The 144,179-nt window shown below is 37.2% G+C and overlaps 3 protein-coding genes, 3 long non-coding RNA genes and 3 pseudogenes across 10 annotated transcripts; 5 read left to right on the top strand and 4 right to left on the bottom strand.

The window, feature by feature from the left end:
- Window positions 1-10,340: 10,340 nt before the first annotated feature.
- LOC147510157 (vacuolar protein sorting-associated protein 2 homolog 2 pseudogene) lies at window positions 10,341-10,895 on the top strand (annotated as a pseudogene).
- Window positions 10,896-15,681: 4,786 nt separating this feature from the next.
- On the top strand, window positions 15,682-16,444 carry LOC147510156 (uncharacterized; annotated as a pseudogene).
- A 32,178-nt stretch (window positions 16,445-48,622) lies between these two features.
- LOC147510155 (nucleolin 1-like) lies at window positions 48,623-50,146 on the bottom strand. Its single transcript, XM_086599286.1, has 4 exons — window positions 50,093-50,146; window positions 49,362-49,519; window positions 49,169-49,286; window positions 48,623-48,731 (listed from the first exon to the last, which is right to left on the bottom strand). The coding sequence occupies exons 2-4, from the start codon at window positions 49,502-49,504 to the stop codon at window positions 48,630-48,632; spliced, it is 363 nt and encodes a 120-aa protein (XP_086455412.1). The 5' UTR covers window positions 49,505-49,519; window positions 50,093-50,146; the 3' UTR covers window positions 48,623-48,629.
- Window positions 50,147-50,373: 227 nt separating this feature from the next.
- Window positions 50,374-51,820, bottom strand: LOC147510154 (protein CELLULOSE SYNTHASE INTERACTIVE 1 pseudogene; annotated as a pseudogene).
- Window positions 51,821-54,512: 2,692 nt separating this feature from the next.
- Window positions 54,513-55,500, bottom strand: LOC147510153 (uncharacterized). Its single transcript, XR_015216732.1, has 3 exons — window positions 55,377-55,500; window positions 55,040-55,291; window positions 54,513-54,966 (listed from the first exon to the last, which is right to left on the bottom strand). It is a non-coding gene; the product is annotated as an uncharacterized LOC147510153 (long non-coding RNA).
- Window positions 55,501-55,803: 303 nt separating this feature from the next.
- LOC147510152 (uncharacterized) lies at window positions 55,804-78,905 on the bottom strand. Of its 2 annotated transcripts, XR_015218759.1 has the most exons (4): window positions 78,476-78,905; window positions 78,294-78,382; window positions 56,383-56,456; window positions 55,804-56,303 (listed from the first exon to the last, which is right to left on the bottom strand). It is a non-coding gene; the product is annotated as an uncharacterized LOC147510152 (long non-coding RNA). The 2 variants fall into 2 exon arrangements; XR_015218760.1 differs by lacking the exons at window positions 55,804-56,303; window positions 56,383-56,456 and adding an exon at window positions 76,921-77,141 and having other exon boundaries at window positions 78,476-78,585.
- A 157-nt stretch (window positions 78,906-79,062) lies between these two features.
- LOC147510151 (adenylate kinase family protein) lies at window positions 79,063-87,644 on the top strand. Of its 4 annotated transcripts, none has more exons than XM_086602208.1 (15): window positions 79,063-79,321; window positions 79,423-79,503; window positions 82,475-82,525; window positions 82,616-82,744; window positions 84,343-84,378; window positions 84,458-84,538; window positions 84,615-84,753; window positions 85,838-85,917; window positions 86,027-86,092; window positions 86,479-86,508; window positions 86,614-86,723; window positions 86,867-87,004; window positions 87,129-87,158; window positions 87,241-87,286; window positions 87,373-87,644. In XM_086602208.1, exons 1-14 carry the CDS (start codon window positions 79,163-79,165, stop codon window positions 87,257-87,259), a joined length of 1,149 nt encoding a protein of 382 aa, XP_086458334.1. In that variant the 5' UTR covers window positions 79,063-79,162; the 3' UTR covers window positions 87,260-87,286; window positions 87,373-87,644. The 4 variants fall into 4 exon arrangements, with proteins under 4 accessions (XP_086458334.1, XP_086458335.1, XP_086458337.1 ...); XM_086602209.1 differs by having other exon boundaries at window positions 79,066-79,321; window positions 79,426-79,503; XM_086602211.1 differs by lacking the exons at window positions 82,475-82,525; window positions 82,616-82,744 and having other exon boundaries at window positions 79,074-79,321; window positions 79,426-79,503.
- Window positions 87,645-87,992: 348 nt separating this feature from the next.
- Window positions 87,993-88,521, top strand: LOC147510150 (uncharacterized). Its single transcript, XR_015218761.1, has 2 exons — window positions 87,993-88,078; window positions 88,199-88,521. It is a non-coding gene; the product is annotated as an uncharacterized LOC147510150 (long non-coding RNA).
- A 36,461-nt stretch (window positions 88,522-124,982) lies between these two features.
- Window positions 124,983-127,213, top strand: LOC147510149 (uncharacterized). The gene is made up of 3 exons (XM_086598032.1): window positions 124,983-125,482; window positions 126,167-126,266; window positions 127,121-127,213. Exons 1-3 carry the CDS (start codon window positions 124,983-124,985, stop codon window positions 127,211-127,213), a joined length of 693 nt encoding a protein of 230 aa, XP_086454158.1.
- Window positions 127,214-144,179: the final 16,966 nt, after the last annotated feature.

The raw sequence follows: 144,179 nt of genomic DNA, 5'->3' as shown, positions 1-144,179 counted from the left end.
CTATTATGAGTTGTTACTTAAATGAATTGTAGTATTTATGAAGGCTTGAGATATTCCATATGTTGTAGTGCAATATATGATTGACACATGAAATAATAAGTTTCGAGATTTGATATAGAGATATTTAGATATCGTGAAATGAATAGTATTGGCACGTGATAATGTGGATTGTATTGTAATGAGAAACGTTGAGCTTCAGTACAATTAAGTATACTAGCATGAGATAGAATAAGAATTATTCTGAGATATAAAGGTATGACACTTGAATAAATTACGTAACAAAAATCCCAGAACCTAGCTACCACAACTCATGTGATTTGGCCCTTGTGATGGGCGTATGTGATATGATTGGCCCTTCTGGCGTTTCAGTGAATCTGAATGGCCCTTCGGGCATAAGTAATTTGATTGGCCCTTCTGGCATTTCAGTGAAGCTGAATAGCCCTTCTTGCGTAGCCAAATGGTGGCTTGATTATTCCGTTCGCAAAAATTAGAACGAGACGCGTGATATTTTATGCCGAATAGTGGCAGTACTCACATAATGACTTTCGTGTGAGGGTTACCTGGTATGCGATATCCCGCTTAGGGTAGCTACGCACGGAGTGGTTCATTATGTGAGGGGAGGCATGTGGATGTACATGTTTGGCGTTGGGTAGCGATTGTGGTAGCCAGGGAAACTAGGTAAGACATAGATACGACGTGATTTTAGGGACACGCAAAGAAAGCCTTAATTAATATAATTATGGTAATATGTTGGTTAATGATATATCTTTAGATAGATGATTGTATATGGTTTTGCAGAAGGGTGGGTCAAACTAATTACTTGTGTAGAGACGACCCACTCTGTAATTGAGCATGAAATGCGGTAAGTATAGAATATGCTTGGCTGGTTATTAGTATAGTTAGAACCTAAGGCGCCTCATGGAGGAACTAAATGCCTTTTTATTATGCATATGGTTTGTTGTGTGGTTAGTGGGAAATTAAGGCGCCTCAGTGGAGGAACTACCTGCCTTACTTATTGTAATTAAGAATGTCGTATTAGTTGTTGGAAGTTAAGGCGCCTCGGTGGAGGAACTAACTGCCTTATGGATTGTGTATGTATATGTATAAGTATATGTTGTATTTTAGAGCTACTCACACCAGCATTTTTATAATGCTAACCCTATTTGCATGTTTGCTTATCGGGTGTGTTCATTAAATGAACATAGTTGATAAGTCTTGACAGGTTTAGTGTTGAAGAAGGTTGGTTGCTACTTGTGATTTGCGTTAGCGTCGCATTTCAAGATATGTTTTGTTTTCCCTTGAGGTGAAATAGATTTTCAGTTGAGACAATGTTATTTGTATTTTCATTTGTAATTTTAAATAAAGAGTTATTGAAAAGAGATTTGTAACCTAATCTTATTTGTGAATTTTTGTAATGAAGAGGACTTTTGTTTAATTTAAGATTTTTATTGGTTTTTAATTATCCGCATATTTAAACTGTTTATGGGTTTTTGGAAGTTGGGAGTGCATCACACCTCGAAAATCGAAGAGTCGGGAACAAATATTGTTTTTTCCGAATTCTGTTGAAATTCGGGGTGTGACAGATGATTCCCCACATTCTCTAAGGATTATGTGAGATATACCGAATTAGAACACTCAAAATGTTATTCGCATAACCCTTTCATATACCTGGAATTTATATTTGTTGTTGGTTATTAACTTCTTAAGAAGTAGACCAATATACTTCCCGAGTAAGTGCCCGAATACCCATCACGCACTCTCACATTTTTTTTTTTTTTTTTTTTGAAACAGTTAGGGGTTAGGCAAACCTCAACCTATATTAGAAAACTAGCTTACCCTTTTTGGTACATCATACCCCTAGCATCCTCCTCCACTATAACATTTAACTCATACGCTATAGGAGGAATGCTATAAAAGGTGTTTTGACTCTCACAAGGACTACAACTACCCATTATAGTACTGGCCTTTGCCAGCCAGTCGGCCACTCTATTTCTCTCCCTAAACACATGGGAGACTACAACAGACTCAAATTTCCTCATGGTCCTTCTAATCACAGCAACCAGTTCTAAGCAATGCCAAGGACATATCTCCCTCCCGATGATCACTTGAACTGCCCTCAAAGAATCAGATTCTACCAAGATATTCTTACAGTTCATGTATTAGGCTGCTAAAAGCCCAGCTTCAACTCCTTTTAGTTCTTGGATGATAACCGGTCTAAGATTTGAGTGGCCCATATAGGTAATCACTGGAACCCCATCCTGATCCCTTAGAATTCCACCATATCCTGCTCCATCAGCATTTACTGCCCCATCGGTATTAACCTTTATTGTACCAAGTGGTGGTTTCACCCAAGTTCCTAGAATAAGTGTTCTCTGTTTCAGTGATAAGACAATACCGAAACTGGCACTGATCTTCCTAGCTTCAGGTGTGTATTATGCGTCTTTTATCACTCTCTGGAGGTAGTTTCACATCCTTTCAATTATATCATTAGAGAGGGTGTCAGCTGTATGATATTTCTGTTTGAACTTCCTGCTATTCCGCTCATTCCAGATACCATAAACTGTGGTGCAGACAACAACTTTGATTATCTCACTAGTCACCGATCTTTGCCGACTAATCTGCAAAATACGCTGCCATTCTATGGTAGATTCACAAACCAATGTTTGTAACCCCCAGTCGCTGCTTTACAACAGCCCACACTATGCGTGAATACTCACAGTTGAAAAAGAGATGTTTTGAATTTTTGGGATGGGCCTCACAGAAACAACATCTAGAAGTGGTGATAATCCTCCTGTGTATTAACTGTCTTGAGTGGCTAGGCACCCTGCGAACAGGTGCCAAGTTATGAACGAGTGTTTTGGGACAGTGAGCTTGCCCCAAACCAGCTTGTGCCATTTCACTTTCTCTCTGACCTTATTTATCGCCATATATGCAGATTTAGTGGTAAACTTGCCACTACTAGAAGGTGTCCACACAACTAGATCGTTCCCTATGTTTGGGTCGATGCTCATCTCCAGGATGTTCCCTTTCAGTTCTCCATCTGGTAACTGTGCTACCACCTCATTCCATCTACCATTGGTAATCAATTCACTTACTTTGGCATCATCTGGAAAGTCCTGCAGCAAGTTTTGAGCTTGATTATCACGGATCAACAGCTTTGAAGTCATCCAGGGATCATGCCACAAGCTAGTCCCCTCACCATTTGCTAGCAAGCATCGTATGAATTTTCTAGTAGTCTTTCGGTGCTTGAGAATGCATCTCCAGACCCAAGAACTGTCTTGCGGTATCCTCATGGTCCAAAAGTGCTTATTCTTTATGTGATATTCCTAGGTCCACTGTGTCCATAAAGATTTTTCTTTACTTGCCACTTTGAGACAGTCCACAATATGCCGCTTTGTTCCACACTCGCAGATCCATAATGCTTAACCCCACTTCGGATTTGTGTAATCTTAGTTTTGCATGACTGGCTTTATGCATCTTAGTTTGCATGGACACTCCAGTCCAAAGAAACCGGTTGCACAGCTTGGGCACCTTCTCAAGAACTCCCATAGGCAAGACAAAGGTCTTTGCCCAATAGATGTGGAAAGAATAAAGAATGGATTGTATAAGCTGCAATCTTCCCGCGTAAGATAAAGCTCTATTTTTCCAGTTTGAAATTATGATCGAGATTCTTTCAATCAAAGGCAGACAGTCCTTGGAGCTTAGTCTCGCAGAGGTAAGAGGTAATCCGAGGTACTTTATAGGAGGAGTAACCTCCTGAATCCCTAGCAAATTGGCCAAAGCCAGCCCTTCATCCTCTGTCATGCTACCCGTGAGCATAGAAGTTTTCATAGAGTTAATCTTGAGCCCTGTAAGATTGGAGAAGAAATCAATATACTCCTTTACTGCAGTTATAGACTCAACTTCACCTCTACAGAAAAGAAGGACATCATCTGCAAAGCTCAAATGAGTGATGGCAAGTTTTCGACACTTTGAATGTGGGATAATACTTCGTGAGTTCAGACCCTGCTTTAAGAGACCCCCCAGCCAGTTTCATGATCAACACAAACATATATGGAGATAATGGGTCTCCTTGCCTGAGCCCTCTCTTGCCTTCAAAAAACCCTTGTGGGCATCCATTCACCAATATATAATAAGAAGGGGAGGTGAAGCACATGACAAGCCATTTGATGAACTTTTCGGGAAACTCAAATCTTTTAAGGACTATAATCAATGTTTCCCAGCTGACCGTGTCATAGGCTTTCTGTATGTCCACTTTGATTGTACATCTCTGGGGACCATGCTTCCTTGTATATCCTCTGAGAAGCTCATGCGCTAATAGCAGATTGTCCTGTATACACCTTCCAGGGATAATGGCCGACTGATTTAACTCTATCAACTCTTCCAGATGATGTTTCATCCTGCTACTTAGAACCTTGGCAACACATTTGTAAGTAACATTACAGCAAGCAATCGGTCTATACTCATCAACCTTATACACAATAGCTTTCTTTGGAATTAAACACAGAAAAGTAGTATTAGTACCTTTGTGAATATTGTTATTTCTGAAGATTGATTGGATAGCTCTAAGGAAATCACCACCCACAATATCCCATGTTTGCTTATAAAAGAAAGCATTATAACCATCCGGGCCTGGAGCTTTTGCATCTTCCATGGAGAACAGAGCTTTCGTGATCTCATCATCTGATATATTTTCAGAGAGCAAAGTTGTCGTCTCTTGATCCACCACTTTTCTGACAGGAATCTCTTGTAACAAAGTATCAGATCACATAGCTTGGGATTGAACACCCAGGAGACCTTGATAGAACTGAAGGAAAGCTTTGGAGACATCGACCCCTTCATGTTTTACTCCCTCCATATCAGTCACTGCCCAAATGGAATTTTTATTCTTCCTTTCCTTGATAGCCTGGTGAAAGAATTTGTTGCCTTTATCCCCATAGTCAAGCCAATCATTTTCTGCTTTAGATTTTAAATCCATATACTCCATCTCTATCAAGGTAACAAGTCTTTCTCTAGCATCTTTCTCCTAATCAGTCAAACTAGCATCCTGAGGGAACTGCTGAAGTTTTCTTTATACCTTTTTCAACTCATCTCTTGATGCCTCTATTTTAAGATGAAGGTCTGACATGTGTGTTCTGGCCCATCCGCGCAATCTGTTTTTCAGCAGCTTCAACTTATGACCCAGAATATAAAGCGGACTACCAACCACTTCAACATTCCAAACCTACTGTACAACCTCCTTGAACTCTTTATGTAGTGTCCAGACATTGCAAAAACGAAATGGAACTCTACCCCTTTCCATGTCAACCAGATGCACCAACATAGGTGAGTGGTCTGAGATACCTTGAGTTAAGAATTCAGTTATGGCAAAAGCAAACACTCTAGACCATTCAACATTTACCAACACTATCTATTTTAGACCATTCCCTATTACTTCTAGACCCATAATTTGTCCAAGTGTAAAAGCACCCTGATGCTTTTAAATCATACATCCCTGTATCTGCGAGACAATCCCCAAAGGGTAAAGTTTCTATCGATTGCACTGCTTCCCCAATCCTTTCATGAGAAAAAAGGACATTGTTAAAATCACCCAAGACACACCATTATTTAGAGATGCTTTGGTGTAGCTGTCTAAGGTCCATCCATAGGCCCACCCTATCTTGACTGTTATTACTTGCATAAATAACAGTTGCAAAGAAGCTGAAGGAGTTAAAAAGCACTGACACCTTACAATGGATAAACTGCGAGGTTTCATATAGCTTGTGTACTGATAATAGGTTAGGATCCAATAATACCCAAATCCGACCAGTTGGGTTGTTACTGTAGTTATTAGCAAAACTCCAATTTGGTGCACACATACTACTGATAATGCTACTCTTTGCCTCCTTTACTTTCGTTTCCATCAGTCCTAGGAGACATAATTTATTCTTCAAAATGAGTCTATTAATTTCATCCGCTTTCTTGAAATCATTAAGCCCTCTAATATTCCAAGCACAAAAGTTAATCATCGAAACCATTTAGTGTTTTTTCTTCCCTGACCCCTTGGGTCTGCCTGCCTTTTTCTTCTTCTCACTGATTTGGGATTCCTTGCTATTCTCATTTCTGGAACTTGCACTTTCTTTCTTAAACTCAACAACTCTTTTTTGTGCTCGAGTCTTTGCTTTTACACCACATCCCTTGGGGGTAAATGATCACTAAAATATTCCACAGGGACCCTTTCAAAAATGTCATCTTCTATCTCATCATCACTCTCCGCTAGAGCTTGAAATGAATTTTGTTTATTTGCATACTCTTCCTGTACCCTCTTCCCTTTTCCCTGGGCTTGCATGGTAACCACATTATACTCTTCAGTTCTGTTATTAGAGGGTATCTGGAACTCCTCAACTACTGGCCTATGCATAACTTGAGCAATTCTGTTAGTGACAGGAGTGAAGCTCTGTTCAGGCTCTTGCTGAACTGGTAACACTAGTGGTTCATATCGTACTAACTCTAACCTTGAGGTAGCCATCTCCATAACCTCACCATCCTCACACTTAGCATAGGTAGAACCTCCATCAATAGAGTTATCATACTGGATTATATTTTCCCCCGTATTTGGTGCTGCACTATCTCTATGTATAGTTTTGGCTCTCCAACCTTGTTTTGGTCGAGCTGGGCAATTTGATAGTTTATGCCCAAATAAGCTACACCTTGTATAGGAAGCCGGCACCCAAGGATATTCTAGTGCTAGGTCCACAACTGCTTCACCTATTTTCACTAGTATAGTAGACCTATAAGAAAAATCTATCGGGACCTCAACACATATCTTAGTGAAACTGAGCCTGGTTCTTGCCTTTGTAGCCTCATCCTTACATACAGGTTTCCCTATCAAGCTTGCTACACAACCTAGCCCATCATCTGTCTATAATTCTTTTGGCATATCCATGATCTTTACCCAGATGGAAATTTTTGTGATCCTGCGTCGCTGAGCTTCCACCTCTTGAGTCCACTTTCGAACAACAAATAGACGACCAGCTATGAAAATGGGGCATGCTTCCAAAACTTCTCTTCTATCCTCATCCAAATTGAACTTGAAATAGAATAGTTCTCTATCTATCGATATGGTATAGCTGCCTTTAATCTTCCATAATCGAGCCAGAGTTGCTTTGACCAAAGGAATTGAAATGGCAGTCTTTTCTCAACAAAGAACCCAACAACATAATCACTCCAAAAGGATACTCCTTGCTCTAAAACACTAGCTGGAATTTCGGCAACTCCATCAACTTGATGAGTTTCAAAGCTCCTCAGAGTGTTGCTTGTGTAATTGGGCTAAAAAGAGAACTCCAAGAGCCTTGGTTACGCAAACCAGATGAGCCCTCAGCAGCAGCCGAAGGGTTAGTGGAGGAAGAAGGAATATTTGCCATTTAAAGAAATGGGGTGGCTAGAAACATGGAGGGAAGGAGCTGATCTCTCTGTTTTGTAAACCGAAACAAGGGTTTTGATGGCGGGAAGGGTTTGGTTATGAAAGTCAAACAAAATAAAAAAGGAAAGATAGGATGTTAATTTCAGGTAGTCCTGAAGGAGAAGACTAAAAATAGACAAAAGAAACTGAAAAACGGTGCACCTGATCACAGAAATAAGTTAAGCTAAGATACTCCTTTTCTCCCACTACAGTCCCCCATTGTTTAGAAACTTTTAAATTTACCGTTTTTACTCTCACATTTTTAAGATATGCATTTTTCTTCATTTTCATTTTTTTTCTTGAATCTTATTCTGATTTTGAAACACATGCAGGCTACAATATGATAATACATATTGAAAGTCTAGACCTGTAAAAAGAACACTGGCTTATTATGAAGGGGTGCTTTTATTTACACATTTGATTTATGCTTCAATTCTTTGTATGACATTGTTTCTTTAGGCAATCTAATGATATATCTAATAATCATCCAAACACAACCTCTCATATACATACACTCAAACACTCGATTCAGAAAATGCCAAAGTCAACACGAGATCAAATGCCAAGGTGCAAACTCTCCCAAGTTCTTTCTCATTAATGTAGAGAACTATGCTTCTATCGGTTTAAGAACACTATGAAAGAATCAGACGATCACCGATAGTCATATTTGGAAGACAGGTAGATGTAATGCATGGTTATGCATGTGATGTTGTTTTTCTATTCAATGTATATAGAGCAATATAATACGTTTACATGTGAATCCATAGAGCTTTTTCCATCATAATACGAGCTGACTATAACAGTCTAGATTTTGTAGTCGGATATCATCGGGAAACACAAATGAACTCAAAAGCAAAATTGTATTTAGCATTTGGGACGATTTCCTTTAGGGCCTAAATGGTAAGCAAAACCTTAAGTATATGTACTTAACTAATTTCATTTATAAACAATACATTGCCTTTCTTTGAACTGAGTATATACAACCTTCTTACATTTCATTTCAGCTCCTGGAACTGACTCTTATAACAAATACAAGATACGGTGAGTGAAATCACTTTATTCAGGAGCGAGGATTAAATTAACTGATCGAGGCGTCTGTCTTTGGTTTCCTAAGTTTTGTTCCTTTTTTTCCCGAGTACAAGAAGATGGGATAGTGCTAAAAGTAAATTTTCAAAATTTGTGCTCATTCTGAGTGCAGGAAGATGTGATAGTGCTAAAAGATATGGGTCAGGATGCTTATAGAATGTCCATATCATGGAGTAAGATCCTGGCAAGTAACCTCTCTAACTTCATAAATGGGTGTAGATGCTTATAGAATGTCCATATCATCATGGAGTAGGATCTTGCCAAGTTGTATAATAATATGATGTCCTATATGACTACTTTTGGCATTTCATAAGAAAGCTATTATTGAATTTGCATTGTGATGAACATTTCAAAGCAATAGAACTACAGTTGAACTTGCAATAGCTCAACAACTTTTATTCGATACGCAATGAACTTTGGTTGCAAAGAGAGCCACCTAAACATTTTTTGGTTTAGAAATTTTAATAATTTTGGAGTAAAATATATCGAAGCTTAAAAAAAATTTACGAGTGTTCTACTGATAATTGATGGATGATAATTCTTTGGTTCAAAAGAGTGAAGAGTGTTTGTGTGAATTATTGTTATACTTATTTTTGTGGTACTTTATTGATACCATCAAACTTAACCCTTCCAACATTATTGCAATATTGAAAGAACTTTGTGGTACTATTTCTTCATCTGAACTTTGTTTTGCAATGTGCTTGTAGAAACATTGAGAAGATAAATCTACTATAAGAAATAAGGAAAAAAGTGGAATAAGATGGAATATTTGAGCATTTTATTGTAAGTTCAAGGTGTGTGTTAGAAGCTTCAAGTTTGGAAAGGGAATGTTATTTGAAAGACGCACTTTTCTTCCATCCATTTGATTATTAGATTGTTCAAATCTGAAAATTAATGGCATTACTCATTTTACTCACCCAATCTTACGTTAACACATTGACATGTTCACATTGACGAAAGACATAGAACGACATGATCTTCTTTGTTATTCATGTTTTTTTTTTGATTGGCAAGCATGTTTTAAATGAGATCAGTAACTCTTTGATGCTGGCGGGGTTCGACCCCCAGACCTTTGGTATCATCACCCAAAGGTTTTACCGACTTTGCTAGTCGTTGGAATTGAATAATTATATTTTGCATGTATACAAACAATCACCTAGAAAAAGAGAAAATACTTGGGGAAGTATTCTATGTAGGTGAACACATTTTCTTGAAAGAGATTTTTTTTGTATTCATCAATTCATCGTAGAACACGTTCATGTGATAAATCTTTTCAAGTGGGAGTAGTGTATTCTTTGAGGATATGGAAACAATCAATTTGTTTTAGTGATTTGATAGATATTTTAGTGATTTGTATACATGTACATAAGCCGAGGGGTGATGATTTACCACTAAATCACCATAAATCTAAGAAAACTATTATACAAGCTAGATCAAGTTTAAGATAATTCTATTTGAAAATTATGGATTAATATCCTAAACCACAAAGTGAAGAGCCTATCTCAATTTTATCATTTAGTTTCCAAGTACTTATGCACCATAATTGCTGCTCATTAACGTATTTCGGTTTATTTTCAATAAAAATATATTCTGATTCGAAAATTTGTGTGAGACATTTTGTAAAGCCTTTTTAGCACACAAAATATTTAATAGATCCCTGGCGTATGCCCGGGTCCAAAATCTAGTAAAAAACTAAAAACATAACTCTAAAAAAAAAAAAAAAAAAGAAGAAGAAGGAATAGGGTCGTCTTCTCCTTAATTTTTGGCTTTTCTATTTTGGGGCAATTGAGTCATAAACATATTCGCTAAAAAAACCCACCCCTAAAGAAGCACACGGGTGAGTAAGAGAGAAATGAGGAATGCCACTAGAGGCATTGAGAAGGAAATTACTTCATTGCAATTGGAAGAAAAGAGGCTAGTTGCTGAGATAAAGAGGACTACCAAAACAGGAAATAAATGAGGTTGCAACAAAACTTCTTGCCCATCGGCTTATCAGATTAAGGCAGCAAACTGCTAATTTACAAGGTAGTCGAGCTCAAATGAGAGGTATAGCAACACACACTCAAGAAATGTGTGCCAATACTGCAGTTGCTACTGGCATGAAGGGTGCCACTAAGGTGATGGGTGCTATGAATAAGCAAATGGCTCCTGCAAAGCAAGCAAAGGTGATACAAGAATTCCAAAGGCAATCAACACAAATGGATATGACAATAGAGATGATGTCAGATGCCATTGATGTGCTTTAGACGATGACGAAGCGGAAGAGGAAACTGATGATCTGATCAATTAGGTGCTAGATGAAATTGGTGCTGATGTGGCATCACAGTTATCGACCGCTCCCAAAGGAAGAATTGCTGTGGAAAACTAACAGTGTTGTTGATTTATGTAGTTGAAATGGAATAGAACGAGACACCCCCCTTGTAGAGAAAAACGCACCCAATGCTAACTAAACTTGGCAAAATTCACAGGAAAAACTATTGCAAATTGAATAGTATAAAATAAGATTGAACGAGAAATGTGGTCTCGCATAATTGAATCGTAATTGATAATTACCAAAGACCATTTCCTCAGAAATTAGGTAGTGAGATTGGAATGAAAATGGACATAGTGAAGTCTTAGTGACCATTGTCCGAACCGACAAGAAAAGATATCTTAATGAGTCAGATATTTACTAAACGAGAGTAAAAGTAGTCAAACTTAGACTGACTAAGTTAAACATGGTAACTTAGTAAGATTGTGTCGTAGCATTAGTAATGTACTAAGCGAGCGTAAAAAGCGTTCAAACTTAGACTGACGAAACTAAACTTGGTAACTTAGGCGGAATTTGTCATAGCGATAGTAACGTACTAAGCGAGTATACAAATGTTCAAACTTTGACTGACTTTGTTAAACATGATAACTTAGTCGGAATTTGTCGTAGTGATAGTAATGTACTAAGCGAGTGTAAAAACGTTCAAACTTAGACTGACTTAGTTAAATGTGGTAACTTAGTCGGAATTTGTCGAAGCGATAGTAACGTACTAAGCGAGCGTAAAAGCGTTCAAACTTAGACTGACTTAGTTAAACGTTCGTAAACTCGGGCTGTTTGAAATCTTTGCTGTGAGTAGCCCTATAGACGGAGAGAGAAAATTTGTCTAAAATACCATCTTAAACTACACGATTCTCTAGTGTTGATTCAAAAGAATCGCTATCAAGAAGATCTTTTTTAATAAAATTCTTTAACACGTTGAGGAGTCATCAGATCCATAGCTACGAGCTCATAATCATAGTTGTGATGACACCTATGGGAACGAACAGAATGAGAAGAAATTAAAACAACGAAGATTTATTGTGACTGTGTCGAGATGAGTGTGGTCGGTACGTTGGGCCTTCAGTACGATATCGTTCGGAATGATAAGAATCCCGTTGTTGAGGTATTTCTCCATATTGATAGTTTCGATCATGAGTGCGACCATTATTTTGTTCTCCACCCGAATTCCTCGGGACTTGCCTAGAATCTGTAGAACCTTGGGGTGCGCGCGATCCGACGGGTAGTAGCATTACCTTGCCTACCAACAACATGACCGTTAGGTTGGTTGTTTCTTGACAGAGGTGGGGGAATTTTGCGCCCATTATTTGGAACTCGTTGATGACTGTTGCGAACATCGTGAATCTCATTCTCACCACTTAAACAATCACACACATTGTTATGTTGTTGGCGTGTGTTACGTTGTGGTGTGACAGATGCAATATCATCTTCGAGAGGAATGGTTCGTTTTAGATGACATTTATAGTAGTTGTTTTGTTTTCGTACACTCTTTAACTTTTTAGAAGTGCTTCTCGAGACATTTGATGGACAGTATCTACATTAGATAACGAAGAATCTTCAAAGGCAATAACTTTGTGCTGAATAATTTGGCGCATTGGTGGAACGGTAGCAAGGTCGCGCACAACCAGGTGTTGGAAAGGAGTAAGAGGGACTAGTTCGTTATCGCCAGGTTGACCTTGAACATCATGTTCGCGATGATCGTTAGTAAGTGCATCAGGAACTTGGGCTCTTCTAGTATTCGTCATAACTTTTGCATAACGTGATCAAGGGTGTTGAATAAGAACTATAGACGGTGTCAATTATGTTTCGACCAATTATTATCAAAACACTAAATGGTGACGAAAGAGATGAATTCTGTAGAAAATAGCGAGAAAAGTGATGGTGATCGAGAGAATTATGAGATTGTACCTTTCAGTTGCTTACATACCCAAATTATCAATGGGATCAAGTCTCAAGAATGTAGTTCCTTATGAAAAATAGTTTGGTATTTATATGTGTAGAGTAGAGATTTCTTGTAGCACAAATAATTGTAATTGAACATGACTCTTAATTGATGATTATCTCTTTGATAATAAACGAATTTGGACATAAATTAATATACATAAGTGGCAAGCCATGTGGCTAGGGTTCAAGCCACATGAGTTAATGGGTTTGTACATTGATCTATGATATTGTAAATTGAGCCTTAGCCTTGTCGATTAAACGAATAAAGTGGAGACCCCTACCAATAGATGTTTGCCACGTATGTGGGGTCGAAATAGTCATGCTTTTTTAATTTGTACTAGTTAACTTTGCAATCAATATGTGGGCACTTTTTCCTTCTTTTCTTTGATCGTGGAATATATTGATTAATGATGTTAATTGATTATGTGTATTGTGTATGTTACTTGATTCTCCATGCTTTTAATTCTGTCGATGTGAGTTTAATATATTAAATTATATATGTATGTGTTGTTATATATGTATGTTACTTGATCAAGACCATTATTTTGATCATTGCCTTGAATACTGACTGAGTACTTTGCCAATTGGTCTGCTGTGAAATCGGCTTCTCTTGGCCATCACTAGTCTCATCACTGGGTTAATAGTATGCACTACCCAACCTCAGGGCACCAATGAATGCCATTCAGCTCTCGTCGGTTCTCCCACAGAGGGTGGTGTGCCTTACAACGCAATGCCTTAAGAAGCAGTTCAGTTATATGCCTTCGACACTATATAATTTGCATATTACTATATTGGGGCACTAGAAAACGTCTTTAAAAAACAATAGCCTGGGGTTATTTGGTGTCATACGCTCATTTGAAATGTCTCAGTGGAGACTCGAGAGTGTTCCATATATTTGTATTTGTCGAAAGTGGACTTACAGTCAAAACATGACATTCTAAGTTGAAAATGTCTCTTCCCACCACGTGTAGCACCCATTCCCTTCCACGTTTTTTAGAGTCACGGTATTTACACCCCACTTTATGGGAATGGAACCCCTCCATTGATCATATAAAAAATCACCCATGGCAAGAAGTTGTCGCAAAAATGTAATGGCCTATGGATGAGCCAAATGAGGAAGCACAGAAGTTTTACAAGTTATTGAAGGAAGCAGATACACCCTTGTTCCCGGGCTGTACTAAGAGTCCAAAATTGTCTTTCCTAGTACATTTGCTTCATGTAAAGTGTCTTAACGGCTGGACTAATCATTCATTTGACATGTTGCTTGAAGTATTGAATGGTTCACTTCCAGATGACACTAATATTCCCAAGAATCACTATGAATCAAAAAAATAACTGCGGGATCTTGGGATGGAGTGCATTAAGATAGGTGCATGTCCAAATGATTGTATGCTGTATTGGAAGGATAATAAACAGGTCATGGACAAGGATAACTGTGATATATGTGGTGAGTCAAGATGGATTATGACTTCATTGGAGTGTACAGAGAATGTAGTTAGTTAATCTGCAAAACCTAAGAAAAAGGCTGCTAAGGTTTTGCGATACTTTCCCGTAAAGCCAAGACTCCAAAGATTATTTATGTGCTCAAAAACTTCTAAAAATATAAGATGGCATGCTGAAGATCGTACGAAAGATGGTGCTTTAAGGTATCCGAGGAATGGAAAATTTTAGACCAAAGATATCCTTCATTTGGTTTAGAATCTCGCAATGTCAGACTCGGTATGGCTAGTGTTGGCTTCAATCCTTTTGGTAGTCTTAGTTCTATTCATAGCATTTGGTCTATTGTTCTAGTTCCGTATAATTTGCCGCCATGGATGTGTATGAAGCAACCTTTCCTTATCATGTCATTATTGATAATTCCTGGCCCTAGCAGTCCTGGAAATAACATTGACGTGTACTTGCAGCCATTGATTGATGAGTTAAAAAGGAGTTATGGGAAAAGGGAGTTGAGACGTACGATGTATCTTCAAAACAGAATTTTAAAATGCATGCAGCTGTTTTGTGGACTATTAACGACTTCTCAGCATTTGCTAATTTGTCTGGATGGAGCACTAAAGGTCAACTTGCCTGTCCCTCTTGCCATGAGAAGACATGCTCAAAATGGTTACAAAATGGGAAAAAGTTCTGTTATATGGGAAGTCGTAAATTCCTGCCACTTAATCATAGATATCGAAAGAATAAGAGTTCTTTTGATAACAATACTGAAATGGGAGTTGCCCCGAGTCCCTTTAGCGGAAGTGATGTACTTGCTCAATTACATGGGTACGACCAAATCACATTTGGTAAGGCGAAGTGTGATAAGGTTGGACAGAAGAGAAGAAGAGATGATAATTATTTGCCATACAATTGGAAGAAGACCAATGTATTTTTTGATCTCCCGTATTGGAAATACCTTCGTGTACTCCATAATCTAGATGTCATGCACATTGAAAAGAACAACGGTGAGAGTTGGCTTGGGACATTGCTGAATTTAGAGAAGAAATCAAAGGATAACTTGAAGGCAAGGCAAGATTTGGTGTTAATGGGTATGCGAAAGTCACTTCATCCGATAGCTAAAGAGGGTAACAAGTACTATATCCCCCCTGCACCCTATACCTTGTCCTTGAGTGAGAAGAGGAAGCTTTATCAATTCTTGAAAGGTATTAAAGTTCCCAATAATTTTTCATCCAATATATCGTGTCGTGTTCAGGTGAAAGAATGCAAAATACCTGGCCTGAAAAGCCATGATTGGCATGTTCTAGGTCAACAACTACTTCCAGTTGCAGTACGTGGAATCTTACCTAAGCAAGTTATGTTAGTTCTCGTTGAGCTTTCTAATTTCTACCAGCAGTTATGTTCGAAAGTATTATGGGTTGCAGAGTTGGAGCGTCTTGAGTACCAAATTGCTGTCATACTATGTAAAATGGAAATGATCTTTCCTCCATCCTTTTTTGATGTTATGGTGCACTTGCCTATTCATTTAGCTGGTCAAGCTAAGCTCGCTGGACCCGTGTACTATCGATGGATGTATCCAATCGAAAAGTCAGTATGTAAAGATAATAGTAATGGTTACTTGTATGTTTTGTTGTTAAAATTTGAACTTAAAATTTGTCTTATTTTATATTTATTCAGGTACTTGTACACCTTGAAGAAGTATGTTCGTAATAAGAGTAGACCAGAGGGATCTATTGCCGAAGGGTATCTTGCTGATGAATGTTTGAATTTCTGCTCAAGATACTTAAATGATGGGATTGAGACTAAGTTCAACTGACCAAGGAGGAATGAAGAGTTCCAAGTTGTTGGATAAGATGGAAAGTTTTCTATTTTTTGTGGAAACAGTCGTGCTTTAGGGAAGGGGACGTTTCGGACTTTAACAGATGATGAGTGGGAACAAGCTCGTTTGTATGTGCTAATCAATTGTGAGGAAGTGGTACCGTTTGTTGAGTAAGTACACCTTATTGAAATTGTTCCTTTGTTAACAGAAATATTATTTATAAACACGTGTCATATATACTTATTATAATTTAAACAATTTTTCATACAGGAAGCACAAACAAGTTATTAGGGATGAGCTCGGGCGGCGAGCAAGTGATAGGACTGTTCATAATGAACGTTTTGGTAAATGGTTTGAAAACCATGTAAGTGTTACATGTATGCAGTTAGATAATGTTTTTATCAATTTGTGAATATATATGTAAATTACAATTTGTGCATATCTATATAATTTAGAGGACTGATAATTAGTTTGTCCAACACAAAGAACAAGGAAAAACTACCTTTACTCTCCCCTGACACATTATTTGTGTAGGATGCATGAAGATGTATATTATTTGTTTCTTCCTTTTGTTAATGTAGGCCTATGTAGCAAAACAAGAAGGTGTAGACTTTCTTACCTATTCCTAGACTACATTTTCAGTTTAGATTAAAAGAAAACTCCCTAACTAGTAGAAAAAGAAAGATTATTGTTATGTCATCTCTAGTTGAATGCCTAGGTTTGTTGTTACCGTTTGGCACCTCTTTTATATATTGATCTCTAGAATCTAGATCAAATCCGAGGGTGATCAACTAGATGTGAAGCGATCATATGCCTCGCTTTAGGCAAGTTGAGGTTGATAATCTGTATGTATTTTAGTTGGTTGACTGAAGAAGGGACATCCATCTTACTTCTAGTAGCATCATCATCCATAAAAACTCAAGTCGCAAAGATTAGTGCTTCTGAAATGTGATTAAACTAAGATTCTTTAGTGCTAGACATCTCCCCTGCCTTTGCAGGCATCTAAGTCATGTTCTTGTCTGCATGGGTATTAAACTAAGATGTATCCATGCGTATATTAATTTTTTTCTTCTTATCTTAATAGGTCTAGCAAATGAAAAAGGATGGGGAGTTGGTCAGCGAGCAACTTCAGAGTTTAGCATATGGTCTAAGTCGATTTGCTTCTTGTTTCATGGGCTGTGTTGCAAATGGATTTAGATTTCACACAAAAGTTCGTGAGTCACGAAGGAAAACTCAGAATAGTGGAGTTTTTGTATCGGCAGAAACATCAAGCTTTGCAAGCGCAAAAGACATGAACCCAGTGACTGGTAGTGTTGGTTATTATGGTGTGCTAAATGACATAGTTGAGTTGCGTTATTGTAAGGAGAATAGAGTGCTTCTGTTCAAATGTGATTGGTGCGATGTTATGACTTGTGCAGGAATGAAAATAGATGAATATGGGTTCACTACAGTGAACTTTACGCGAACCTTAGCTACAAATGAACCATTCATTCTATCATCTCAAGCTAAACAGGTTTTTTTATGTCCAGGACAATTTGGATGATAATTGGCGAGTTGTGTTGAAGACGCTTCCAAGGGACTTGTACGATATGGATTCAGTAGTTGAGCCGATTGAAGATAACACGTCTTGCATGCACTAAGATGTGGATAACGACATAGCTGACAACACACACGACATTGATGGTTGGACTAGGAGTGAGATTGATGGAGTAGAGGTTGATGCAGATATTGTTGATGAAGATATGGTTGACGTTGTCGAATATGATGAAAACTTCATCAATGATAGTGATTGTGAGGAAGACATCATTGATTTCAGTGATGAAGATGAAGACGACATTGATTTCAGTGATGAAGATTAGATGTAGTTTGCATTTTTTTGTGTTGTTTTTTTGTTTTAGGAGTGGTTATTATCTGATTTTAGTTTGCTTTGTTTCATGCATCCTTTAATGTTATATATAAACATATATTTTTCACTAATGACTTTTTTTTATAACAGTTTACTAATGATTTAAGGTAGTATCACTTAACAAGATTGTAATATATTTGTATCTAGTGTATTCAATTGTTTTACTTTGATGAATTGTTTTTTCTGACGATTTTGACAGGTGCAATGGTAAAATGCCGACGAGAGGATCCTAATGGTGATGAGAGCGGTACGTTTAACTAAGCATTCAATTTCATTATTGTCTAATGTTTAATTAATGTAGCTTTGGGCATGTGTATAGTTGGAAAGTGGGTTAGAGGCACTTCTACCCTTCCTAAGGTATTTGACCAACCAAAAGGCTCAAAGTTGGAATTGATATGGAAAGGCAAACAACCGGTGGGAGCTTGGAAAAATCCAAGCTTGTTCTCTAAATCTATTGGAGTATTAATAGCAACAACACGTCGATTTGACTGGACAAAAAATTGGGAGCTCCAAGATGGAGGACGCAAACAGTGGTTATGGGATACCATTAAGGTATGTACATTTGGAGCTACACACACTTGCTAATAGAAAAACATTGTCTATTTCGTTTCTTAGTAGAACTATGATTCATCATAAACATATATGCAGAGCATTGCTTAAGCTTTTAATCTCTCATTTTAGGAGTCATGGGAACTTGAGGAGACCCGGAAGGATCCCACTTTGGGTCAAATTTCCGGGGATGAATTCAGAAACAAAAAGAGTAAATGGAAAAGGAACTTTTATACCCATTATACCACATATGAAGAACGTCTAAGCCATAGGCCACCACAACTATCGCCAGAAGAGTGGGTTCATCTTGTGGAGTTTTGGGACACTCCAGAGAATCAAGTAAGAAAAAGTAGTGTAACATTTAACTTAAATATTTTTACATGGTACTATACTGACCAAGATCAATTTGTATGTATTATGTATGTGTAGGCAATTTCTAAACGAAACAAGGCTAATCGTGCTAAGCAAATAGCGAAGTACACTGCTGGAAGAATAAGCTTTCCCCAGTTTGAAGAGATAATGGTACATATTATTATTATTTTTATTTTCCTACTGCGGTATTGAATTTGACTAGTAACAATTAGCAAATTTCTTTATGTTTGGTTAGAGTGAAGAGGCTGGAGCACCCCCTTCCCTAGGAGATCTTTTTGTGAGGACTCACATAAGTCTAAAAACGCATGACGCTCTTGATGATCAATCAAGATATTACATTGTATGTATGAGTTTGATCTTGGTAATAGCTTCAGTTTGAATATCTTACTCGGTTGTATGTAATATCGTATGTACATTTTTTTTTTTCTGGAATACGAAGGACAAAATGAAAGAACTAGCAGGTAGAGATGAAGAAGGGACACAACAACCTCTCACAAATGAGATTTATAGGGAAGTGATGCCTCCAGAGCGGCATGGATGTGTGAGGCTGAAGGACGAGGTGTAACACCAACCAACTACTTTGGCTCCTGGTTATCTTCAGACAATTGCGTGAATGACTTGGAAAACCAAGTGGCTGAAATGAAAAGAGTAGCGCAAGAGAAGGAAGAGGAAAGACAACGTGAGATTGAAGAAATTAGGAGCAAGCACAGGAAAAAGATGAGCAAAGGCAACGTGAAATGGATGAGATGAAGAGACAGTTAAATGCACGAGATGTGGACATGGAAGCGCGACTTATGCAAAAGCTCTTAGAGATGACTTCAACTTGTTCACGTCCTTTTTCTGATTAAGTCTGTCAGTCCTTACCTTGTCATCTATCCTATCTTCTGTCCCTTGCTTGTTTTGTTGTTTATATGTTTGCGCCCCCTCCTTTTCTCCGTCCTTGTCTAAATGGAACCTGGGATTGGACGACGTTCGCTTCTGCCTTAGTTCTTAATTTAGATATTTCATCGCTCATGGTTGTTTTGAGTGACATATTCTGTAATAGGAATTAAATGGAACCTGGGATAAAAATGGGAACGAGGGAATTGCTGTGGACATAGTAGGGATTGAGGGGATTGTTGTTGGGATAGTGGGCAATAGTACCGTAGACAATGATGGCAATGCGACCTTTGGAATAGTGGGCATCGTAGGGATTGAAGGTAGTGTAGGCAAGTTAGTACTAGGCAATGGTGGCATTGTAAGCTTTGGTAGAGATGGAATGCTTGGGAGAGAAGGCATTTCACACTTTTGTTATTTTAATCAAAGTAGATAAGTTATATTAAAAAAACAGATATGCGTGTAACCCTTATTTTAGTTGGTTCCTTTAACTATCTTCTTATAGTTTAAAGTTATTTTTATGTCTGTGTGTGCGCTCTAGTAAAATCAGCATTCTATTAAAACGCTAAACATGGATGCAGTCTAATCATTGATTGATATGTGTAGGCTTGGAAGATATATTGTAACAGATAGCTAATTTTGCAAAGGTGGTATAGGCAGGTATGTAAACATGCTTTCTTGTCTATGGAAATGGCTTTGAGCTTTGGTAGTATATGATATATATTCATATGATGATTTACTTTCCGTATGCTGGGCAACACTTTATCTTGGTAGGTAGTATTTAATGGGGGTATGCTGATTTTATTTTTCTGGAACTTCAAGATGTCTTAAGGACTTTGCAATAGGTGGTGCTTGTGAAATATATAGAATGTGAACTTTTCTGTCAAGACAACTTGGTTAGGCATTATTTGGTAGTAGCTAGGTGTGTTGCAGTAATATGAAATTTATCTTTTAGGTGCTGCTTATGACAATCGCCTCGTAAAAGCTTAATTAAGACAGTATGTTGCACTCTTCATCTTGTTGTTAAAAAACCACATACTCAAACTTACATATAGTAGTGAACTTGAAGTCATGAGCACTTGTCCCCTTTATTCCCCACCTTTAATTGCATGTTTTACGATGAGCGGAATTTGTTGTTTGAAGCTTAACTAGTGTTAAGTGGAAGTGCCTTCTTTTCGACTTCTTCCTTTAAAATTATTCACTGAAGCGACCTATAAAGAAAGAACACTATTTGATCTTCTATTTCCACCACTTACCGTATAAGGATGGCATAGTTTATTTCTCATGGTCAGCTTGGCTCTATACAAGTTGAAAGGTTGTCCTAACAACATTTCTTCTCATTGTATGATATTCTTATCAGCTCAGTAAATCTCTAGTTTTGTACACACTATTTTTGTTCTATGTTGCTCTCTTTCATATTCATTCATAAGCCATACTGAACCTAACCATTTTCTTGGCTTTAAATAGCAATCACATGCATGTGTTTTAACTTTTAATCAAATGTGTTATGAACTTTTAAAAGTCACAAGATGACATGAGTTCTTGCATATTCTAAACTTGTGTCAAATAATGTTGCTTGTTTTTGCAGAAAATGAGTACGCATTGATGACTTCTTGTGCATAGTCGATTTCGAACTTCATGGTTTTTGAGATTTTGGTGCAGATTGGATAAAAAAAAAATAGTAGTGCTATGCATGCGTGCTGGTTGATTTTGAATTTCCATCATAAGGATTTTTAGTGTGGATATTTTAAGACTTTGTTTTGTGAGATTGAAATACTCCAAAAAATGGAATGTTGTTTTTTGTGGTACTGATTGGAATTGGGTTATCTTGGGTTATTTGCCATTTGAAATGAAATTTAAGTTTAGATTCTTTTTCATAGCTTCATGTCTAGATTCTTTTTCATAGTTTCATGATGGTTTTAGAACATAAATTAGATATATTAAAAAAAAAAAAAAAAAAAAAAAAACAACAACAACAACAACAATGCACACACTTTTTGCTGTGGCCATTTGCGGCAAGAAGAATAACCAAAAGCAAGGGCTCAATGATCATTTCTTGCCACGACGGTGGCAATAAAATACACCTTGCAGCGGCCTAACCCGTGACAAAAAGAAATTACTTTATTTTTAAAACAAAATCAATTCAAATATAAAACAACTTCTTGCCACGGCATGGCCGCGACTAAATGTATCATCTTTTGCAGTGGTGGACAAAATGGTGGCCAAAAACTTCTTTCCTCTAAAATATTGCCACCATCGTTGCAAAATGTTTTCCCTCGGCAAAACACATTTGGCCACGACTTTTAGACATTTAGCCACCAGAGCTTGTCGCGACGAAATATCGTATTTTTAGTAGTGTTGCTTGTGTTAATTATCAAAACTCTTCTTCATTAAATATCACAAGTTTTTTTTATAGCGTATGAAAAAATTTGACGCGAAATAGCAAAACTATACCTCGATTGTGTTGTAAAAGTGGTTAGATAATCGAATAGAACAAAAGAATAGATGAATACATTGTCCTTAAGAAGAGATTTCGCCCCCTTAGATGGGTGTAAAGGTTTCACAGGAGTCTCTACTCACATGATTCAATGACCGAAGTAGACTAAGATACACTTCAATAGGCTACTCTCTAGAACAACAACACAACTCTCTCTAGCAGCTGGAGGAAGAAGAGAAAGAAAAAGATTTTGGGTTTCTAAATTGAGTCCTTAGATCTGGACATGAGTCCTATTTATATAGAGATCAAAGGTTTGTTTTTGTTTCTAATACAATATTAGAAACCTGCAGTAATAAGGAATTCAAAACTTGCTCAAGAAGCAAAACTAGTTTTGGGAATTGGCTAAGCCCACTAACATATCAGACATGAGAAATCCAAGCTCAAGCCTGAACCTGACAAAGTTAGTGGTAGCTTACCAATGTGGGACTATCACACAAACATAAAGTAGGAGGGAACACTCATTGTTCTACTTCTCCACTTTGTATACACAAGTAGTTTGAAATACACGAAGGAGAATTCTAACAGATTGCACATTTTTTTTTCATGGTTTTGGTGTTGTTCTTAGAGTATATAAATAAGCTCTAAAGAATAAAATGAGGTATCCGTATGTCGTGTGTGTTCAAAAATTGAAATGAATGAATAATAATAATAATAATAATAAATAATAAATAAAAAAATAAAAAATAAAAATAAAAAAATCCTCTGTGGCAACTCCCTGCCGTAGGATATGGAATCTCACGACAACCTGATGCCGTAGATTGTGCGATCTCGCGGCAACTCGATGCCATAGAATGTGTGATCTTGCGGCAACGCAATGCCCGTGGAACTATCAGACATGTGGGTGTAAAAGAACATATAAAGAATAACCATTATTTGTTCTACTCTTTTGCCAAAGGGGTGTCAATCCCATAAAGTGGGGTGTCAATACCGCGCCCTTAGATTAAGGGTTGGGATTTAGAGATGGGGCGAAAATTGATATAACCTGTTTGATAGTTGTGATGTGGGGGTTCACACCAATGCCCCGTAGTAAAGAGATAGATTATTACCATAACATGAAAATCCGAAGAATTTATGAACTATCTGTTCTTAATTATATTATGTATTGATAATGATGAAGGCAAACGAGGACTGCAACTGCTATAGCTATGACGCTAGAAAGCTAGATGAGGCCAAGTGTGTGCACAAAGGTCATGCTAATGTAGTGTAAGTGAATGCCTGCAGTTTGAAAATGTGTGTGTTTTGTTTACCTATTGGTTCCTTCCTCCTGCATCTTCAACTACAAGAAGTCTAAAACCATCAGCACTTACTCTATTGCATGCAGGATGGATATAGACTAGTTGCCTACTGGACGAGAGTTTGTAACAGGCTCTTATAATAGGACTGTGCATTTTTAATCTTAAGAAGGCTTTGTTTGTTGTGAGTTTTGTTTTCTTGATAATTCCAGGTAAGAATATTTCAATATAACTACCACGCTAAGAGGATGCAAAGGTTTGACTTGGTTTAAACTTTTCTTACCCTTTCAGCTAACTTTTTGAATATATTATTTCTTTTCCGGGTTGGGACATTTAGGGTCTCATCTAGTTGACCGGAAACAGTCGGACTCGGGGCTTTAAGCCATTGGTTTCGGACTCAAATTTCTGATTTGATTTTTCTCATCCATGTAGGGTATTTTCAGTGAAGTTCATGTTCACTTATGTTCTTTCTAGAAGGCGATGACACGAACCTGCGACTATGGAAAGCTCAAGCATCATAACAATTAGGAGTTGTAAGAATATTCTCTTATTTACTATGGCTACATTTGGATGACAGAATTCTGATTTTTTACGGAACAAGATTTTTCTTGAAAGCATTTTTAACTAAATTCATTTACCACAATTCTGCTTTTAACACACAAAATGTGGTGATGTTAGATAACGATATGGCTTTAGATCCACTCTTTCATTTTCGGGGTAACATAAACCTTTCTTCAATTTCAAACTGTAAATTTACGAGATTTCATCAATACCATTACAAAATCGAGAGACTGGAATTTTGAAAGTTGAGAGATTGCTAACAAAATAATAGGAACTGATGTAAATCGTTAACCGGGATAGGTAGATTGATACGATTTTTGAGCATTGCCGTAATCTAAAGTGTTTTTTTTTTCTATGATGTCATAACTCTTAAGCTAGTTGTTCAAAACTTATAACTTACTTGAAAGGGTAATAACCCCCGAGCCAATTAGGATTTCCTTTTCACTAGATGGGGAAATTATGGTGTCTCCCGAAGTACACAAAAAAAAATTGTTGACCGTATTTTTTTTGTGTGTATTTGGGAGGGGGGAGACCCTAATTTAATAGCTCATCTAGTTGGGGGTAATACTTGTTAGGAGACCCTACTTGAAATATGCAAAAGACACAATTTGATACTTCGTTAGATCCAATTTTCTTACAACAGTTTAAACAGTGATGTAATTTAATTATTGTAATTTTATAAGTAGAGAATCACTAAATAGTAAAAAAGCACATTAAGAAAATGGGGTTAATGAGGAGATCTTAAAATGTGTCCGAGCATTCTAGTGACACAGCTTTACTTCGAGTTTCTACTCATGTAGTCAAATGCGGATCTAACACACGTATTCATACTAAAAGTAAACTCTGTGAACAAATCATTTATTACAGAAGGTGCTCAGGAAATCTTGTAATTTTAAATAACTGTTGTACCGTTTGTGATGTTTAAGAACAATCTTTAGCTGATTATCCTAAGATCACCTGAATTATTGATCACAATCGAAGATGAATGATATAGAAATGGTTTGAATGAGATTGAATTTGAGTAAAACAAAGCTTTATTTATCAGTAATGAAAGTTTACAATCTCTCTGACTCTCTCTTTCTCTCTCCTGTTTCTAATGGTTTTTCTGATAATGATTTCATGAATCCCTTCTTTCACTTAATCTAGTCTTTATATAGTGTCCTTTATTAGCTTTGACCCAATCAATTTCTGACATGTGTCTATTGTCTTCCTCCTTCCTTTCCCGCTCAATACCTGCACATGTTTGAAATAAATATGAACTATACCGAGATATTGACTCTTATGTCAATGTCTCGAGTTTTGAAATATCAGATAAAATATCTGAAGACATGATATTTACCCACTACATTGCCCCCTCTTGAAAATTTGATTCGAGAAGCGGTTATATCATAAGTAGTTATCTCAATCTCTGGGCCCAAATAACAACTTGGTCCATATTTTTAAATATAAAAATTTGAAACAAACCGTTTTCTCTTTCCCTCATCTTTTTAGCTTCTTCCATGCGTTACTTAGGAACTCAGAACACGATTTATTCCATTCGTCTCCAATCCTCTGCAATCTTGCGTTCGATTTCCCAGAAGGAAAATCCACCCTTGCAACAATAAGCTATCTTCCTTGTTTCCTATACTTATTTGTTACTATAAAAACACGCATTGTTATTATACCTCTGAAAGAAATAAAATTGACAATTTAGGGATTCGAAGATTATTGAATACTTGAAATACTGTAAATGTGTATGCGTTCATGTTATATAATGGTAGAAAATGCTATATTGTTCTTTATCATACTTAATAGTTTGCAGCTTTACCTACTTAAGATGATTTGTTTGTATATCCTTCCTCTCACTGTTTTACATATCGGATATATCGATTGTCAATCCTCCCATCGATATTTCTGATATCTCAACGTTCCTATTTTTGATATCTCATCCTTCATATCGAAATTTTTGATACATCAAAACTATATTATTGATGATGTGCTATATATATTAAATTGACGATACTAAAAATACCTTTGTCATCCCCTCTTTGTTTATAGTCATTGTAATGGCGAGTGAAGATACCATCTCTGATGCTAGTACCAGCAGTGAAGATACTCATTCTGACGATAGACCCACTAGCCATAATTTTGCCTCTACTTCTACTAGATCATATCGACCTCAGACTTTTTTTTTTTTTTTTGGGAAAGCGAGGTTGTTGTAGAGGTCCCCTACCCCTTTTCATTAAATAATCGCATAATTTGCTTGTTACAATCTTATGTAAAGTTTTCCTACTGCATCATCATATATAATTTTCTTTACATCCTCTGAAAAAGAACTTGGTACTAATTCTACATAGCTAACTGATGGAATATTACTTGCCAGTGCATCTGCAAGCTTGTTAGCTTCTCGATATGTATGCGTTATTGTGAAATATTCGAGCTTCTCTCTCATCTGATTAATACTCCTCATCAGTTGTTCTGCTTGCCATGGATATTGCGTTTTAGCCTTGAAGAAAGCCATAACATTGGTTGAGTCCGTTTGCACTTTGAGCTTACTTATTCCCTGCGCAGTAGCCATTTTCATTCCTTGTTCGACCCCTTGTAGCTCTATTAGTGCAATAGACCTCTTGCTGGATCGTCCTTTGCTTGCCTTTAAAACTTGCCCCTGTTCATCCCTTAAGACCGCGGCCCATCTACCTAAAGGCCCTTGTTTCGCTCCATCTGAATTCAAATTTACTATTCCCACTTCAGCTCTTTCCCACGTACAGTACTTCATCTTCTTCACTGTGGTATATACCTCCACATTCCAAGTTTTACCTCAGACTTCTTGGGATTTAAGTTATGTTATAGAGGGAATTCCTTGTCATCCTTTCGAAACTACTGACTCTGAATCTGAGCAGCGATACTGTTGAAGATACAAGTCATTGAAAACATGGACTTAGCCCATTTTTTATCAAACGACCCAATCTGGCTTTAGTTCAGGCCGCTTATCGAATTCCCTAATCCCTTTATCTTCAACACTATGCTGGCACTCGGAGTTTTACCAAATGTCAGAGTGGTACCAGGCGAGGTATAATTGTCACTGTTAATCAAATTGTCACTGGATTGAGATTTCCTCTAACCAATCTTGATCGTGAAGTGTTAAACCATCTAAACATTTCCCCTGGTCAAGGTATGGGTAATTTCTGGAGGTTGATGTTTGTCTGCAATTATTACAATAGCCCTCTCCCCCCAGAAAAGTATGAAGCTGATAGAATAAGGTTATCCGACATCCTTCTGCACTAGAAGTTTTGTGAAAAACACCTCGGATATTTTTACCCCAAAAAACAATCTCAGAAAGACATTAAAGGTATCATTCGCAAAAACGGCAAAAGCGATAAGGAATGGACCTTGTATCCTATCATAGTTTTGGGTAATTGGAAAAGTGACGATACTGAAGCCATTCCTCCTCTGAAATATCAAGTTTTCAATTCTTCAGGTATACCATCCCTTTTGTTTATTTTCGATATTTATATATCGGAATCCCTATCTGATCCAAACCTGTCTGTATCTTTTCAGTTCTACTTCCTCATTTTGATAAAGATCGTGGGAACTCGAGAAGAGTACTCAAACTTTTGGACGGTACTGATGAAGAAATCAATGCCAGAACTGGGGCTGATAAAGAAGGCAACCCCAATGATAATGTTCCTCTTTCAGACATTAATAATTACTGTGCTCCTCTTTACGTTCTCAAGAGTCGGGCTCTTCAAAAAATTGGTCAGTCTCCAATTCCGACTCAAGATGATCCTTTAAATGATCCTTGTTTTCTTCTAACCTCCTTCGCTTTGCATGAATTGCCCCTTAACCTTCCCCAATGCTATATTGATTACTTAAATAACCACCTTAAAATGACTCCAGATCTTTTTCCCCAGATTAAAAAAGATATTCCTGACTTTTATCAATATCCAATCTTGCAAGATATATTTGACCAACATATTTTGTTGTATATATATATGGCGCCTCGAATGGCAATAAACCCCAATGCTGGTCGCCAATTATTTGACAAGGGAAAAAAGAAAGTTGCTGAAAACATATCAGAAAAAAGCTCCACAAGATAAGCCCACTGCCCCTTCGAGGCCCTACTAATGTTGCTTCTTTTCAGGATAATCATCCTCCTCCTTCCCAAGAAAAACATCCTGCTCCTCCACAAAATACCCGTACTCATTCTAAGAAAAGGAAAATTGCCTGGGGAGAAAGTGGTCTTGCTGCTGGTCAAACCATTGAATCTATTCCTTCTGCCGATACTAGTCACCTCTTCAAGCCTGTTTTCCGTTTGGTTGATGGAAGCGATGTCCCTTTAACTGCCTCACTTTTTGCTGATGATTCCAGTGATGATTTGGGTGTTACCTTGTCTAGCAATTGTGTTCTTCCTAAAGATAAAATAGCCATGTGTAATGTAACTTTCGCAAGTCGCTTCACCATTTTTTGTGATACCCTGGAAAAGGTATTTGTATTTTCTTTTCTATCATTTCATAATAATTTCACCTTTTGACCTTGCCTATTTTTGTGTATGTAGATGGTGTATGGTCATTGAACAAAATCGAAGCGTATCAAAACCTAACTATCCCTCAATAAGTAAAGGATGAGTAGGGTATCGTTCCACTTTTAAGTGTATGTTATGTGAAGGACAGGACTGGAAAGGGGGTTTAAGGGATTAAAAACTATGATTGTAGAGATTTTAGATTCTAATGCTAAACTAAACTAAATTAACTAAACTATTGAGAATTTATAAGAAAGGGAATTCAAGAGATTATAATCCAGCAATACTTTTGATTCAATGACCTTTTGCTTCATAGTTGTTCCCTCACAAGTAGACTACAATTAGGCAATCGAGCGAGTGCCGATGCCCTCTTGGACGAAACATCATTAACGAATAACTCTACTTAAGGTTGTTCCTATGTTCATGTTACTAGTATCTTCTTTCCTTTTATGTGAGCTTGGGCAACTATTCAATGAATCACCATCTAAGGCAAACACAAGAAATACTTTCCTTACTCTAAAACAATACACAACTAGAAGAAAAGTAGAGAATAATAGTATAATATTCAATTACAATAAATAAAGCCCTATTCAAGCATTATATTCAATTGCAATAAATAAAAACATGTCACTAGCAAATATTCAATTGCAATAGATAAAACCCTAAACTAGCATGATATTCGATTGCAATAAATAAAAACCTTAATCTATACTTCCATCCCCTGGTCTGCGCAATGGAACTAATAACTAAAAACATAAAGAACTAACCTGATTGAAGAACACCATGAACCAAAAGAATCATTAAACCCTAAGCACCGGCTTCATCTTCTCCCTTGAAGGAGAAGATTAGCCTTCCATAAAGAAGGAAGAACACAAAGAACGAGAAGAAGAAGAAGAGTCGAAGAACATAAGACTAGAAAGACTAATTTATTAAAACTCAGCTAGTTAAAACCGATCTTTTATTATTAATCTCTCTCTGCCTCAAGTTCTGGAGACAAGAATATAAGTGAATTGGCCAATTACGTGAGGCACTTAGGTCCTCTATTTATAGAGGTTACAATGATCTCTAGAAGCATTCCAAACCGTCATTTGTTTCCTAATACAAATAGACTTCTTTTAGAGTCCAACTTTGTCTCCAAAACTGGGAAGGAATTGGCTATAATGTCGATTCATGTGTCTCAGACGCAATCAATGCATCTGGACGCTCGATCCATGCATCCCAGACACGTTAGCCAATTTTGTCTCTTCTGCTCTATTCTTCTATCCTCTTTTGTGGGATTTGGTCCAAGCAACGAATTCTTTGGCCTTGGGCTTCCAAATAGGCTTTAAAATAGGTCCAAGTCGCATATTTAATTGCTCCAATTCCTTGGCCTTCTCCATGATTGTCCACGGGCTTCCCATGTGATCCTTAATGCTTCGAATTACTCCGTTTTACCCCTTTTTCTCTAATATTCCACAAAACTCTCTCTTTCACCTGTAGAATCATAAAACATACTTACAAACGCTATTAGTCCACTAAGATAGCTAAACAAGAGGCATAATCGAGGGTTAATTAGCACTTTTTGAGTATTTATTACAACTCCCAACTAGCCTTTTGCTAGTTTTTTAGCAAATAAGATAAAAAAAAATAGATAAGTGATCTAAATCACATCCTAATAACAAAAGTAAAATCCTAACTCATTTTCGCAGGCATCGAGATTGCATTTACCATATGCAACAAGGCTTTAAACCTTTAAGTTCCCCAAAAAGGACGAGTTATAGTCTCGTGAGGGTTTTCAGTGATATACCCACAAAATCAATCAATAACATGTTCAAGAATGATAGTATTTTTCAGAGAGAGAAATTCCTTACCCACTTAGTGCTTACTCCAACAGACGGTCTCCATTGCTAACTACATTGCTACAAAGACTCATAGATTATGATGGGAGATAGTAAAAATTGACAAAATTCTCAATCAAGGCTTATGTGTGTACTTAGTCAATCTCATATACTCTCCTATCCAAGAAACGGAATCCCTAGTTTACCATAGGTAGATAATCTCGACTTTCAATCCTCACTGGTCATACTCTCAGAAAAGAATCTCTCAGAAGATGGTATACTATTTTACCTCATGTATGTGGGGAAAAGAATAATGAATATGAACATCCCACATACTACCTTTAAAAACAGACTTCTAGATGACAGTAGTCTCATGGAAAAAATGTTAATCACATATGAAGTGTCGGGTCCTTCACTTTAGCATCCTCTCACCTATTCTAAACTTCGTATCATACTGTAGTAATAAGTCATGGGTTGTAACTTGGCCTGGGTATTGGTTTATGAAGGAAAGGTAAAAAGGATTATAAGGTTGTTTCTGAAAAACACTAAGGGTTGCTTCATTCTTTAGAAGATTTCTTCAAATCCTGTATTGCAGAGAAAATTCTTCCTTAGCTTTTCTATCCATTCTGTTCAACTTCTTTTTCTTTTTCTTCTTTTTCTTGTTTTTTTAAAGCTCAGTGGTATATCCCTGATTAGTACTGGATATGCTTTTCCACTAGCTTCTTTCACTTAGAACAGAATGATGGTCTTCATTGTATCTCTCTGGTATTTCCTTGTAATCTTCCTTTTGCGCTATTTCTTCCTCTTTGTGCCCCTCGTATTCTCAGAAACATATGGGTATGGCTAATAAAGATTTTGGCTATACTCTTTGTCTGGAGTTGGGTAAAGGGTAAAGGGTTTTATGAAAGAAAATGGCTTATTGTAAGGCTTAAAAGGGTTTAACATGATGGTCCTACTAGGTGGGATAAAGGCTGAATGGGTTCACTACTTGACTTATCAGTATGATACTCTGTTTCGAATAGACTACAAGACCTAATATCTATCTCCCCAGTTAATGTCACTTCGTGATTAACCAAATTAACAAATAATGAGACTATATTACAACGACATAAAGAACTGAAAGATGTTGAGTCACTAAGACTCGGATTTTTCGTAAGAACTCTCCAAAGAATGGGTATAAAGCTCAAGTCTCACGGGCTAAGTCTAAAAATTCTACTTCCAGTTTACTAGGGGTTTAAATCTCTCTTCTCGCAAAAGTACACAAAACCGACCAAGTATTATGGTGGTGCCTTCATAAAGAATTCTATCAACAAGAACTATGTCCGAGCATAATAAATAGTCTAAGGGGTAATGAAATCAATAATATCAACTATCTATCAAACTCAACACTAAGCAGTATAGAATATATATCCCAGACTCATCATTAAAATCCATTTTTCTCATCTTTGTTGATATAGAAACAAAAATATTTTTGTTTTGAAAACTAATTTTCGAAATTCATTTCTCAAGTACACCCTCCCCCTACTTATGCATGCATTGACCTCAATGTATAAAGAAGTAAATGAAATGGATGAGAAAAAGGTAGAATATTACCATTGATGCCGAATATCAAGAATTAGTTCAAGAAACAAATTTTTAGGTCTTTTTACGTCAGATCCCCAAGACGTAATGTGAGTCTTTTAAAGTCAGATTCTTAAGACTTTTGAGTCCTTTATAGTCAGATCCTCAAGACTGGTATTCCCACCCACTAGGTTCCACTTTGTAGGAATTCTTCTGATCTCTCTCAGCATGTGATTGACAAAAGTATACCTTGTACCAACAATTTTCTCTTAATGGTTGTAACCCAGGACAAGTTTCAGAATGGCAATTCTTACAGCAACCTAGCTTACTTCCTGTAGACATTTTCACTTGATCTACTAGAATTCCTTCCTTTGAAACTTGGTGACCCAACACTATCCCTTCCTTTACCATGAAGTGGCACTTTTCCCAGCTCATAACTAAGTTGGTATCGCAAATGTTTAATAAGGACTAAGTAGAGATGGTGCGCATAATCCTCAAAAAGGACATGTGAATGTGGTCTTCTCTTGGTCCTCGTGGTGAATATGGATCTGAAAATATCCCGAGTAACCATCAAGAAAGCAGTAGTAAACTTGTCCAAATTAATCTTTCTAACATCCGATCGATGAAAGGCAATAGAAAATGATCTTTCCTCGATCGCTTATTCAACTTCCCTCAGAATCGATGTAAACTCTCCATCCAAATTCAAATCTTGGTTGGAATCAACTCATTGTTCTCGTTCTCGACATCTTGTAGTTCCGACTTCTTCTTCGCACAACTTGAACCGGACTAACCCATTGACTATCAGAAATAGGGTAGATAATGCTAGCATCAAGGAGTTTGACGTCCTCTTCTCGAACTACTTCCTTCATCTTCGGATTAAGCCTCCTCTGTGGTTGCCTAGAAGTTTTGGAATCCTCTTCCAAATGAATCCTATATTGAACTATCATAGGGCTGATCCCCTTGATATCATCAATTGTCCAACCTATGGCTGACTTGTATTCCTTTAAAAGTGCTACTAACCTGGATTCCTGCTCCTCAATTAAATCTGATGCAATGACTACTGGGTAGGTTCCCAAATCTCCCAAGAAAACATACTTGAGTGTAGATGGCAAAGGTTTCAATTCTAGCTTAGGCGGCTCCTTTTTAAGCTCTTTAGATGGTCCATCAGGCATAGGCGATTCAAACTTTTCTTTGAACTTGCTGTTATCCATGACAGGTGATGAATCCGAAATCGCATTGATTGCCTCGACATTAAGTTCCTCACAGTCTAAGTCTGTCATAGCTTTTAACAACTCGTCAGCAGGATATGAATGAGTCAGATAATCCTGTGCTAACGCTTCAATCATGCATACCTCGTTCACAGCACACACCTCCTGTGGTTGCTGTAACATATGGAAAACATTGGTCTCGACTTTCATATTACCAAAGGATAACGTCATATTACCGTTTCGACAGTTGATGAGTGCATTTGTAGTGGCCAAGAATGGTCTGCCTAGAATGATTGGTATCTGCCTACCAGATGTAGGTTCTGTGTCTAGTACTATGAAATCAACCGGATAATAGAAATCTTCGATCTTGACTATGACGTCTTCAATGAGTCCTCTAGGTATCTTCACTGATCTATTGCCAACTGTAAAGTAACATCAGTCGGTTTAAGATCCTTCAAGCCTAATTTCTCGTAGACAAAATATGGTAGAAGATTCACACTAGCACCCAAATCTGATAAAGCTTGCTCCTCCAAAGAATCTCCAATTATGTATGTAACAGTTGGACTTCCAGGATCTTTCAGTTTCACAACCGCTAGATTCTATAGGTACGATGAACATCTTTGAGCGATAAAAGCTTCTTTCGGAATGTTGGTCTTCTTCTTCACTAGATCTTTCACGAACTTGGCATACGAGGGAACTTGCTTGATGGCAGTCAGAAATGGGATATTAATATGCAAATTCTGAAATACATCGCAAATCTCCTTGTACTGGTCATCCTTCCCGGTATTCACTAGTTTCGAAGGAAACGGTGCTGGTGGATTCTTCAATATCGGTTCTCTTCTTTCAGCTTCGGTTGGCTTGGTAACAGATAGTGGAGTGACAAGTGGAGTCACTCGTGATGGCTTCTTTTTACTTACTTCCACGGTAGTTCCTTCAATTTTTTTTGCAACAGTTTCTTCAGCAGGTGGCACAACACTAGATATATTTGGAGTGTTAGAACTAGGTGGGATGGTGGCGACATAAGTTACCTTAGGCTCCGCAGAATCTTTTCCTGGTTCATAGACAATCTTGTTATCAACTTTCTTGTCTGATCTCAGAGTGGTGACAGCATTAACTTGTTCATGAGTAATCTCAAGGTTACCCACCTGCAGGACACCTCTTCCTTTCGGATTTGGCTCCGGCTGGCTTGGTAATGCTCCTTTCGATCTTTCTATCAAGGCAGCATCGATTTTCCCTATCTGGCCTTGAATGACACTAAAGTTATTCTCCAACTTCTGGGTTCTTTGATTTGTCTATTTCAACTCATTGACAATGGTGGTGATAGCTTCTTCCAGATGTGGAATAACTGCTTTGCTCGATTGAGGCGTAGGGGCAATATATCCACTCATAAGATCTGGTACTAACTCTCTGTTTGTGTTGACTTGGTATTGCTGGTTCTGGTATGACTGTTGATTTCTGTATGGTTGCTGGCGGTTTTGGAACTGATACTGGTTATTCTAGTACTGATTTGACTGATTTTGGAATCCTGGAGGAAAATTCCTCTGATTTGTATTTTGTGGCATCCAATAATTCATCCGCGGATTAAACCGGTTATTTCTTCCTAAAGAGTTGATACTACATGCCTCGCATTAGTATCCGTGATAATCTGAAACACTTTTAGTGGTGTGGCCTTCATCAGAACATAGCTCACAAATGGCATAACAAGGCTTGGTTGGCTGAGGTTTAGCTTGGAAATTGTTTGCTTTTGGAGGATTCATGGAGAACTAATCAAACTTCTCATTCAGAGTTTCAAGTCCTATTGATAGGCTTGCCATAATTGATATCATCGCTTGATTTGGGTCTTCTTGAATTTGGTTGCCAAATTGCTTCGGCACCCCCTCCACTCTAGCTACGTCCTCGTTGCTAGTACTCCATTGTTAAGTGTCTTCAGCTAAATTCTCGAGAAAGTTGTAGGCTTCCTCTCCATCCAATGATGTAAACTTACCTTGATGCATTGACTGTATCATCTGCTTGTTCATAGTAGAAAGTCCTCAAAAGAAAAAATGAGCCAGTGTGCTCTTATCATAACCATGATGTGGACATGAGACTAGGAGATTATTGAATTTCTCCCAGCTTAGATGATATTCTTTAGTCACCTTCCCTTTGAAATTGCCGATGGCTTGTCGCATGGCATCCGCGCTTTCCGTGGGTAGAACTTGTTCATAAACTTTGTTCTCAACTTCTTCCGGTTGTTGATTGAATTGATAGGTCAGTCAGCTTAACCATTCGGATGCTTTACCTTCGAGTGAGAGTGGAAAAAGAATTAACTTGATACTCTCATCCCTGATATTCTGGTTCTTGAAAGTTCTGAGGACTGATAGAAATTTGTTCATGTGAACATAAGGTTGAACATTGTCTGAACCATTAAACTTTGGAAGCATAGAGATTACTGATACTCTAAGTTCAAACTTGTTAGCTTCTGTCTCTAGACAAACAATACTGCTGGGTGGGTCTCCAATGATTGGCGAATAGAAATCACTCAGCTTTTTCCTCTGTTGTGCTTGCATGAGTGGGATAGTTTCAAGATTATTGGTGTCCAAAACACCTCCATCATTGCGTGCGGCCATTGTATCAATCCTGTCTAGTATTCTTGCTATGCGAAGATGATGAAAACTATCCTACTATGCTTGAATGCAATTAAACTAATATACAACTATTTTAAATTATACTAATATGCAAAACTACTTTCCTTCAACTGGGTTGGGCTTTGCAGCTAGTATCTTGCCCGTTGTCTAAAGCTGTCTCTTCTAGGGTTATGGTGAATCACTTGGATTGCTTAAATACCATGGCCCACAGACGATAGTCCGTTTGTCAAGATTCGGACAAGAAACACTAGAATTTGATGTCTCACTGTGTTGGCTTACAACTTCAATTGTTGAAAACGTCCTAAATGCAATTATACTAGAAATCAATAAAATTAAACTACGATGCAACTATACTAAGAATAAAATAAAAATAATGAAGATTCGACTAACCTAGATGGTAGATCTTGTATTCAAGATGTCCTACAAGCTTCTCTCTTTCTCAAAAGGATGGATGATGCGGCTAAAATTACCTCAAGATCCAAACTTCTAATCTTGAAAGAAAACGGTAAACATAAACAACTTACCCCGGCAGCGGCGCCATTTGACCTTGCCTCTTTTTGTCTATCTAGATGGTGTATGGTCGTTGAACAAAACAGAAGCATATCAAAACCTAATTAACCATCAATAAGTAAAGGATGAGTAGGGTATCGTTCCACTTTTAAGTGTATGTTATATGAAGGACAGGACTGGAAAGGGGGTTTAAGGGATTAAAAACTATGATTGTAGAGATTTTAGATTCTAATGCTAAACTAAACTAAATTAACTAAACTATTGAGAATTTATAAGAAAGGGAATTCAAGAGATTAGAATCCAAAGAATACTTTTGATTCAACGACCTTTTTGCTTCATAGTTGTTCCTCACAAGTAGACTACAATTAGGTAATCGAAATGAGTGCCAATGCCCTCTCGATCTAAACATCATTAACGAATAACTCTACTTAAGGTTGTTCCTATGTTCATGTTACTAGTATCTTCTTTCTTTTTATGTGAGCTTGGGCAGCTATTCAATGAATCACCATATAAGGCAAATACAAGGAATACTTCCCTTACTCTAAAACACTACACAACTAGAAGAAAAGTAGAGAATAATAGTATAATATTCAATTACAATAAATAAAACCCTATTCTAGCATTATATTCAATTGCAATAAATAAAAGCATGTCATTAGCAAATATTCAATTGCAATAAATAAAACCCTAAACTAGCATGATATTCGATTGCAATAAATAAAAACCTTAATCTATACTTCCATCCCCTGGTCTGGGCAATGGAACTAATAACCAAAAACATAAAGAACTAACTTGATTAAAGAACACCATGAACCAAAAGAATCATTAAGCCCTAAACACCGGCTTCATCTTCTTCCTTGAAGGAGAAGATTAGCCTTCCATGAAGAAGGAAGAATACGAAGAACGAGAAGAAGAAGAGTTGAAAACATAAGACTAGAAAGACTAATTTATTAAGACTCAGCTAGTTAAAACTGATATTTTATTATTAATCTCTCTCTACCTCAAGTTCTGGAGACAAGAATATAAGTGAATTGGCCAATTACATGAGACACTTAGGTCCTCTATTTATAGAGGTTACAATGAGCTCTAGAAGCATTCCAAACCGTCATTTGTTTCCTAATACAAATAGACTTCTTTCAGAGTCCAACTTCGTCTCCAAAACTGGGAAGGAATTGGCTACAGTGTCGATTCATGCGTCTCAGACGCAATCAATGCGTCTGGACGCTCGATCCATGCGTCCCAGACGCGTTAGCCGATTTTGTCTCTTTTGCTCTATCCTTATATCCTCTTTTGCGGGCTTTGGTCCAAGAAACGAATCCTTTGGCCTTGGGCTTCCAAATAGGCTTTAAAATAGGTCCAAGTCGCATCTTTAATAACTCTAATTCCTTGGCCTTCTTCATGATTGTCCACGGGCTTCCCATGTGATCCTTAATGCTCCGAATTGCTCCGTTTTACCCCTTTTTCTCTAATATTCCACAAAACTCTCTCTTTCACCAGTAGAATCATAAAACATAACTTACAAACACTATTAGTCCACTAAGATGACTAAACAAGAGGCATAATCGAGGGTTAAATAGCACTTTTTGAGCACTTATCACCTTTCTCTATATGCTTATTTATTTCCATTATTTCCACAAGCTAAAGTGGCCACCATTTCCCAGTTTGATCTTTACTATAAGCAAAACTGCGATATCAACCATTTTCAAAAGATCGTTGAATCTCAACAGTTGGAAATTGACAGATTAAACCAAGAAAATAGTCACTTGAAGAAGGACAATAGTCAACTGAATAGCGATCTGAAACTTTATGTTGAAAATGCTGAGAAGATCTTAACCCAGAAGGTTGCTGAACATGCTGAAATCTTGAAGAAAATTACTGAAAACTTTGCTTCAGAAAAAGCGAAGTATGAGGAAGCTTTTGACGCTGAATATAACCAAGTCATGTCAGCTGTAAACCTTCTAGGTGACTGGTTGGAAGCTTTTAAAAAATACATTCCACGTGATGTCCTTATGGAACAAGACCTTGTTTCAGATGATGAAGAAGAAACTACAACCCCTTCTATTCTTGATGCCTCAGTTATCACTGCTTCTCACCTTTCTATCGATACTGCTCACAACCTTGCTGCTGACTTAGCTGAAGTGGATGATCTTCTTAACACTACTCCAAATTAGAATTTAAAACTTTTGCTCATAATTTTGTAATATTGATAAAATCTTTTTCAACTTTGATCATATACTTTTGTCTGATTTATCTTTGACTGCTCATGAAATTTGAGCCTATAAATCTTTTGAAAAATACCGTCAATATCTTTATACTGAAACATATATTTTATTTTCAACACCCTCAACCCAAAAAGAGAGTATCATTGAAAATGAAAATTTCGGTAACCTCAATCAAAAAGAGAGTATCAGTGATACTTCAACTTATATCACTAGAAAATGAAATTTTCGATACCCTCAACCAAAAAGAAAGTATCATTGATACTTAGACTTATTTCACTAGAAAATGAAATTTTCGACACCCTCAACCAAAAAGAGAGTATCAGTGATACTTAGAATTATATCACTAGAAAATGAAATTTTCGATACCCTCAACAAAAAAGAGAGTATCAGTGATACTTACACTTATATCACTAGAAAATGAAATTTTCGATACCCTCAACCAAACAGAGAGTACCAATGATACTTAGACTTATATCACTAAAAAATGAAATTTTCGATACCCTTAACCAAAAAGAGAGTATCAGTGATACTTAGACTTATATCACTAGAAAATGAAATTTTCGATACCCTCAACCAAACAGAGAGTATCAGTGATACTTAACTTATATCACTGGAAAATGAAATTTTTGATACCCTCAACCAAAAAGAGAGTATCAGTGATACTTAGACTTATATCACTAGAAAATGAAATTTTCGATACCCTCAACCAAAAGGAAAGTATCAATGATACTTAGACTTATATCACTAGAAAATGAAATTTTTCGAAAACAAAAAAAGAGTATTAATGATAAGACTTATATCACTAGAAAATGAAATTTTCGATGCCCTCAACCAAAAAGAGAGTATCAGTGATATTTAGACTTATATCACTAGAAAATGAAATTTTCGATACCTTCAACCAAACAGAGAGTATCAACTTAACTTAATCAAGGAAATTTTTTTGATATCAACCAAAAAGATATCTTACTTAGACTTATATCACTAGAAAATGAAATTTTCGATACCCTCAACCAAAAGGAAAGTATCAATGATACTTAGACTTATATCACTAGAAAATGAAATTTTCGATACCCTCAACAAAAAAGAGAGTATTAATGATACTTAGACTTATATCACTAGAAAATGAAATTTTCGATGCCCTCAACCAAAAAGAGAGTATCAGTGATATTTAGACTTATATCACTAGAAAATAAAATTTTCGATACCTTCAACCAAAAAGAGAGTATCAGTGATACTTAGACTTATATCACTAGAAAATGAAATTTAAACGTCTTGTATTATCCTTAATAATTCAAAAACCAACATGCATTGAAATAATAACCTATTTAATTTAACTAATTTATCATTAAATGAGTTACTACTTTTGAAACGTCCCTTGCACAGATAACCAAAAAAATTACTTTTTCAACTGACTTTATTAAAACTTCCTCGTTTTCTTGCTAAACACCATTTATTTTCATTGTTTTTACCATCTCTTACTTGTATAAAAAAAATAAACCTTCCACAGTATGAATCTAACTTACTTTTTTCAAACTTTTAACGGAAAAAAGCCAAACTTAAAACCGAAAAACATGTCTCCTTTTTCTTTCTTTCTTACCATTATTGCCATTCTAATGGTTCTCCCAAAATGGCCCCACTGGTCAGATTGCCCAACCACTGAGCACTCTGACACTGAAGAAGAAGACGAAATAGAAGAGGAAGAAGAAAAAGAAAAGGGTTAGATAGACTTACCCCCCCCATTTGTAAGATCCAACGGTTAGATTTCTTCATCTGAAAAAAAAAATCATCTCGTAGCCGTTGGATCTTGCAATTGGGGGGGTATCACTAATATTTTTGAAAATGGGGGGGGGGGGGAGTAACACTAATTACAACTATTAATGGGGGGGTAAGTCTAACTAACCCAAAAGAAAAAGAAAGTGATGACGAAGAAGAAGAAGAAGATGATGATGAATGGTTTCGAGATCCTTATTGTTATGAAAAAACCAATGATGGATCTTCGACTGATGGCGATGATGAAAATGAAGATGAAGATGAAGATGAAGATGACGATGAAGATGAAGATGAAGATGACGATGAAGATGAAGATGAAGATTGACATCTTCTTTCTATTATTCACTTGTTAATGCTATGCTTACATGTTTTGAAAATATATGTTAATAATCAACTTTTTTATTACATTATTATCTGTGCTTCAAATTTTTCCTTTTACAATAAGTTATACTTGGGACATGCCCCTTTAATCAAGAAAACATTCCAACATTCATAATCATAGCAACTATTGCTAAAAAATAAAAACTGAACCATGCACCTTTATCATTAAATGATCTCTGATACCTCATCCTTTGAAAATATAACAGATATCGTAACTTTTTGTTCCTCCGCTTTGTATTGGATCTTGATATCAGGACTTTGGCGATATGCCTGATACCAATATTTCTGCTGATATAAGGACTTTATGTGCCTGGAATCGACCATTGTTTTTGATACCAGGTCTTTTGACAATATGCCTAATACCAACATTTCTGTCGATATCAGGACTTTATGTGGTATCGCCATTGTTTTGATACCAGGTCTTTTGACAATATGCCTAATACTAACATTTCTACTGATATGAGGACTTTATGTGCCTGGTATCGGCCATTGTTTTTGATACTAGGTCTTTTGACAATATGACTAATACCAACATTTCTGTCGATATCAGGACTTTATGTGCCTGATATCAACTAGGGGTGGGAATTTGGCCCTAACGACCCTAACCCGGCCCTGACCGACCCGACCCTAAGCCCTATAAAGCCCTCACAACTAAAGCCCTCACAGAGTTTAGGGTCGGCCCGGCCCGGCCCTAATGCCTTCTAGGGCAGGGCTAGGGCTAAGATTCTAAAACATAGGCCCGACCCTAACCAAGCCCTAACCGGCCCTGTTTCACACTTTCACTATAAATATACATACCATAATTGTCCAACTCTTTGTTAAATATTTTCAATTAAAATAACATTGTCCTTTGTAATTTATCACTTATACCCAAGGGTACTTCCAATAACTTGTCTTATATAACAAAAAAACTGTCAACTTAATGTACCATGAAGAACAATGAGCACTAGCCTAATAAAAAATAAGACTTTATTCCTTTGATCATCAAGTCAAAGTCCATAACTTATTATTCTCAATTTCTTTTCTCACTTATTTCTTATAAATTATATTTTTATTCACATCCAAGCCAAGTCTAAAACTAAAGATTTCCTTCCACACCATTAAAGCAAAATACAGAACAGACATTTGTAACATAGAAACCAAAAAACAACATTTGTCAAAAAAATGACATTTGTAATCTCAAACCTTTCTCCATCACTTGTTCAAAAGCCAATATTTTCATTTCCATATACAAAGCTTGAATCACTTTTAAATTAGAAGAAAGGTAATATTATATTTGTTTGAATCTATTATAGAAATAATTTATGATATTACAAATAGTTTAACAACTTTCATGACCCTTAACCAAAACTATTATGTTTCTTCTTTATATCTATTACTTCTTCCTTTAAAATGATAATATAATTATTTGTCTATGTATTTCAATTTAAAATGTAATTTTAGTGAGGTTTGAGTACGAGGAAGAACAAATTATGAACTCTCGATGTACTTCAGTTCATTAGATTGTGGATGTGCATTTTAAATTTTTGGACTTTAAGTTTGTAGATTATTGTACATTTTTGTAATATAAATGAGTTTTAAAACTGATGTAGTAAAAAAAAAGAAAATATATAGGCCCGACCCTAAAGCCCGGCCCTAAAGCCTTTAAAAGGGCTTAGGGTAGGGTAAGGACTTGAGGTTTAGACTTGTGACTCGGCCCGACCCGGCCCTAATATTTGAAGGGCTTTAAATGTTTAGGGCTGGGCTAGCCCGACCCAGCCCATTGCCCACCCCTAATATCAACACATCTGCCGATAACAGGACTTTATGTGCTTGGTATCTGCCACTGTTTCTGATACCAAGACCTTTGACAATATGCCTGATACCAATATTTCTGTCGATATCAGGACTTTATGTGCTTGGTATCTGCCACTGTTTCTGATACTAGGACTTTTGACAAAATGACCGATACCAACATTCCTGTCGATATCAGGACTTTATATGCCTAATATATGCCACTGTTTATGATACCAGGACTTTTGGCGATATGCCTGATACCAACATTTCTGTCAATACCAGGACTTTATACACAATATTATAACATCATTGCATTATGAATTTGAAACTTTTTATTGAATTGAATATTCTTGCTACATAGCTCATTAAACTGAAAAATACATTATTGATAGAATACCTTTAAATTATTGACATTCTGAGGTTTTGGTAGTATCTCTCTATTAGCATTCTTCAAATAATACACCCCATTTATTCCAACCTTATGGATAATGTAAGCGCCTTCCCAGTTTGCCGATAACTTTCCAGCTTCCTTTTCTTTTGTCACTTGAGTGACTTCTTTCAACACTAGGTCGCCTTCTTGGAAACTTCTTCCTCTGACCTTTTTATTGAATGCTTTTCTGAGCTGTTTGGGGTAAGAATCAAGCTTTATTCTTGGTTGTTCTCTTTTTTCTTCCAAGTTTAGGACCTCTGCATGCATCCCCTGGTCATTCAGCCCTTTTTCTACAAGCATTGTTCTGGATGTCGATACCACCATCTCGGCTAGAGTAACTACTTCCATACCATAGGCTGATAAGTGTTCAAAAAGTGCAATTTAACCCTCGATTATGCCTATTGTTTAGCCATCTTAGTGGACTAATAGTGTTTGTAAGTTATGTTTTATGATTCTACAGGTGAAAAAAAGAGTTTTGTAGAATATTAGAGAAAAAAGGGTAAAACGGAGCAATTCGGATCATTAAGGATCACATGGGAAGCCCGTGGACAATCATGGAGAAGGCCAGGGAATTGAAGCTATTAAATATGCGAGTTGGACCTATTTTAAAGCCTATTTTTTGAAGCCCAAGGCAAAAGGATTTGTTGCTTGGACCAAAGCTCGCAAAAGAGGAAAGAAGGATGGAGCAAAAGAGGAAAAATAGAGTCTCGCGTCTGAGATGCGACTATCGTGCATCCAGACGCGACTCTCGCATCCGAGACGCATGGATCATGCGTCCAAATGCATGAAATGACACTGTAGCCAATTCCTTCTCAGTTTTGAAGACGAAGTTGGACTCTGAAAGAAGTTGATTTGTATTAGGAAACAAATTGTGGTTTGGAATGCTTCTAGAACTCATTGTAACCCTTATAAATAAAGGACCTAAGTGCCTCATATAATTTGCCAATTCACTTATACTCTTGTCTCCAAAACTTGAGGCAGAGAGAGATTAATAATAAAAGTTTCGGTTTTAACTAGTCGAGTCTTAATAAGTTAGTCTTTCTAGTCTTATGTTTTTCAACTCTTCTTCTTCTCGTTCTTCGTGTTCTTCCTTCTTTATGGAAGGCTAATCTTCTCCTTCAAGGGAGGAGATGAAGTCAGTGATTAGGGTTTGATGATTCTTTTGGTTCATGGTGTTCTTCAATCAGGTTAGTTATTTATGTTTTTAGTTATTAGTTCCATTGACCAGACCAGGGAATGGAAGTATAGATTAAGGTTTTTATTTATTGCAATCGAATATCATGCTAGTTTAGGGTTTTATTTATTGCAATTGAATATTTGTTAGTGTCATGCTTTTATTTATTGTAATTGAATATAATGCTAGAATAGGGTTTTATTTATTGTAATTGAATATTATACTACTATTCTCTACTTTTCTTCTAGTTGTGTAGTGTTTTAGAGTAAGGGAAGTATTCCTTGTGTTTGTCTTAGATGGTGATTCATTGAATAGCTACCCAAGCTCATATAAAAGGAAAGAAGATATTAATAGCATAAACATAGGAACAACCTTAAGTAGAGTTATTCATTAACGATGTTTCGTCCAAGAGGGTATCGGCACTCGCTCAATTGCCTAATTGTAGTCTACTTGTGAGAACAACCATGAAGCAAAAGGTCACAAATCAAAGGTATCGATGGATTCTAATATCTTGAATTCCCTCTCTTATAAATTCTCAATAGTTTAGTTTAGTTTAGCATTAGAATCTAAAATCTATAATAATAATTTTTAATCCCACAAACCGCTTTTCCAGTCCTGTCCTTCATATAAACATACACTTAAAAGTGGAACGATACCCTACTCTTCCTTTACTTATTGAGGGATAATTAGGTTTTGATAAGCAAACTCTAGTGTTTCTTGTCTAAATCTTGACAAACGGACTATCGTCTGTGGGCCGTGGTACTTAAGCAATCCAAGTGATTCACCATAACCCTAGAAGAGACAGTTTTAGACATCGGGCGAGATACTAGCTGCAAAGCCCAACCTAGTTGAAGGAAAATAGTTTTGCATATTAGTATAATTTAGAATAGTTGCATATTAGTTTAATTGCATTCATGCATAGTAGGATAGTTTTTCATCATATTCGCATAGCATTTTCTAGTGTATGCCCCGTCATCCATATCATCGTCCGGTAAGAATACAACAGTGGACAAGGTTTAACAACCGACTCACAAGAATACTAAATGAGATTGATACAATGGTTGCACGCAATGATAGAGGTGTTATGGACACCAATAATCCTGAAGCTATCCCACCTATACAAGCACAACAGAGGAAGAAGCTGTGCGATTTCTATTCGCCAATCATTGGAAACCGACCCAATAGTATTGTTTTTCCAGAGACAGAAGCTAACCAGTTTGAACTTAGAGCATCAGTAATCTCTATGCTTCCAAAGTTCAATGGTTCAGACAATGTTCAGCCATATGTTCACATGACCAAATTTCTATCAGTCCTCAGAACTTTCAAGAACCAGAATATCAAAGATGAGAGTATCAAGTTGATTCTTTTTCCGCTCTCACTCTAAGGTAAAGCCTCCGAATGGTTAACTGCATAGCCGATCAATTCAATAGACAACTGGGAGAAGTTGAGAATGAAGTTTATGAACAAGTTCTACCCACCCGAGAAGACTGATGCCATGCAGCAAGCTATTAGCAATTTTAAAGGAAAAGCGACTAAAGAATATCATTATAGTTGGGAGCAATTTAACAATCTGCTAGTCTCGTGTCCACATCATGGATATGACAAGAGCACACTGGCTCATTTTTTCTATCGAGGACTCTCAATGATGAACAAGCAGATGATATAGTCAATGCACAAAGGCAAGTTTATATCAATGGATGGAGAGGAAGCTTACAACTTTCTCGAGAATTTAGCTGAAGAAACACAATAATGGACTACTAGCAATAAGGATGTCACTAGCATGGAGGGGGGAGCCAAAGCAATTTGGTTACCAAGCACATGAACAATAAGATCAAGAACTGAAGTCTACATTGGCTAGCTTGGCCACTAGCATTGAAACTCTGAATAAGAAATTCAACCATTTCTCCATGAATCCCTCCAAGATCAACAAGTCTCAAGCTAAATCTCTCCAAGTCATGTAAGCTAGCCAATACTGCGAAGTCTGTTAGGCACTTCTCATATAATTCTAGAATGTCCTGGTTACTATCAACATGTATCAGTTGGAAAGTACAATATAAACTTATTTCAGAGGCCCAACCAAGGTGGTAATAACTTTCAAGACAATTATTGGATATAGAATGCTGGACCCCCAGGTTCTCAAGATCAAAGTTATATTCCACAGATAAGTCAAGCTTCACAGTTGGTTCCTCAACAACAATTATACTCTCAATAGAATTTCAATACAAGTGGAGAGTTTGTGACTGATCCTAGGAGAAGTTATGCCGCACCTGCCAACCTGGAGAATGTTATTACTTTGCTATCACAGAAAAATCAGAAGTTTGAAAGTGTTCTAGAGCTTATTTCACAATCTCAGCTCAATCTCCAGCAATCTCAGGCAAATCAATGTTCTAGAATGGAGTCTCTAGATGCTAAGGTTGACCAACTCACAACTGCTTTGTCTGTAAAGACACAAGCCACTCAACCTAGCTTATTGGAACAAATATTAAGGAGTGAAGATGTATGCCACATTGGGACAACTTCTAATACTGATCACCTCCATGATTATGTCAACTCAGTTACTACTCTCAGATCAGGATTGAAGATAGACAGCAATGTTGACTTACCTTCTCATGATAACATTGCTATAGAGCAATCGGTCAAGATTTCAAATGAAGTTCAAAAGGAAGTGGGGGAAATCCTTTCCACTCCCATTTATCAAGATAACCAAGACAAGATATGCAAAAATGCCAAAGAGAAAGAAGAGCAGACACATGGTGACACTACCAAAAGAATGACTTTACCCGACTGACTATGGCTATCGCGAAAGGTATTACTTGACAGACCAAAATTGCCACAAGACCGTTGGAAAATGCTCGGTCGGCATAGGCTTCCGACGGTTTTTATTGGTCAAAACAGGCCGTCGGGGTTGAGGATCTTTGCTGACGGACATTCCTGCTGTTAATAACCGTCGGATATGCCAACTGTCAAAAACCGTCGGATAGTTGCTGCTGTTAAAAACCATCGGATATTCCTGCTGCTACAAACTGTCGGATATTCCTGCTGTTAAAAACCGTCGGATAGTTCTACTATTATGAACCGTCGGTTAGACCAACTGTCACCAGCTGTTGGATATGCCAGCTGCTAGCCGTCGGGTAGTTTGCTACTAGACAGTTTTATCCGTCAGGTATTAGTTCTTTATTTAAAAAAAATGTTTTTTTTATAATAATTGTTTAAGGTATCCCAACATTATATTCTTGCAAGTTCCCACTCAAATGCTACAAACGCCAATGTATTCATAAAGAAACAATGTGTTCATAAAAAAAAACAAGAATACAACATGTCGTTCACTAAGTATACATATTACTTCCTTCAGAAACCAAAAGTCACCACCACACCATCTGTCTAGCAACCAGTCCTAGTAATCTCTAGTACCTTAGCAATGACTAAGCACCAATTGTTTAGCAACCAATGGTCAGCTCTAAAGCACATAGTAACGCCACCATTGAATGTCTAACCAGCTTGCATCTCTGATTAGGGAAAAGATTCCAACTCTACAACTAATTAAATGCATACTCAAATTAATAGTGATTCAAGTCACAAGATGTTTTTAAAAAGCATAGTTAAAAATAATTATTAAACCAAAAAAAGTGGCACAAGTCTAACCTGATGCAGTGAAGCTTGGCCTGGAGTTCGAACGACCCCTATTGCCTCCAAATCGACCTCTATCACTACCCCTCCTACCTCCTTTATCACCTCTTCCATGACCTCTGTCACTTCTACCACCAGAACCTCTCCCAGTCCAACTACCACCACCATCTCTACTTTCTCCTCTTGGTCTTGCCTCCTCAACTGACAATGGATAATCTCCAGATCCATCAAGTTCAAGAGCCTTTGACAAACTAGCATGATCAGCAAATTCAACGTAGGAAAACATGTGGAATAGACATGAATCTTTACCACATGTATGAATGAAATATACAGCTACCCTAAAAGAATGTACCCACAAAGAATATATCAACCAAGATAATTGAGTGAATCATCCATGGCGAGTATTTTCATCACTCCATTTTTCACTACCGGTGTGTAGTGGGATTTAAAACAACAACGATTATTATTATGCCTCAAGTGAAGATTAATAAGTTATCTAGAATAGAATAATGCTGAGCAAGTGAGTAGCATCCACTCAACAGTGAACCTAGGGGTAAGGCCAACGACAATATGCTCGCTTTGTATCATTCCTCGATTTAATTACATGCAACAGCCAACATTGTAAGTGTAGATTGTAGTAAAAATAATATCTCTTAACAAGAAAATCACAAGGAAAAATTTTACATACCCCTTCAAAGCACCGGATTCGTAATCCTTTGGGAGAGACACCCTTGCGATCTCCCCACAGGACGCAAAGTGCTCCTGCAATGTGCTCTCAACCTGCCACCAAAGGATAGGTGAGAATAGTATCCAATTATATGATTTTAGTAGATAGTAACAATGTTCATCAAAACTCTACCTCCTGAGGCTTCCCTGATGTGTCAAAACCTCGAACAAAAACCATAAGACTTTGGCCTCCCTTCTTATATGAGTTTGTCTTTTCTGCATTGGCATAATGAGAATTAGCAGTGAGAAGACCAAATAAAACAATTAAAACACATGTAATATCAGCAGTACCCAGATTGAGGGGTATTAAATGAACCCCTTGGTCTGGAATAATCAAGCCTCAGCTCCCGGCCATATAACTCCTGACCATTCAATTCCATGGCCTAATATAGAAAGACAGCAAATAAAAAAGAAATATTAGGAAAAAGATTAACACCGCAAAAAACTATAGACTCCTGTCCTACTCAAGAGCCACTTTTTAAGGATCCTGATGATATAGACAATCCACAAAGAAGCCAATGCGCTTAACTTTCTTCCAATTGGGTATTTGGAAAAAATTATCCCATATAGTTTCAATGAGAACTGCTACTGATGGGTATAGATACAAAAAACCACCTAATTATTGTGTGTAAGTTGAGATTATTTAAATCTAGTCTCTGTAAAAACCTTGTCGAGTTTCCTCAGCACATTCACATAGTTTTGTCGAAAATTATCAAAATAAAATGTTAAGCCACAGTTGCATGTCATCAATTCAACTGATACAACTTCACTTGACTTGAGCGACAAATTATTTAGAGATGGGACAGACAAAAAAACTTACTTTTTGTGCATCTTCTTCAGACGCAAACTCAGCATGGGCATATCCCTTGGGTCTTCCTGCCTCATTTAATGTGAAACGCACATCTACAACTTCACCAACATCTTTGAAGAACGCTTCCCTATAACACAAATGAATATCCATGAGAAGAGCACCAAGGAGAATGCCAACGTCACAGGAATTATTAACAGCTTACACATCCTCTTTTTGAGCAGAAAATGGAAGGTTGCCCACAAACAGAGTATTTGTTACATTGGATGGAACTTGAGGTGTGGCAGGGGCTTTATTGTCTAGCTTGGATTGCTTGTTATTTGTCTTTGGCAACTGAACATCCTTCATTTCCACATCTGTGTCCTGCTTAAACATTCCAAATTAGAACAAACCGCATTTTTCAGTAGTGAAATATATCAAAGGGACATTCCAACTACATTTCAAATGCTGCAAGCTTCTCAGTCATTTCCGCTGAAAAGGACTGTTATATTGCAAAACAATAGTCTCCATTCTTATATCCATTGGAATCGCTAAAAAAATATGTAAAAATTTAAAGAATAACATGCAAACCTATCCACCAAGAACGTTGATATAGTAAATAGTACATTTTACAAGTCTAAAACAATTAACCAGCTGCTAACCAAGTACTTGACATAATGGGTTAAACTTTTATTTAAGAGAGTAATTTAAATAGAAATTCCACTCTAAACCTAAAGAAAACCGAGAAGGGAAATTTCCCAGTTCAGATCACAATAGAAAAATGAGAAAACCACTTGTGAACATCCAGAAATATTTCAGAGGTGAAGTTCCCACTATAAACGCATTACACAATGAGATTTAGTGTGCAACTTAAAGATGTAACCAAGGGATGCACATACACGGTACACACAACAAAAAGTAACAAACCAGACATTTCACAAAAATATTTCATCTTACATTTTTCTTCAAAGTCTTGGTAGGCTGTTCATCCTCGTTCTCATCAGATGAATCATCCTCGAATCTAGCTGCCCTTGGTGATTTCGCTTAGGTCGCCGTAAAGGAGAATGAATACAACAAATAACCCATATGTCATCTAAACCCACCAAAACAAGTTTTATACCAAAGTAATGAATACATCAATGGGAAGTGAGACCTAAGAGGTGAAGACTCTAGAACGATATTGAGGAAATTACATTGTAAACTAACTAACAATTGACAAAATATAGTGACAACAATATTCAAAAGGTCCACTCCTTATTGGCAATGAAAATAATCAACATCAAGACAAAGGCCCAAATTTCGAAAGGTCCACTTTTGGTTTGAGGCAAGAGGTGTACTCCTCAAGAAACATAACCCATCATTACAACCCGTCAATCTGATTGTTACTTTCCCGAATGAGCTCTCGCATTGGAATGAAAAAAAAGTCGGGCCAGTTTATAATAATAGTGAAGCTTAATAAAGTCAGAAGAATCTATTTCTTTTGTCTTGTTTTCTTAATTGATGATTAATTGATTATGCTTAATAAGTAACTCACTTTCCCAAATTTGCTCTTGTTCTTACAGGTAATGTGAAGTTTTTGACCTTTTGGAGGACTATCTAGTGCCCATGCAAAAACCCTCGTCCCACTCGAGAGTAGGACTAGTTGAAACAACCTGAAAAGTGAAAACAAACAAGCGGTGTGTTCTATAAATGTTACATGTAATGGAAGCATATAAAGGTCATGAAAATGGAAGGAGAAAGTAATTTCAAATTTAGATCTGGATCAGAACAACTTTCAAAGCAGAGTGGCAAATGAAATGCAATGACGTTATGGAAGGAGTCAACAAAATCTAATCTGAATTTTCATGCAACATGCATGATATATGAATTAGCTAATATTCTTATATAGCACCTAAGCAAGCAAGCAGCTACTTCAACATAATGCCGAATCACCGCAGGAGTCTAGCTTCCATATGAGGGAGACAGTAGAGGCTAAGTACCCTTCATGGGCAATTGGGCATGTATTCAAAGAGTGAAATTTGGATGCCACAGAAGAAAGGTGATGTGCAGCCACTTTCGGCGAATGAAAGTTCCAAATTATGACCATGAAGTGAAGCAATGACCCACATAAAGGCAAGTTTCAAAACCATGGAAGCATGGTCCTAGGGCCTTCTATATTCAAAAGGCAAGTTTGTAAAGAAGCTTATGTCAACAGAAAATAATTGATTGACTTGGCACTTTTTCTTACCTGCGTCTGCTTGGGCGAAGTGTTTCCAAGTGTGATTTTACAGTAGACACTAGCATTGCTAACATATTGCTTCAAATTGTTTCCATGCTTAATGGTGACCACTAACGTCCCAGGTAAACACTGTAGAAGAAGTTTCGCTTTTCCCCGAATCGGGTGGACCGGTCAATCAAATCTTTTAGCAAAAGAATTGCCTTTGCAGTAGCCACTAACCGAAGTTTTAGAGACTTGGCCGGGCAAGCTAACCAAGCTTGCCCTCGAGATGGAAAAGTGAATCCAAAGCGGCTTCTTGAGTTGCCTCCAACCAATCTTGAGTGATGTGACCAAGTGGGGATGCCGAAGTTTGCGGGCTCGGTGGCCCTCGGACGCGGGAAATTGCTAAATAGTGAATTAAGAGCTTTGAGGTACTCCTCGCTCACACTTCCAAAGCCCATAAAATCCTTTTCTATAGCAGCTGCGAGGAATGAACAAATTCACCGCATTACAAGAAATATTAGTTATGAACATGAAAAAACACAGAGGAGCACTAAGGAACAACTAATATCAGTTATATTAAAGCAAACCAGTATCAAACCAGTAAGACAGTACACATACAAATAGAGAAACTAAAACATACAAGAAATCGCAAACCACCTGATTCACAACATCATGAAACACTATGCACATTAGTTAGATTCACCTTCACGCCCTATGGGAGAATTTAGCCGCCGCAAGTGAGACAATGTGGATGCATATGTCAAGCGATTCAACACCTATCAGATAAGAAACATGTTAAGTACAACTTCAAATGTGATAAACTCAAGTTTTTGCTTAATGTCGAAGGAGCTAATATGAGAAATACCAATTAGTGTGCCCAGTCCTCCTCCTTGCAAGAGTATAAAGCAGATAATAGTGTTCGTTGATTTTAGAGATGCTTTTCAAACACACAAACAAGGGAAATAAAAAGCAGAACATTTATGGTGATGAAATCAAGAGAAATACCAATTAGCTAAGACATACTAAATGCAAATTACAACTACAGAAGAAAGTAAAGAGTTGGTCTTGCACAAACTCAAAGCGATTCTGAGAAGGATATATAATTCTAGATCTTAAAACATAATTCAGGTTGAATCATAATAACAATTTCCAAAAAAAAAAAAATACCACATATGAGCTACACACGGTTTAGGTGAACAAATTCATGTTTTCAGCATTAGAACAAAATTATACATACAAATTATTTAAATGAGATCGGTTCCCCCAACCCGCTTTTACATCATCAAAGTTGTCTTCATACTAACCCGGCCAGTTCATTGACGATCACAAGACTTGAACCTTTTGTTGCCTCTTTTTAGAATATCCATTGACAATCCCAGAGAGCACTTTCACCGAAAGGCTTCACTCATGCCAACAATCAACAAATGAACTACTCAATTCCAATTGTTCTGTTTCGGCTTCAATTGCTTTTACCAAATGAATTTCTGTTAAAACCAATATCACCACTACTCTTGAAACTCATAGTAGATGATGAAAGGGCATCCAAACAAAGACATGGGCAAGTGTGTGAGTCCACAACTGATGAACCTATAAGTGATATAGCCCCCACCATCTTCTTAGCTCTCACACATTCTTTCCAAACTTCACCAAAACTTCTTCTTCTTCAACACAAGAACTATAGAAAAATAAGAGATACCCTCTTGGTAAAATTTGAAAATAAGTAACAGGTATTGAAAAAAACCGAATATTACCACCTTGATACCAAAGATTCAACCAGATTCAAAGACAGAGTGAATAGGTAGAAATGAAGAGGAATATTCTTGATCTTTTTCAATGAAAGAAGATACTTAGAATGCTATTTAGAGGGTTTTGAGGGTCTTCCAACACTGACCAGACATTTTATGAGGTCCAAATCACTCCTTGTAAGCTATTTCACTTATAACTTGGCTTTTGCTCTACCATCTGTACACTTTTCTCCTACCAAATGTTGTCTTTCCAACTTGGTGGGTGGTATGGGATGCCCATGTGGCAGAATTGCATAGGATATAAGAGTCATGCAAGATTCCATGCAGAAAAAGTGGAAATAGTACATTCGAGACGAAATCTAAACCTTAGATTCCATTGCATTTCTTTAACTTTGCATTGATGTCATTATATAAACTCTTAGACAATCATAATTTTTTTCTTGCAAAAACTTGGGATATTCAGTGAATAGTTTTAACAAGCAAAATTAGGAGTCTTTGGCTACAGATGTATACCAATAAAAAGAAGTATGTAACATCATGTACTTTTGCACATACCAATAAAAATAAGTATGCAACCTTATACTCTGGGTCTCCTAAACTCAGTGCCTTGTCATGTACAACAAACTGTCCACCAAATAAAGTCACAATGTCCATGCTACTTACATATAGATAGAAAAAAACAAAAACCTGGAAAAAAAAAAGATGCGGCAGATTCAGAGAAAGAAATATTTAGTCATTGAAGTGAAAATATTACCTGAAATTCAGTATTATTTAGATCCTCAATGGCCTTAATTAGCATCCAAATCTTTAGTCCTAAAGGTAACAAACGCATAATCTTTATTCTCTCGCGAGTCTTTGCCTTTCATCATCCTGACCTGCAATAGCAAAAATGTCAATCTTAAATCTTTAGGCGTAATGAAGAGAGGTAAAACCACCATAAAAACCATAAACATTACCTCAGTGACTTCTCCTACTGACTCACAGAAGCCCTTCAAATCCTTCCCAGAAGCATCATGCGGAATACCACCAACATACATCTCAGAACCATACAATCAAATTTCAAAAATGCATCCACCAGAAGTGAAAAAAACATAGGCGACACATATATGATGAATATCAAGGGGAAAGGATGATAGTATTCACTTACATGTGTAACTTCACCTTCTTGTCCATGCAAAACATATAAAAGCTCCATATTGCCCTAAGAAACAGGATAGAGTAAAATATGAGTTTCTCGCCATGAATAGAAACAAGCAAAAATCGTAGAAGAAAGAAAAAGAATTACTTACATCTATAATAGCACCAAAGCAGCCTTTCCACAAAACATAACATAGTGAATCCAAAGAAAACAAAACATCTTCCATCCTTCTCCCTCCTCCTTTATCTGGGCTTGGGACCAGCAATAGTTTGCATAGGTGGAGTTACCAAGGGGTTGGTAGAACACAACTCAATTATTGCTTTCCTAAGAACCATATTACATAGTGATAAAAAATATACATCACAACCACGAAACCCAAAAGGAAATAACAAAAAGCCAGTAGTTTACTTAGTACTTGGCACTGGTAAAAGCCAATAAAAACATTTAAGTAAATGAGTAGTGTTTCAAGAAGGTGACCCAATGATTACAACATTAGCAGTTCTTTGGGCCAGATAACACTCCCTTGAGCGACCTCGCCAAGCTTTGATCTCCAATCATCATGAGGCAATGGTAGTATAGCACCTCCGTCATAAACCACGTTCACATGAACTTTGAAGTTCCCCTCTTCCAATCTCCTGTTACCAAACTCGATATTAGGATCAATATCTTGCACGATACCTCTCGCCACGACTCTAAGTGGCCAACCACCACGCAGATCACATTCTTTACCAATATATTCATTGACAACCTACAAATTTAAATTGTGTTATCAGCCTTTCCTTATAAGAGATGTTTTTTCAAAAAATAACTCGAATAATTACCGGGGAAGCGTGACTAGAACGTGGCGATTCAACATCTGCCATAGGCATTCTTCTTTGGCTCATAAATTCTCTCAACAAAGCTGAATTCTCCAACACTATATTCTGAAGCACATCTACCCTCTTCACAAGGTCCGTGTTCATCTCTTTCAAAGCTAAATTCTGTTGCGCCACAACTTTCATCTTCTTTACCGATGTTTTGTAGACCCCTTCACCTAAGCCTCGAAAACAACCCCTACTATCTGGCCCAAGAACCTGTACTTAATGGACAATCAATTTAGTACTTTTAAAATCATGTCGAACAACAATTAATTACAATAACTATGATTCAATATGAGACCTTTGTGAGGGCATCATTCACCGACGTCTCTCATGACTCCGGGTGCAAAGTAGTGTAGTCATTAAGCTTTTCCTAGTAAATCGGATAAACAAAAATATCTCGAATTACTATCTTAAAAATAATTTAGTATCTCAATTCTTATTAAGTCAGTACACTAACAACTAGCTCCGGGTCTTGGTGTTCCCCATTCTTTCTTTTATGATTGTGTATATATTGGTCCAATCTAGTGATAGATGACATAGGGACCCCTTTCTCCTTTGCCATTTCAACTTTAGCTACAGCTGCAGATTTTCTCCCAAGACACGAAGAGTTTTTTTGTTGCTTACGATTTTCTGTGTTCCTCAAACTAGAAGCTTGTACATGTTAAAGTTAGTAATAGTGCACTTTAATTTATATCAAAACACATATACCTAATCACCATGAAATAAAACAGAAAACCCATTAACCTTGAATTTCTCGGAATTGCAATTATCCACAAATTGTCACCAATCTTGTAGAGGAATTCCTTGTTTGGGATGTTCCCTCACAAAGGAAGGAGGTTGATCTTTGACGTATTTTTTGAACAACTCATGCTTGTACTCCTTCCACGCTTTCTGGAATTTGCTTACTGTCCAATCCATGTTAATAGTATCGATGTTTTCAAACACATACATTCTTCCTAAAGTTTTAATAGCTTTGGGTATGATGCTCTCATTCGAACGAACTGGTTTCCAGCTATCATAGCAAATTGGGATGTCACGGCGAGCAATGTGACCAAGCTGGTGATGAAATGGTCAACCCCTTCTTTGGGCTCATCTGGTTGACCCCACTCATTAAGCTTAATGATTACCTTCTCATAGCCTTCGGGCAGCTCCTCCGAAACACCTATCGAAGGACCTCTTGTTTCCTTAGAAGAGGAAGTTGATGCACCAGAAATGTGTGTCTCACCTGCATATATCAACCAAATTTGTTAGTAAGATCAAAACAATGGTACGGAAAACTGAAAACTAAAAATCATCTCCATTACCTAAGTCATCACCAAGGCTGTCACTTAGTGAATGTGAGCTGCTATGTGTTTGTCCCTCATCCATGTGCAAAGAGCTGTAATACAATACAACAAGTATGCATGTCCATGGTGCAAAGATCAAGATCAGTTAATTTTTTATTTAAATTTCTATTTAACTAGCAAGAGAAAGCATTCCATAAAAGGCCTATTACGCACACATGAAAAATACAGCCGGAAAAGAAAAAGATTCAAGTACAGACCTACCCTGTTCAAACAAAAAGTTACACTTAATCAAAGAACTACCAAAATTTTAATACCACAAAACTCACAAAGACTAAGTCAACACAAAATATAAATGGACTATGTTCTAGATCTCTTTCTTTTTCTGCTACTCTCAACAACTTCAAACATGTCATCTGGGTCGTTGAATATCAGTTCATCCACCATAGAAATGTCGAGGTTGTTAGGCCCTATATCTGAATCATTCACCACTCTTTCCTCTGAGAGACACGGTCCACCTTCATCAAAATACACTTTTCTTGGAACCTCCAGCACTACATGCCATTCAAGATTCTTGGGATCTTGGGAATAGAAAACCTGAGTAGCCTTCTCTGCAAGAATAAATGGTTCATCACATATATGGTCCGAACTGAGTTGATTGGATAAGTTGACCAACCTCAACTTTGCTTCCTCATCAACTTTCACACCAAGTTGTGTGCACTTAGCCCAATCACACTTGAGCAAAACAGTCTTGTAGCCTTCACGATAATTTAGTTGAACAATGTTTGTTAGAACGCCATAGTAATCTGCATCTTCATCAATTGGATTTTTATCTTTAGAACTAGAACGGAAAGTTGTAAGGGCAACTTGTGGTAACACCGCTTTTTTTGGTTCCTTTTATTTTTCTCGATAGTCTTTGGTGATGAAGAGAAACCCATTGACACAATACTTATGGTACTTTGTAGCAAAGCGTGTAGGTCCCCTAACTAAATCCTTGAAGTGATCATCGGATTCAAGGAACTCCTACCGCTTTGTCAACCATGAGATGAAATCATCGAACACAATGCCACCCTAGTGTGCCCAAATTCTCCTCCTTGCACTTGTTCTATTGTCCTCAATGAAGCTAGTGAACTTCCTAAATGATTTTTGAAGTAATAAAGTTAGTTAGGATTATGTATATAATTTAGATTGTGTTAAGTTTCTAACAACTTTAATACGACGTGATATACTTACGTGTGCCATCTGTCATAACTGGGATGACTTCTTAGTACCCATTGGCGTGCTTGTTCATACTCCACACCTTCCAATAAATACTTTGCACTTGGGCCAAGTGGCCCACCCTCATTGGCAGTGTGGTTGTCGTCTACACTATCCAAAAAATCTAGTAAAACATCAGGTTCATTTTCAGCCATCCTATCAAGTTTATCTAAAAGACCACCTCCTCCTTTATATCCTGCACAATACATTAGTGTCTCCTCCTTCAAGTAACGCTCTACAATACACCTTCCGGGCGCGCTTTGTTGGTAACATAATCCTTGAAATATTTCATGTACCTTAAAAAAATATTTTAGAAGCAATAGAATCTTAAAAATAAGAAAATAAAATAATAAAATAAGTAACAAAAATCAGGCTACGTACCTTTCAAAACAATACATCCACCTAAAGAAAACAGGCCCACAAAGGCGAGCCTCATGAGCTAAGTGAATAGGAAGATGCATCATAGTAACAAACAATGATGGCGGGTAGATTCTCTTCAGCGCGCACAATGCCTTGACCATACCCCTTTCCAGTACATCAAGTGTTTCAATATCTACTTTCTTCGAACACAAAGCACTAAAGAAAGTACAAATGGTAGTAATAATTGTTTGAGCTTCTTTTCTGTTGCCATCTCTATAAGCATGTGTATTAATACCGGCAGCAAATGTTGCATTAGAATATGATAGTCATGTGACTTCATTTGTCTCAAATCCATTAAATCTCCTTTGACAATATTAGACCAGTTACCACTAAACCCAACAGGTACACTAAGATTGTGCAAGGTTTGGATGAACAACTTCTTCTCCTCTTTTTGAAGCCAAAAGATACCTTGAGGCATAACCTGTTTCCCGCCAAGCTTAGTCACCCAATATTTCTTCTTTCTCTTCATGCGCTTTAAATCTTTGCGTGCATTGACATCATCTTTAGTTTTCCCTTTCGTATTCAACATCAAAGCAAGAAGAATTTCACATACATTTTTTTCAATATGCATGACATCAAGGTTATGACGGACGAGAATGTATTTCCAATACTTGAGCTTAAAGAAGATAGATCACTTCGAAAACCACAAATTTCCTTTATTCCCTTCCTTATTCTAGCCGAGCTTCCCAAATTGATGATTTTTCAAACTCTTAGTCATTCTCTTAACTTCAACTCCAGTCAACCTTATTGGTTGCTCATCTTCTTCCTTTGTCTTATCATAGGTGCTTTCTCTTGTATCATTTCTAGCCTCGGATCTCAATGGAAGCCACCGTCTACTTCTCATATACACATGCTTACTTCCATGGTGAAGTCTTATAGAAGCAGTTTTCGGACCACAAGGAGGGCAAGCGAATTTTTCCTTAGTTCTACAGCCAGAGATATTCCCATAAGCTGGAAAATCATGGATTGTCCACAATAAAATGGCACGTATATGGAACTCTTCACCTTTGAATGCATCTTTAACCATCACCCCATCACGCCACAATTCTTGGAGTTCTTTAACCAATGGCTGCAAATAAACGTCAATATCATTACCTGGTTGCTTTGGACCCTCAATGAGAGTTGAAAGCATGGTGAATTGAGACTTCATGCATAGCCAAGGCGGGAGGTTATAGTTCACAAGCATTACAGGCCATGAACTATGTTGCGCTCCAAAGTTGCCATAAGGTGTAAAACCATCAGTGGCTAGTCCCAAGCGAACATTCCGTGGCTCTATAGAGAAGTCTGGATATTTTAAATTGACTTGCTTCCATACTGCCGAGTCAACAGGATGCCTCATCGTGCCAGGCTTTGATTCTCCAGTAGAATGCCACCGCATCTCCTTTGCCACCCAAGGCACACTATACAATCACTTCAACCTTTCCGTAAGTGGAAAATATCGCAAGACCTTAGCAGGCACCCTGGTTCGCTTCCTCAAATCCTCAATGGTTGGAGTTTTGTATCTAGAAACACCACAAGTAGGACAGCTAGCCTTAAATTCATTCTTTTCCCAATACAAGATGCAGTCGTTTCTACCTGCATCAATCTTCTTGCATTTTAGTTTCAAGTCTTTAATCATCTTATCTACCCTGTAGTTGTTCTCTGGTATCTTGTTACCAGCAGGTAACCATGCAGAGTAGTTGAAGCAATACGGTAAAACTCTTATCACTCCACCCATTTGTGTACTTCAGGTTAAGGAGTTTCACGACAAATCTAAGAACACTAAAGTCACATCCAGGATATAATGCAGTCATTGCTTCACGCAAGTTAGCATTAAAAGCAACACCGTCTACGACTTCTCCCCCCTCTGTACAACCTCCTGGATCATCTCCAAGAAAAGTGTCCAAGTTGTCAAGACTAAACTCTTGTGCAATGGTGTGGAAAGCAACATTCATGTCAACCACATGCACGTTCTCTTGAAATCCCGGCCCTCTTTCATTATGTTGTTCTACCACTTCTTTCTCACCGTGCAAGAACCATATTTTATATGTCTTGTCAAATCCATAGCTAAAACAGTGTAGGGCAACATTATCGTGGCTCATTGCCGCACCTTGGTTTCGACACTTTCGACAAGAACATGGTATGACATTCTTGTTAACGTGGTGTTTCGAGGCAAAGGCTACAAACTCTGTAACACCTCTTATAAAATGCGGATGCCGAAAATCATCTAGATCAATCCAACTTTTATCTATCAAGCACGTTGACTCCATGATGTACTTCTACGAGATAAGAAAGAACAAACGAAACTTTAGACAAGAAAAATAGCTAAATAGTTATGTAGAGGCATACACTGACTTCAAGCTAACTCTACGCATACACTAACCTAATATTCATTACCAAAGTTAGATGAAACTAGAGTCGAACACATATATTCATGCATCTTATATAATCAGCAATACATACACAAACATATTGGTGTTATAATAAGAAAGACATCAATCCTACAATGCTAGCAGGACATTTCTATTTGAAAAGTCTGTTCGCTTTTCAAAGAGTAAAATGGTAGAATAGTTTAACTTAGTTAACTAGATTGCTCTCAAACTACCTTAAATTTTTTTGTACAAAACCAAGCACAATGTGGCAATTTTATTTTGATACATCATCCTCATTTGACTAACACATTTGATTAAAGCATTACTCAAATAATAATAAGATGAGTTGCTTTAAACCAAATCAAAGTCAGTAGCCTTTGATTTGAAGGTATGATACTAGTATGCTACATATGATACTAGTCTCCATACACCTCTTCTGTTCGAATATTTTTTTGGCATTAAAGGTATATGATACTAGTCTGCTACAATTACTTCTACAATTGTAAAGCTATATAAACACGACATTTCTAATTCCACAAAATGCATTACCACTAGTATAAAGCCCGCTTATCTATCACATGTTTCATCAAACAACGTTGAAAATAAAAACACTTTACTCACATTAGGAACTGAAAAATATAATATGGGGAAAAATAAAAATGCATTCTTACAGTTGGTTATATATCAAATGGAGCTTTCAGAATTCATATAAGAGACAAAAAAAAAAAATAGCCAGTGCACATATATAGAATACTAAATTTTCACCGACACTAAAATATAGAATACACACTTACAGAAAGCAAAGAAAAACAACCAAGGAACCTGCTTGTCATCCAAAGCAATTTAAACAAGAAGATCAGACATTATGTAAGAAGCCCTTTGTCAAACCACACAAATCAAATTGGACAAACTTACCAGAAATTATGGCGACGTAATATGGTCTTTAGACGAATATTCTCAGAGTTGAAATTAATCAAACACAAGTTTTAATAAAACAGCTAGAAAAGAAATCATGTTACACTTATTGAACACAAATTTTAAATAAATAACTTAAGTTTCCATCTTTTAAAAGCTGGTGTTCAAATAAGTGGTAGTGGAAGTGGAGGAGGAGATGCGTGGTGGCAGAGAGATGAGGTGGTGGCTTTGTAGTGAAGGAAAGTGAAGATTTTTTAAGGATTAAACATGCAAAATTAAAACTACCCTCCACCTTCTCTCCACTGGGGGCAGGTGCACAATGACAACATCACCACCACAAGCCAACTATGACATCATCACTACTACAACAGATGGACCAATGATGAGTTTCATGAACAAAAGATTAAGGGAACTGAACAAAAAGTACAACAAATTACTCCAAATCGAAGAAGCTTCTTCACAAGGCAAGCCTATTAACAAAAAGAAGAAGTTTTAAAAACTAAACCTTTGACACTCACTTTAATAGATGAGTATGAAAAGCTTCGTCAGCCCCATGTACACTGTTGTTCCAAGAAGAAGTCTTTTTGAACAACAAGCCCAAGGAAGAAAAAGAAGATGATGACGTGGTGGAGAAGAAGGTAGAAGATCTTTTGAAGTTACTTTACTTTAGTTGTTTATTTGATGTGAAACAACAGAGTGATTTTACTTCTACTATGTTGACTAGAACTTATGAATGTGGTTGTTGTTTAACTTAAAAAAAAAAAAAAATCAAACATTGAAATTACCTGTTCAGATTGAGAAGGGCGGTGTTTGTGGTGCCAATGAAAATCAAGAGTTTCACGAGGTAATGGTGTAATCAGCAGGGCTATTGCAGAAGGTGAATAGTAGTAGAAGAAGGAGAAGCTGAAAACTCGGAAGTTTTAGAGTCGGCTTAATTATTTTAATTTTAGGGTGGTTTAATTTTTCATGAAATTTTAGCGTGGGAAGTGAAATCTTTGCCGCCTGATAATTGAATAGATATGCCGACGGTTAAGTAGTACTGCCATGTTTAGGCGTCTGTTAGAAACAAACAATGGTTAAAACCCATCCAACTAGCCGATAGCTAAAAACTCTCGTGCAACCGTCGGAAAGAATAAAACAATTGGAATACCCTCGAGAAAATATGCGACGGATGGCCAACTAATACCCGACGGATAAAAGGCGTTGGTAACTTCCTATGGTTATAAACCGTCGGGTAATCTTTTTGGAGTCTGTCGGGTAAAGTTGTTTTTTTGGTACTCTCAACCAAAAAGAGAGTATCAGTGATACTTAGACTTATATCACTAGAAAATGAAATTTTCGATACCCTCAACCAAACAGAGAGTATCAATAGAAAATGAAATTCTAACGTCTTGTATTATCCTCAATAATTCAAAAACCAACATGCATTGAAATAATAACCTATTTAATTTAACTAATTTATCATTAAATGAGTTACTACTTTTGAAACGTCCCTTGCACAGATAACCAAAAAAATTACCTTTTCAACTGACTTTATTAAAACTTCCTCGTTTTCTTGCTAAACACCATTTATTTTCATTGTTTTTACCATCTCTTACTTGTATAAAAAAAAATAAACCTTCCACAATATGAATCTAACTTAATTTTTTCAAACTTTTAACTGAAAAAAGCCAAACTTAAAACCGAAAAACATGTCTCCTTTTTCTTTCTTTCTTTCTTACCATTATTGCCAATATAATGGTTCTCCCAAAATGGCCCTACTGGTCAGATTGCCCAACCACTGAGCACTCTGACACTGAAGAAGAAGATGAAATAGAAGAAGAAGAAGAAAAAGAAAAAGAAAGTGATGACAAAGAAGAAGAAGAAGATGATGATGATGAATGGCTTCGAGATCCTTATTGTTATGAAAAAACCAATGATGGATCTTCGACTGATGGGGATGATGGCGATGATGAGAATGAAGATGAAGATGAAGATGAAGATTATATTGACATCTTCTTTCTATTATTCACTTGTTAATGCTATGCTTACCTGTTTTGAAAATATATGTTAATAATCAACTTTTTTATTACATTATTATCTGTTCTTCGAATTTTTCCTTTTACAATAAGTTATACTTGGGACATGCACCTTTAATCAAGAAAACATTCCAACATTCATAGTCATAGCAACTATTGCTAAAAAATAAAAACTGAACCATGCACCTTTATCATTAAATGATCTCTGATACCTCATCCTTTGAAAATATAACTGATATCGGAACTTTTTGTTCCTCCGCTTTGTATTGGATCTTGATATCAGGACTTTGGCGATATGCATGATACCAATATTTCTGTTGATATGAGGACTTTATGTGCCTGGTATCGGCCATTGTTTTTTATACCAGGTCTTTTGACAATATGCCTAATACCAACATTTCTGTCGATATCAGGATTTTATGTGGTATCGCCATTGTTTTGATACCAGGTCTTTTGACAATATGCCTAATACCAACATTTCTGCTAATATGAGGACTTTATGTGCCTGGTATCGGCCATTGTTTTTTATACTAGGTCTTTTGACAATATGACTAATACCAACATTTTTGTCGATATCAGGACTTTATGTGCCTGATATCAACACATCTGCCGATAACAGGACTTTATGTGCTTGGTATTTGCCACTGTTTCTGATACTAGGACTTTTGACAATATGCCTAATACCAACATTCTTGTCGATATCATGACTTTATATGCCTAATATATGCCACTGTTTCTGATACCAGGACTTTTGGCCATATGCCTGACACCAACATTTCTGTCGATACCAGGACTTTATACACAATATTATAACATCATTGCGTTATGAATTTGAAACTTTTTATTGAATTGAATATTCTTGCTACATAGCTCATTAAACTGAAAAATACATTATTGATAGAATACCTTTAAATTATTGACATTCTGAGGTTTTGGTAGTAACTCTCCATTAGCATTCTTCAAATAATATGCCCCATTTATTCTAACCTTATGGATAATGTAAGGGCCTTCCCAGTTTGCTGATAACTTTCCAGCTTCCTTTTCTTTTGTCACTTGAGTGACTTCTTTTAACACTAGGTCGCCTTCTTGGAAACTTCTTCCTTTGACCTTTTTATTGAATGCTTTTCTGAGCTGTTTGTGGTAAGAATCAAGCTTTATTCTTGGTTGTTCTCTTTTTTCTTCCAAGTTTAGGACCTCTGCATGCATCCCCTGGTCATTCAGCCATTTTTCTACAAGCATTGTTCTGGATGTCTATACCACCATATCGGCTGGAGTAACTGCTTCCATACCATAGGCTGATAAGTGCTCAAAAAGTGCAATTTAACCCTCGATTATGCCTATTGTTTAGCCATCTAAGTGGACTAATAGTGTTTGTAAGTTATGTTTTATGATTCTACAGGTGAAAAAGAGAGTTTTGTAGAATATTAGAGAAAAAGGGTAAAACGGAGCAATTCGGATCATTAAGGATCACATGGGAAGCCCGTGGACAATCATGGAGAAGGCCAAGGAATTGAAGCTATTAAATATGCGACTTGGACCTATTTTAAAGCCTATTTTTGGAAGCCCAAGGCAAAAGAATTCGTTGCTTGGACCAAAGCCCGAAAAAGAGGAAAGAAGGATGGAGCAAAAGAGGAAAAATAGAGTCTCTCGTCTAAGACGCGACTATCGTGCATCCAGACGCGACTCTCGCATCCGAGCCACATGGATCGTGCGTCCAGATGCATGAAATGACACTGTAGCCAATTCCTTCTCAGTTTTAGAGACGAAGTTGGACTCTGAAAGAAGTTGATTTGTATTAGGAAACAAATGGTGGTTTGGAATGCCTCTAGAACTCATTGTAACCCCTATAAATAAAGGACCTAAGTGCCTCATGTAATTTGCCAATTCACTTATACTCTTGTCTCCTGAACTTGAGGCAGAGAGATTTTAACTAGTCGAGTCTTAATAAGTTAGTCTTTCTAGTTTTATATTTTTCAACTCTTCTTCTTCTCGTTCTTCGTGTTCTTCCTTCTTTATGGAAGGCTAATCTTTTCCTTCAAGGGAGGAGATGAAGTCAGTGATTAGAGTTTGATGATTCTTTTGGTTCATGGTGTTCTTCAATCAGGTTAGTTATTTATGTTTTTAGTTATTAGTTCCATTGCCCAGACCAGGGGATGGAAGTATAAATTAAGGTTTTTATTTATTGCAATCGAATATCATGCTAGTTTAGGGTTTTATTTATTGCAATTGAATATTTGCTAGTGTCATGCTTTTATTTATTGTAATTGAATATAATGCTAGAATAGGGTTTTATTTATTGTAATTAAATATTATACTACTATTCTTTACTTTTCTTCTAGTTGTGTAGTGTTTTAGAGTAAGGGAAGTATTCCTTGTGTTTGTGTTAGATGGTGATTCATTGAATAGCTATCCAAGCTCACATAAAAGGAAATAAGATATTAATAGCATAAATATAGGAACAACCTTAAGTAGAGTTATTCATTAACGATGTTTCGTCCAAGAGGGCATCGACACTCGCTCAATTGCCTAATTGTAGTCTACTTGTGAGAACAACCATGAAGCAAAAGGTCACAAATCAAAGGTATCAATGGATTCTAATCTCTTGAATTCACTCTCTTATAAATTCCCAATAGTTTAGTTTAGTTTAGCATTAGAATCTAAAATCTATAATAATAATTTTTAATCCCTCAAACCGCCTTTCCAGTCCAGTCCTTCATATAAACATACACTTAAAAGTGGAACGATACCCTACTCATCCTTTACTTATTGAGGGATAATTAGGTTTTGATATGCAAACTCTAGTGTTTCTTGTCTGAATCTTGACAAACGGACTATCGTCTGTGGACCGTGGTCCTTAAGCAATCTAAGTGATTCACCATAACCCTAAAAGAGACAGTTTTAGACAACGGGCGAGATACTAGCTGCAAAGCCCAACCCAGTTGAAGGAAAGTAGTTTTGCATATTAGTATAATTTAGAATAGTTGCGTATTAGTTTAATTGCATTCAAGCATAGTAGGATAGTTTTTCATCATCTTCGCATAGCATTTTCTAGTGTATTCCCCGTCGTCCATATCATCGTCCAGTAAGAATACAACAGTAGACAAGGTGTAACAACCGACTCACAAGAATACTAAATGAGATTGATATAATGGTCGCATGCAATGATAGAGGTGTTATGGACACCAATAATCCTGAAGCTATCCCACCCATGCAAGCACAACAAAGAAAGAAGCTGAGCGATTTCTATTCGCCAATCATTGGAGACCCACCCAGCAGTATTGTTTTTCCAGAGACAGAAGCTAACCAGTTTGAACTTAGAGCATCAATAATCTCTATGCTTCCAAAGTTCAATGGTTCAGACAATGTTCAGCCATATGTTCACATGACCAAATTTCTATCAGTCCTCAGAACTTTTAAGAACCAGAATATCAAAGATGAGAGTATCAAGTTGATTCTTTTTCCGCTCTCACTCGAAGGTAAAGCTTCCGAATGGTTAACTGCACAACCGATCAATTCAATAGACAACTGGGAGAAGTTGAGAACGAAGTTTATGAACAAGTTCTACCCACCCCAGAAGACAGATGCCATGCAGCAAGCTATTAGCAATTTCAAAGGAAAAGCGAAGAATATCATTATAGTTGGGAGCAATTTAACAATCTGCTAGTCTCGTGTCCACATCATGGATATGACAAGAGCATATTGGCTCATTTTTTCTATCGAGGACTCTCGATGATGAATAAGCAAATGATACAGTCAATGCACAAAGGCAAGTTTACATCAATGGATGGAAAGGAAGCTTACAACTTTATCGAGAATTTAGCTGAAGAAACACAATAATGGACTACTAGCAACGAGAATGTTGCTAGCATGGAGGGGGAGCCAAAGCAATTTGGTTACCAAGCACATGAACAATCAGATCAAGAACTGAAGTTTACATTGGCTAGCCTGGCCACTAGCATTGAAACTCTGAGTAAGAAATTCAACCAGTTCTCCATGAATCCCTCCAAGATCATCAAGTCTCAAGCTAAATCTCTCCCAGTCATGTAAGCTAGCCAATACTGCGAAGTCTGTTCGGGCACTTCTCATACAACTCTAGAATGTCCTGGTTACTATCAACATGCATCAGTTGGAAAGTACAATATAAACTCATTTCAGAGGGCCAACCAGGGTGGTAATAACTTTCAAGACAATTATTGGAGATAGAATGCTGGACCCCCAGGTTCTCAAGATCAAAGTTATATTCCATAGACAAGTCAAGCTTCACAGTTGGTTCCTCAACAACAATTATACTCTCAACAGAATTCCAATACAAGTGGAGAGTTTGTGACTGATCCTAGGAGAAATTATGCCACACTGCCAACCTGGAGAATGTTATTACTTTCCTATCACAGAAAAATCATAAGTTTGAAAGTGTTCTAGAGCTTATTTCACAGTCTCAGCTCAATCTCCAGCAATCTCAGGCAAGTCAATGTTCTAGAATGGAGTCTCTAGATGCTAAGGTCGACCAACTCATAACTGCTTTGTCTGTAAAGACACTCAACCTAGCTTATTGGAACAAATATTGAGGAGTAAAGATGTATGCCACATTGGGACAACTTCTAATATTGATCACCTCCATGATCATGTCAGCTCAGTTACTACTCTCAGATCAGGATTAAATATAGACAGCAAGGTTGACTTACCTTCTCATGATAACATTGCTATAGAGCAATCGGTCAAGATTTCAAATGAAGTTCAAAAGGAAGTGGGGGAAATCCTTTCCACTCTCATTTATCAAGATGACCAAGACAAGATATGCAAAAATGCCAAAGAGAAAGAAGAGCAAACACATGTTGATGTGTTTGTACCAAAGGCACTTTTTCCTATGTTTTTTGCTCAAATAAAAAAGAACAAGCAATTTTTAGAGATGAAGGAGGCATTTGAGAAAGATAACATCAATATCCCCTTTCTCAAAGTGATCAAGCAGTTGCCATCATATGCCAAATTCTTGAAGGATGCATGCAACATAAAGAGAAGTACTCATGTTCCAAAGAGAGCGTTTCTAGCTGGACAAACAACATCTATTATCCATCAGCAAGCTCCAGTCAAGCTCAAAGATCCAGGAAGTCCTACAATATCATGCAAGATAGGAGAAAAATTTATGGGTAATGCTCTTTTAGACCTTGGTGCTAGTGTTAATCTCTTGCCATATCATGTGTACCAAGCGTTGGGCCTGGAGAACCTAAAGTCTACACAAGTCAAATTAAAGTTAGTTGACCGCTCTACCAAGATTCCCAGAGGCATAGTTGAGGATGTTCTTGTTCAAGTAGCCAATTTCTACTATCCAGTGGATTTCATTTTGATAGACACCCAGGAGGCTTTTGATAAAATTCCAATTATTCTAGGCTGACCTTTCCTCGCTACAACAAAAGCTTTGATAAATTGTCACAACGGTGAAATGAAGATCAAGTTTGGTAAGATGTCCATGGACATAAATATCTTCCACTTGTTGCATAAGGATTATGATGACGCCGAAGGTGGAGAGGTGTACTTCCTTAATAGCATGATACAAGAATTCTGCTTATTCGAAGATACAATTGAGAGTGCTCAATCTACAAAAAACTGTAATGAACCTGAGAACCCCACCACAGAGGCATTGCTAGCCATGTTCTTGGAATCTCTGGAGAAAATTCAGGATTTAAGTGATCAGAATGGAAAATTGGTAGAGAGAGTATCATACCTTGAGAAGATGAACTCTACATTTCAGGATGAACAACAGACTTTTGCCTAGAAAAATCAGTTACTAGATAATCAGCTTAAAGAAGTTTTGGAAAAATAACAGAATCTAGAAATTGAAATGAGTCTTCTGAAGCAGAAAGTGAACCATATTGATAAGAAGCATTGCACTGTTGAAGCCTCTTCTACACCATCATTGTCTGAACGAGAGAAGTATGTGAGTCTACCGCCCACCTTGACCGCAGTCAGCTAGATATCTATTATCATTACTGTGGTGGTAAAGGGCACATCAAATACTATTGTCTTGTTAGAAAGAAAGATTTTCGTCAATCTTCTACACAGAGGAACCACAAGGCCTATCACACAATCATCAGACTTGAAATAGTTCAAGGTAGAAAATCAACTTCACAAGCAATCTTTCAAGCATATCAAGGAGTATTTTTGACAACCCACAAGGTGAGACCTCCTCGTCCTCCAAACATTCGTCAGATTTGAATAAGAAAATATGATCTCCTCACTCCAAATTGATAATGCATGATATATAGTCTTAGGGATCTGACTTAAAAAGACCTAATAATAAATAAATAAATAAATGAAAAAAAAAAATCTTGGTAAAAGGAAATGTTCTTATTTTTTGGATTAATTTTGATATTCGGCATCAATGGTAACATCTTCCCTTTTTCTCATTCATTTCATTTACTTAATTTTTATACATTGAGGACAATGCATATGTTAAGTTGGGGGAGGGTGTACTTGAGAAATGAATTTCGAAAATTAGTTTTCAAAAATAAAAATATTTTGGTTTTTTTTTTCTATATCAGTAGCGTGAGAAAAATAAATTTTAATGATGAGTATGGAATATAGATTCTATACTGCTTAGTGTTGAGTTTGATAGATAGTTGATATTGTTGATTTCATTACCACTTAGACTAATTATTATGCTCACACATAGTTCTTGTTGATATAATTCTTTATCAAGGCACCACCATAGTACTTGGTCAGCTTTGTGTACGTTTGTTAGAAGAGAGATTTAATCCCTAGTAAACTGGAAACATATTTTTTTAGACTTAGCCCGTGAGACTTGAGCTTTATACCTATTCTTTAGAGAGTCTTACGAATAATCTGAGTCTTAGTGACTCAACATCTTTCAGTTTTTATGTCGTTGTAATATAGTCTCATTATTCGTTGATTTGGTTAATCACTAAGTGACATCAACTGGGGAGATAGCCATTAGGTCTTGTAGTCTATTCCAAACAGAGTATCATACTGATAAGTCAAGTAGTGAACCTATTCAGCCTTTATCCCACCTAGTAGGACCATCATGTTAAACCCTTTTGAGCCTTACAATAAGCCATTTTCTTTCATAAAACCATTTTACCCTTTACCCAACTCCAGACAAGGAGTATAACCAAAATCTTTATCAGCCATACCTATATGTTTCTGAGAATACAAGGGGCACAAAGAGGAAGAAATAGCACAAAAGGAAGATTACAAGGAAATACCAGAGAGATACAATGAAGACCATCATTCTGTTCTAAGTGAAAGAAGCTAGTGGAAAACAAGCATATCCAGTACTAATCAAGGATATACCACTGAGCTAAAGAAACAAAAATTAAAAAAAAAAAAAAAAAAAAAAAAAAAAACATAATGGATGGAAAAGCTAAGACAAAGGAAAAATTTTCTCTGCAATACAGAATTTAAAGAAATCTTCCAAAGAAATTAACAAAACCCTTAGTGTTTTTAGAAACAACCTTTGAATCCTTTTTACCTTTCCTTCATAAACCAATACCTAAGCCAAGTTACAACCCATGACTTATCACTACAGTATGGTACGAAGTCTATAATAGGTGAGAGGATGCTAAAGTGAAGGACCCGACACTTCATATGTGATTGACATTCTTTCCATGAGACTACTTTCATCAAGAAGTCCATTTTTCAAGGTAGTATGTGGGATGTTCATATTCATTATTCTTTTCCCCACATACATGAGGTAAAATAGTAGACCATCTTCTAAGAGATTCTTTTATGAGAGTATGACCGGTGAGGATTGAAAGTCAAAATTATCTGTCTAAAGGTAAACTAGGGATTCTGTTTCTTGGATAGGAGAGTATAGGAGATTGACTAAAGTACACACATAAGCCTTGATTGAGAATTTTGTCAATTTTTACTATCTCCCATCATAATCTATGAGTCTTTGCAGCAATGTAGTTAGCAATAGATACCGTCTATTGGAATAAGCACTAAGTAGGTAAGGAATTTCTCTCTCTGAAAAATACTATCATTCTTGAACATGCTATTGATTGATTTTGTGGGTATATCACTTGAAAACCTTCACGAGACTATAACTCGTCCTTTTTGGGGAACTTAAAGATTTAAAGCCTTGTTGCATATGGTAAATGCAATCACGATGCCTGCGAAAGTGAGTTAGGATTTTATTTTTGTTATTAGGATGTGATTTTGATCATTTATCTATATTTTTATCTTATTGCTAAGAGACTAGCAAAAGGCTAGTTGGGAGTTGTGATAAGTGCTCAAAAAGTGTAATTTAACCCTCGATTATACCTCTTGTTTAGCCATCTTAGTAGACTAATATTGTTTGTAAGTTATGTTTTATGATTCTACAGGTGAAAAAGAGAGTTTTCTAGAATATTAGAGAAAAAAGGGTAAAACGGAGCAATTCGGATCATTAAGGATCACATGGGAAGCCCATGGACAATAATGGAGAAGGCCAAGGAATTGAAGCTATTAAAGATATGACTTGGACCTATTTTAAAGCCTATTTGGAAGCCCAAGGCAAAAGGATTCGTTGCTTGGACCAAAGCCCGTAAAAGAGGAAAGAAGGATGGAGTAAAAGAGGAAAAATAGAGTCTCGCGATCCGAGACACACGACTATCGTATCGCCGGATGTGACTCTCCGTCCGAGAGGCGTATGGATCGTCGCCCGTGATGCATGAAACGACATCAGAGCCAATTCCTTCTCAGTTTTGGAGATGAAGTTGTACTCTGAAAGAAGTTGATTTCTATTAGGAAACAAATGGTGGTTTGGAATGCTTCTAGAACTCATTGTAACCCCTATAAATAGAAGACCTACGTGCCTCATGTAATTTGCCAATTTACTTATACTCTTGTCTCCAGAACTTGAGGCAGAGAGAGATTAATAATAAAATATTCGGTTTTAACTAGCCGAGTTTTAATAAGTTAGTCTTTCTAGTCTTATGATCTTCAACTCTTCTTCTTCTCGTTCTTCGTGTTCTTCTTTCTTTATGGAAGGCTAATCTTCTCCTTCAAGGGAGGAGATGAAGTCGGTGCTTAGGGTTTGATGATTCTTTTGGTTCATAGTTTTCTTCAATCAGGTTAGTTATTTATGTTTTTAGTTATTAGTTCTATTGCCCATACCAGGGGATAGAAGTATAGATTAAGGTTTTTATTTATTGCAATCGAATATCATGCTAGTTTAGGGTTTTATTTATTGCAATTGAATATTTGCTAGTGTCATGCTTTTATTTATTGTAATTGAATATAATGCTAGAATAGGGTTTTATTTATTGTAATTGAATATTATACTACTATTCTCTACTTTTCTTCTAGTTGTGTAGTGTTTTAGAGTAAGGGAAGTATTCCTTGTGTTTGCTTTAGATGGTGATTCATTGAATAGCTACCCAAGCTCACATAAAAAGAAAAAAGATATTAATAGCATAAACATAGGAACAACCTTAAGTAGAGTTATTCGTTAACGATTTTTCGTCCAAGAGGGCATCGACACTCGCTCGATTGCCTAATTATAGTCTACTTGTGAGAACAACCATGAAGCAAAAGGTCACAAATCAAAGGTAAGGATGGATTCTAATCTCTTGAATTCCCTCTCTTATAAATTCTCAATAGTTTAGTTTAGTTTAGCATTAGAATCTAAAATCTATAATAATAGTTTTTAATCCCCCAAACCCCCTTTCCAGTCCTGTCCTTCATATAAACATACACTTAAAAGTGGAACGATAACCTACTCATCTTTTACTTATTGAGGAATAATTAGGTTTTGATACGCTTCTATTTTGTTCAACGGCCATCATCTATCTACATCATCCATATACCATCCAATAAAGACAAAAAATGAGCGATTGCCATAGGCCAGAGTAAATGATGACTCCCCTGTAGCTACTCTTAAAGTTGTTCTGTATGCCCATAGCACATTGTTTAGCTCGTCAACCCATAAGCCTTTCTTGTCCTCTAGCTTCTTTTTGACATTATCCATAATAGTCTTATTTGTCGCCTCCGCTTGCCCATTACCCTGAGCATAATAAGGTGCCGATGTGAAGTGCTTAATCTTATACAATTCTAGGAAATCTTTTACCTTGCCTCTAATGAATTGAGGACCGTTATCTGATATGATGGCATATGGTAGACATTATCGGCACACCACTCTTTCAAACAGAAAGCTGATAATATCTTATTCTTTGATATGTTGCAAAGTTATAGCCTCTACCCATTTAGTAAAGTAGTTAGTCACAGCAAGCATAAATCTTTTCTTACCTCTCCCAGGTATTAGTGGTCCAACAATGTCCATCCCCCATAAAGCAAACGACTATAGGTTCGATACACAGTGCAACTTTTCTGCTAGAACATGAATTGCATGTCCATGTTTCTGATACTGGATACACTTCTTCGCATATCGAAGACAATCCCTTCACATCTGTGGCCAGAAGTATCCTTGCCTCGCTATCTTGTTAGCTAATGATCTCCCTACTGAATGATTTCCACACTCCCCTTCGTGTATCTCTGCAATAATTTGACTAGCCTCAGTCATCGATATACATTTCAAATGTGGTCTACCAGGATTTTTTCGATATAATTCATCATCAATCAGCAGATATCTTTCAGCTCCTACTTTTATTCTTCTAGCCTCGTTTTTATCCTTTGGTAATTCACCCTTAGACAAAAATGAAACATAGCTGCTTAACCATGGCGCCCCCAACATATCTACTTCCATAACCTCTGAATGTTTCGTATCAATACTTGGGTCCTGCGGAACACCAATGTGCAACAGACGTCCTTTAGTATTTTCAAGCATAGCTGCGACATATGCCAACGCATCTGCATGTTGATTTTCTCCTCAATTGAGGTGCTGAAATTTAATCTTGCTAAAGTTTTTGAGTTTCAATCTAACAAAGTTCAAATAATCGATCATGTTATCGCATTTTGCTAAATATCCACCATTGATTTGGCTTACCACTAATTGCAAGTCACTGAATACAGATAATTCTTTGATATTTAGCGATTTAGCCATTTCCAATCTTGTAATCAATGCCTTATATTCTGCTTCGTTATTGGATGCATGAAACCCCAAAGTAACTGCTGACTCCAATCTCTGATTTTCAGGGGTTATCAAAACAACTCCAATACCACATCCCTTTTGTCCTGATGATCCATCGACAAACAGTCTCCACCCATTTGTGCCAGCCTATGGATCATCTTCATCCATCACATCATCAGGTTCTTGCAATTTTAAGCAGCTATCCTCCTCAATCTTCCAATTTTCATCTTCAACAGGAAAATCTGCTAAGAAATCTGCCAATACTTGGCTCTTCTCTGAAACCTTATTCCTATATTTAATTCCAAATTCATCAATAAGTATTGACCACTTCGCCATTCTTCCCGACTTGGTTGTTTTGGCTAAAGTTTGCTTTAACAGAAGATTCGTCATGACAATGGCCGAGTGGGATTGGAAATAAGGTTTCAACCTTTGAGTAGAATAGAGGAAAGCTAATGCATATTTTTCTAGGATTGAATATCGAGTTTCAGCCTTGATCATGGTTTTGGATTGAAAGTAAACAGGTCGCTCAACTCCATTTTCCACTTTTACTAGTACCAAACTAATAGCAAAATCCAATACTGCTAAATATAAAAATAACGTATCACCTTCCTCTGGATTTATCAAAGTTGACACTTCTTGGAGATACTTCTTTAATTCTGAGAATGCCCTTTCACATTCTTCCTCTCATATGAACTTTGTATTTTTTTTTCAGTAACTTGAATAAGGGTTTACATCGGTCGGAAGTTCTTGATATGAACCTATTCAAAGCTGCTATTCTTCCCGTCAGCTTTTGTATCTGCTTTCTAGTACTCAGAGAAGGCATTTGCTAAATAGCTCGAATCTGGTCTGGATTCACATCGATACCTCTTTTTGTGACTATATACCCTAGAAATTTTCCTGAACTTACACCAAAAGTACATTTCTCGGGTTGAGCTTCATGTTGAATTGTCTGAATATTCGGAACACCGTATCAAGGTCTTTAACATGATCCTCTGCTTTTTTCAATTTTATTACCATATCGTCGATATATACTTCCACAATCTGTTTGATCAAATGTCTAAACATTTTCTCGACCAATCTCTGATACGTTGCTCCTGCATTTTTTTAGACCAAATGGCATTTTGATGAAACAATAAAGAAATTCTTCCACAACGAACGCTATTTTCAGTTGGTCCAATACTGCCATTATCACTTGAAAATACCCTGAATGCCCATCGCCAAAACTCAACAACTCAAAACCCGGTGTTCGATCAACCAGTTCATCAATTCTTGGCATCGGATAATAGTCTTTGGAACACTCTTTGTTAACATCTGTGAAATCCACACAGATTCTAACCTTGCCATTCTTCTTTGGGACAACAACAATATTTGCTACCCATTCTGAGTTATCGATTTCCTTGATGATTCCACATTCTAGCATCTTCTGAATTTCATTTTGGAACCTGGAATAAGCCCTGTCTGAAATGCCATCACTAATGTCATTTCTGATTCATCTAAATGCTCTACGAGCTATGCCTTTGCCTTGAACTACGATAAGAAGGTTTTCAGAGATTCCTTCTTTCCTTGCTTTAGCTGGAACAACATTGATACCTACTTCGGTTTTACTCGCTGATGACCATAATTGGTTAAAAACTTCTCCTTAATCTCCCGATAACATGATATCAACCCTTCCTGTAAATAACCAAACCACTTTAACGCCTTCCCCTTCAGACTTGACGAGAAGGACTAGCATAATAAAAAATCAAGATAGGTTGTTCCTTTGTATATTGAAAACTAATGTTGATATGCAAATAGATGGTCCATCGGATCCGATGTCTCATCGTATTGCGTGTATTTAGGAAGTTTGAACTTTGGTGGAATGGGCATCATCTCGACACTTTGATGTATCGGATTTCTACTGACATCGTCTGCTAGTCTTCTTATCGACGCCGAAGTTTTTTCGAGAAGCTAGTTTTGCTTCATCTCTTATATCATCTCTTTTGTGATGGGTTATGGTATCAGAATTTCAAGTATCGGTGATGCTTCTACAATTTTTTCATTTCTTGCCGATGCCTTTTCCGTAAAGTGACTAATCGATTTTGAACTACACACCTCATCTTCTTCCCTATGGATATCCTTTACAACTTGACTTGGTCTTCCCTTCTTCATTTCTTGATTCTCCTTAAGCAATATAGCATTCTGCTTTTCGACTTCCCTTAATCTCATCAAGACTTCTTGAAGTGAAACCCTTACTTCAATATTTTCCTCCTAACCTCGCTCGCCTACTTACTGAAGCTCTTGTATTTCTTGTTTGTGATTGATTATCATTATCCACTCACTTGCTGTTTGCTCTCTTTTTTGGAGCCATTATGATTCAAACTTCACTACTAAACTTCTGTTACTCATCTTTCACTCAAAATCAGAACAAAACTATGGATTCGAAATCGAAGAAGAAGAAAACTTCAAATTTTCTTGTTCTCGATGCACAGACGACGCCAATGTGATGTTTAAGAACAATCTTTAGCTCCTAAGATCACCTGAATTATTTATCACAATCGAAGATGAATGATATAGAAATGGTTTGAATGAGATCAAATTTTAGTAAAAAAAAGTTTTATTTATCAGTAATGAAAGTTTACAATCTCTCCGACTCTCTCTTTCTCTAGCTCTCATGTTTTTAATGGTTTTTCTGATAATGATTTCATGAATCCCTTCTTTCACTTCATCCAGTATTTACATAGTGTCCTTCATTAGCTTTGACCCAATCAATTTCTGATACATGTCTATTGTCTTCTTCCTTTCTTTTCCGCTCAATACCTGCACATATTTGAAATAAATACGAACTATACCGAGATATTGACTCTTATGTCAATGTCTCGAGTTTTGAAATTTCAGATAAAATATCTAAAGACACAATATTTGTCCACTAGACCGTTTCTAATTTGCTAGGACTTAATCATATGATTTATGCAGGCACAAGCACTTACCTAAACCCATATACAATGTCGACAGACTCCGTCCAGGGGCGGACCCAACATTTCAACTCTCTTCGGGCTAAACAACGTTAACCAGAGTCTTAAACAAAAAAAAATAATAGACACATTCTAAAGAAACAAATGAAACACCATAATTTACAAGTAGCCAAATATATATAGTAATTTATCAAAATATCTAATCAAGTTCGACTACAAATCTATTTAAAAAGCAAAACTACTTAAACGGTATTTTGCGGGTCTTGCGGGCGTCAAAATCATCTATTACCAAATCCAGATCAATATCATTAGCAAAATCACTTTCAATGTAGATAACCATTAAATCTGCAAGAAACTCATCCTCCATCTTGTTTCGAAACTATGTTTTGATAAGTTTCATGGCTGAGAATGCCCTTTCTGTAGTTGCTGTAGATATGAAGTGGCCCCAATATGACATAAGCTCGTCGGATCTCGTCACGCTGATTAATAGGATATTTACTTATTTGACGGTTTAACCCTGGGTCACGTACCAAAGAACTAGTAACACCGGTTTGACTAGATTCAATCCCTTGAGAGTTAGGACGAACTTGTTCAATGGGTTCAACTCTTTGGAACTTTGAACGGCCTTGATCATCCTTTTCAATAATACTAACAACATTGGATGTGTCGGCCGTTTATTTTGGTTTAAAAAAAGAATCTATCTTTCGCACTCCCTTCGACATTGAACGTCTAAAAAAAAATCACACATTTATCTATAACTGTTTGATGAGAACTACATGGTTTCAATACACTTGTACAAAAAGATCCTACCCAGTACCCATGGGAAAGGCATAAATGGTTTTGCAATTCATGAAATATCTTATTCACCCAATTTTAATTCAAACAACCATAACAAGATTATACTATAATCGTGCCAACTCATGCAACAATAGAAGACAGAAATCTATAAAAAACAACAACTAAACCAATATAACACATGAACAACAAATCTAATTACCTTCCAATGAGCTAATCTCGACAGCAAAATCACCACGAATAGTTCCAGGAGCAGACTCAGAAAGGTTAGTTGCTCGTTGCTCCAATAATCTTTCGACCAGTAAGATAATTGTAAGATTAACAACAACATTCAAAATTCCAACCATATATATTGTAATAATAATAATAATAAGCGGAACATACCTTCGAAGTTTGAACGAGTCAATGTGTAAAAGCTTGAGCCAGTGAGCCTTATAATCAATATCTGAGAATCATATATCCGAATAAAGATAATAGAAGAATCAAGATTCAAGAGACCAAGAAGAAAGAGAGAGAGCGGGGTTAAATACTTCATAGTCGAGAGTCGAGAGAGAAAGAATGGGGTTAAGTAATTAGAGTCGTAGAGTCGATCGTTTTTTTTTTTTTTTTTTTTGGCTAATGGGTTTTTAAGTTTAAAGTGCAATGCATACTAATTTTTTTTTTAAGGAAACGGACCCCGGGCTGAAGCCTGGTGCAGCCCTCTCTTGGGTCCGCCCCTAGTCTCCGTCGTCTGAAGATTGGCAAGGAAAGGAGAAAGGATACAAATAGGAGGGCTCACAGTGCTCCAGGAAGCATGCCCACAGAGTCAATCCGCAAAAGACGAATCATCAAGGAAACCCGTGAGTAAAGGAGATGATGATATTACTGGGACAGAAATTTAAGCATTTAAATTAGTGGTGTGCCATTTGGGTGCTGGCGCCACATGCCCACATAATGTCATGTTCTTATGGTAATGCTGATAAGTAGGCTCTAGAGGATCATCTCCTCATTTACTTGTGGTCCACCCCACTCTCCCACCTCCTCTCATTTCCAATCATATATCCTCACGTACGTATCTGACTACTGTCAGCAATGGCAGCGTTGTTGAACCCAAAGACGATATCTGCTGCTACTTATAAGGCCAACACCTTTTCATCTTCACCGCCGCTTCTTTTTTCTTCTTCTACTTTTACCGTTTCTCCCTGCCCATTCCATTTTCATTCTACATCAACGACTAACCGTAACACCAAGGTTAGTTCCAAAAAACTACATGTCCTCTTTTCCCCTTTTCCTTTTATTTATTTATTGGTTTAGCTTAATTCAGTAGCGAGTTTTCGTTTATGTGTTGTTAGCAGGGATTGAAAATCAAGTGTTCAGTTGGTCTGGAACCATCAGCGACACCCGGTTATGGGAAAGGAACTCACTGCCAAAAGGTGAGTGTTCAGTACGTAGTGAGATTTTGCTTCTTGAATTTTGTTTGTTTATATAAAATTGAAACTACTTCTCTACTGTGAATTTATTTAAGAGATGGTCATTCACAATTTGATACTCTACTGTCTTTTCGTTATCAATACAAGCTATTAACACTTGTGTACTAGTCTCCTCATGTTTTTATTAGCTAAGGTCCTATATAACAACTTCCTAGTTGGTTTTCTTTGTATTTACAGACTTTTAGATCTGAAAAAGCTAGACCACTCCAAATTTCGTAAATTCATTGCAATAAACTTTGAAGAACATCTCACATGCTTTGGTTTGAATGAACGAATCAATGCAACTACTTTTAATTACTCTGAGATGGGTATGAATGGTTTGTATAATGAACTAACAGTAACTCAAAAGCTTGATCGCAAAACTCTCAAACAAATGGAGGAAATAGGCGCTCCTCAATTGGTGGGGTTAACGCTAATTTTATCTTTTTCTCTTCTTTATTTTACTTCCATTTTATGCAACTTACGTAAGGTAAGCATTCTTTCTTTTCACCTTATGCTCTCACCTTTGCCATTTATATATAGTCATTTCTCATAACTCAAGCTTAAGGATAGTGCTTGGAACTGCTACATTTTCAACTGTTATAAAGTGAGGGATCATAAATTGTTACATAGAACAACATATTTCATTGAGTTTGAACAATTCCTTTAGCAGAGAGTGTATCAAACTTGTTATTTGAGGGCCCCTCAGTTTCTTTGGACGACTGGGGTCTTCTACAAGTGTCAACTCACGTTGTAAAATGGTGGGATTCTCATGTGATGCTTCCTGTGCTGCACCTGGAACTACGGCAAAGACTCCATTCTCGTGAATTCTCTGTTCATGAACAAAAGTGTAAATTTGGAAACTGAACAGTTAGAATGGTTGCAGACTTCGAAGTATGGTGGTGTTGTTCATGTTCCTAGTGGAATTCTTGGTTTAGGAATAGAGCCATGACAAGACCATCTTCTAGGTTTTTCTTCCTGTGGTCAAAGAATTCCATTACCATTGGTTAAGAAGAGACTTGAAACTTGAAAGGGCTTGGAAGACTAAAGGTGATTATGATTTTCCAACGACAAGGAGCTGTTCTATGTTAAGTTTTTGGGTGATGAGTGATGACGATAGAAGAATGGTGCTGGAAGTGGGACAACCTCTTTTGTGGCTGGAACGCCTGGAAGAGTATCTATATGATAAGACCATGGTCCAAGGAGCTGGTGATTCACAAAAACATACCAAAATGTTACCAATATGGGTCAGTTTCATGAAGTACTTAAGGAAATAGGAACTTTGAAATGGCTGAGTTTGATAGCATTTAGAATCTGTTAACCACTGTTGGAATGAAACCAGTGATAAAAGAAAAGGCTTGCAAGATTTCTATTGAAGTACCTATCAACGCAAAATACCCTAAAACTAGGTGTAATCAGGTAGGAGATAAGAATGCTACTTTTGGAGTTGAGTATACATGGATCCCTCCATCATGTACTCACTTCCACAGATTTGATCACATTACTGCTAAGCATACAAACAAGACCACTCCAACATGGGTTGCCTAAACAGATTAGAAAAGAGGACAGAGGTGTATCCAGCAGCGAAGATCAGGCGGCAATGAATTATGTAGCAGTGGAACTGTGGAAGTATTAAAGCTTGCTGATTTACAGGTTCAGGATGTAAACATTGTAGTATCAATTTATACTACACCAGCAGTTGATCCAAATGCTGAAATGCAGTTCAGACTAATGGAAACAGTAATGTGTATCGCTCAGCAGATAAGGCAACATAAATCAGGTTAGTGTAGCAACCAGATCCCGAATTGAACTACCACCTGCAGTATATGTAGGATGTGGTCAGGAGACTCAGGATTTATCTGATGTAGTTGTCACTAACAAGCTCATTTTATCTATCCACTTCCCAAGTTCGTTATTAGTAGATAAACAAGCTTTCAACGAAACGCGGGGGTTGGGTGGGTGGGGGGGTGTTCAGGACCGGTGCCAATAGCATATGATGGTTTGAAATGTTTAACAATCAAATTATGAGATATCCCAGTACCAGAAACTGAACTCTTATAGTTCTGGAAGAAAACAGCAGAACAATACGCCATTCTTCTATGGAGGTGGAAAGCTCTAAACAGAAGCAGCAAACAGAGAGAACGGGTCAGTGAAAAGGAGATCTAACAATTAGTAATTTCTAATTACCATTTTCAATGTCTAAAGTAGGAGTATTGAATGTCAGAGGAATGAATGATCCAGAAAAAACAAAGCAGGTTAATAATGTCAGGATGGAAAGTAAACTATGTCCATCGGGCATTTTAGAGGCTAAAGTCAGGTAATTTTATACGAATAGAAACATATGTTTCCAAGAGGAAAATCTACTAATTGATGTGTCAGGTACAGTTTACACCCCTATATCGAGATGATTTATAATAAAAATGCTCTTATAACAAAGTTAGATAGATTTATGGTGCCACATCATCTCCTTATGGTAACACCGTAAAGAGATTGTATGAGATCACCCCCCTTGCTTATGGTGTCCATACTCTCGTTTCCTCAATGAGTTAGCCACTCTCCCCCCTCCTCTAGTTCTCAATCATATATATAAATAATCAATACGACAATGTGAAGTAGCAGCAGCAAGGGCAAAGTTGTTGAACTCAACCCCGAAATCTGCTGCTATGTGTGAGGGAAACAATATCAGCAGCGCCTTTTCATCATGTATTGCTGCTGCTGCTGCTTATCTTTCTACCTCTTCATCATTAGTGCTTCTTCTTTCTTCTACTTGCTTTGTTTCCCATGACCCATTTCATTTTCATTCTGCTTCCATCTCTTCATAGACTAACTGTAACGCTAAGGTTTTTACATCCTTTTTCGTTTCCCTTCCCATTTTAATTGTTGATTTAATGGTTTAGCTTAATTGAGGAATGAGTTTGTTTTATGGTATTGGCAGGGATTGAGAGTCAAATGTTCATTCAGTGGCCGCAGTGTAGAACCACTTACGGTAAACTCTTACTAATTGACAGAGTTCATTTGAAAACTTTATTGTTCTACTTTTATGATTTTTGTTTCTTATTTATCAAGTACTTTCCAGGATAATTGGAGAGGAATTCCTACGCGTTTGAATAACATTCCTCATTCTAGAGACATAAGAGATTATTTTTATGATGATGTTCTGTGTGCTACTCAAAGGGCTGTAGTGGATGGAAGGACCCGGTTGAAGGTCAGCAACTGATCGGTTAGACTTTTACATGTTTTTAAACTTGGTTAACTATGTTGAGATGTTTAGACCCACATAGGATATGTTATGCCGCGCATAAAAATATAGAAATTTTGAGACCTCTCCACTTATCGCCAATTGGTTTTAACTTAGATGCCTATCTTTAATATTGTATCGTAGGAGGCTCTTTTGTTTGGCCCAAAGGGCCTGCTGTCTACTCCATGTAACCCAAGTATGTTTGTCCATGTGTTAAGCTTAGGCTCTGTTGACATATATGAGCCTCTAATATATTAATAGAATTGACCATTCACATAAGTTCGAGCTTATGGAGAAATTGGTAATTTAACATGGTATCAGAGCCACTGGTTTCTGAGAGGTCTCAGGTTCAACTCCTACCAGGTGAAGATGTCAATCCTTCTACTTGGTATTTCCAAAATGGTGTCCTCAGAGGGGAGGTTTGACATATATGAGCCTCTAATATATTAATAAAATTGACCATTCACATAAGTTCGAGCTTATGAAGAAATTGGCAATTTAATAGGCTCATCTAATGTTACACGTGAGGGGGTATGTTGAGAAGTTAAGTCCCATGTGGGATATGTTTAGTCCCACATTGGATGTGTTAAGCCAAGCATAAAACTATATAAATCTTGAGGCCCCACCACTTATCACCAATTGGTTTTGAGTTGGATGCGCATCTTTAATAAACTAACATACATAATGTAGAAATAGTACCTATAATCAAAATATGCTTTCTTTTGAGAGTTAATGACTAATATTTATTGGTTTCTTGTTTCCCCCAAACAGAGAAATCTGGAAGGTTGTTATGTGCGATGCTATCATATTTTGAATAGATATAACAGAAATTCTTACAAATTTCTGGTTAGTGCTATCAAGATGGCAGTCGTTTGCATTGAAACCATTTCTAGATAACCAGTGTCAGTGCCCTGGTCTTGGGTTCGATACCCACTTACACCGGGTTGTGTGTGTGTGTAGGGCGCTCGGGTGGGGGGTTGTCATTTCTGTTTTCTTGGGTGCAGTATTTTTCTATTTGCCTATTTCTACAGACTTTATTTTAAACTTGTTGTTCTCTGTCACTGTGGTAACTGATTCATGTTTTAATTACACGTGCCATTAAGTCACGTCTTTATATCTGGTTTAGCTTCAATTTCCCTTTGTTGAGTTGTGTGATGAGTTACGTTAGACACTGTATAATTAGACATTCAAAACTATGCGTGATAGGCACTGGATAGCAAGTAAAGAAGTTTTAAATCTGTATCATACGTTACAAAATTCTACTTAATTGTTGATCAGCCTTCCAATCTCTCATGAGAAAAAGGTGCATTTAGTAACACAAGTAAATACTCCCTAAGAGTTCATGATATTGTCCAAACAGATAATAAATCTTGATATAAGGTCATCAGTTATTTTCCTTTGTCCCATCATCTCCTTATATTACTCTCGATGTTTTCCCTAACCAAAATAAATATTGTTGGTTTTACATGTTCTAATTCATTTAGGTGGCTCATTGCATAATTCATTTTATGAAGAATTGGTAATCTTGATACTGAAAATCTTGTTACATCATGTGTGTTTGACAGGTGGAGATCAACATTCCAGAGCTAAACCCTGAGATGGTAAGGCTTGTTTTTGTTTTTGTTTTTGTTTTTGTTGTCGTTGGATTTGTTCGATTTAAAACTTTCTTGCAAAAACCAGGACGTTTACCGGATAGGTACTCTAATGGAACTAGTTCGTGTCCTCGCTCTTTCATTTGCTGATGATGGTAAACACGTCAAGGTACACTTGTCCTGGCTACTTGATTTCAACTAGAGGAATCATAATTACAGTGCAATGGATTTTTTTTGTGCTTTAGGTTTGCGTTCAAGGGTCTATGGGGGAGGGAGCACTTGCAGGGATGCCACTGCAGCTTGCTGGAACACGAAAGATTTTGGAGTTCATGGATTGGGGAAATTATGGTGCTATGGGTACCTTTGTTAATATTGGTTCTATAGGTAAGAGGCCTAGTGAATGTATCTTTCAGATTTCTGTTAATGTCTACTAGGTATATCAGTCAGCAAAAATGTTTTTAGGTAAATTATTATTTTAATTTAAGCTTGTAGATAAAATCTGCTCATACAGTATTTATTCCTTTGTGTTATGTCAAAAAGATCCTGGTCATTCCTGCAAGAGATCAGTCATTGTACTTTAGAACTATTATATATCAATTTCTAAATGTAAAGAGTGTAGAATCGGAATGGCTCATTAGCTTGGGTTGGCAGCTGATGTCTCACTAATCAATTATGATAGATGCATGGTCCTTGATTGTTTCCTCAAAGTTAGTGGTATAAGAGACATTGATATCTATTGTTTCTATCTTTGCCTAGATATGACTACCAACATATATTTTCTAGTTTTGCTTCCTTGAATCTATTAAATTGCTAAAACCTCCAATACTGTAGTAGTAAAGTGAACTACAATACACACTATAGATATATGTTTTTTTGTGTGTCTGAGTGTATGGTCAGATTATTTTGACACCTAGAAAAGTGACAGCATGCATAATTACTAGTTTAAGAAGAGTGAATTACTAGGTTTTGGTGAATGCAGACCCCCTGGCGACCGTGGAGATCATCCTCGGCAAAATTGGTCATTGAAAAAATAAAACAAAAAATAACTTCTAAATTGAGGATTGCAAAAACCAGAACTTCGGATGTTTCAATAAATACTTGAATTAAGCACAATTTTTCACAAGGTTATAAATGCTGAATGAGCTGCGCTTTTCTGAAAGTGAGTCCCATGATGAGGAGATTCAGTCAGTTCTTAAATTCTTTCAGTTAATGTATGTTGTTTAGTGTGTCACTTTTTCAGGTGATAACTTGACCTATACATGGATTTACAATTTAATAAGACAGAGAGTTTCATTTCATATCAATATCATAGAGGTGGGATGGGACACCGGACAATTCAAAATGTTTGGTTGTCATACATTTAGGATCGTCAGATGTATTTTTGTAATAATAATTGTATTTTTCTTATAGTATGTCTTATTGTTGCTTAATGAAACCTACAGCTTCATGACAATTTCCCCGACTCTAGGTGCTAAAGAGGTTGATGAACAAGATGATGTATTCATACTAGTTGCTCCTCAAAATGCTGTTGGGAACTGTATAATTGATGTGAGGATCTTGCAGATTCCGTGTCAGTATGCACTGTGGAGCATATATCTGCTTGGCACTTCTAATATCCACTTTAACTAGCTTTGAGTCTTTGGCAATGGTTGTGCAGGATCTAAAAGCAATGACTGATGCTGCTGGTAATCGCCCAGTGATTCTTATCAATCCTCGGCTCAAGGTTGATATTATGTATCATTTTACGCATATAGTCAAACTATATTATATAAGAGAAGTTCATTTAATTCTAGGTTATATCTGATTTATTCTGCAAATATGCACATGTTACTTTGCTGATGAACTTTTCTTATATACTGAGGTGTTCTTTAGTACCATTTGTGCTTCTTGTTAATTTACAACATACTTCTCTCTATGGGATTATATATTTTGATATACTTTGATGAAGATGGTTCTTTTCGTGCGAGTCCATGTGTTTTACCCCCTAAGGCTGGTTTCCTTGGATATACTAACAAATATGGTCTTCTTTTACTTTCTTGGCTATTTACATCAAACTTGTGTGTGTGGGTGACTTATTGTTCTCTCGTATGCTCTTAATGTTTTTCTCAGGATCTACCTGCCTCAAGTGGTATTATGCAAGTAAGTACAACATTTTCTTTTTTGCTTGTATATAATTTTGCTGGTGATGCCATGTTGATAGGAATGCAGTGTGCTCATTTCTTTACTTTGTGATTTATGTTGAAGACAATGGGAAGAGATAAGAGATTGGAATATGCCGCATCATTCCAAAACTGCTACTCTTTTAGACTTCTTTACTATGCGGGCACTCAATATCCAATTATGGGCGCTCTTAGGTGAGACTACACGTCTATCAGTAAGAGCTAGTATACATAACAGTGACAATTTAGTGGTTTTGCAATACTAATTTGTACTGAACTTTCATTACTAAAATGTTTCCGACTATATCACCTGCAACTTTATAACTATTTGATTTCAGAATGTCTTACCCATACTGCTATGAACTATACAAGAGGATGAATGAACCCTCTGGGAAGGAGAAATATGTCCTCATGGCCACATTTGTTAAAAAGCCAGATGTTGATGAAATAAACGATGCATTCGAAGGAAAACCAAGGTAATGACACAAGCTTGAATTTCCTTCTGTTTTATCTCATTTTAGATTTTCCAATTCCAATTATTTTCAAATCTCTCTAGCCTGTCTGTTGATGGAGTCTCTTGATCTTAATTTCCTCATGCAGAAATCAAGAGAAGAAAACCTCAGGCTTCTGGTAAGAATCTTCACTCTTTGAATGCGAGATATGTGTATAAACTATATATCAACTTCTAACATACACAATTTTTTCCATGTAGGAATTTATTTTTTGACTAGAATGGGAAGCTATCCATTATACTCCAGGTATAATATGTAGTTTTTTAAACTAAACAAGACATGTTGCTTTCTATTTTCATTCAGAACTTAATTTTCAATTTCCTTTTCTTCAGAAAGTTATGCCAACCTTCTTGAGCTTTCTATACATTACACTTAAAAATGGTCAAAGGAATACATGGTTTCGTGAAGAGGTATGAGTATAGATATTTCTTCCTGTCATATCAGTATTGGTGCTAAGATGTAGAGTTACATGATCCAAATCGTTGAAATGGAAATTTGACTTCTGCGAGTTGTAGTAATGCAGGACTTTACTGATTGACTTACTCTACCATATTACTTTACTTTTTTGTTAACCAAAGGCGAAATAAACTCTCTCCTTCGGCGATCTGAGTATTCTCACAATTTTTGTTGTAGTTCCATCATTAGCTGAATTTTTTTCGAGACTCTTCATCACATCATTGTCTTGAAGAATTTTATTTGTTGTCAGTATCCCCACCGATTTAAAGTTCCTTTGCAATCAGCTTGAAGCGTCATTTGTGAGCACCAAGGAGCCATTGCCTTGATGTGGCTCAAGATGGTGTAACACTTTGTTCAGCCCACTACACAATGAACGCATTTAGCGAAATTGTGGTTAATAATCTATGTACAATAATACAATATCATAACCTGTGAAATCAAGTCAGAAACAACAGTATTCTCTAACTTCTGATACGTCATTGGTTGTGTGTTCTTCAGACCAAAGGGCATGACCCTAAAGCACTATATCCATGGTCTGTAATTTGAGTAATCACATTTTGTGATACAGGTGGGAACCAGGAGGTAAAGCCTCTGTTAAATGCTATACTAGCTTACTAGCTAATCCAAAATATAAAATCTCAAGTTATTCTTTGTAAAGACTTTATTTTTCAAACTAATTTGTGACTTTGATTTCTTTCATAGATTTATATAGTGTGTGCCTGAATACATACACATTATGACGATCCATTGCAATTTTGGAGTGGAGAAAAGCCTTAAGCGAGGGATCCCCCGTGTAATGGCTTTGCTAACTAGAGTCCAACCAATGTAATCTTCTCTTTCTTTATTTAGGATAGAAAGTGAATTTCACAAGGCCGCTTGCACTCACCAAAAGATTTTAGGTTCAGTAATCAGTAGGGAACATTCAAGCATCCTCTACACCCAATTGTCAGCTCACAAGCTCAGTTGCCTTCGCTTGCACTCATATAGTCGGCGCAAATGATCAATGAAGTTTACTTTTCAACTTATACAGCTGCTTTCTTTACATTCTGCTTCAGCTTACTACTAGGATTGTGAGTATTGTTCACCCAACAGTGTTGCTTGGGTCGCTGCCTAAGCACCTTATGACACTGTTAGCGTGTCCGTTATGGAGTCCTCTTCCTTCTTTCAATTGCGTACGTAGGGTGCCTTAAGTAGAGGTCTGCAGCACTTGAATACTTGATACAAACACGAGGAAACCAATGTTGACACCAATGTTGCCAGCTCCTATCATTGCCTTCTGCTGAAATTGTTGAAGTTATGAAGGGATGTATCAAAGGCATTATAAACGTCTCACAACATTTTGATGATATATGAAAGGGTTTCCGGTCAAACTATGAGGTAGATGTAAGATCTTTTTTTGGAGGCTTCATTTGAGGAAGAAAGTTTTGGATCTGCCTGAAGGATCTCTACCTGAAAAATATTGGTAATATTGTGGAAGGGTAAGTGCAGTGACAACTGGAAAGACGTTTGATAAAATCAAGCTGAAAGTCACAAGTTAGAAGGGAATATTTCCTTCTTTTCAGGGCAGGGCGATGCTCCTCAAATCTGTTGTCTGGATCAAGCATACCGATGTACATGTCATATACAAATGGCCCAATAAGGTTATCAAAAAAGCTGAATTGACATTGAGGACTTCCTCTGGTATCCTGGCTAAGATCAATATGGTAATGAAGCTAGCCTCAGAATTGGGACGGATTATTTTGCTAATATTTGTGCAGCCATAAATATATGAAAAAGGAAGGGGAATTTATGTAGTACGACAAATCATGTCAATAATCACTATGGACTGGTTATTAATGAAGTGACTTCTAGAGCTTAGTGGCCAGTTGGCAATGGGGATAGATCGAAACATAATTGGATAGGATATATAAGTTAATCGTTGAAGCTCTGAACTTCAGCAAGAGTGAAATGAAAGGGGGCAATGCTGCAGTCAAGTCCTTCGTCCTGAACAATGAACTGACTATGTCAACACAACGCAAACTATTTGAGACAGCTGACGCAGACAGATATATTATTAGAAAAAGGGGTTTGAATAGAAAGATCGATCTGGTGTTTAGACGTCAAAAGAAAGTCTGTACTGCCTCTGCATGGCAAAACATTAGAAAAAGAAGAGTTGGAACCAACTGGACTAAACTAATTTGGAATGTGCACATCCATCCTAGAATACTTCTGCTTGGAAGCTCATTGCTCTCCATTGAGAAAAAAAAAATAAAAGAGGAGCTAAGCTTGCTCTTGCTTCCTGTAGTAGACTTGCCAATGGAAGGAAGGAACAGCGAGTTAGTGACATTATATATTTATACGGTGCAGTTCTACTTCTCAAATTTGGAGCTGGATCAAAACGAAAATTAGAACTGATGCAAGTAGTATGAGTTCACGATTAAGAATTTAAGATAGCATGTGAATGCTGCAACCGTTGGAGACATCAATGCAATCTGGAAATAAAACAAAACTAGACTTATTTTCAAGATGTAAAGCTCACACTTACTTTTGTGTAAGTGTAATCACCAGACATACAGCTCTTTGTAACGCCTTACACACAATAATGTTCTTGGAATACCCACCCCCAAACTATGTTGAAGATCAACATCGAAGGACGTCAAGGGGCAACACAGGCCAAGCAGGAAGTTAAGTAATTAGAGATGATAAATGTGACTATGCAAACCACCGTTTTTGCAAAAATTAATGTAGGAGTCATAGCTTACTATATAGCGAAATGCACTGCTGTTCTGGTATCTAATGATATGGAATCGACGTTGTAGTGGCATAATATTGGAAGTTGGACTAAGTCAGCGGTACAGTAGATAGGGTGCAACATAACGAAGAAAAGGGAGGAGTAGGGAATCGTGACTGCGGAACCCTAGACCGCGGACGTGGCATGCGTACGGTAAGAAAGAGAGCTATGGGATGACAAGACAGATGGACGGTCCAGATAGGAGGGGGGAGATATAAAAAGAAGATGATGAGGAGAGAAAAAAAGGAGGCCGCTAGAGTGAGAAAATGGGAGAAGAGTGAGGAAGAGAGAAAAAAAAAGATTGTTTAGCTGAGATATTTATGATTCATACATTTGGCGCTGTCTATGGGAAGAGATAAAAACAAGTTAGAAATGGCACCAAAGAGAGCAGCGGGTAGGCCAAAGAAGGTGGTGGTTCAGGAGTCGACGCCAGAGGTGGTGATTGATGAGGGGGGAGAACGAAAAGAGGGCGAACAGCGGAAGAAACACGACTCTATGAGAAGAGATTGAGAGGCTGAGAGAGGAGAACGAAGAGCTGAGAAGAGAGAAAGAGAAGACGGAGGAAAAGGCCGGGGAAGAAGTAAGTGAGGGGTCTGAAGATGAGGAGCCCGGGCCAAATCTTGTTGAAATCCCGGTAGCTAGCTCGACAATGGAGCAAGTTCAAGAAATGATAGACAATGACAGGGAGGCGAACCGGCAGCAGAGGAGTCACAGAGGAGCGGCCAGTCAGGTGGTGGCTAGGTTGAACCGCAACCCATTAGCAGATGAAATATAGGCTTCGGAGGTCCCAAAGCGGTTCACTCAGTCGAGGTTTGAGAGATACGATGGCAAAGGAGATCCAGCGGATCACATCCATCATTTCCGGCAGCAGATGTCTCTTTGGCAAGAGGCTCGGTATGATGGTCTGCAGTGTATGATGTTCCCGGCTAGTCTGAAAGGAGGGGCGTCGGATTGGTATTACAGATTACCAACGGGGAGCATCAAAAATTTCCAGGAGTTAGAGCAGGCGTTCATAGATCACTTCATACATCAGAAGAGGCGGGTGGTAGATATCACGACTTTATTCAATGTGCGACAAAGATCCGCGGAGTCAGTTAGGGATTTTCTGTGCCGGTTCAAGGCAAAGACATTGAAAGTTGAAAATCTAGATGAGAGGACAGCGGTGATAGCATTTGAGAGAGGTTTCCGTCCAGGAACAGGAGTGCACCAGTTCGTGGCAAAGAATGAGATCGCGACCTTACATGAGCTGTATCCGCAAGTGGAAAAGTATATAAGATATGAAGATACCATGTAGAAAGATTCCAAGAGATCAGGGAAGGCAGTGTTGTCTTTGGAAAAGGAACGGAACACCGTGAGGGGCGAGACGCCGAAAAGAAAGCGGGGTATCATGGATACCGAAAGCACGCGTAAAGAAGCCGGAAGGCGCTGGCGGACCACAGGGAGAGGAAGCCCTATCGTGAGATGGAACAGACACTGCTAAATAAACCATTGAGTGAGATCTTGCCCCTAATCAAGAATCTTCCGGGGTATAAGGGACCGCGAAACACACCAATAAAGATACTAGAAAAACCTTTCTGTGCATACCATTAGGTACGGAATCATGAGACGAATGACTGTTACGCACTAAAATGGTTGATCCAAAGGATGGTGGAGAAAGGGAGGATGAGAGAGTTTGTGAGAGGCGCCCAGAATGAGGAGCGCATGCCGCCTCAAGGAAGAATACTGGGAACCATCAATGTGATTTACAGCGGTGAGGTTCTGAGTCATAACGCTCATAGAGACAAGATAAGGCGGACTGCGAGTATCCAGCAGATCAATGAGAGAATGGATAGACCGCAACAAAGAGAGGCGTCAGCAGCATAAAAGGACAGGATCATATTCAGTAGTGGGGACCTCTGAGTAGTGGACTCGCCACATGAAGATGCGCTGGTCATTACAGTTGCGATAATAAATTATATGGTGAAAAGGGTGTTGATTGATTGTGGAAGTGCAATGGATTTGTTATTTAGAGGTGCTTTGGAGGAAATGGGAGTCGATCCTAAGCAGCTGCGTCCTTCGCGAACCAATTTGTATAGATTTAATGGGAGTATGACAGAGCCCATGGGGAAACTCTTATTGCCCGTGACAACAGGACCAATGACAGTTTTTGCCTGATTCATGGTGGTAGACTCTGCTTTGCAATATAATGCAATTTTAGGAAGGCGGTGGATTCATGAGATGAAGGCAGTCCCATCAACGTATTATCAAGTAATACGATTTCCCACACCTACCGGCATGTACAAGGTCTACGGTGATCAGGTAACTACCAAGAACAGTCATCGAGGAACAGTGAAGCATTTGATCCGCGGACCAGAAGGAGAGACTTCCAATCCTAGGAAGAGACAGGCATAGCAATTACAGTGAGTCTCGGTGGAAGGGGAGGCGGAGACATCGGTGGGACCAAAGACACTTGATGAGATTGAGGTGGTGAATATTGGAAAGGGGGAAGAAAAAAAGTTCACATCGATAGGATCCAGTTTGCCAGAAGAGTGGAAAGGTAAGTTGATACAGCCACTTACATATGAAAGAAGACGCTAAACCCGTGAGGCAAAGGATGTGCGGCATTAGGCCTAAATATGCTGAGGGAATCCGTGAAGAAGTTGCGAGGTTGAAAGGGGTGGGGATAATCCTAGAAGTTGAGTTCACAGACTGGTTGTCTAACATAGTCGTGGTACCGAAAAAGAATGGAAATGTTCGTATGTGCATGGATTTTACTGATGTAAATCTTGAGTGCCCGAAGGACAATTATCCCATGTTGCAAGTAGATGAGTTGGTGGATAGGACGGTAGGATTCGAGATATTTTCCTTCATGGATGCATCGATGGGGTACAAACAAGTTGCAATGTACGGGCCAGATTAGGAAAAGACAGCGTTTGTGGTGGAAGGCGGTACATACTGCTATACGAGGATGTCGTTTGGTTTGAAAAATGTGGGGGCTACGTTCCAGCAGTTGTGCGGGAAAATGTTCGAAAGCAAGATTCGGAAGGGGATTGAGATCTATATAGACGACTTGGTGGAAAAAAGTATGTCGGAAGAGGAACATATAGAGGGTTTGAGAGAGACCTTCGAGATACTACGGAGATACAACTTGAAGCTGAACCCTGAAAAGTGCACATTCGGGGTAACTACGGGAAAGTTTTTGGGTTATATCGTTACTTACCTCGAGCAAATAAAGTCCTTGGTGGAGATGCCATCTCCGCAGAATGTGAAGGAAGTATAACGGCTAACAGGAAGGGTCGAGACTTTAAATAGATTCATTTCCAAGTCATCCGATAAATGCATACCGCTGTATAGATTGTTAAGAAGTACACCGGATTTCGTGTGGATTGCGGAGTGTGAGGAGGCATTTCAGGAATTGAAAAGATATTTGGGCAAATCGCCTTTGTTGTCACGGCCAGAGATGGGGGAGAAGTTGTATTTGTATTTGGGGGCCACGGAATATGCAGTTAGCTCAGTTCTAGTCCGAGTTGTAGACAAGGTGGAAAAGCTAGTGTATTTTCAGAGCAAGACATTACTGGACGCAGAAACGCTTGTATAGTAGAATTGAGAGGTATGCCTTGGCGTTAGTTTTCTCCACCTTGAAACTGAAACCCTACTTTGAGGTGCATGTGGTAGTGGTGGTGACGAATTTGCCTTTGAAGCAAGCATTGAAGGCAGAAAAATCTAGTAGAATGTTGAAATGGGCAATGATGATGAGTTCCTATGAGATACAATATCAGATAAGAACCGCGGAAAAGGCGCAGGTAATGGCTGAATTTCTGGCAGAGTTTCCCGCAGAGGGCCCCACTTGGGGAGAAGAAATGGTCATGGAACCAGAAAGGGAGGGGGAACCAGACCTCCTAGGCCCGTGGGATAAGAGAAATTGATGGAGGGTATTTGCAGATGGATCGGCTACAGATGTATGCAGCGGCATAGGAGTCATATTGGTTATACCCGATAATGGCACAATAGAGCAAACCATGAAACTAGGGTTCACGGCATCCAGTAATAAAGCAGAATATGAAGCGGTGATAGTGGGATTGAGAATGGTCGAGGATTTGGGAGTGAAGGAACTGACAGTATATTCCGATTCAAATTTGGTGGTGTGTCAAGCGAATGGAGGGTTCGCCGCTTGATGCCCCAGGATGGCAAGATATTTGGAGGTGCTGCACAAACGATCTGCAAAATTCACAAAGCTCAGGTTCATCCACTTGGGTTCGCGGAGAGAACAGACATGCTGACGCCCTGGCGTACGTAGCCGCCGTAATTCCCGGGTCAGAAGAAAGAACAATACGAGTGGGAAGATTGGAAAAACCGAGCACTGAGGACGCAATAGAGATTTGTCAGGTCGCGGAAGAAAGTGGGAGCTGGATGGATCCAATTAAGTGCTTTTTGGCGGGAAGGGAAGTGACAGATAAGAATGAAAGAAGAAGATGGGAACAGACTTCTCGGAGATACGTTCTGCTGGAAGAAGAGTTGTACCGAAAAAACTTCAATGGACCACTGTTGAAATGCTTAGGCCCGCCATTATCATATGAGGTGCTGATAGAATTACACGAGGGAGACTGCGGGAGCCATTCAGCGGGAAGAACTACGACACATCGATTACTGACACAGGGGTATTTCTGGCCCCATATGAAAAAGGATGCAATGGAGTTTGCTAAGAGATGTGACAAATGTCAGAGATTTTCCCAACTGATCTTCGCCCCCACAGAACCATTACATAACGTCTCGAGCCCATGGTCGTTCGCTATGTGGGCAATGGATATAGTGGGACCGCTGCCCATGACCAGTGGCAAACGGAGGTTCATGCTTGCAGCCATTGATTATTTCATGAAATGGATTGAGGTCGTACCCTTGCAACAGGTGAAGGAGATGCAAATCGTCAAGTTCTTATGGGAGAATATTATTTGCAGGTTTGGACTGCCATATACCATTATAGCAAATAATGGGACTCAGTTCACAGGAGTGAAGGTGACCGATTTCTTGCAAGCCTATAAGGTGAAACAGGGGTTCTCGGCCCCTTACAATCCCAAGGGCAACGGACAGGTGGAGTCATCCAACAAAACTATTATGAACAACCTTAAGAGGAACTTGGAAGATAAGAAGGGGGCGTGGGCAGACGAGCTGAATCATGTACTATGGGCCTATCGGACCACACCTCAGTCGTCCACCCAAGAGACCCCATTCTCGTTGGCTTATGGTGTGGAGGCTGTGATCCCTTCTGAGATGGTGGCAGCTACAACACGAACAAAGGCCGTGGAAGAGGGCTCAAACTGGAGAATATTAGCAGCGGATCTGAATCTGGCAGAGGAGAGAAGAGACATTGCCTGTATAAAGTTGGAAGAGTACCACCGGAGATTGCAGAGACAGTACAACAAGAGGGTCAAGCCGAGGCAATTCCAAATAGGTGATCTGGTGCTCCGTCGAGTGACACCTAGTACCAGGAAGGAGAAAGATGGAAAACTGGGTCCAAATTGGGAAGGACCTTATACCGTGGTGGATATAGGAGGGGCTGGCACCTACAAATTGCGAACACAGGAAGGCAAATTGATAGAGAAACCGTGGAATGTGAGAATGTTAAAAAAAAATCACACTTAAATGTAATGAAAATCTAGAGCAAGAGTCTGTAGCTGTATGTAAATATATAGTACGACGACACTTTTGAGAAGAGAATATTATTTGTAAGGGCAGGAGTCCAAAATAAACATGGGGAATGGAATACAAACAAGACAGCGGAGGGGATGAGCCCTTCGCTGATACAAGGTCAGAATTGGGCCTGGGGCAAGATGAGAAGCTATAGAGCCCGCGGAGTGGGTTGAGCCCTTCACGGATAAGATATGCGAACTACACATGGGGCATGGAATCCAAGTATGGAGAGAGACAGCGGAAGGGATGAGCCCTTCGCTGATACAAGGCTAGAGTTGAGCCTGGGGCAAGATGAGTTGCCCCAACTAGTTTTCTGAGGGTACAGAGCCCGTGGAGTGGGATGAGCCTTTCGCAGATGAGAGATGCAAATTACACATGGGGAATGGAATCCAAGCATGGAGAGAGACAGTGGAGGGGATGAGCCCTTCGCTTATACAAGGCTAGAGTTGAGCCCGGGGCAAGATAAGTTGCCCCGACTAGTTTCCTGAGGCTACAGAGCCCGCGGAGTGGGATGAGCCCTTCGTGGAGGAGAGATGCAAATTACACATGGGGCATGGAATCCAAGCATGGAGAGAGACAGCGGCGGGGATGAGCCCTTCGCTGATTTAATGCCAGAATTGAGCTTGGGGCAAGATGAGTTGCCCCAACTAGCTTCCCGAGATATGCAAACTATACGCGGGGTATGTGACCCAACCTTCGCGAGGGATAGTGGAAGGACTGAGCCTACCGCTAATACAATGCACGAGTTGAGCAGGGAGCAAAATGAGGCCCCCAATGGGCCTCTAGAGATAAGGGAGCCCGTGGACAAGAGATGTAATTTACACGTGGGGCATGGGGAGTGGCCTACATCTGGCTAAATAACCAAACAAAGAGAAGACGACAGGGCAAGGGCAAAATCTAATTAAGACAAAGAGACAATACCCCAGAAGAAAGGTAGAGTTGTGGAAAACCTGAAGATAGAGATACAACGCAATCTAAACGAGTAGCAGAATCAAGAGATAAAGAGGCAACAAACATACCGAACAAAATCAAACTTCACATTAAAGAGAATAATGTCAAAATATTAGCAAAACGAGTAGTGTAGCAAATAACTAGTCAGAATGGGGTAAAAGTGACTTATTACAGAAAAAGAATCTCTAGTGCATCTCAGAGGGGGAGTCATTGGCGGGCATTATATCATTGACTTCTTCGGTGGGTGTAGTGGTGTTCTTTGCAATGACGTCCTCCATGGTTGCAGCGGTGGTCTCCTCAGTGGCCGTTGCAGGGGTGGAAGTTTCTCCTAGCACAGGGAAGGCGGGAAAGGTCTCAATGGCCACCACTTCTTCTCTTGCGGTCTCAGGGGAGTCGATCACTGGGGTGGTAGGCCTTTCGGGGAGAAGCCGCCCTTCCTGTATGAATCGTGCATGCTCCTATTGTATTTTCTTGGCTACCCTCTTGTCGGCTAGAAGCTTGAAGCGTTCGCGAAGGGCAGTCATGTCTGCTTGTTGTTGTTGTAGGAGGGCGGCAGCAACATCCTTATGCTCTTAGTTGAGGGCGTCAACGACTGCCTGGTGTTGTTGAGTCAGGGCATCCAGATTGAGCTGGTGTTGTTGAGATTGGTGTTGTTGTTGGGAGCATTTCCCTTTGACGACTCAGGCGGTCGTTGACCGTATCCATGTATTTTTGGTGAGATGACTCCGCAGACTTTAGCTCATCCTGGGCCTTGAGTTGAGCCAAGTTAGCAGCGGCTAGATCTGATTGGAGTCCGGCATAGACCACTTTTATGCCAGAAGGGTTGTTAAGTTCTTTCTCCAGGGTGGCCAACTTGGTCTTGGCACTGAAAAGGCCGCGGATCATGAATGAGATGTCCAAGCTTACCTAAGATCAGAAAGAGAGATGTTAAAAAAAAAAAAAAAAATGTACCCTCTCCCAGTTGGTATACAGAGAGGTATGGTGCTGATCAAATGACCCCCCGTCTGCATATGCTATGTCCTTGGGCAAATGAGCGTTGTAGAATAGAGAAGAGGCCACAGCCGCATTATCCAAAACGGAGTCCGCAGTGTTCACCCTGTGATTGCGCACATTGAAGATAGGATAGAAGTCCTCTACGGGGTCGACTCAGAGACCAGAGCTGCAGGTAGAATTGGTTCTTTGCCAGGCCGGCGTGTGCGGGGGGAAGAGATTGCGGGTGAAGTGGTGAGGTGATGGGGGCAGGTTCTTCAGATGCGGAGGTCCGCTGAGTGATAGGGACAGATTCTTTAGATGCTGAGGTCCGCTGCCTCTTGGATGGGGGCATTTTAGCAGGAGCCTTCACTTTTGTGGAGGGAACCTCCATCACATCATCATCATCGGAGTCGCTGTCGAACAATTTTTGTTTGCGAACATCCATATCGTTGGATGGGGAGTGGGGAGAGGTGTACTGATCGTCCCAGTTAGAGATGGAGCAGTAAGAAGGGATGTCTTCAGGAGCGGAGGAGGTGGGAGGATCACGAGATTTAAGGGAGTGAGAGGAGGGTCGGGGATGACGGCGGCGGGAGGAAGAGACGCGAGGTCTTTTTCTTGTAGGTGGAGATGCTCTGGGTTTCCGCTCCTTGGGAGGGGGAGGACGATAAAAGGAAGCTGAGAAGCCGCAGAAATTGTGTAGATCAGGGATTTGCAGCAGTGGGGTGGCGGTAGTAGGGTGGATTCCCAGGCGGTCGGCTTGAGCAGGACCGAGTTCGCGGAACCTTTGGAAAATAGGACAAGAGATGCCGGAGTAGAGTTGGGACTTGGAGTCCGGCCGCCAACCTGCAAAACAGAGAAGAACAACGAGTTAAAGCATAACGGAAACAGCACATCTAGAGAAAAGGGAAGAACAAAGATACTCACCACAGATGATGAAGGCGAGATGGTTAAGATTTAAATCTGAAGGAATGTCCGCGGGCAAAAATTGCCCCGATACATATAAAGGATAATGATGCCACACTTTGTCTGAGGTTGTGATACGGAGCAAGAGTGATGGCTTCTGAGGGCGTACACAAAAAGACTGGTACCCCACACTGATATCTTTGGTACTTTTCTTAATGAAATAATGAGAGAAGATGTTGCAGCTCGTGATTTTAGGTTTGCTGGTCTTATTGTATGAGTTTGCGGCATACATGATCCTCCAAAAATTCCCTATGCCTTGACAGGGGGGAATGTCGAAATGATTACACACCTTGATGTCCAGGAGAGTGGAGGGCAGCCGTAGACCGGCGACAATTTGACCCACAGTGATTATAAGGTACCCCGGACGTCGGGGAACCAGGTGGGGGTAGTGTGTGATAGATGACACGTGTTCTAAAGTTATGTTGGCTGGAATGCCATAAGCTGCCCTAATTGCGTTCAAATTAGGGCGGCGGCACAATGAGGGTGGTGGCAGCAAAGGGACCTGGTGTCTAGAGGTGGATGGGACCACAGTAGGCGCAATAGGAGGTGAAGACGCTATTCTACGGGATTGAGAAGTGGAAGAGTCGCCGGATTCAGAGCCTGACATCGAAAAAGTAGAAGAACAGACGCGAGATATGAACAGACCCAAATATTCAGCTCGAACAAAAATAAGTAAAGCCTAGAAAACGTACCGACTGAAGCAAAGAGAGAATGGTTATGCCTGAGTAGAGTGCCAGAAAGACGAAGGAACCGCCAGGAGACTGAGGAAGCACACACAAACCGGAAGCTGATCGGAAAGGGGAAAAATGGTAGAGTAGTGGAAAGCAAAGGGAGAGGGGGAAAATAAAATGAGAAAGAGGGAGAAGGAGAGGAGTTTAAATAGGGGAAGGGTAAAAAGGTAATTACAAGGAGTTGAGGAACTCGAGGAGTTAGGCGGACAATCCAGCCAGAGTGAGACACGTGGAAGTGCAAGGTATGAGAGGCGGCTGAAAATGCGCATGATGAGTGCAGTCCACCTCACACATAAACCAAGGAAAGAGAGCATGGCGGTGGAAAGAGAATAACAATGAGAGTTCTCAACTCCGGATCCATTAACAGGACCGCGGAGTCGAGAAGGGGCATTTGTAGTGGCATAATGTTGGAAGTTGGATTAAGTCACGGTACAGTGGATAGAGTGCAACATAACGAAGAAAAGGGAGGAGTAGGGAATTGTGACTGCGGAACCCTAGACCGTGGACGTGGCATGCATACAGTAAGAAAGAGAGTTATGGGATGACAAGACAGATGGATGGTCCAGATAGGAAGGGGGAGATATAAAAAGAAGAGGATGAGGAGAGAAAAAAAGGAGGTCGCTAGAGTGAGAAAAGGGGAGAAGAGAGAAAAAAGAGAGATTGTTTAGTTGAGATATTTAGGGTCCATACAGACGTCCTAATGGCTTCAAGTGGATTCAACAACCTGTTGCGTATGGTATGCTTTGGTTCTGGTTCATTGCCCTGTTAACTGGACAGATGGTCAAAACTTATAACACAACTAATACAAAAAAAAAATGATAAACATCGTTTTGAATGGAAAACTATACTTCTCGAGACACTCCCACTATATATAATACAACTATGTTTTGAAGATATTTCAATGCATCTGCATCTAGTTTCCGATTTCTTATTAATTATTTAATTCTTTGAGGTTAGTTCACTGTATCTGCAGCCAATTTCCGATTTCCCGTTAATTATTCTTTGAGGTTAGTTCAACGAAGTTGCATATATTTCCCGATTTTTCGTTAATTATTATTTGAGGTTATTTCAAAACATTTGCATACTGTTTTTGATTTCCCGTTAATTATCCTTTGAGTGCAGTTCAATGCACTTGCATCCAGTTTTTGATTTCCCGTTAATTATTCTTTGAGGTTAGTTTAATAAATTTGTATCAAGTTTTTGATTTGTTGCTAATTATTCTATAAGGTTAATTAGTTCAATGCATTTGCATCTAGTTCTTGATTCCCCGTTAATTACTCTTTGAGGTTAGTTCAATGTATTTTTATCAAGTTTCCGATTTCTCGTTAATTATTCTTTGAGGTTAGTTCCTTGCATTTGCATATAGTTTTCAATTTATCGTTAATTATTCTTTTATGTTAGTTCAATGCATTTGCATCCAAATTCCGATTTCCTATTAATTGTTCTTTGAGGTTATTTCGATACATTTGTATAAAGTTTATGATTTCCCGTTAATTATTCTTTGAGGTTAGTTCATTTGTATTTCCATCTAGTTTCCGATTTTCCGTTAATTATGTTTTGATGTTAGTTCACTGTATTTGAATCCAAATTCCGATTTTCCATTAATTATTCTTTGAGATTAGTTCCATGAAGTTGCACCCAGATTTCGATTTTGATTTCTCGTTAATTATTTTTTGAGGTTAGTTCAATACACTTGCATCCAATTTCCGATTTACCAATAATTATTCTTTGAGGTTAGTTCTATGCATTTCCATCTAGTTTTCGATTTCCCGTTAATTATTTTTTGAGGTTAGTTCCATGCATTTGCATCTAGTTTCCGATTTTCCGTTAATTATTCTTTGAGATTAGATCGATGCATTTGCATCTAAACCAATTTCGCGATAATTATTCTTTGAGGTTAGTTTAATGAAGTTGCATCCAGTTTTCGATTTCCTATAATTATTTTATGAGGTTAGTTCAATGCATTTGGATTTAGTTTTTGATTTTCCGTTAATTATTCTTTGAGATTAGTTCAATGCAGTTGCATCAAGCATCAAGTTTCTATCAACTTTTATTGATCCTTCTACAATGTCCTTGTAAGCATAGCATAAAAAAATTTATACATGGTTTATTATGTGGGATCATTAAAGATTATCCATTTTTCGATTTTCTATTAATTATTCTTTTAGGTTAGTACAATGCATGTTACTTACATTAATTAATAGGATTTTCCATTGTCAAACATACAACATGTTACATGGTAGCTGAGATTGGGTTTACATGCAATTAAGTCTCATGTCTTTATTCCAATAAACCTTGAGTTCTTATGTTTCTGGCACAATTAGATTTCCAAATTTAACAAATAAACTCAACACATGATCCCTTGACTGTCAATTTGCCTTAGACTGCACCCTTGATTGTCCATTCTCAATATCGAACTCTTCGCTTTCAAGCACCACCAGGACATGGATAGAGTAAACTTGAATAAAAAATTAGAAGTCAATACCTTCTGCACATTAAAGCAGAGTCCAGCAACGTCTACTCCATACAAATACAATGCCAATTTGGTAACTTTAATTTAAGCAAAAATCAACTAAAGAGAACCGGCCAACGAACAAAGGAAAAAAATTGTAAGAGGAGGGGAGAAATCAAATTTGTAAGAGGATGCAAGAAATTATGTAAGAACTGACAATAATAAAAGACACGATTATGGTTGCTTGATGTTGTTTTATGGCTATTAAGACACGTTATGTTGAGTTAAACCAAGCTCCTATTAAGTATTCCTCATTATACTCAGCTATTATGATGAGAACTTAGTTTGGCCTTGGAACAACACTATATCAGTTTCAGCATGCAGGTGCCCCTTAAGCAGAACATGCTGATAAGAGTTACCCAAACAAACTGGAGAATTGAAGAACCGTCCATGTCAAAATTATAGTGTAGCTATATTGCACTAAAACAAAATTTTATTGTTCTCATTTGTATTCAAGATATATAGTTTCAATGGATAATAACAATACACCATTGACATAATTGAGCCTTGTCTACATAATTTTAGTGTACAACATTGTTTTTTTCTTTTTTTTTTCCCTTGTAAAGACCACTCCGGCAACAATAGTAATGCACCATTGACATAATTGAGCATTTGAGCCTAGTCTGGGTCCATCATTCAATTTCTTACCTTAAGATTCTGTTGAGTTAAAGTTGTCAACACGTACTTCTATGTATGGCTCCATTGAAGGTTCCTTCCCCAGCATCATCTGGGATTCAAACACCATAGCAACCTTCATACCTCTGTTTCACTTCGCAAAGAATCTTTTGAGTATCAACAACACTACTCTCAGCAACAATAATTGGTTCCCAATGTCTTAAATTTACTGTCTGTTAAATATTTATAATAATACTCCGTTGTTGTTGCACCAATATAGTTCAATTTGCCTTCGCAAAGAAGTGTGTTTACCAAAGACTCTTTCCTCACAAAGCAAAAAATGGATATTATCAATGAAGAGAATTATTATTGCACAGTTGCTCACAAATTGCTAATCTTGTCCGTACCTCCCCACAATGGCCTGATCCAATTTAAAATTATAATTGCAAAAATATATACACGATTGTGGTAACAAAGGGATTGCTAGAGCATGGAGGATTTCAAAGAGAATATGGAGAAGGAGCAGCCGTGCAAAGACCCTTTTTGGCTTTATGAATTTTTTTTTCTCAGCTGGAAAAATTAGAACGTGAATGAGGGGCTTTCTCTTGGAATTATATATATATAGTTTCTAGAGTGTCCACATGTCATGCATGGCTAATTACAAAAAATTAGGACAAAAAAATGGACGTTTAAAAGTCTCCAATTTAAAACACTAACCGCCCAACTCCAATTCCAAGAGAAAGTCATGACATATGACACTCTAGAAACGCTTCCTCAATTGAAAAGGGTACAACTAATATATATATATATATATAAAGATAACCATGTTTTTTTTAAAAAAAAAAAGAATACTTATAGCATGTATTTTATATTGTTTTATTAGCATGATTTGGACATGGGCCTATTATCTACAAATTGAGCTAGTGGGCTATAAAAATAAAAGGATAATGATATATTAGAAATAGAAAACGTGGGGAGATAGAGAGAGGGGTTCGGTTAAACCCTCTTTCCTATTTTCGGGGAGTGAGAGTTTGGTCTCAGAGCCTAGGTTAACCTAGAATGAGAAGGTCTAGGTGGTGGGTGGACCGAGGATCAAAAGCAAGTCTTCATGGACAAGGTGGAGGCGGTTGGGTCTACTCAAAATGGCGCATCGGCGAGACCCTTCGGGCAATGTAAGCCTTCGGGCTAGGGTCCTTCAATGTAACCAGTGTGGGTCTGTCGTAACCCTCTAAAAGAGTTACTTATCTAATTTAAAACAGGCTTACCAATAAAAATAAAAAAAAATGTCTAGGTGATCCTCAGATTGTGGTAATGGGTAGTGATAGAACTAAAAACTCATGTTTTACTTACTCTTAACTGATTATGCTAAGAATAAGTAAAATGAAAAATGATTTATTCTATATCAAAGTTTTCTACTCTCGATTATCTTGCGATATAGTGGAGTAAAAATTCGTTCCACTCCTAGTTTCCTAGACGTAACAATTTCATTAATTTTAACAATTCTATAATATCAACGAGAGCAATAATCGAATTAAACTAATATGGTGAAAATAGCTAATTACGATATGCTAATTTATACTATGGCAATTTGATTATAAAATGTGAATGAGAAGAGAGGTATTAGGGGGATTTGATTTCACCTTGATTAAACCTTAATAAACTAGTATAGATTTGTTGTAATTCTAATATTTATGTTTTCACATAAATGTTAGGTCCTTTTAATCCCTAATTATTCATGACAATCTCTACAAACTAATAATTAGTATGTGAGGCAATTTAAACTCATTCTCATGGTGAATTAACTACCTTCTAGAATGGAATAGATTACTACAACTTATTCTACACTAACACATCAAGTCTTCATCAAAGCTCCATCAAACCCCTATAATGGAGGTTTAGGTGAGACTCATTAGACTATCATCAATAGAAGAATAAGAAGAAGACATCATAATAACAATATCTTGGCTTTATTAATCTAATGGAATAAAGTCTAAGAATTAAAAACTATATTAAAAACTAAGTACTGAATAATTAACTAAGTATTTAAGAGTTATGCTTTAGTCCTCTTTATATAGAAGAGGGCTAGGCTTACAATTTCGTGCATGGGCTTTGGAGCCATATTTTGGGCCATTAATTCAAGCCCAAAACCAAATTACTCAAGTCTAAAAAGGGTTTCTCTGTTGGAAATTACTGCAATAGCCTTTTCATCTACTTTTACTCATATGATTGGATCAAGGCCTAGACCGTTCGAAATCTCTTTCCGAGCCGGTCGTTTTGTCATATAATAGGCCCAATTTTGAGATATGAGTCCAATGATATGGCCTGTGGAAGTTCTATTGACTTTTATGCTCTATTTCTGCCCGCGTTGACTTTGACTTTTCAGCTTTGACCGGACTTTAAAAAGGTTTTTTCTCCTTGAATCTTGGTCTTTAGTCATAGAACTTCTTAGCAACCAACTTTTGCTCCTTACTCTTGCAAAAATAACATATTTTTTCACATAATTGACTAAAAGACCTGAAATACACAAAAGCACATAAACATTAGTAACTCTTATTTATTATACACATAATTAGTCTAAATGTAATATTATTAAGGGGTTAAAACTACAGTTTTGGGCTCTTATCAAACCACCCCCAAACAGTATTTTGCTTGTCTTCAAGCAAATATGAGAAATTAAAATAAGTGACCAAAAATGAAGTTCTAACTAATCTCGTTTCGCTGAGTGAGATTGCATTTACCATATGCAATAAGGCCTTAAACCACTAGGAATTCCCTAGTGGATGAGTTATAGCCTTGTAAGAGTTTTTCAGAGAAGATACTTACAAACTTCATCTATACTACAACGACTAAGAAATAAAAATTACTATTTCCTTATTTATTCTCAAATATCTATACATCTCACTAGCAATGAATACAAAATAATCAATTCGAAATCTAAGCTAATACGTGCATAATAATTAATTATCCACTATGCTATGAAATGTAATAACAGGTCTGTTTCTGAAACTTTGGAATAGCGTCCTTAAGTAGGTCCTCACATATATGTCAAGATAAAAAACTCTGATTTTTCCACTCAAGTTTCGCTCACTCCAGTGCACAGTGGGCACACTTTACCTTACAATCTCAATGACATACAAGGAAATCGAAGTCAATCAAACACATCTGCCACTTACTATCACACTAACCTATTTCTAATTGAGCTAGAGGTCTTTATTAGGTATTGTGGGGATTAGGTGATGGTTTAAGAAGGAAGAAAATAGATATTCAAAAGGACAAGTCTGAGATAATAGAGTATTCAAAATATGTAACTAAAGAAAACCTTGTTTTACTTTGCTTCTACACTTTGTTTCCATCCTTAGTCATTTTTTTCTTTTTCACTACACCATATCAGTCGATTTGTAACGGATACTCATCCGTCGCAAAAAATATTAGTAACGGTTATCTTGCGTTGACACAAATGCGTGACAAATAATAGTAACGGATGTTAGTAACACTTAATATCTGTTGCATAATTTAGTCACGGTTGTCAAGTGTTACTAAAATTAATTTTAGTAACGGATACGTAACCGTTGCAATGTATTAATAACGCTTACTAATTTTGTTTATAACTGATGAATTGTTGTTGGCAATTATCTATTTGTAACGGATATACAACCATTACTAAATATGGTACCATTTGGGAAAAAAAAAAATAGGTCCCAATCGTTGCTGGGCTACCTGCACCTGCTTCTAGCATATACCTCATAACTTGTCCATCCTATTAAAGGCCTAAAGATTCACTCATGGATACACACTAGCAAAAAAGAAATGAAGCACTTAAACCAGCATATTCCATAATTCATTCTTAAGTCACAAGTCTTGATTCTAATTACATAAAACTAGTAATTTGATTAAGTCTTTTTGTTTACAAAATACACGGATATAATAAGTCCTAATAGCTCTCAAACAAAACATTTGATCTCTTAATTCGTCCTTCCTATAGCAATCATCAAAGTCATTGACACATGCAACCAACCCAATGACACCAAATAGAAATTAAGAAAATAGAAATGATTGATATCGAGTAAAATTTGTCCAAGTTAAATTCATAAAAACAAGACATTAAGAAACTTGAACATATGCATAATAGGTAAAAAGTGTTTAAGCTAGAATTACTAAAAACTCCGTGAAATCTAAATATGTGGGTATTGAATTTGCTCAAGTGCTTGGTGTTGCATTGTTTTTCTTACTTGTAGTGGCTCTGGTCTGAGTTGCATTCTGATATATTGAAGCTCAAGCTTTGGCCATATAAAAGATTTTGTAAGAATAGGGATTCATCCTACACAAAAGAATAAAGGATCAAAAGAAAGCTCATTATTACTTACTAAGGTACTAAATCACATTCAACAAACAAAAGAGTGATACCGATAGTCTGATGAAAATAGTACTTTCAAAGGTGGGCATATGTTTCTAATGTATCTTAGAAGCTATGTTGTTAAACCTATATTTAGATCGAGACACTAATATAAATTAAACACTAATAAAGAGGGGGCATTTAAGGCCAAGTCGTCTTAATACGGATCTGAAGCAATTGAACCATCCGCTTCAGACATCCAACTTGCCTCGCCCTTGACATAAAGTCTCGCTAGGAAATTCATGAGTTTTGGGGGAAAGAAAGATTCCCAACAATTCCAAGGGGGACTTAAACTCACAAGCCACCCTAGCAAGAAAGGAAGCAAGGAAGAACAGAGTTTCTCATCTATAGTATGCTTTTTCCTCTTGAAAAGTCTTCAAGTAGTTAATATAGAAAGCCCGCTGCAATGAAGCCAGTCCTTATAGTTCATTCAGAAGAAGGAAAATCAATATAACCTGGCAAGAATTCTGACCTTTTATATCGTATAAGATAGATAGGAATAAAAGCATGCTAACAGATCGATTCATTTAGGTATTCACTCCCTGAGTGGTGTGCTATTCCAACTCCAAACTTCATAAACCTAGCATCAAACCAGAACGTTAAGTTGTTACTAACTTAAAAAGATGAAAAGCTTAAATCAAAATAGCTTAAACAATAACGGTCTTCTCACTCATCTGAATGGTGTCCTCAATGTCAACGAGCATAGTTTAGCATGTGCGTACATGTACAGTTTGGGGCAATGAGAGTACGCCTTTCGTAATCTACCTGCATGCCATCAAGCAATATGAAAATTGAATGAAAATGAAGGATCATAATAGCTAGAAAATAAAGGGGTAGAAGGTTAAGTATCTCACCTTGCACATTGCTTTTATCTCAAACAAAAATTCTGCCACATTCTCTTACCAATAGAACCAATGTGGAGAACAAACCCTCCATAAACTTGAACATTGCGAACTTTAAACAACCCAAAGGAGCCTATTGAGCCTTCTCTAAAGCCAATATCAAACAACTATTTAACAAATGATCAAACCAAGAAACATTATAGAAATGAATTTGTTTTGGCAATCATGATTATGAAATCGATCAGAAAAAAAAAAAGATGGTGCATTGATACCAATTACAACTTAAGTCAAAGTTGAATTACTTTACCCCACTCACACAAGACTGCGCCAGGTAAGTTTTTATGCTATTTAATGGACTGTAATCATGCCACCTCTATAATACTTCTGTAATAAAAAGCACAGCAGTTGGCTATCATACAAATGAATATGGCACATCATATCGCATAGTTAATATAAAGGCATCGTTGTATAGTCCCCATCAAGAAGGACAACAGTGCACTAAAATATAAAGACATCGACTTTATAAGTTCTAAAATATACCTTAAGGTTGTGTGCTGTCCTAAGGCCCTTCTAAATGGTGTTTACTCGTTCAAACGAAGCTCTTCAAGAACTCAGAATCGTTGTAAATTGCTTTTATTACACTATGTGATCCTAGAAACAATATTCAAAACAAAGATAGTTGAATCAAACTTACTAAGTTGCTAAGATACTAATAATTTTGGTATTAGAAGTATTCAGCAAAAGATCATTTCTATTTTCAATTAAACCACAAAAACAAGACATCATTGAGTGATCAACGTATAATGTGGCTATGAGCTCAAATGCATCATACGACCTTTCATTCTTCAGCGAATTGCATCTCATATGCCCCCACTAATAGCTCTATTTGTAACATCCTTAGAATTTACATATAATATATAACCTGGATTTAATTCAATACACTTCTCACAAAAGAAGATATATCACTAACCTGGACTTGTTTTTATCATTGGTGGGAACAATTCCTCGCAACTCAGAGGCAGTATCATCATTCTTTATAAGAGCACCACCAGCTTGCTGTAAATTAGTAAAACAGGCATAAGGCACGAGATAAATATTCAACAAATTCGAAAAGAAAGAGTAAAGGTCCTTCATTACACAGAGATTAAACATAATATCAAGCCAACTAATAAGAAGTGATAAAATAAGTGAACAAGAAGTTGAGTTTACATTATTAACTTATTTCACTCAAGTTTCCGGGCAACGATAGTAAACAGTTTTTCTTACTTTATAGGAACGACCAACTAATATTAAGTTCTTTTCATGCTTAAAAAAACAAACAAAAAAACAATCGGTAAAACAAGCATATAATGATAAGACTGCATGGACTAGATGATACTAATTAACATGATGATGTGCACTGTATAACATCAAAGAAATAAAAGTAGATAAACAAATAATATCATGCAAGCAGGCACAGGAATTTCAATTATGGGCATTGCAAAGAACAATTGTAACTTGCTTATCGGAACATATTCATTTTTATAATTACAAATTAGATGGCACAGGTTCTGTTCATGTTTGTACATGCAAACATAGAATCCAATTCCTCCATCACCGGGTTAAGGGATCAACCCCCTACAACCGTGTTCACCCATGTATCGAGATATATACATTGGTTTTTATTTGCAAAACAGATAACCAAAAACTTTTGTTAAGAATGTGAATAAGGGTGCATATAAACTACACCTTGTTCTACTTAGTCAAGTCTTGAAGAGATCTGCAATAAATCCAACTTCATTTTTTCCCTCCTTAACTAGTGATCTAAATAAATAGATGAAAAATTCCAAAAAAACTAAACTATCGATAACAGGGGAGAAAACTCAAAAAACCTGATCTGCCTGGCAAGCCCTCAAGCCATTTAGAAAACCCCAAATCAGCAATGCTTCCTTGTGAATCTTGAAAAAAAAAAAATAAATACCCATTAACATATTCCTAAAATCCAACCATAACCAAAATGAAGAGAATAAACCGGACACGAAAAGATCGGGCTAGTGGAGATCCAACTAAACCAAATTTCGAAGAAGCATAATAAATGCAAAGCCTACTAGCCCAAACGATGGATTTTTCAATTAGAGAAGCATTGATGAAAGTTTGTGTAGCCTTTCCATTTTTAGTAGTAGTAGTAATAGGGAATGATCTTTTGAGTGCTCCTTCAAAGCCAGGGAAAAGTGATTTAGGTAATAAAAGAAGGTTGGGATCTCTTCTATACTTCATTTATTTCAGCAGTCAATGACTTTATGCATTGTGACCTTACTATACAGTGCAATAAAACTTTGTTGATTGCATGTAAGGTGTCTTGGCCTGTTGTGAGGTTGGTAGACACCAATATAAAATTCTCGGTCTACAATAAACCCCCTACTGGGTATAGGTTTGTGAGAATAACCATTATTCTCACTATCGGTAAGAGAGTCATACAGATATATCATACCTAATCAGAACAAATGAAAGTGATCACCTAGCTTTTAAATATCCTTCATTAAATGACGAAATCGTGTTCGAAGGGACCACATGTCACTTTGAAGAAAATTGGCACAACTTGCCTATTTGCATCAAAGACCCAATCTTTTTATTAGTATCCTAAAGCCTTCAATTTTTAGCAGGCACCCATTTTGCACGATATAAATTATAGATGAGATACTCATTTTTACTATTGCAGTCCTCAAGTCGTTTTTATATTCTTTTTCATGTTATAGTGGTCCGTTAAATATTTCGGCCAGACCCAGGACTTTGTCAGTTAGCTAAGGTTTTTCAGTTTATGTCATAATAAGATAAGGAGAAACAGTTGGAAGCATAGGCAACCGTGACTCGTGCCTCTTATGTTTCTCCCTATGTCTGTTATGTTCTCTATCTCTTCTAAGGAAGTATATTTCTCAGCAACTTTATCTGCTTCGAAACAAATACTCATCCACAATTTGAAGGTTAGAAAATATTAACAGTTTTTCCGTAGCTGTGTCATTTGTAGTTACTATGAATGTGTACACACGTATATATGGTTCATATTATGAGTATCATTTCCAAGTATCAGGAGGCTAGTAAGAATAGCATAAACAAGTTAAGTACTACATTGACACAATGTCAAACATAAACCTACATAGTAACTTTGCTACTTACTCTACACAGTGCTGCTTACTCTAGATGCATGAACCTACATTACCCAAACCACAAATGCATGTCAATGAAACATCCAGTGGTGGTGAGAAGTTATTACAAACCTGTAGCTCCTACAAATCCACCATGCTAGCGTGGCAGCCTTAGGAAACCCATGCAATGATTTTGGCTGAGAACTCAGCCTGGATGGGGAAATAGCATTCACAACTCTCTGAACAAAACCCACAATGCTCCTTACATATTGCCGAGCCATGGCTACCACACTGTCTTGATAGTGGTTCTCAAAAGTGAACTGGAATGCAATGGTCAAGACCGACCTTAGGCTATAGTTGTTCAATGTGGTTTCAAAGAAGACGACGTCCTCCACTAGGACCCGATTCCAAGGAGGAAGCCAAATCCAATTAGTAATGGGCAACAGCACTATCATCCTGCAGTACCACAAAAAAATGTTAAGTAGCACAAAATATATCATAATCTGAATAACCAAAAATTGAAGTTTAAGGCTGGTACTCAACTGTTTTAGGTTCCAATGGTATGACACAGAAACCCGATGGTAGCAATGTTACGTTTTCAGCAAAAGATTCATCAAAAAGTGAAAAGACAAGTTGAGAAAGGCACCAGCTGCATTCTCGTCCAATCCACTACAAAGCTGGAAAAAAAATAGGAACTAATAAGACAAGGGAAATAAAATATTTCCAAACATCAGCCCGATAGCTATGTAACGACTACCAGAGTGTTGTTGCCTGGAAAGGTTTGGAACATTCCTTCATGGGTTTCCTAGGGGAAATCTTCTAACAACTACTAGAGTGTTGTTGGCACCTTATTAGTAAAAACTACTGAGTAAACAAGGTAATGAACCAGATTACGTATTTACTTCAAACCCATAACAAATATATAATGGTACACTCCTAGATTGATATGCGCCAACCCGTAATAAATACATATCTTGTAGTAGAACATCATCTTGGGGAAAATAATGGCCTTCAAGACGAATTTGCTCATCCAAACTTTCTGAATTTGCTCACTCATTCTACAATAAAACATGTTTATATATAGTTAAGGAATTTAAGACAAAATAAATAAATAAGTTCCAATCATCTAATTATATGCAAACATACATGTAACACTTAAACACTCGTCTGTACTGTCAACTACCATACTATACTATGTAACCAAAAAAAAAAGGGGGTTTTCTTATTTTTTTTCCTGTAATACTTAACAGTTAAAACTTTAAACATTAAGTGAGACCAGAGGGGTACTACTGCAATTGAGAAAACTTCGGAGTTTGGTTGACTCCGGATCAGATGACAGGGTACACGGCTACGTTATTTGGTAGTGTTAATTTATGTTGTCTTCGCTTCTACAAGGAAATCATTGACTTGGCTAAATCACCTTCAAGTGCAGGATTTTCAAGAGACAAGAAGCATATAAATATTCCTCTCAAGAATGATGGGATTTTAAGCGAAAATCTCCAAAGGAAATTGATCGAGCAAGTGCAAAGGTAGACAAAAACTTCCCATCTAACAAAAACTGAGTGTAATTTTGAATTCCCTAACTTGTCGATGAGGTCTGTGAACACAAAGTGTAACATACAGAGTCCATTTTTATTGAAGGTTGGGAGGTTTCAGAAGTTTAGTAGAGTGTGACATAGAGAGTCCATTTTTATTCACCCAAGCTTTTCATTTCAGTCATATTTAACTTGACAAATGAAAATGCATAGAGTGCATGGTTATTGTGCTGGTGAACAAAGTTGGACTTTTCAATCAAATATAATATATCATAATAACCATCATTTCAAAAACAAAAGGAGAATGAAACAAACAAACACACAGACATACACGCACAGAGAGAGAGAGATAGAGACGAGTTCTGGACTCGACCACACAGATGGTTTACTTTCATTGTATTAATAAATTTGACATAAACAAACCAAAGGGGTACTACTGCTAATTGTAAAACAAGACAAAATATTACAACACATGATCATATATTTCATTTAAGTTTCAAAAATAACACTATGAAGTATGAACCATTAATAGTGTTAGGTAAAACATCGATCTAACATTAACACTGAGTAAATCAAGTCATAACACATGAGAGTAAACAAATCTAACAAAAACAAGCACCTTTTATATAAAAGATGATTCTTTTATCTCAAAATCGAAAGTTGGACAAAACCTATAAGCAAGAACATCACTTTTAACAAAAAATTGATGAGTAAATTAGTTACCTTGAGCAGATCAAGTGACAAAAGCAGTGACAACTCGTTTAATCTCTGAAATAAAAAATTTAATTAGAACCCAAAATCAATTAGGAGAGAAGAGGAACAAGAAGGGGAAGAACATAAGAAAAACAAGAGAGAGGAAGAGATGACGACTTACCCAGTGAGGAATCGAAACCTTGGCCGGTAACACCACTCTACTGTTTTCTCTTTCTTCCTGTTATTTCCCTTTTCTTTCACTTGTTATTGATTTCTTTTTAGGGCATCGTGCTTTAGATGAGCAGCAAGAGCAAAAACAAATCCCGCTTAAGTTTTCGTTGTATTTTTAGCTGATTTTTGTTTTTGACAATTTAATTATCTTCCTTTTTGTTTATCAACTTTGTGACGTATACACAAGCGTTAGAAAATATACAACAAATGTTACATAATATTTACCAATATTTACCAACGGATATTTGTATTTCTAACGGTTATTAAATGTTGGCAATTACCTAACAGATGGGTATGTGTTGGTAATGAAAAATCCCAATGGTTGCAAAATAGCCCAAATGGTGTAGTATTTCCTTTGGCTTTTGACTCATTTGGTTATGTTTTTAGAGTTCTTACTTTTTATTTTATTTATTTATTTATTTTTTCTTTCGATGAAAACTTTCTTTTCTTTTCTTATTTGAAGCAACTAACAAATTCTTGGTATTCCACAGGTATTTCTATTTTCTTTTCTTCATTTCATCTCTATTCTCAGACTCATTCAAAAATGGGTAGGCTGATTTTGTTTTTATTTTGTTTTTATAAAAGGGTAAAGGATTTGTGATTTATGAAAAGGCTAAAGAAAGGCTCAGAGGGGTGACTAACGGAAAATAATTTCATATAGGTTTGAATTTCTGGCTATATACATATCCAAAAAGGGCTTAAATTCTCGCTTAGGATATGGTATAGTGATCAAGCAAGTGAATGTGTGATTTCTCTATTCGGAATTTACTTCTTCTTTGTGTCATTTCTCAAATATTTCACTCATATAAGGCTTTAAGGCTATATTCTCACATGATTTGTAGAATAAGTACTCTAGCCTAGATTTCATAAACTTATTGCTAATACAAACATAGATGCTCATGCAATATATTTATGGAAAGATGCAATGATTATTACCTACATATTAACTTAAATTTCTAAAAACTATTCTAATTTAAGAGCTAACGTGAAACTTCTAGATTAATATCATCATGGAGAAAGAAACAATACCAATATTCATAAGTGCATAATATAAATACTTATTATTTATATTTTATTATTATTATTTTTTACTAGAAAACATGTGTATATTATACATATATATATCCTAATAGGTGCCTTAAATTACGCGTGTTTCTATGCCACCCCCAAACAAAAATATGCTTTGTCGTCAAAGTATAAAAATAAAAATGATAGAAAATACCATGGAAACGCGTGAAAATTTAAGAACACCTGCAAAACAAATTCAGAACATACTAATATAGATAAATTACAACAAACACAACTCTATATGAGTTTCACCCATTATGGGAATAACAAAAATTAAATTACTTGGGACATAAGCAAACACTAACAAAAAGTAAAACTTACCTCATATCCTTCATTTAAGCGTTGTCCTTCTCTTCTATGAAGAAGTGAGGTTCCTTTGTATCTTGCCAAGCCATGACAATTTGCCAGGCCTCATGCCATTTGTCATCTACATTTGCTAACCTGTTAAGCGCTACTTGATCGGATGGGGTGTAAGGGGCAACCCAATTAGGTTGTAACCTCCACCCCGGCCAAATCATCACACTAAAAGAGCGTATAATGCAATTGGTGGGTCGCACAATGTCAACCCCAACCCAATCCGTGAAACGGATACAGAACTTAGGAAAGAAAATTGCACTATGTGGCAAACCAAAATAGGCATAAGAAGGTACTTATGCTTCATACTATGTGCTCTTGCTAAACTAGACACTAAGGTCTGGGGAAGGTCATAGAGCATACGTCTCTATCAGCTAGAGCAAAGAAGACGTCACAAGTGGCGTTATTCGCAGAAGAAAAACTGCCATTCCCCTAAGATATTCAACATGATAAAGAACATAATAGTGCCCATGTTAAGGGACAAGCTACCAAATGCTACGTTATATTGCCCCTGGTCCTCCTCTATATGAAAAATCCCCGCCCCATAGGCCTCATGCAAATACTCATAGTTGTAGATATAGATATTATCAACCATATAACCCCATGAGTTTTGGATTTCAGCAGGCATAGACAGTCCAATAGCAAAGGGCCAACAAAAACTTGGTTAAGTTCATTATTACATCATCAATGGTGACAGAGAACACTTGTTCCCCATCCAGTCGATAAAATGAACTTACAATGATCATAGAAATAAGCAGTAAGTCTAGGAGAATAAGTTTCATCAGCACTTACCATTAGAGGTTGCCATCCTGCCTGCACAATCAAGTCGCGGAACTAGTATCCATAGGTGTTACTATCGAGCAATTCGTCAAAGGATTGCTCCGATATGATTTGAGGAGACTTCATATCAAACAAACTCACTACGAAACTCCTGGAAGTGACTGCGGATGAACCCAAAAGTTAGAATTGAAGCTGTGTTGAGGTGAAGGCGCGGGGGCGCTTAAGATAGCCTATGGAAAGGTACGGGACCGCTTAATCTAACAAGAATTCTAGTAAGTTGGGTGCGGGCGCGCTTTGTTGTAAGGCCAAATAGAGGGCGTGCGCGCTCTGTGTGCTTGAAGTGCTCTGAAGTGAAAGTGCAAGTAAAAGTGAGAGGCGCAAAGTGAGAGGCGTGATGCTAAGTTGAGAGTGAACCATGTATTTATAGAGGACTAGTTTCTTAATCTAAGGTCCACAAGTTGCCCAAATTGTTAAGGCAAAATGATGGAAAAAGAAAATTTCTAAATCCAAAATAGAAATAGACCAGATGCAGACTCCAAAATCAAACCAATAGCTTTTTGGCTGGATTTAAAATAACAATCATCCAATTTCTAATCCTTGAGGTTGCACAAACCAAGAGTAGCTCATTATATCTACCCCCCCCCGTTAGCAACATGCTCACATAACCCATATTCTCATAACCTTGCAATTTTAACTTCCAAAAACAAGTAGATATGGAAAAATACAATACTTAAACAAATAATACCATCGCCAAACAAATCGGGAAGGTGGGATTCATGAAAAATAGATAGCATGCTTGGACAAAAAATTAAATTAACTTGAAATTCAAATAACAATTAATTACTTAAAAACAATTACATAATTCAATATTAACTACTTAACTAAACTACTAAGAATCCAATTCTATTAAAAACAGGGAAAAATACATCAAAACAACAATATAACTAAAGAACTAGCCACGAGATGAGGATGGGCTAGAGTCATCCGTCCTGCGCCGACGACGCTCATGCCTCCCAGAGTCAGCAGATTAAAAACCCTCATGAGGTGGCAAGCATCGTAGAACTTCTACTTGAAACATGCGTTGTTGCTCTATAAAAACATTCATGGCTTCCCAATGCTCATTATCACGCTGGACTAGAGTCTCCATGTTAGCCTGGAAGTTTGCTTGGCTACGGATAATAGTACCTTGCCTAGTCTTAATAGCCTCACAGAGGTCACGCAGAGAACTTTGGCCTGTACGAATCGTCTCATACTCGTTATGGAGAGTTCGTTTGTCATGATGAAGTAATGAGACTCGCTCTATATCCGTAGGCATCGGCATCAAAACATGTGGTGTCTTCCTCATCCGATACCTGCTCAGCACCCAAAACCTCAAGCAAATTCCACTCCCGATAAATACATGCATTTTCATGCAACTTCAACATCACTTTACTAGTCTTCGTAATCAATGTAGGGAAGGGTGCGGTATATACACCAACTGATCTAATCTCACTTATCAAATAGTCGAGGATGCAAAACTCATACCTCTTGTTCTGAAGGATCCAGAGAAGGTGCAGACAATTCGCTATGATATCACTTACTTTCGTGGTGCCAATAATATTTCTACCAACCCACTGAGCTACAGCCAGCTGGTTTCGTCTAAGAGACGTCTGACGAACACAATGCGATTTCGGATTGTGTTTTCATTCCTTTACCGTCTCCGTCATCAGAGGAACGATTCCACCAAACTGAGATTCCTGCATTGTGAGTACGAGTGGCCTATGCCCAATGCCAGTATTCTCAGACAACACTGTTGTAGTAAATTCCCTCCGACTACCATTCACCTTTACAAAAATCCTACAACCCTCAATCTCCCTATTCTTATAAAAATCATACACCAATTCAGTGTGATAAAAATCCTCCGTAGTATACCACAACCTTTCCCACCTCCTAATAGCCAATCTGGAATAAAAAAAAAATGTGAAAATAATGTTTGGTTAAAAACTTGTTCCAGAAGAATCTTTGGGGTTTGAAGAGCCATTTAATTTTGGATAGGGAATTTGAGGTGAATGGAAGGTGGGGAAGAGTAAATTAAGCACTTGATCGAAATCTGGATTGGGTTTGTGTGGAGATAGGCACAGTAAGATTTTCTTTGTTCTGGGTTGATAGAGGCGTGGAGAAGAAGAAGAACTCGCGAAGGGTTTTCTTTTTTTATTATTTTTTTAGGAGTCACATGCAAGTCGCGTGACTACTTAGGGTTTAAGCATTTGGGCCTAAGCCCAAAATAATTATGTAATGTCCATCATGTCCTATGTCTCGTAAACTTAAAACTAAAATACCTGATTCGTTAACGGTCAGATTTTTGCGAATGAGCTATGAAAACGATCAGCAGAGAAAGTACAATCCAATGATCTATAAAAAAAACCTCAAATCTAATCGTGGTTGGCATATAAGAAGATGGAAAACTTTTTAAAATGTGTGAATGACATAAGTTATGTGATTAAAAGAAATCTAAATTCATAGATAGTGTCAACCCGAATCAAAATACGACTAAACGACATAAACAACAAGTATAGGAATTTGAGCGATCAAGAAAAGAAAGACAAAACACCCCACCCCCAAACAAATTTTTGAAAACATAGTTTAGAAAATTTGTTTTAAATACATGGGTATTTTAAAGTCAGATTCCCGAGACTTGCTAGATTATTGTTTATAGGGTTTTAATATATTTTAAAAATTTTTTTTTTTTATGAATAAGTTTAATATAAAGGAAAAACAATAAAACAATAAAGACATAAATCACTCCATAGAGAAACATGACTCAAAAACCGAGAAAACATACAAGAGTGGAAGCGTAAATTATGTTAACCGTGGACTTAGGATCTGGTACTTACAGCCACACACTCCAAAGGAGGGCCCGGTTACCTGAATGGTGCACTCCTTTAATATAAGATTGGAATGGAGTACATCAAAGAATAAAATGAGTCGTTTATAGGCAGATACTCGAGACTTTATCTAAAAGATGTATTAACAGGCAATTTACCATATATCAACAATCTAAAGAGTTGTGGGTCTGTCCATAAATAATTATCACGGACGGCAAACCCAAATAGATTTAGACACTAAGATCTCCTAGGATGTGGCATAGTGGAATGAGAGTGAATACTGTTGGATCTAAAATCTAACTTAGCAGACAATTTCTTCTTTTTTCTCCAACGAAAGGGTGGCCAACTGAATGATCGTGAAAATATGGATGGTTGTGGAAGATATGTGGGATATGGATAAGTTTTAGAAGGAAGGAATGGAAAAAATGAGAATGTGGGTTTAGCACAAAACTCATGGGTGGCATGGGTTGGTATTATCACACATCTAAAAATGAAGATGTCAGGTGGCTCTTTTTTGGGTATTATGTTCTTACCATATGGGTTTAGAAAGTCATGAAGCACAGGGGAGAAGCAAAAAGGTGAAGTGTAGACTCAGGGTTCCTTTGAAGAGGTGGAGGGAAGGGAATCGAGGTGGTGGTAAATGATTGGATTTTATGAGGGATTAGCTCAGGTGGGTGATGGTCGGGTGGTGTGTTAGGTAGTTCTTGAGAGGGTGGATCATCACAAGCTCTTAGAAACTCGACGAATTCCTCATCTAGCTTGGTCGCATCCACATAATTATGGTATTCATCTGGATCTTTGAGAAAGTCATCAATTTCGTCGAAGGAGTCAAAATTGTGATCTTTGTCCTCATCCATAAAAGGGGTATCTACTAGTGTGGGGACGAAAGCGTTGGAGTCGAAACTTCCAAAAGAAAGGAATTGATGCATCTGATTCTCAAGAAACGTGTTGTTAAAATAATCTTGAGCTAAGCTCTTGATTATGCTAACCTCTCCATCGATAGTTGTATCTGGTAACTGTTTCATCATTTTGAAAACATTCACCTCAATAGAAAGATGGCCAAAGACATAGACATCGAACCATCGTGGAAGTTTATGAGCGTGTTGGCAGTTGCCAAGAAAGGACGCCTTAAAATGATAGGAACAGAGTCGTTAGAGACTTCTGTGTCTAGGATAACAAAGTCTGCTGGGTAGTAAAAATCTTAAACTTTAGCCAACACGTTTTCAACCACACCCTTAGGATACTTAATAGAACGATCAGCTAATTGCAACTTCATTTTAGTTGGTTGTATATCTTGTAGACCTATTTGTTTATATAGATAATAAGGGAGTAAGTTAACACTCACCCCCAGGTCTAATAACGCAGTCGTCGTGTGGGTATCCCCCAAGGTGCATTGTACAGTAGGACGACCAGGGTCCTTGTACTTAACAATTCCATTAGGTTCAGATAGAGTTGGAAACTGTTCAGTTAAAAAGGCATCTTTTGGTATATTTGTTTTCTGCCTAGTAGTGCACAACTCTTTTAGAAACTTAGCATGTTGTGGTAACTTTTTAATAGCGTCAAGAAAAGATAGGTTTATCGTTAGATTTTTAAAAACTTTCCTAATCTCGTCAAAGTTTGTATCCTTGTGTAACATGGTTAGTCTCTAGGGAAACGGTGGATTCGCTCTATATTTAGCATATGGATCAATATGAGTTTTAACCTTGGCCACTTTCCTCTTGGGTTAAGGTTTAACTGGTACCTCTACAAAAGTAGGATCTTCAGTTACTACTTCGGTATATAGTAAATTTTCAGTTATAATGACCACTGGTGGGGTAACAACGGGCATAGTTACGACATTATCAACCACTCTGCCAGAATGGAGAGTGGTGATGGCATTTAACTCACCTACGTTTATATTTTCATTACTAGTATTACCGGTTACTTCAAAGGCTGTGTTTGGCATTTTAGGATTAGACATAGCTTGACCTGGAAACACACCTTTTGGTTGGGCTTTCTCTAGGGTTAACTGTTGTATGTGGTGATTAATGGATTGTAAAATCTAATGGTTAGCCTGCATGTAGGTTTCGAAACGATCCGGTTGTGAAGGTGTAGTGGCCACAGGTGGTGTGACTGGAACTATCTCACATTGATTATTAACGGGTGAGTTGCGATAGTTGTTAGTAACTGGAACGATAGTTCTATTAGTATTATAATTATTATTATAATCATTATAATTACCTTGTCCTTGTCCTTGTCTCAGTGGAGCTTGGTTGTAATTGTTCGTTGGCCTAACATTTTGATTATTAAACCCTGGAGGTGTAACTTGTTGATTATTTCGCCAACCGAAGTTGGGGTGCTGTCTCCAAGGTGGGTTAGGTTCACTATTTATGGAGCAAACATTATCCAGCTGTGCGGGTGGTTGTTCATAGAGGAGAGGACAATAGGAGTCAGTATACTCAAGGTTGTAACAGAAATTACATGGAAAAGAGTTTATGTTCATGACATGAGTAGGCTTATGTTGAATAGAAATAGCTTCTACCTTTTTTGTGAGAGATTCGATTAAAGTTCTAAGCTCGGGATCAGATTTAACCTCAAACATACTGGCAGCCTTAACTGTGGAAGAAGAATTATTGGAGCGGGCAGGGGATGTCATTACCCTTCCCCCCCTAGTTATTTTGACACTTAGATTGATCTTCTAAAAACTTATAAGCCTCTGAGGCACCTTTATTAAGGAAACTACCCTAGTCATTATATTAAGAACCTCTTTATGGTGATGTAAAAGCCCTTTGAAAAAGGCATGAACAAGTGTGTCTTTCGCAAGGTTATCATGTGGACACTCGATGAGAAGATCAATGAAATGATTCCAGGCCTCTGAAAAGGATTTGTGAGGATTCTGGCAGAAGAAATGAATCTTTTGAAGCATTTCATCTGTCTTCAGTGGTGGGTAAAACTGTTCCATGAACAATTGAACAAGGTTGGCCTATGAGTCCACAGAATTAGGTGATTGGGCAGTTAACCAAGATGTTGCCTTATCGGATAGGGTGAAAGGAAACACCTTAAGTTTAGTTTGTTCCAAACCTACGGTAAGATGATGAAATGTGGTAAGAACTTGTTCAATCCTACGCATATGCTGATAAGGCTTCTTGTAGTCTAACCCATGAAAAACCGGTAACAAATTAAATATATTCGGGGGAATTCAAAAATTCCCCACTGGGTCTGCAAGAACAATGCAAGACTTAGGGCTATCATTTAGGGCTTTGTAAAAGTCAGAGAGAGGAGTCTCTGTTTCGTCAGTCATTACTGCAGGTGTAGTGTGTGATATTCTAGATAGGCGTGTGCATTGATATTTACGATAAATAATAGAAGATGGTTTACTCTTACCATACCTTAATCTCATGCAAGGCCAAGGCCAATATGAATACAAACCACTAACAATAGTCAAACAAACCTGATATGCTAGAATGAAAAATTCGATAACAGAAAAGACGAGGAGTGAAGAAAAGAGTACTTGAAGGCCTCCTTGCTTCGCATATGAATAACATCTTGTATACACAATCCAAGTGTATTTAAGAAGTTGAAAACATTGAATAGTAAAAATAATTTGAACAAAACGAGAGCCGGCGACTAACCTACGAAATCGGGCTATTCTACAGAGGAGTGCGGGTGCGCTCTATTGTAGAGTAAATAAAGGCGCGGGCGCGCTCTATGTATTGTTCACAAATTTTTTCCAAGAGAACAAAGAAAGAGTGAAGAGAGCCTCGAAAGTACAATGGCGAGAAAAAACTTTCTGAAGAAAAAACCAACACAGTTAGAACCAAACAATCGGGTGGGCGGGTGAAATGGGATATTGGTAGAATTTTAAACACTATGGGAAACTAGTCTAACAAAACGAAGATGGCAGCGGCGCCATTTGATAGAACTAAAAACTCATGTTTTACCTACTCTTAACTGATTATGCTAAGAATATGTAAAACTAAAAAGGATTTATTCTATATCAAAGTTTTCTACTCTCGATTATCTTGCGATATGGTGGAGTAAAGAATTTGTTCCACTCCTAGTTTCTTAGACGTAACAGTTTCACTAATTTTAACAATTCTATAATATCAACGAGAGCAATAATTAAATTAAACTAATATGGTGAAAATAACTAATTACGATATGCTAATTTATACTATGGCAATTTGATTATAAGATGTGAATGAAAAGAGAGGTATTAGAGGGATTTGATTCCACCTTGAATAAACCTTAATAAGCTAGCATAGATTTGTTGTAATTCTAATCTTTATGTTTTCACATAAAGGTTAGGTCTTTTTAATCCCTAATTATTCATAGCAATCTCTACCAACTAATAATTAGTATGTGAGGCAATTTAAACCCATTCTCATGGTGAATTAATTTCCTTCTAGAATGGAATAGTAATTACAACTTATTCTACACTAACACATCAAGTCTTCATTAAAGCTTCATCAAACCCCTCTAATGGAGGTTTAGCTGAGATTCATTAGACTATCATCAATAGAAGAATAAGAAGATGACATCATAATAACAATAACTTGGCTTTATTTATCTAATTGAAGAGAGTCTAAGAATTAAAAACAATATTAAAAACTAAGTATTGAATAATTAACTAAGTACTTAAGAGTTATGCCTTAGTCCCCTTTATATAGAAGAGGGCTAGGTCTACAATTTCATGCATGGGATTTGGAGCCATGTTTTGGGCCATTAATTCAAGTCCAAAATCTAATTACTCAAGTCCAAAAAGGGTTTCTCTGCTGGAAATTACTGCAACAACTTTTTCGTCTACTTTTACTATGATTGAATCAATGACTAGACCGTTAGAAATCACTTTCTGAGCCGGTCATTTTAATATAGAATAGGCCCAATTTCGAGGTCTGAGTCTAAAAATACGGATTGCGGAAGTTCTATTGACTTTTATGCTCTATTTTTGCTGCGTTGACTTTGACTTTTCCGCTTTGTACGGGCTTTAAAAAGGCTTTTTCTCCTTGAATCTTGGCCTTTAGTCATAGAACTTCTTAGCAACCAACCTTTGCTCCTTACTCTTGCAAAAGTGACATATTTCTTCACATAATTGACTCCAAGACCTGAAATACACAAAAGTACATAACATCACTAATTCTTATTTATTATACACATAATTGGTCTAAATGTAATATTATTAAGGGGTTAAAACTACAGTTTTAGGCTCTTATCAGGTAGTATGAGTGTTTCTTTGTGGTGTTACGTTTCCTTATTTTTGTTCAAGTTTGTTTTGTTCACGTTTTTTATTTTGGTCTTCTTCATTTTCATATAAAGTGGTGTTTCTCATTATGTGGTTTTCATTTACATATGTCCACATGTAAGGTTATATATTATTGTATATGTGTATTCTTTTTAAGGTGTGTATACTTGGGTATACACCTATATTTCATTTCTTATATATACTTATCACAAAATTTAGATGCAAGTTGTAAATAATGTGTTTAATTAATCTTCCTAGCATGTTTTAGATGATTACATAAAGTTTAGTCCTTGAGATTATATCTGGTAATTTTACACTATAAACAATTATTGTTTTGTTAATCTACTTTCTTTCCTAGAATCTCGAGACAAAATTCCTTTAAAAGGAATCTTAAAGGAATTATATGGGGTGGGATAGAGGCACAGTCATTGTAGCCACATTCTAGGCACATTGACTCTAGTCCACCAATCTGTTTCAAATCCTACGGATATGGGGTTGTCTCAATTAGCCAAATACGAAATAAACAAAATTTCAGAAAAAAAAATTCGAAACAAAAAAACGAAAAATCTCCAAAATTAGATCAAGAACTCCTCTCAAACTTCTCTCTCTCAAACTCTTCCTTCTCCACTATCTCTTCTCTTTGAAAATCAGTTGGCTCCACCACTTCTCTCTCCACCACTCCAAAATCAGGCCACCTTCGATTCGTGTGCTTCTTCCGAGGTAAATTTCTAGCTGATTGTTCACTCTCTTAATTTCTCTTCTCTATTTCTCGATCTTTGACCCAATTTCCTTTGCATGATCAACACCACTTTTGGAAGTTAGTATCATCTCGACTGTTTGTTGTCAAGTTTTTTTAAATTAAATTTTGTTTTTTTAAATTGGGCTTTTATATGATATGGGAATTTGGTGTTAATTTTGAATTTTGAGGAACTGAATGTTATGGAGTTTTTAATTGGGTAATTTTAGCGTATGTATCAGTTGAATTTTGTGTTGTAATGTTTTAGTTTGAAGCTAGAGTTTGGATAAGTAAGCACTAAGGTATCAGACAAGAACTCTGGAATGCAGCTGCTGTTCACCTTTTGGCCCAAATCTGGAAGACGAGGAATAGAATTTACTTTGAGGAAACAAGGTTGACCAGTGCCCACATAAAGAACGAAGTTACTAAAGGTGCCAAAGCCTCGGGTAAGATAGCCACTGGGTACATGTATAATATTGTTGGTGACTTGGAAGTGCTGCACTCTTTTGATCTCCAGGGAAGAGCAAGGAGGAGTAGGATACAAGAAGTCAAATGGATTCCACCCGACAATGGCATTGTCAAAGCAAATACGGATGGGTCCTCTTTGGGAAACCCAGGGATTGGAGGAGCTAGGGTCATCTACAGAGACCACTTGAATCAGGTAGTCGGGGTCAGGGAATTCGGGCTTGGGATTACCACAAATTTTCACACCGAATGTTATGCGCTTGTCATGGCAGTGGAAACGACATTGGTAAATGGATGGCAGCAACTATGGTTAAAAAGCGATTCTCTAGCAAGGATCCTGGCCCTGCTCATGGACAAAGCTCCTTGGGTTCTCAAAGCATGGTGGCTGAGAGCTACGCAACAACTTACCAGCTGGAGAATGATGCATACCTTCCGAGAAGCAAACTTTGGGGCCGATGCAGCTGCCAAGATGGGTTCATCACTGAACCAAGGCGCGGAACGGTGGAGCTCCTTCAGACCCTGTTATATCAAAAACTTAGAGAGCCCTTATAGGACATACTACCGATTTTGCTAAGTTTGGTTGTTATGTTTTATATAACAGGTGTGCGGATAAAACAGGTGTGCGGGCAATGTGAACTTTGGAGTGCTGGTCCTGACAGAGGGAACTGCGTTGAGCTCCCTTCTTTGAAGCATTCGAGATCTCTGAGATGGATCAAACTGCAACAAAGGGAGTCTAAGTTTAATCCCAGGAGCCTCACTCTGGCGATCTACAAGGCCTGTCATAGGCCCAGTGTATCTTTTAGTTTAGCACTTTTTATATAACCTGGCTTCTAAAAGCCAGGGATGAAAAACCATCACCCTCGTTGTAATATACTTTTATTTATTTATAATATATCCCTACTTGCATGCAAAAAAATTATTGATTGTGGTTGGCTAATGGAACATTTTGCACGAGTTATTTTTCATTTTGAATAAATTTGAAGTTGTGCTAGCTTCTTGAGTGATCGAAGGTTATACTAGGTGTAGGATTTTGAGTTCACTGGTTTGCTAGGATAACATAGGGAAATAGGTTGTAATGTGATCGAAGGTTGTAATGTTTAAGTTTAAAGCTGTGGTAGCTTCTCAAGTGATCAAAGGTTGTAATGTTTTAGTTTAAAGCTAGAGTTTGGATTTTTGTTACTGTAGATGGAAAGAACTCTGTGCAATAGGTGTGGTGATAACACTCATTCATCAGAGAAATGTTGTTGGTTGTCTACGCCTTGTTGCATTCAAAAATGCCGTGGAAGTAGGATCCTGAAACAGTCGAGCCAAATCCAATCTCTTGGAAAAAATTTTTTTTTGACCTGTCGCGCTCGTCATTAGTACCTCTGGAGAATCTAAGATGCAGACAGCTGAATTGCGCGGGGTTTAGAAAGGTTAACACAACAATGAAGAAAAATGAAAATGAAGGCAGAAAATTCTTGAATTGCACCGAGTGTGGGAAGGATTTCGAATGGTTGGATACGTTGTTACCTTTGTTAAGGAGCAATATTGAGTTGGCAGCGAGTTCAAGCTCTTCCACAATCACTTCTTCCTCGTCTTCAAAAAAAGATAAAAAAAGTCAAAATTACAGTTGAAATTGACGACGATGGTTTGTCGAAAGAATTCGAGCTTCATTGTAAAATTAGATGAGTGGTTGATTTCAAGTACTTTGTATTGCGTTTTTTGTGAACTTGTGGTGAATGTAATTATGCCGGTTACTATGTAACAAGGGAGTTGTTGAAATTGACTCTTGGATTCTTCTATGTAACAAGGCTTTGTATGCATCACTAACTATTTGTGTTTACTAACGTTTTTTTTTTTGGTTTGAATGAATCTTTTATGGGATTGATGGTTGGATTTCGTCATGGAGTAAGTGAACTATTTAAATGAGTTTCTTTCTTCTTGATGTATATGGAGTTATTTCTGTTACTCAAAAGTTAGAGGTTTTTGTTGGACCTAAAAAACATTGTAAGAGTCAGTCAACATCTACAGAAACAAGCCTCCCTCAAACAGTCTTGGAGTCTTTGTTTAGTATTCCCAAGCGTTCTGAGCATGAACCTGATGGTATGAACTGGAAGAATGTAGTAAAGAAAATGGAGTCTTTTGGTCCAATGGCAGGGTGCGGGTGCTGACATGATTGGTGGCATGGATGAGGATGTTCCTTCAGCTGGTGGTAGCGGTGCAGGGCCCAAGATTAAGGAGGTTGATTAAGTCTTTTCAGTTTAGCTTTATGAGGTTCTAGTCCAACCATTCTAGATACTTTTATGTTGTTTTCTTCTCTATTACTTCTATTGAAAACATGTGAATGTGTTATTGTGGTTATGGTTACAGATTAATACATTTTGTCCACCAGTTTTATTTAATCTTTAATGTTGGATTATTCGCATATTTTGCTTCCAGAAATTTCATGGGTGACCTGCAAATTTTTCCCTTTTATCTTGTAGTTGGGCTTGTATTGCAAATCTCAGACAAATTGGAAACAATGTGTTTGTCCTTTTGAGTTTTTGTTTAAAAGTTCTATGGTTTATTCAAGAGGACTAGGCGAAGCAGGATTTGAGTTTAGGTAGTGTTGTGACAACTCCTTTGCACGTCATCCAATACCTGACTCCCCTCACAGCACTCACATTGCTACACACAAGTACAAGTTTGATCCTAACGCATTAGTTTGTCAGAGTTTGATCCTGAAGGGTATAAGACTACTTACCTATTTCTGAGTATCAGACTGTCCCTCTTAATAAGATTTTGGTGTACGCTGCAAACAGGTAACCCCCCCTGGAGAAAATTGCAGAGGCTCAAGAACTCAAGAATGTTCCAAAATAATTTCTGACAGGTTCCAAAATGAACAAATAATTTACTAAAACCTAAATAACTAAACTCTGACAATTCACTAAATAACCAAATTACTAAAACTCTGACAATTCACCCAAATAACCCAAATAACTAAAACCCAAATAAAACTCAAATCACTAAAACTTCTTCACAATTCCAGAACTCTGACAGCCCTACCAAATAAAGTTGAGTTCATGAATGGCGTAGAGATTCGGGTCCTCAAACAGCCCCACCAAATAAGCTTCAACAACTTCTTGCAAAGCAGCAAAAGCCGAACTCTGAAACCTCAAATCACTTACTGCTTCCCCTCCCCATACTGCATAAATAAATAATGGAGCACCTTAGTTTCTCTAGTCAAGTGTGCTTAGTAAGTAATAAAGCTTACACGCAAATATCAATTAAGAATATAAATGGAATTTAACACTTACATAAGCTTACATAAGCTTCTGCACAACATGCAACTCGCAAAACCTTTCGCGCCCAACGGAAGTAGTACAAACATCCAAAATAGCATTACAAGCAACCAATGCAATAGTGTTACTTCCACACTCCAATACTGATAGGGTTATATACTAAAAGCATTACTTTTGTATTAACTCTAATTCTTTATATTTTGAATGAGAATCATATGGGCAAATGTTATGCATATTATATATGTTATTAGTTATATGCATGCGTCTAATACTTTATATTGTAGATGATATGGTGTGTGGTGACACAAAGAAGATCTTGACTATAGGATTATACTAGTACACTTTGTGTGTATTGAACAGGACCAAGTGATGTTATTTCTCTTTATACTGACTATATAAAAGAACAAACACCTCTATTATAATGGATGTTTGTCCTCTTAATCCGGATATAATAACGGGCACTTACGTGCATTGTACATTGCTTTAAGTCATCAATGAGTGAGATTCATTTGTGAATCAACAAACTCGATGGATTGGGTAATGACATTGTATGTAAGGTGTGTTGTTGATTATAGAAGGAATTCGTGACCCGCAAGAAGTCGGGTTGATGATGTCCCCTTGAGGATTGTCATGTAAACCCTGCAGGTGGATTTAATCCGACATGACAATGAGGTTGAGTGGTACTACTCAAGGACATAAGAAGTTGATTAATATAGTTGTCAGTAACTTGACTTAATCAACGAGCATTCAATATCTTAAACACGGGGAGATCAACGAGCATATAATATGGAGCCCATAAACGTAACACATAATTTGGGATTAGGGTGGTAGTGCAACAATGGCCTTTAGTGGAATAAGCCATTTGTTGACAGACTTGGGCCATGTGTTCTGGGCGAACATGGGAAGCCCAAGCACTTCAGGAGACCTAACCCTGATTTCTCCTCATAGTCCCTGTTGTAGCCTATAAACAGAAACCTCTTTCTCTGGCCGTTTCTCTCAAGGTTTTGCTCAAGAAAAGTAGATCCAAAATCGGTTCCAATTTTGTGAGAGAGAGAGGCCAAAAGAGAAAGAAGAGGGTGGTAGATCGTTACCCACACAACATCCATTCTAAGGATAGGAATACAACAGAAGATCAAGAGGTTGCTGATTTGTAGAGCTTGGATTCTTAGAGTTATCACAGCTGATCTAAAGGTATCATTTCTAACCAAACCTTGAACACCCTTAATTCCACTGCGTATGGGTTTTCGCGGTTCATAAATCATTCGGTGAAACCATATCGGTTCCTACAAATACAAGCTTTAAGCTCCAAAAAGAGAAACACAAGCTCCAACAATCAACAGTCTAATACAGAAAATACAAGCTTCAATCATATTCGTCATCATTTGTGTCATCGTCTTCATTCTCCTCCCCATCCTCGTCTTCGTTCTCCTCATCGTCGTCGTCTTCCTCTTCTAACTCTACATCCAATACTGTAAAGCAAAAAGAATGGAAAACGTCAAGTTTTAAAGGCAATTGCGTAAGATAGAATACTACGAATTAAGCTTAAGGAAACAATATTGTACTTACTTGGGCCCTTCTTTCTGTTTGGATTTTCAGGATAATTTCGTCTGTCATGGTTAACACCAACTTTGTTACAACATGTACATCTCCTATCTGTCTTTACTTTGGCTTTGCGCATGCTTGTTCAAGACCCATTTTTATTCTACCACTGTCCTTAGTTTTCTTATAAATCTTCACGACTTTTTTTCTTCCTTTTGTTTGAGAGATGTTAGGATTCAAAAGTAAAACTTGGGATGGGTCATCAAGTGGCGGTGCTGAACTATCAGCAATGGTGCATAAATTAAAAATAGTTCTTGTAGTCTTTGCAGCATTAATTGGTAAGCCGAATCAGTTTCCGCAGCTTCATAAACCAACTGATTAGCAACCATTTGAAGTTGAGTAGTTCTCAGTACCTCAGAGTTCTCTTGGCCATTTACCAGTCCACGGTCATACTCAGCTCTATACTTATTTGCCCCTTTCATCCACCTCTTAAGAATAAAGTGCTTGGGAATCTCAATATCACGACTTTGAAATACCTTTATGAGGTGTCGACAAGGTATCCCCAGAAACTCAAAAGTTTTGCATTCACAATTACCTTCTTTTGTCGCTGGGTTGAACTTCACCTTCCATTCACGCTCGTCACCTGTAACTTGTGACTTATAAGTGTAGGTTCTATTGCCGTCAGTACCTTTTTCATCATCATGCAGGACATACTTAGTTTTAGCTAACTCGAATTCTTTCTTGAACGTGTCATGCATTATTCATTGTATATACACTTGCTGCACTCTTCAAGAGAAAGGAATTATCATCTACAATCCGATTTGAGTGTTCAGTAATATAATCCTCTTGTTTTTCTCTTTCAACAATCCTCATCAAACACTTATCATTCTTCACTACAAACTCTCTAAGAGTTGTCGTAGATGTGAAAAAGTTCTTGTAAACATAATTCATGCTCTCAGAACGCCAGGTAGTCGAAGTGCCGACATAAAAAGTATCCAAGTGATAAACTGGAGCCCATTTGTACCGAATCTTGTACATCTCTTGAAGTCATTCATTCTCTTCCAACTTAAGACTAGACATCAATTCTGCCCACCTCCTTTCAAACACATCAAGAATAAATATTTGTCGAATACAGTGTTTGAATTCTTTTTTGAATTTTGACCTCTTATAATAATAATTTGGAAGTTTTTCAGGGAACTTCTTCATAATGTGCCATAGGCAGAATTTGTGTCGAGTATTGGGAATACCGTACCAACAGCTAGAGTCATAACTCTATCTTGATCTGTGATAATTGCAGATGGGGCACGTCTGCCCATAGCTCCAAGCCAAGTCTCAAAAACCCACTGAAAAGAATCTTCTGTTTCATCCAAAAGCAGTGCACAACCAAATTGGATTGATTGCATATGGTGGTTAACTCTAGTAAATGGGGCGAATGGCATTTCATATACATTCTTACAATATGTGGTGTCAAAGAAAACCATGTCACCAAAATATTAAAACTGTGTACGCGACCGACCATCTACCCAAAAACATTAATGGCCCTTGCTTCATGATCTATCTGTATTGCATAAAAGAAATTAGGATCCTCTATACTTTTCTTCTTGAAAAAATGAAGCACCGCGGTAGCATCACCTCTCACCGGTTTCTTGTATTCTTTTGAGGGGCCCAAATGGTTCCAACAATCCCTATCATCAAAACTAGTTTGTACTCCATTAAGTATATCAACAACGTTATTCACAGGTACACCACCATCACAAAATGAGTCAATCAACATGTTAGCTACAGCATGCATATTTCTATTAACAGGCATACGCATCCTTTTTGTCAGACTAACCAGGTTGTGATTGTGCTCGCAACTAAATTTCACCACTTTCTAGATTCCACTATTTTGCTTTGTCACCTTCATTGAAGCAAAGCACCCACATTTAACTGTATTTGTGTTTCTTTTTCTCACTTCTTTCTCAGTTCCATCCACATTCTTATTTTTGCCTCCTCGATCTCTATAAACCCCAAATCGCTCACAAGTCATTTGACAACTACTAACTTCATCCGAACGAGAAAATGATTTTTCAGAGCTTCGAATTACGAGACTAAATCCAAACGATTTTCCATAATCTATATAGAATTGTTTTGCAGCCTCAAGAGTTTCAAAACACATTCCCAAACATGGTGGCTTCACAATTTTCACTTCCACTTCAAACTCCGGAGGTTGAACAGAGGAAGAAAATGCCGCAAAAGGCTTGGGTACTGTAAATAAATGTGTCCACGTAAAAAAAACAAAAAAACTAACACGGTACAATAATACAGTATTATATTGAATTCATTGGTAGAAATCAAAAATAAAATTGAAACATTAGCTCACCTAAACCATATTCTTCCTGCTCTCCAACTTCATCAATCAATATGGAGTTGTCCATTTTTGCAAATAACTCATGCAGAATGTTCCATTAGCCAACCACAATCAATAAAATTACCAAATTAAAAACTCCATAACATTCAGTTCCTACAAATTCAAAATTAACACCAAATTCCCATATCATATAAAAGCCTAATTAAAAAAAACAATGCCGTAAAATTCATATATTTCAATTAAATTTCTTAACAAAAAATCTTTAGATATATATAGACTAATGAAGCTTGCTGCATTCTCAGATGATATTATATTAACACCAAATTCCCATATCATATAAAAGCCCAATTAAAAAAAATAATTTAAAAAAACTTGACAACAAACAATCGAGATGATACTAACTTCCAAAAGTGGTGTTGATCATGTAAAGGAAATTAAGTCAAAGATCGAGAAATAGAAAAGAGAAATTAAGAGAGTGAACTATCAGCTCAAAATTTACCTTGAAAGAAGCACACGAACTGAAGGTGACCTGATTTTGGAGTGGTGGAGCCAACTGATTTTCAGAGAGAAGAGATAGTGGAGAAGGAAGAGTTTGAGAGAGAGAAGTTTAAAAGAGTTCTCGATCTAATTTTAGAGATTTTTCATTTTTTTGTTTCAAAATTTTTTTTTTCCAAAATTTCGTTTATTTCGTATTTGGCTAATTGAGGCAACCCCATATCCGTAGGATTGGAAACAGATCGGTGGATTGGAGTCACTGTGCCTAGAATGTGGCTACAGTGACTATGCCTCTATCCCACCCCTATATATATATATATATATATATATATATATATATATATATATATATATATAGAGAGAGAGAGAGAGAGAGAGAGAGAGAGAGAGAGAGAGAGAGAGAGAGAGAGAGAGAGAGAGAGAGAGAGAGGTTCATTGATATCTTCTTTTTATAAAGCAAATAGACTTTGATTCTTGAATAATCCACATCACTTCTGGTTCTATTGTGACAAAAGATTCCCTTTTATGTGGAAAAGGCCATTATCAATAATTATGATCTTACGTTATGGACAATTCCTCAATATCATGTTCATTCAAGAACAAAATATTTTCTTTGTGCTTCGGTAAAAAAAACATATTTTTGGGGAGAGATACTATTTCACCAATCGAGTCATAGGTATCTAACATATTCATACCTAACGATTTTCCACAAAGTGGTGACGAAACATATAACTTGTACAAATCTTTCCATTTTCCAATTCGATCCGCTCCATTCGTTCGTAGAGCTCTTTACTCTATATATATATATATATATACATATATATATATATATATACGGGCTGGCTACGTCGACACATACAGAATTGACATACGCAATCCAAAAGCAGACTTGCACATTGCTTTAAGGGCTGATTTTTGGTAGATATTATCTCCCTACCATGGATAGTATCTCCACAAAAAATCAGCAATTGGATGTGTCTAGTCTTGTCAAAAGAGTGTTAAAATTCTGGACCGTCAGATAAATTTCTAATTTGAACTAAATTTTTGGTAAGAAAAGGAGCTGATTTTTTATGGAGATCACATCCCTATAAAATCAGCTTTTAGTTCATTATGTAGGTAGGTAGGATTGCGTATGTCAATTTCGTACGTCATTTCTGTATGTCGAGGTAGCCAACCCAATATATATATATATATCATATATATCGAGCAAGTTCTGTTTATCATACTTTTTATACCATAGTTTATACCATGCCTCACAACCTCACCTACTACGCGAATTATAATCTAGTTTTTTGTGGATGTGTTCATCTAACCATGAAGATCACCTCTATAAAATTTCAACTTATTTGATAATGTTTAACTATGTCAAAAGATTATTGCAAAATCAAATAATTTGAGCCGTTAAAAATAATTCAAAGTTGACAATGATTTTTAACTAAGTTTGAGATTTCCAAATGAGATGAATTTTTATGTAGATGCTATCTATGATTAGTAGATCATATCCACAAATTATTAGCCTTAACTCATTTTATAGGGGGGTGTGGTATAAACTATGATATAAAAAAGTGTGGTAAATGGAACCTACTCGTATATATGTAGTCATTCTCTAAAAAGTAGCTACTTAAGTTAACTTAAAATAAGTACGTAGGTAAAATTTCACCTATAAAATGAATTAAAGCCTAATTTTTTGTGGTTATGAAGCACTCACCATAAATATCATTTCCACAAAATTTCAGTGCATTTGGAAACTTCTATCATTGGCAAAAAAGGATTGCAAAAACTCGACATTTCTAAATCATTAGATTTCTTTTTAAAAATGACAACAATTTTATCTAGGTTAGAGGTTTCCAAATGAGTTGAAATTTTGGGAAGATGATCTTTATGGTGAGTGCTTCATAACTAATAAAAATTTGGTTTGAATTCATTTTCTAAGTGAAGTTTTACTTACGTACTTATTTTAAGTTAACATAAGTAGTTACTTTTTAGAGAAAGACTATATATATATATACAGCCTGGCTCCTAAAAGGACCTTAAATAAGGACCAAATCTAAACAATCCACAACTTCACCTACAAAATGATTTAAAACCTAATCTTTTGTGCATATGATCTACTAACCATAAAGAACATCTCTACGAAAATTCAACTCGTTTGATACCCTCTAACTTAGATAAAAATTGTTGTCCCCTTTTGAAAAAATATATAATGGTCCAGAAATGTCTAGTTTTTACAATCATCTTTTGCCAATGTTAAAGATTGTCAAACGAGTTATATTTTTATAGAGATGTTCTTTATGGTTAGTAGATCATATGTACAAAATATTAGGTTTTAAATCATTTTGTAGGCGAAGTCGTGGGTTGTTTTAGATTTGGTCCTTATTTAAAGTCCTTTTAGGAGCCGTGCTATATACACTTACTCCCAACCTTCTTGATGTTTGCAATTAAAACAAAGAAATAGATTGGGAGGGTAAAGTAGTCATTAAACAAAAATCCTTGAACCCTTCGTTTTGTTTAAAACAACGTGAATTCATCTCTTCTCCGCATCAAACCTTCTTCTCTCTCGACTCTCTCCAAATTTAGATAGACTTCTCAAATAGACTTCAGGCTTAGAGACTTCTCCAATCATTTAGAGACTTCCGACCTTCTCAAATAATTTTCTACTTCTCAAATAGACTTCAAGCTTCGCTTTGTTCTTCAGGAAAGTCAAAAATGAATTTTTCTCCATTACTTAAGCATTGTTAAGCAGCTTCTAAGTATTAGGTGTGAAATTTGTTTGTTGTGTGTTTTTGTCTTATTTTTGGTTTTAATTTAGTATGAAGGTATCAAAAGCAATTATAAAGTTACATTGATCTACTTGATATCCATGCATGTTTTTATCTATATTGAAATTGTTATGATTACACTATCTACTTTGAATTTGGTTCAGTGTGTGCGCATTGTCATAACCTGATTTTCGTTGGTGGTTGTATTGCATTGTCATGACCAAGTTTGCGAATGAAAAATAAGGTTTCCTTGTGTTATATAGTCAGTTCCTTTTGCCAATGACGATCAATCCTATTTTTGGTTTTGAGTTGATTAGTAGTTGTGTCATAGCAAATTGATTGCATTGTATCATTTCCACTGTATTATTGTATTAATTGTAGCAATTTTTTTGGCAAAATGGGATTATTGATGAATTGTAGAAAAAAAAGTAAAAGTGGTTAAAAGGTTTAATAAGAAAAGGATGTAGAAGTAGTTTTGAAGAGTCATAACCTGTCTGTGCATGAAGAATAATATGTCATTTAAGATGTTTTATAGTTCTACCACTTTTGTTATTAGTTATACCAACAGGTTTAGACGGTTCTGCAAGTAAATAGTAATAACATGCACAGGCATCACAACCATAAATAATAATAGGTTTTCTAATCATAGTCACGAAGACTTGATAGATATTGAGACCCTAAAAATGTTATTCAAAATCTTTGGTTTTTAGTGGACAAGAGCAGATAGCCAGAGACTAATCATCATGTCTCATGAGATTATTGTATACTCTCTCTCTCTCTCTCTACCAATTACCAATATAGAAAAATAGTAAAAATAGAAAAAATAAAAGACACTTGCTGACCATTTTTGTTTGAGAGAATTGTGAATTCCATTGAGTTTCCATTACTTGATCGAACAATCCAAAATTCAATTATTTCAACTACATCACTTAACTATTGCTATCCTTCCCCATTTTTTTTTTATCCATTTAGTTGATTAGTAGTTGCTAGATTTCTTGTTGTCGCAAATTGATTGTGTTGGATCATATTCATTGTATCATTGTATTAATTGTAACAATTTTTTGGCAAAATGAGATTATTGATGCATTGTAGTTTCGATTTTTAAATTAGATTGTATGACTCTCTAATTGGTTATGTTTCGTTTTCGTTTTGTTGATGAAGCTTGTTTTTCACATTATTAGATTGAAGTTCTTGGTTACTAATACTTGTTTATTACTATTTTTTGTAACAGTAATGGGTCCTCGATCAAAGAATGTGAAGAGTGTAGCAAAAAACATCAACATAGGTGCGAAGAAATTGCTTAGTGGCGGCAGTAGTAGTTCAGGTCGCGGTGACCTGTCTGAGAAAAAAAGATGAAGGGGAACGTTGGCATTAGCCCGTAGAGGGGATCGACAAGCCACCGATCCGAGTAATGTAGTAGGTGTAGGTGATTTAGAGGTAGTAGAGAAAAATAAAAAACAGAAGGGGGAAATAAATAAGGGCTCCTATTGTAGATGAGGATGTAGATTTAGATTTTTATATGAATTTCCAATTTGAAGTTATGTATATGAATTTCGAATGTGAAGTTATGTATATGAATTTGAATATCAAAATGTGCGTTTGAATTTCACTTTGAATTTGAATATGAATTTGAACGTGAATTGAATTTGAATATGGTTTGATGTATATGAATTTGAAAGTGAATTTGAATATGAATTTGAGTTTGAATTTGAATATAGGTTGATGTATATGAATATGAATTTGAGCGTGAATTTGAATATGGTTTGATGTATATGAATATGAATTTGAAGAAAATCAAAAAAATCAATTTTGCTTGGATTTTGGTCTAAACAACCCAATCAGGTCGTAGAGAAGTGTTCAAAATGATCTCTTCAGACCGCTCAACATCTCTCTAAAAGACCACTTCAGACTGTTGCTCTTTAGATCTAAACGACCCCATCAGATCGTTTAGGTATGCATCCAAGCGATCTGCATAGGTCGTTAAGGCCAGATGTGTATGGTCAAATGATTTTCTCAATGACATAGCTGGCTCGTTCATGTGTATATCTAAATGATTTGGTGAGGTCATTTAGGTCTATAGGCAAGTGATCTGCATAGGTCGTTAAGGCTAAATTTGTCTGTGAACGATATTTAGAGATCGTTTTGGATGCTTTTGTGCGACCTAGTTGGGTCGTCTAGACCAAAATCCAAGCAAATTTTTTATTTGATTTTGTTCATTTCATATCCAATCCAAATTTATATACGCACATAACTTCATATACAAATGATTCTAACTTCAAATTCTAAATTTCAAATTAAAACTCCACTATCCATAACTTCAAATTCTAAAACAAATTGCATTAAAAATCTCTTCAAACTTTTATGTATACACCTAATTCAAATGCCACTATACATAACTTCAACTTCTTCAATTATGGGTAATCCTTCAGTCGTTGTCTTCATCACCATCTCTATCTTCGTCATCGTCGTCATCATCTTTATCATCGTCCACATTCTCAATTTCCTCATCAATAACTGTCAAGTAAGAATGTGATGACAAATGTCAATTTTAAAGTGAACTCCAAACAATAAAATGTAGTATACTAGGAAAAATTTAAATGAATGAAAACTACGGAAATCACTTTACTTACTTATCCCCTTCTTCCTATTTGGATTTTCTAGACAATTTCGTTTGTCGTGATTAACACCAACCTGGTTACAACAAGTACATCTCCTGCTTGTCTTCCCTTTGCTAGCTTTTGCAATGTCTTTCTCCATACCTCCTTTTATTCTAGTACTACTTTTGTAAACCTTCACTTATGTTTTCATTCCTTTAGTTTGTGAGATGTTGGGATTCATAAGTAACACTTGTGAGGCACAATTGCAGGTTGTGAGTTTTCATTGATAGTGCATGAATCGACAACTGAAAACTTGGTCCCGTCGTTAGTCTTCTTTATTTCTTTGAGCTCCAGTGATAGTTTTTGTAATCTTTTCAACATCAATTGGTAAGTGTCATCTGTTTCAGCCGCTTCACAGACTAATTGATTGGCACCATCTAAAGTTGGGTAGTTCTCAATACCTCAGAACTCTCATGACCACTTACTAGTCCACCGTCATACTCAACTCTATATTTGTTAGCCCCTTTCATCCACCTTTTTAAAATAAAGTGATCGGGTATCTCTATATCATAACATTGAAAAACCTTTACAAGGTGTTCATAGGGTATCCCTAGAAACTCGAAAAGTTTGCATTCATAGTTACCTTCTTTTGTGGCTGAGTTGAACTTCACCTTCCACTCACGCTGATTACCTTGCACTTGAGATTTATAAGTGTAGGTCGTGTAGCCATCACTACCCTTTTCAACATCATCCAAGACATACTCAGCTAGAGCTTTCTCACATTCTTTCTTAAACCTATCATATACATTCCTCGTATGCACTTTTGATGCACTCTTCAAGAGAAAGACATTACTATCGACAATGCGATCCGAGTGTTCTGTAGTATAATCATTTTTTTTTCTTTCAATAATTCTACTCAGACACCTATCATTCTTTAACACAAACTCTCTAAGAGTTGTCGTTGAACAGAAAAAATTCTTGTAAAAAGAATTCATGCCTTCTGATAAGTGCTCAAAAAGTGCTATTTAATACTCGATTATGCCTATTGTTTAGCCATCATAGTGGACTAATAGTGTTTGTAAGTTATGTTTTATGATTCTACAGGTGAAAGAGAGAGTTTTGTAGAATATTAGAGAAAAAGGGGTAAAACGGAGCAATACGGAGCATTAAGGATCACATGGGAAGCCTGTGGACAATCATGGAGAAGGCCAAGGAATTGGAGCTATTAAAAATGCGACTTGGACCTATTTTAAAGCCTATTTGGAACCCCAAGGCCAAAAGATTCGTTGCTTGGACCAAAGCCCGCAAAAGAGGATAGAAGGATAGAGCAGAAGAGACAAAATAGGCTTACGCGTCTGGGACACATGGATCGAGCGTCCAGACGCATTGATTGCGTCTGAGATGCATGAATAGTGCGTCCAGATGCATGGATCAACACTGTAGCCAATTTCTTCTCAGTTTTGGAGACGAAGTTGGACTCTAAAAGAAGTTTATTTGTATTAGGAAACAAATGACGGTTTGGAATGCTTCTAGAGCTCATTGTAACCTCTATAAATAGAGGACCTACGTGCCTTATGTAATTTGCCAATTCACTTATATTCTTGTCTCCAAAACTTGAGGCAGAGAGAGATTAATAATAAAAGATCGGTTTTAACTAGCTGAGTCTTAATAAATTAGTCTTTCTAGTCTTATGTTCTTCGATTCTTCTTTTTCTCGTTCTTCGTGTTCTTCCTTCTTTATGGAAGGCTAATCTTCTCCTTCAAGGGAGGAGATGAAGCCAGTGCTTAAGGTTTAATGATTCTTCTGGTTCATGGTGTTCTTCAATTAGGTTAGTTCTTTATTTTTTTAGTTATTAGTTCCATTGCCCACACCAGGGGATGAAAGTATAGAATAGGGTTTATGTTTTACAATATTAATATCATGCTAGTGTTCTTTACTTTTCTTCTAGTAGTATAATTCTTTAGAGTTAGAGAAGTATTCTTTGTGTTGCCTTAGAAGGGGTAGCTCAGGGAGTGGCTGCCTAGGGGAAGTATTCTTTGTGTCTGCCTTAAGTGGTGATTCATTGAATAGCCTCCCTATTAAGAAGTAATCCTTGATGTTGCTCTTGGTAATACATTGAATGGCTGCCCGAGCTTACATAAAAGGAAAGAAGATATTAATAGCATAAACATAGGAACAACCTTAAGTAGAGTTAATTGTTAACGATGTTTCGTCCAAGAGGGAATCGGCACTCGCTCAATTGCCTAATTGTAGTCTATTTGTAAGAACAACCATGAAGCAGAAGGTCATAGATTAAAAGTATTGGTGGATTCTAATCTCTTGAATTCCCTCTCTTATAAATTCTCAATAGTTTAGTTAATTTAGTTTAGTTTAGCATTAGAATCTAAAGTCTCTACAATCATAGTTTTTAATCCCTTAAACCCCTTTTCCAGTCATGTCCTTCACATAACATACACTTAAAAGTGGAACAATACCCTACTCATCCTTTACTTATTGAGGGATAATTAGGTTTTGATACGCTTCTATTTTGTTCAACGACCATACACCATCTACATACACAAAAAGAGGCTTGTCACCTTCGGAATGCGCAGTAGTATTAGTGCCAACATAGAAAGTATCCATGTGATAAACCGGTGCCCATTTTTCTTGAATCTCGTATATTCCTATGAGCCATTCATTCTCCACCAACTCATATGTAGACATCAATTCCTTCCACTTCGTTTTAGAAGCACTAGGAATATAAGTTTCCCGAACACACAGTTTGATAGCTTTTTTGAAAGATGACCTCTTGAAATAAATATGTAGAAGTTTTTCAGGGAATTTCTTCAAAATGTGCCATAAGCAAAATCTATGTCGTGTATTTGGGAATACCTTCACAACAGCCACCGTCATAGCTCTGTCTTGATCTGTGATGATTGAAAATGGGGCCCGCCCACCCATGGCTACAAGCCAAGTTTCAAAAACCCACTGAAAAGATTCTTCTATCTCATCCAATAGGAGTGCACAACCAAACTAGATTGACTGCATGTGGTGGTTTACTCCAGTAAACGGCGCAAATGGCACTTCATATATGTTCTCGCGATATGTGGTGTCAAAGAAAAGAACCTCACCAAAATACTGAAACTGCATACGTGAACGACCATCTACCCAGAAAAAAATTTATTGCCCATGCTTCGCTATCTATTTGTATTGCGTAGAAGAAATTAGGATCTTCTATACTCTTTTTCTTAAAAAAGTTAAGCACTGTGGTAGCATCACCTTTGACAGGTTTCTTGTACTCCTTCGATGGGCCTAAGTGGTTTCCAATAGTCTCTGTAAAAAAAACCATTTTGTGGTCCGTCAAGTATATCAGCAACACCCGCATTTCACCGTATTCGCGTTTCTCCTCTTCTTTATTACTTCTTTCTCGAACCCCTCATCTGTCAATTTTTTTACTCATTCTATGTAAGTCCCAAAACGCTCGAAGGTCATTTGACAAGTACTCACTTCATCTGAATGTGGAATTCTTTTTTGGGTACTTCGAGTAACGACACTAAATCCCAATGCTTTTCCATAGTCTATATAAAACTATTTCGCAACTTCCAGACTTGTAAAATTCATCCCAAAATACGATGACTTTACATTCTCCACTATTTCTATGTCGTCTCCAGTTGGAAGAGCAGAAGAAGCGGCCTCATTTTCATTTTCCTCAGATACTCTAGTATGAAGAAACACTACTACAAAAAAGTCAATAGATAGCACTTTTAAGATAGCAAATGTAAAAAAACGTTATGGTGTGACTGTTCTAATTTGATTCATTGCGTTTCCTGGAGAAGTGCTACCCTTCAACATCGTTGGTGGCCAGTTTAATTGCGTTTAGGGGTTACACGCTAAAAGTGAAATATGACTAGCGCTATCTAATAAAACACGTGTGAAGGCCGGCCTTATTTTGTGTTCCACACATGAACATAAAGAAAAAGAATAAAGCCCAACTTCGCAATTAAGGACGAAACTCAATTTAGAAAAACTCTAAAAACATGGATGGAGCAAGTTATTTTCTAGAAATTTTTGAGGTAGTTTATCTCGCAAAGACAAAATAACTCCTCTTTCTGGATTTTCTTCTATTTTTAGGTTTTTATAAAAACAAAATCAAATTTTATTGATTGGGTTTGGTGTGATTGAAGGTTCGATGGGTGTGAAACCAAAGAATGAACGATGGGTCCGTAAGGATTGATGAAATTCACTAGTTACTCAATCTGAAATCAAGCTTAAAAATTTCCCTTTAATCACAATCTATGGGCAGGTATCAATCCATTCCTTTTAATTTCTTACGCCCACTTTTCGCTTGCTAGAACTAGGGTTAGCTATACATGCCTTTCCCATCCACCGTTTTGTTTTGAATGCTGCATTTATTCTCTTCTTTGTAGGTGTTGAAGATGATTTATTAAACCTTGAGAACAAGAATTGATTTTTATTGGTGTTTAGTTTATTTTTTGATCACTTAGGGTACACTTCATTCCCATCTCTGCAACTTCAGTCCTCTCTCTACAGATTAGAGATGATAAGGGTATAATTATTTTTAAGAACTATGAATTTTGCATCAATCCCTATAAATCATGAGTGAACATTGGGCACTGCACAAATTAAATAGTGTCAATCCATTGACTATCTCATGATTGGTGTGTTACTGATTAATGGTAATTCTCATTTCTTCTGTGTCCATTTATTTTTAGTTTTGTTTGCTGGTTTGCTTGTTAGTAACACAAAAATATTAGTAACACAAACAAAAATGTTCAACACTATGAATAAGAAAGAGTCTCGGTCAGTCGCTTAGTGCCAGTGAGGGAATAATGGAGCAAGCAATTACATCGGTAGAACCCTGATTTTTGTTTGCTTGTTGTGTCCTTACACAGGAACAGCTAAAAGTTAGTAGTTCTCTCAATTTCAAGCTGATTGCTAAAATTTTGGAGCCACATAATAGTAAGTACTCAACCTGCTAACCTTAATCCATTTGTATGGTAAAGTATATATAGGTTATAGGAGCTGGTGCATAGGGGTTTAGCACTAATTTTGATTCTTTACAGTACCATCTTATTTGGAAGAAGTTTTGAGGGAACAAATTGTCGAGAGACATTCTAGGCAAAGAAGAACCATAGAAGAAGAAAATCGAATTTTGGAAGGAATTTACAGCATGGAAGGAGATGAGACATGGATATGTAAGTAATAATTTCGAAGCTTTGGATTTTACAATGTGAAAAACCACATGTTTGCTTGTTTGTGAATGGAATAGATATGATGATTAACATGTCCTTTTACAAACGCTAGTTGCCTTTTGAAAACTGTCATATTCTTTAAGTTTATTAGGTGACAACATGAGGTCATCTATTGTAGAAACTTGCAGGCAACCAAGGAATTACTTCGTTGAAGGGTTGTGGTCGTGTAATCGCCTTCTTCACCAAAAATTTCCGTGAGACACATAGAATCCGTATACTAGCAAGAAAGCCACTTAAGCTAGAAGGTGACATTCCCTCCCTTATTTAATTACTCCTTTGTTTGAGCTGGTTTAATTTGAGTTGATGTTTTAGATCTTGTTTTGTTTGTTAAGTTCCCTTTTTTTCTCCTTCTTTCCGCATATTAAGTTTTGATCACTTGATGAAAGTTTTGGCATGAGCCATGAACTCACTACACACATGCTGGCAACTCACAACATTTTAGACTCATTAACCCATATTTTTAATTTGTTGGAGGAAGTTAAGTTTTTACCTAGTGGTCATAGCCATTGTGGAATCTCATGTTCTTGCTGCGCTATTATGTATTTAAATATTGTATAAGCATATGAACTAGCTTTATTGGACTGGGAACCATCAAAAGTTAACTATCAAAGGGTGTATCTACCAATTTGAATCTTAGTAGTGGACAAGAGGACCTAATTTGAACAATCAATGTTAAGGTCTATATTAGTTTGTGGTAGGTTGACAGAATTAATGATGGTTTGACATTCTTCCTCAGACATCTTGAATATAATGCATGGTCAAGTGCAGTTCACAATTTGATATAGGGCCACTGCCAAGGAGTAAGTTTCCGTTAGAACTCATGTCAGTTATATTGGGATGCAAGTTGTGTTTATAGCTATACAAAATATATTCAATCAGCATCCAGCACCTCAAAGGGGTAGTACTGATTGTGCAATTACTACTATTAGAGCAGGGTGTGGAG

The sequence above is a fragment of the Coptis chinensis genome, chromosome 3 (assembly GCF_015680905.1).
Source record: "Coptis chinensis isolate HL-2020 chromosome 3, ASM1568090v1, whole genome shotgun sequence".
Lineage (NCBI taxonomy): Eukaryota > Viridiplantae > Streptophyta > Magnoliopsida > Ranunculales > Ranunculaceae > Coptis > Coptis chinensis.
The sequence above is the reverse complement of the archived record's forward strand: the minus strand, read 5'-3'. Positions and strand labels throughout refer to the sequence as shown.

Bases quoted from the DNA above. Each gene is read 5' to 3' on its own strand.
- LOC147510155 (XM_086599286.1), bottom strand. From the start codon at position 49,504: ATGAAGGATGTTCAGTTGCCAAAGACAAATAACAAGCAATCCAAGCTA. The intron at 49,287-49,361 runs GTAAGCTGTTAA...TTTGTGTTATAG, and splicing joins TCTGCTCAAAAAGAGGATGT to GGAAGCGTTCTTCAAAGATG. The intron at 48,732-49,168 runs GTAAGTTTTTTT...TTTCTATATTAG, and splicing joins CTGAAGAAGATGCACAAAAA to GCCATGGAATTGAATGGTCA.
- LOC147510151 (XM_086602208.1), top strand. From the start codon at position 79,163: ATGGCAGCGTTGTTGAACCCAAAGACGATATCTGCTGCTACTTATAAG. The intron at 79,322-79,422 runs GTTAGTTCCAAA...ATGTGTTGTTAG, and splicing joins CGACTAACCGTAACACCAAG to CAGGGATTGAAAATCAAGTG. The intron at 86,509-86,613 runs GTAAGTACAACA...TTTATGTTGAAG, and splicing joins CCTCAAGTGGTATTATGCAA to ACAATGGGAAGAGATAAGAG.
- LOC147510149 (XM_086598032.1), top strand. From the start codon at position 124,983: ATGTATAATATTGTTGGTGACTTGGAAGTGCTGCACTCTTTTGATCTC. The intron at 125,483-126,166 runs GTGGAGCTCCTT...TTGTTACTGTAG, and splicing joins CTGAACCAAGGCGCGGAACG to ATGGAAAGAACTCTGTGCAA. The intron at 126,267-127,120 runs GTAGGATCCTGA...GTCCAATGGCAG, and splicing joins CATTCAAAAATGCCGTGGAA to GGTGCGGGTGCTGACATGAT.